This window comes from Girardinichthys multiradiatus, chromosome 11 (assembly GCF_021462225.1).
Source record: "Girardinichthys multiradiatus isolate DD_20200921_A chromosome 11, DD_fGirMul_XY1, whole genome shotgun sequence".
Lineage (NCBI taxonomy): Eukaryota > Metazoa > Chordata > Actinopteri > Cyprinodontiformes > Goodeidae > Girardinichthys > Girardinichthys multiradiatus.
Genome location: NC_061804.1, coordinates 40362301 through 40506479, shown reverse-complemented (window position 1 = coordinate 40506479; position 144179 = coordinate 40362301). Strand labels below are relative to the sequence as shown.

The window sequence follows — 144179 nt, the reverse complement described above, 5'->3', positions numbered from 1 at the left end:
AACTGAGACCTGTGGTTAGTCTTTCTGGATGCTGAGCGAAGCATCACACAGGTGGTCTGCAGATGTTTGTGATGCCTCTTTCATCGATCAAGTTTAAAGGGCTGGCTGGACCACATCACTAAGATGTAATCAGAAATATGCAGAATTAGAAGATGGTGCTCACAACATATGACAATTTGTTATACCCCTCAAACATTAATCACATCTATAATATTATACCTGCCTGCATACATTAGTCATGTTCTGGTGGTGTGTATATACACTGCTGAAAACAAATAAAGGGAACACGTAAACAACACAATATAACTCCAAGTAAATCAAATTTCTGTGAAATCAAACTGTCCACTTAGGAAGCAACACTGATTGACAATCAATTTCTCATGCTGTTGTGCAAATGGATTAGACAACAGGGGGAAATCTTTGGTGATTAGCAAGACACACTCAATAAAGGAGTGGTTCTGCAGGTGGGGACCACAGACCACTTCTCAGTATCTATGCTTTCTGGCTGATGTTTTGGTCACTTTTGAATGTTGGTGGTGCTTTCACACTCGTGGTAGCATGAGACGGACTCTACAACCCACACAAGTGGCTCAGGTAGTGCAGCTCATCCAGGATGAAACATCAATGTGAACTGTGGCAAGAAGGTTTGCTGTGTCTGTCAGCGTAGTGTCCAGAGCCTGGAGGCGCTACCAGGAGACAGGCCAGTACACCAGGAGATGTGGAGGAGGCCGTAGGAGGGCAACAACCCAGCAGCAGGACCGCTACCTCCACCTTTGTGCAAGGAGGAACAGGAGGAGCACTGCCAGAGCCCTGCAAAATGACAAGAATAATGCTTCCACCCCCATGCTTCACAGTGGGTGATGGTGTTTTTGGGATCATACTCATCATTCTTCGTCCTCCAAACACGGCGAGTGGAATTAAGACCAAAAAGTTATATTTTGGTCACATCTGACCACAGTACTTTCTCCCATGACTCCTCTGGATCATCCAAATGGTCATCAGCAAACTTAAGACGGGCCTGTACCTGTGCCAATTTAAGCAGGGGAACTATTGTGCCATACATGACTTTAAACTATGACGTCTTAGTGTATTACCCACAGTAACCTTGGAAACAGTGGTGCCAGCACTCTTCAAATCATTGACCAGCTCCTCCCATGAAGTTCTGGGCAGATTCCTCACCTTTCTTAGGATCATTGATACGCCACAAGGTGAGATCTTGCATGGAGCCCCAGTCCGAGGGAGATTGACAGTCATGTTTAGCTTCTTCCATTTTCTAATAATTGCTCCAACAGTTGATCTTTTTTCTCCAAGCTGCTTGGTAATTGCTCCGTAGCCTTTTCCAGCCTTGTGCAGGTCTACAATTTTGTCTCTGATGTCTTTGGACAGCTCTTTGGTCTTAGCCATTTTAGTAGTTAGAGTCTTATTGATTGTGTGGGGTGGACAGGTGTCTTTATGCAGCTAACAACCTCAAACAGGTGCTTCTAATTTAGAATAATAATTGGAGTGGAGGTGAACTTTTTTGAGGCGGACTAACAGGTCTTTGAGGGCCAGAAGTTTTGCTGATTGGCAGGTGTTCAAATACTTATTTTCCTCTCTCTCTCTCTATATATATATATATATATGTATATATTTATACAATGCTCAAAAAAATAAAGGGAACACTCAAATAACACATCCTAGATCTGAATGAATGAAATATTCTCATTGAATACTTTGATCTGTACAAAGTTGAATGTGCTGACAACAAAATCACACAAAAATTATCAATGGAAATCAAATGTATCAACCAATGGAGGCCTGGATTTGGAGTCACACACAAATTAAAGTGGAAAAACACACTACAGGCTGATCCAACTTTGATGTAATGTCCTTAAAACAAGTCAAAATGAGGCTCAGTATTGTGTGTGACCTCCATGTGCCTGTATGACCTCCCTACATCGCCTGGCATGCTCCTGATGAGACGGCGGATGGTCTCCTGATGGATCTCCTCCCAGACCTGGACTAAAGCATCCCCCAACTCCTGGACAGACTGTGGAGCAACGTGACGTTGGTGGATGGAGCGAGACATGATGTCCCAGATGTGCTCAATCGGATTCAGGACTGGGGAACGGGCGGGTCAGTCCATAGCTTCAATGTCTTCATCTTGCAGGAACTGCTGACACACTCCAGCCACATGAGGTCTAGCATTGTCCTGCATTAGGAGGAACCCAGGGCCAACCGCACCAGCATATGGTCTCACAAGGGGTCTGAGGATCTCATCTCGGTACCTAATGGCAGTCATGCTACCTCTGGCGAGCACACGGAAACAAATGCCGCCCCACACCATTACTGACCCTCTGCCAAACCGGTCATGCTGAAGGATGTTGCAGGCAGCAGATGGCTCTCCACGGTGTCTCCAGACTCTGTCACATCTGTCACATGTGTTCAGTGTGAACCTGCTTTCATCTGTGAAGAGCACAGGGCACCAGTGGTGAATTTGCCAATCCTGTTGTTCTCTGGCAAATGCCAAGCATCCTGCACGGTGTTGGGCTGTGAGCACAACCACCATTTGTGGACGTCGGGCCCTCATACCATCCTCATGGAGTCGGTTTCTAACCGTTTGTGCAGACACATGCACATTTGTGGTCTGCTGGAGGTCATCTTGCAGGGCTCTGGCAGTGCTCCTCCTGTTCCTCCTTGCACAAAGGCGGAGGTAGCGGTCCTGCTGCTGGGTTGTTGCTCCTACGGCCTCCTCCACGTCTCCTGGTGTACTGGCCTGTCTCCTGGTAGCGCCTCCAGGCTCTGGACACTACGCTGACAGACACAGCAAACCTTCTTGCCACAGCTCGCATTGATGTGCCATCCTGGATGAGCTGCACTACCTGAGCCACTTGTGTGGGTTGTAGAGTCCGTCTCATGCTACCACGAGTGTGAAAGCACCACCAACATTCAAAAGTGACCAAAACATCAGCCAGAAAGCATAGATACTGAGAAGTGGTCTGTGGTCCCCACCTGCTGAACCACTCCTTTATTGAGTGTGTCTTGCTAATCACCAAAGATTTCCCCCTGTTGTCTATTCCATTTGCACAACAGCTGTGAAATTGATTGTCAATCAGTGTTGCTTCCTAAGTGGACAGTTTGATTTCACAGAAGTTTGATTTACTTGGAGTTATATTGTGTTGTTTACGTGTTCCCTTTATTTTTTTTCAGCAGTGTATACACACACCACCAGAACATGACTAATGTATGCAGGCAGGTATAATATTATAGATGTGATTAATGTTTGAGGGGTATAACTAATTGTCATATTTTGTGAGCACCATCTTCTAATTCTGCATATTTCTGATTACATCTTAGTGATGTGGTCCAGCCAGCCCTTTAAACTTGATCGATGAAAGAGGCATCACAAACATCTGCAGACCACCTGTGTGATGCTTCGCTCAGCATCCAGAAAGACAAACCACAGGTCTCAGTTGCAGCATCCATCCAAGTCTCTGACCTTGTGAGAGATTTAGCCACACCGCCAGAGACTTTCTGTTCAGAAAGACATCTGCCTTTTTGTTCTGTTGAAGAGGTTTTTCCAGGAACCGGTCACTCAGGTTGATCCTGCTGTCGCCGTTGTAAATATTTGTACATAGTTATTTATTCTCAATCACACTCTCCAGCGATACGGTAGTATTACATAAAATTGTCAATTTATTCAGGTTAACTTTAATATCACCTGTAATGTCAAATCGACTTCCATGAACAAATGACACAATACATTAAAATAATACTAACATAAACTGTTAGAAATCACTTGTGTTTAACGTTCACTGTGATGACTGGCAGCGGGAGCTCAGTGCCGATAGTCCGGTCAGATCTCTACCGGGTCTAGCTCGCCCCACCGCCGGTAGGGCTGGCGAAGCAAGCCGGCAGTTACTACGGTGGGAGCGGGAAACTCCGAACACGTCGGAGCACGTTTGAAATTAAGCGATGTCTTGATAAATCAAGCAGATTTTTCACGTCCACACAGTTATATTCCCGCACTAAAAACATTGTAAAAGTTCATTTGTGTCACAGAAAGTGTAATTTTTCACAGTTTACTCACAGCTTTTGCCACTGTGGTCCGCCATGGCTGCCCCTGTTTGACCAAACCGCTTCGACCCACAATGAATCATGGGAAAAGATGGACCGCAAAGGAAACTCACAACGCATCCTTCAAATCGGGTAAAAGAAGGACACATTTGTCGGCAGCATCTGACAGACCTTCTGCCCGGCGCTGTGACGTAATCGGCCCGCAAGTACGGACTTGGAAGGATCCAGCCCCTGAATTGGGACACACCCTTGGCCTGCACATGGCTCCTCCTCCTTCCTGTTTATTGACCAATAGTAGAGGAGCTGGAGAGAAGAAGGCAGCCCTCCTCATTTGCATAATGAAGCAGAAATGCATACGGTAAAGGAAAAAGAGAGACGAGGAAATGTCAAAAGAACAAATGCATGTGTAAGGAAAAGGAAAAACAAAATATATATATTTCTGCTTTTATTTTTCATTTTGTCAGGATCGGTCCTCCATATTATACTTCCTCCCGTGTTTGTTTTTGTAAATCTTGCTTTAATAAATATTCACCTTTATATGTACTCTATTTGTGTTACTGTGATTGCATCTATATAACTACTAAAATATAACAGAAGAATCTAGCCAATTGGACCCACCAGTTACCTTCTGCTCTGGAATTGGCATCCCCTGCAGTCATTACTGTGTCTGGTGGAGCTGGTGAAGTAGGCTTAGAAGGACCACCATGCTCTTTTGGCAATGATTTTCCACATACTGCCTCAGCCACAACTCCAACCCACAGGCTGTCTCAGTTCCTCCTGCAGCATCCTCGTCCTCTGAGTTGCACCACAGGCATCGCCGTGAACACTATGTCTCCATTCCTCCCCCTGAGGATAAGGTCAACACCTCTACTTCTGCTTGAGTGTCTGAGACCTTATCCAAAGCCTTGCCTCTGAGTGCCAGAGCCCAAGCTGCATTCCCAGGAGAGTGCACCCTCCCGGAAGCGGTACCAGCATCCAAGGCGACAGCTTCATCTTCCTCTTTGTTGTCGGCAGCTTCCTCCTCACCACCTTTGTCCTAATTCGCTGTCAGCCTGGTCGGCACCATCACAAAATGTTCTCTCCGGCATCAGTATAGGCCAAGCAGCATGCTCTTAAGAATCTTCCTGTGCTACCTCCCAAAAAAACATCCGTATCTCTAATCACATTCTCTCCTGCCAGGTTTCTCTGTTTTTTTTTCATATTTATTTTTTTATTTTACTTTTATTTCTCGTTAGGGTGTCTGTAAGCTGGCACTGTTGGGACAAAATAAAACAGATGAGGACAATCTGGAAATGAAACTATGTCATTGTCTTTCTCCGGATATCCAGTCTACATGTATACATCTAAATTTTTTTTTTTTTAACTGTGTCCTGTCTAGCAGAGTAGCGCTCAGAATTCTTGTCTGAGTGCCAAGAAGAAGCCTAACAGATTTACTTTCACAAGTGCAGCACTACTGCTACGCTTTAAAGCTCTGCTTGATATTTATAAAAATAAAACTTTATTAGAAACTGTTTTGGGATTTTTTCAATTGTTATGGAAACAGAGACAGAAATGAAAAGGAAAAAAAAAAGAAGCATGAAAGAGAGTATGGGTGTGCAAAAAGGAAAAGGGGAGAGAAGAAGAATAGAATGGAGGAAAGAAAGATGGATGAAGAGAATACAAGATAACACCCTGCTTGCTTCTACATTTGCAGAAATGTTCATATTACCAGCTTTGTTTACAGAAAAGTGCACAGTACCTATCAATGCAAAATGTATTTAGTGGTAAATGCGGCTCAATATAGAACATTTGTGTATCTGTTAACACCTGCATCTTAACACCTGTGGGTCTGAGTGTGAGTGCACTTGTGTATACAAGGTCTCTCCATAAAAATATGCAATTGTGAGTGTGAGGAGCCACAGACATGCCCCCCTGGACCCGGGACAGGCCGTCTACGCCTGAGTAGATCCAGCCATTGACCCAGAAGACACATTACTCCCAAGCAGAGACTCAACAGGCCCCGCCAAGCCACCACCGGAAGTGAGCCAGCACACACCAAAGCATCCAGCCCCGGATACCGAGAACCACAAGTACACCAGCGTGCAGAGACACCAACCACTGGCAGGTAGTGTAGCGGGGAGGGAATAGGCCGATGGGGGGCCTAAACTGATCCAAGAGAGGGAGCAGGCCAAGACCCAACCTGACACAAAAAACAGGCACACGCGGTCACAATCACACATTCCCACCCTCATGCGTACACATAAAAACACTCACACCCACGCACCCATCGTAAAGACAAACAACATTGGACGTCGTACACTCACTCACACTCCCCATACATACTCTATACTCCCAGGTCCAGGTGCCGATACCCCATAGTGACAACTAGCCACCGGGCCCAGGAGGGCCAAGGGAAAACCCTTGGGGACCAACTCCCCACCCAGACCCTCAAACCCCAATCCCAAGCCCCGACACCCATTCCCCCACCCGAAGGAGCCACCGACCCCCAACAAAAAGTAGCCACCCGGAAGCGGAGCAGCAACGACCAAGAGTGCGGCCCCACTACAGAAAAAAAAGCAGACCAGCCAACTCAGCGCAACCAGAATATGCCACACAAAGGAGGGCACATGCCCAACCACCCTCAAACTCACAGGCCAGAGCCAACAGAGCCCCCAGTCCCCGATGCCTGGCACTGGACCACAGCCACAACCAGGCAAGTGGGACAACAAAACACGTCCCACACCAACACCGAGGCTGCCAACAAGAAACACCCAATCCAAAATTGCTGGCCCACTCAAATGCAAGCTCCGGGCCAGCATAGGCAGATGCACCCCCCATAGACTAATGAACCGAAACCCCCAGGGCAAGCCAGGCAGTCAAGCATGCACCACCCTGCTTACCACTGTGCCCAAGGGAAAGACACCAGCCCAGCAAGCAGAAGGGCGGCACAGAAAGGCCACTGCAGCAAAGAGGGTGCATTCCCCCCAGAGACGCAGAACCACCAACATCCATGCCAGCCAAGCAAAAATGACAGAGCCAAGCCAAGCCGCAGTTCCCCCGGAGCCAACGCCACAGCAACAACATACATCCTTCCATACATCAGTAGGAGCATGGTGAAGACCACCAAGCCCAAGCACACACCACCCACCAGAAAACACTCAGCAGACAAGCAAACCCCACCTCAGTATAAGGCAGAGAAGCCCGATACAACCACTGAGCCCAGCGGCACCCACCCTGCAGCACCCACACACGGAGGCCAGAGTCGCTGGGTGCCAGAGCATGCACTGGCCCAAAACCCTGGTGGCATACTTGCCCGAACCCCAGTCCTCCCGGCCCAGCCAGGACACACCCAAGGGACCCAGAGCCCCCAAGCCCATCCCAGACCTGCCCAGGAGCAGCCCGGCCACCAGGCCAGTAACCTATGTCCACCGACATAGGCTCCCCAAAAGCATTGCATGTGGCCACCAGATGCCGCCCCCAAGAGCTACCAAAGCCTCAACCCAGTTGGGGCCACAGCCCCCGGTGCCAGACTCCCAGCAACCCCAGCCCAGGCACACCCCAAATGCCCCAAACCTAGACCAACTCCGCCCCCCCCTCGTACCAATTCTTGTTTCATCCTCTGAAAGAGGTCCAGTAGTCTGATTATTTTGTTGTATGGTTCAAAATGGTGGCCTGTGTTGCACCCTTGAAAAGAACTAAAAAAAAAAATCACTTAGATTTTTTTGTTTTTGTGCAACTTTATTAAACAAGACCCACAGCTCAAGCGTACAGCGTGTGTAGTTCTCTGCCGCCGTACTACACAATCACGGGTCATGAACCCCTTTTTTTCCCCATCATGCATTGTATCACTCTTAAAAGGTATTATTATGACAGAAATCCATTAAATAACAAAATGAAATAAAAATTAAACAGCATTAGCACCTATTTAACCCTAAACGAAAATAATTGTTTTTAACCAAATATCAACTGAAATAAATGCTTGATCAATAAAATCAACATGCCTATTATTAAACATTGTCTCTTTCCAAACATATTTTCAGGGCTCTGCACCTGTGAAGAATGATGAGTTGGTTCAGTCTCTTCTCTAACACAACTAACTGGATAAACCGTGTTTGGATAAAATTAGCCAGCTCCTGTCTCAACAACATAAACCCAGCATTTGGACTGAAGAAATATTTTTGTGTATGTTCTGTGCTGTTGGATTTCTTTCAATGCAGCTCCACAGTAGAAAAGGGGCTAAAGGATAAGCTAATCTTCCTGTTGTGTTAAAGGGAAATAGATCATCTTGACCTTGTTTTGTCTCTTTTAACATGAAAAAGGTTACATTGAGTACCATTTTGTATCCATCTGTAATAAGTGACATTTCTCTGGGGAAACGGTTTGATGAACGACACGCATCTACAACCAGCAGTGGGAATAAGAGGCAACAAGACACCAGAGACACACGACAGACATGTTGGCAGCAACACTATTCTGAAAAGGTTCACTAACGTAACATTATAGTAAGCTGCTGTAACATTAATGGTGTATTATGAGCTTTAAAAAAAACACAATAAAATTTAAAAAAAATTAAATTTAGTCAAACAATTAGCATAATGGCTGACCTATATTTAGAAGCACTTATTCTATGTTTCTCCAAATTCATTTAACCAAAGAATCAAAAGTATTTGGTCATTAAAGATCCATTTCAAAGAAATAAAAAATAAAAAAATTGCATTGTAGGCTCAGCGCTGGTGGTGTAGGGGTTAAGCATGTGACCATATATATAGAGGCTATGGTCCTCAATGTGGCTGTTCCAGGTTCAAGTCCTGGACCTGGTGACCTTTGCTGAATGTCTGCCCTGCTTTCCTGTCTGCCTACTGTTGAAAAAGGAAAAATAAACACCTCTAGTGCTGAAAAAATATCTTTAAAAAAAAATCACATTGTACAGCTCAGTGTTAATTCTGCCATCAAAGAGGATTTTTTTCTGTTGCTATAAATTGTCTGGATCTCAGGTGGGCAGTTTCAGTCCTATATGCTTTAGAAGTGTCCAGCACACTTGGAACAAATTGTACAATTATGTACTCAACCTGTCATGATGCTTGGACTTGAGTTGTCTTTGAGTACTTATCCTTTGAGTTTAGTTCTGATTCCATAGTTTTTACTTCTATGATTTACTTAGCTGTTTATTAGTCATGTTTACACTTGGCTGTCATCTGTTGATTCAAATTCATATTAATTAAACTCAGTTTACTTTTATAGTGCTCATTCCCAACAAATGTTTCAGTAGACTTTACAAGACAAACAGATGCAGTTTATATACAGACAAGTATAGCCAGTTCAGACAGCTATAGAGCCAATTACATAGATTTCAATCCAATCCTAGTTATTAAACATTGGAGTCAAGTTCAGGGTATTTTGCCAACTAGTATAAAGTTTTCCATCTAGTGAAATCTAGTCAGTTGTATCAGTGACTGATTGCAACAATCCCTGCTCCTGAATAAGCATGTAATGGCGGTGGACAAATGATTGCATCAAGTCGTTAACTTTGCATCAGTCCCTCATACTGTGCATGCATGTGTCAACTGTGGAAAGAAAAACTCACTTTTAACAGAAAAAGCATTTCCAGCAGCACCTGGCTCAGTGTGAGTTGTCATCCAGCAAGACCAACTGGGGGCTTGGAGAAGACAGAACACACACAAAAAACACAGAAACCCTGGTTCAGAAATACTTTATATGTTAAAGACAATGAAAGCAGTCAATAGCAGCAGCAGCTTCTTCGCTGGTTTTATTCAGAATAGAAACACAGCTAAACATATATAAGCTCTTCTTCCCATACTGATGAGCTATACGTTGGATGATGTCAGGCCACTGCATATCAGCTGCTTGCTTGTAACAACTTGTTAAAGAATCCTTAAAAAAATTCTGGATTAAATGGTGCTCCGTATCACCACCAATATTGAATCACATGATCCCTGTCCTAATACATACCTTGTCTGAAATTTCATCCAAATCTGTTTATAACTTTTTAACAGATAGACGGACAGAGAGACAAACCAACGTTGACAAAAACATAACCTCTGTGGCTGCCTAACAAACTTAATCATAAAACAGTCATTGCTGTATGGATCAAAGCATTTACAGCATTTAAGCAAGTGTTCACCCGAAGCTCTGTCTGCACTGATGATGATTCACCTCGCTATGCTGAATGCTTGGACCAGCTCCAACTGACTGTCTGATTAATTCAGCTAATAATAATTTGACACAGATTCTGCATAAAGCAGTGAATTTTCATCTCAAGAATGACTATGGAGAAAAAAAATGTATCAAGATGGTCACAGCAAATGTATTGTACCCAATAAGAGCACACCAAATTGTACACCCTTTATATCAATACATATGCATTATACAAGAGAGGCAGATCAAAAGTGACAAATATTTCATCCACATAAAAACATAAAACAACTTTTTAGACATGCCAACAAATATGGCCAGATAACAGTTAAATGTCATTTCCCATGCTGCCCCAGCTTTTTCCCATTTGTGCATATATTACCGAAGACTACTTCACTGTGCAATTTATTTTTGAATGAGATGTTAGTATTTAATAGAGTGGCTGTGGTACTGCTGATATTCATTCCATAACTTATTGGAAGAAAGACCGACAGTTATTCTGTTCTGTTTTAGAAATGACAAATGTATCTGGACAAATGTATCTGGTCCTCTGGCTCATATTAATTTTTTTAAATACAGACAGAAAAAATACAAATATGAAAGCAAAACAGAATAACCCTAAAACTCCCTGAACCCTTTTTTGACATGCAGTATAGCTATAACTTAGCGAGCAGCTTGTTGTTTTTGACAACTGTCATCACACTAATCAGTTACCTCCCAGTTGTTCCATGTTCTCTGAAGCTGTCAGGTACCTCATGTTGAAATGCTATCCATCTGTTTACCCAGGTTGTGCTTGTTTACTTCTTATTCCAATCATACACCGTACAGATTCCACACAAATCAAGTGCACCTTCAGATGTCGTTTCTCCACGGGGGGCTGAGTGATCGAGGATGAGACGCAGTGCCTCCTCATGAGGGCTCTAAAATTGATGCGCCCTTTTGGCTCCAGTAAGGGTGACCTTAAAAAAATCTGAAACACTCAGCAAGCGGCACAACCACTGTCTCACCGCTGATCAATCTCAGTCCTCCATTCAGCTCTCCTCCACGTTCCTCTGTCTCCAGAGCAGTCAAATACCAAGTGCTCTTGTACTTAAATTTCTATTTTGTGCGGGCAGGTTGGAAGAGCGCTGCATGGCAGTGTAGTCAGATAGTAAATGCCTTGTTGAATATTGAGTATCTCATGCAAAACTACATTATGTCAGATAGTAAGACAGTTTTGATGGAGGAAAATAAAGCTATTAGTGAGGATGTGTGACGGAGCAGATGGTTCCAGAATTTAAATGTGGCGGTGATTAACTGCAATTGACAACCCCAAAGATTTCAGTGAATTGAAACTGCAAGAAAAATACTCTCCTTTAAATCAAAGCAAATTATAAAAACCAAGGGTACCCTAAGGAGGAACTGTGAGTGGCTTTACTCTGCTGGTTATTTGATAATTCCCTGTGTCCCTGGAGATTTCTCATTAGGGCATCGACCTTGGGAAGGTGCACACTGTAGAAATCCTTAGTAAAAGTGTGCAAAATGCCTGCACAATGCCTTCATAGGAACATTCTGATTGTATTGTCTGCCCAGAGCCAACTGGAGCAGAAAAAAGCATAAGTTAAAAAAGCGTGGATGAAAAACTAAATGTGGTAAAGTGCTGCAAGGGCAAGACGTCTTCAATGACCCAGCGAACCCTCTCCCCCCACCCCCACCAGAAACCAGCTTGACCTCCTCATACACACCAGGACTTCAAAATGCCAGGAAACACATACACACTGTGCAGGTGATTACCTTGGCCTGTCTCTCTACCTCCCCCTGACCCTGTCATCTCCCCCTACTCATTACTCCCTCACCACCTATCTGCCACCGCTCTCCAGCCCTCCACCTGTTCTCTCCCCTCTTGTCTCATTCTGTCTTGCTACCTGCAGGTCAGCTCTCTGCTGATGTCAAGGTAGGCAGTGTGGTGAGTAATTCTCCCGGTGATACCGGGCTCCTGACCTTTTGTTGCACCTTAAGGAAAGAGGGATTCATCTCCCTCCTCAACGGCGTCACTCCTCATCAGTTGTGATGGTTCCCAGTGCAATCTCGGGCTCCGGCGTTGCCCTGGATTGCAAGGATGAGAAGCGGGGGTGGGGGTGGTGGTGGAGGGTGCATTCGCTGTCAAGAAGCTGAGTGTCAGGCTTGACCCCCCAAGTGGCCTGCAGGCTGACAGCAGACAGGCCTGCTATTTGTTGGCCGAAACACCTTTGAGGAAGATGTCAGGCAGCATCACAGCGGCACATCACCTGCCCCTGAGGCCTTTCTATGCACTCCACTTTGCTTTTATGAACAACCTCCATTCAAACATCATTTGTCTATGTAGTTGCACAGCAGCCTTTGAACAACTCCCCTATTTGGCACGTGACTGAGAGAAAGCATCGCTTACAACTGCTTTACCTTCTCAAAGATTCAAATCAATTCAGTTTTATTTATATAACACCATTTCCCATGTCATCTTAAGGCACTTTACAAAGTCGATTCACTCGAATCATACAGATTTCAAGTCGGGTACACACGTTCAAGTTAATTCTAACTATCAAATAGTGCAGTCAGATTCAGTTTATTATTCAAATTGGTTAAATGTTTTTCTATCTGAGGAAACCCAGCAGATTGCATCGAGTCAGTGAGTCATCATTCATTCTTCCTGGATGAGCATGTAGAGATAGTGGACAGTTGCTTGCATTGTCTTTGCAGTAATCCCTCATACTGATCATGCATGTAGTGACAGTGGAGAGAAAAAACAGGAAGAAACCTCCAGCAGAGCCAGAACTAGACTCAGAGTGAGCGGCCATCTGCTACGACCAACTGAGTGTTTGAGAGAACAGAGCAGAGACACAGAACGAGAATAGAAGCACTGATCCAGTAGTACTTTCTATATAAAAGAGAAGTGAAACATTAGTTAAAATTGTCCCTAAACGAGCTCTGAACCTAATCATCTGAATCAACGAGCTAACTCTAAACACCTGCAAAAGATTCCTGAGGCCTTTAAAACTCCCAGCCTGGTTCATCACTCAAAACCCCAATCATGGGTAAGACTGCCGACCTGACTACTGTCCAGAAGGCCACTATTGACACCCTCAAGCAAGAGGGTAAGACACAGAAATAAATTTCTGAACGAATAGGCTGTTCCCAGAGTGCTGTATTAAGGCACCTCAGTGGGAAGTCTGTGGGAAGGAAAAAGTGTGGCAGAAAACGCTGCACAACGAGAAGAGGTGACCGGACCCTGAGGAAGATTGTGGAGAAGGGCCGATTCCAGACCTCGGGGGATCTGCGGAAGCAGTGGACTGAGTCTGGAGTAGAAACATCCAGAGCCACCGTGCACAGGCGTGTGCAGGAAATGGGCTACAGGTGCCGCATTCCCCAGGTCAAGCCACTTTTGAACCAGAAACAGCGGCAGAAGCGCCTGACCTGGGCTACAGAGAAGCAGCACTGGACTGTTGTGGTCCAAAGTACTTTTTTCGGATGAAAGCAAATTCTGCATGTCATTCGGAAATCAAGGTGCCAGAGTCTGGAGGAAGACTGGGGAGAAGGAAATGCCAAAATGCCAGAAGTCCAGTGTCAAGTACCCACAGTCAGTGATGGTCTGGGGTGCCATGTCAGCTGCTGGTGTTGGTCCACTGTGTTTTATCAAGGGCAGGGTCAATGCAGCTAGCTATCAGGAGATTTTGGAGCACTTCATGCTTCCATCTGCTGAAAAGCTTTATGGAGATGAAGATTTCATTTTTCAGCACAACCTGGCACCTGCTCACAGTGCCAAAACCACTGGTAAATGGTTTACTGACCATGGTATCACTGTGCTCAATTGGCCTGCCAACTCTCCTGACCTGAACCCCATAGAGAATCTGTGGGATATTGTGAAGAGAACGTTGAGAGACTCAAGACCCAACACTCTGGATGAGCTAAAGGCTGCTATCGAAGCATCCTGGGCCTCCATAAGACCTCAGCAGTGCCACAGGCTGATTGCCTCCATGCCACGCCGCATTGAAGCAGTCATTTCTGCCAAAGGATTCCCGACCAAGTATTGAGTGCATAACTGTACATGATTATTTGAAGGTTGACGTTTTTTGTATTAAAAACACTTTTCTTTTATTGGTCGGATGAAATATGCTAATTTTGTGAGATAGGAATTTTGGGTTTTCATGAGCTGTATGCCAAAATCATCCGTATTAAGACAATAAAAGACCTGAAATATTTCAGTTAGTGTGCAATGAATCTAAAATATATGAATGTTAAATTTTCATCATGACATTATGGAAAATAATGAACTTTATCACAATATGCTAATATTTTGAGAAGGACCTGTATACTGGTTCCCAGTTTAAGTCGATTACACAATGCAAAATGGGGGACTGTTTTTAAATGGTAAATGTCCTGCACTTGTAAAGCGCTTTATCAAGTCCTGAGAACCACAAAGCGCTTTACACTACAATCAATCACTCACCCATTCACACACTGACGGCTGTAGACTACATTGTAGCCAGAGCTACCCTGAGACAGACTGGTAGAGGTGTGGCTGCCATACAGTTGGCACTACCGGGCCATCTAACCTCTGTCGGCAGGCAAGGTGGGGGAAGTGTCTTGCCCAAGAAAACAACAACTGAGACAGACTGAGTTGAGGTTTGAACCAGCAACCCACTGGTGACAGAACAAAGCCCTACCACCATTGCCACCATCACTTAGTTGAGTTTTTGTGGTGCCAGTGCCACCAAAATGGAACTAGCACAGAGTTGGACGCAACACATAGATCTAAAATCATCAGAAAAGCTTGAGTTACTGAATCAACAGATTTAATAAGGTCATTAAAACCCTTAAAGAGCAGTTTCAGTGCTGTGATACTTTTAAAAGCCAGACTGAAGCTTTTCATACAGTTGTCCTGTAAAAAGGTTTGCAGTTGTATAAGGTACGCTCTTTCAATAATCTTGGAAAGAAAAGGCAGCTTGAAAAAAGGTCTGAAGTTCAACAGGACAGAAGAGTCTAAATATTACTTCTTGAAAAGTGGCTGTACCACAGCATGTTTAAAGGCAGCTAAGACACAGCCTGAATTGATAGGAGTATTTGTCAATAACAAAATAAATAAAACAATGTATTGAAAAACTTCCATAAATAAGTGAGCAGGAACAGTGTCTAAAGAAGTGTTTGTGGGCCGCAGATGTTTCACAATATCAATTGAAACTCATAGAGAGGCAGGCTCAAACTGATTAAAATCATCAGGGAACAATGGAGATGTACTTCCCAGACACTCCCCAGCTGAAATAGAGGGATCAGTACCACAAACAGTTTTATTGTCAGTAATCCATCAAATATAGAAAGGTTTGGAAAAAAGTTAGATTTTTCACCCTTTACAGCATTTTAAAATTAATTTAAACAGTCCTTCAAGATTCCTAAGGACACAGGAAGGTAGCCTTTTTTTCCATCATCTCTGAGTTCCTCTGCATTCAAGCCTGAGTCCACAAATGAATTCGTTTAGCCAGAGCTCTGGTGATGGTTTATTTATTTTGTTCTTAAAAGGAGCCACAGTGTCCAAGATTTCAGCACCGATGGGATTAAACAGGTAGACAACTCCTCAGCATTAAAGTTACCAACAGCATTCAAATCAGAAAGCATACTTTCATTAAAGGCGGAGGAAAATGGTAGAACTGTGGAAGAGTTTATTAGAAGGGAAGGGTGTGGTGGAGCACAGGAATTTACATCCAGAGCATGGTCTCATATGGTAAAGAGAACTAGAAAATGGTCAGATATATTATTCTCACATATGTTATTAAGGTGTTCGCAGAGTACATGGGACAGTACGAGATCCACTGTTTATTCTTTATCATGGGCAGGACCAGCCACAGTTGAATGAGGCTAAAGGAGTCGACCAAATACAAATAATCTTGGACCAGGGATTTGCTGTCACAGCATACATGTACAGTATATTAGAATCTTCAAACAATTAAAACATGATCATACAACCCCAAACAAGAAATAAGTACAATCTCTAATAAAATCCTTATGAAACTTAGCTGTACAACGCAGTTCAAAGCTGGAGTAAAGCTCCAGGAAAATCTGCCGACAGCGGAAGCAGGATTCAAATATTGTAGAAAGGCCTCCACCCATGTTAGTCATTCTGAAACAGTTAAATAACAGAATCTAAGAGAAGTAGTTCAGGAAAGGATGTCCAATCACCATTCTGTATCCAGGTTTCAGTAATAAAAAAAAGTCCAATGCACGGGAGGCAGAAAAACCCGTTTATCACAAAGGTCTTATTTGCCAGTGACCTAGATTTGATCAAACTCATACTGGCCTTTGACTACTGTCCTAATATTTATTCTTACTTAGAGACCCATTAATATTTTAAATATTAGTTACAAGGGTGACCTTAACAAAAACAGCGCTAAAAAACACCACTCTTAAAATCTGACAAATTATGAAACATCGGGGATCACCAAAATATAACAAAAAGTCCAATAGCATATTCAACAGTGTAGTCAAATAATTCATCACTCAAAACACTTTCAGGGGAACAGCACTAGGCTGGTTTAAATCTCATTTGACAGTTTCCAGTTTGTTCATATACATTATAAATCATCTTTAAACTCCAGTCTGGTAATAAAGTAAAAAATTTGGTGTTATTTTTGACCAGGAGATGTCATTTAAATCCCATATTAAACAGGTTTCTAGGATTTCCTTCTTTCACCTCCGGAACATTGCCACGCTAAAGAACTAGTCCATGCATTTGTTTCTTCAAGGCTGGACTATTGTAATTCTTTACTATCAGGATGTCCACAGAATGCAGTTAAAAGCCTTCAGCTGATTCAAAATGCTGCAGCAAGAGTTCTGATGAAAATTAAAAAGAGAGATCATATTTCTCCTATTTCAGCTTCCTTTCATTGGGTCCCTTTTAAATCCAGAATAGAATTTAAAATTCTCCTTCTCACACATAAGGCTCTTAATGATTTAGCTCCATCATACATCAGAGATCTGATTTTCCATATGTTCCTAACAGAGCACTTCGTTCTCAGACTGCAGGTTTACTGGTGGTTCCTAGAGTCTCTAGAAGTAGAATGGGAGGCAGATATTTTAATTATCAGGCTCCTCTCCTGTGGAACCAGCTCCCAGTTTTAGTCCGTGAGGCAGACACCCTGTCTACTTTTAAGGCTAGGTTTAAAACTTTCCTTTTTGATAAAGCTTATTGTTAGGACTTGCAATATGGAGGACCCCGGAATGCAGACTAGCAGGCAGCATGACGGTAAGTGAAAAAAGAATTTAATAAACAAAAAACTCCCTCATAGAAAGAGGCAGGAACAAAACAATAAATGAGCGGGCAAGACAGGCATGGCATGATCCAAAAAACAAGACATGAGCATGATAGAGACAACAAGACATGAGCATGATCCAGAAAATGTTTCCGCGCCGAATGACAGAACAACTGTGTATTTATGGGGTGTGATCAGGTGAAACAAGAAGACATATTAACTAGGTGCAGATATGAACCGAATAAAGTTGATTGACAGGACAAAACGTAGCTTGAGCAGAACGGAAATCCAAGGATACAAACTCATAGAAATACAACTAGAAAAACATGAAACTAAAGCATAACCAGGAAAACAATAAACAGAAGAACGATTCAAAACCTCAACTGTGAAACAGACCAACAAAACCCAAAAACACCCACAAATCATAACACTTATAGTTAGAGTGGTTTGGGTTATCCTGAGCTATCTCTGTAGTTATGCTGCTATAGGCATAGGCTGCTGGAGGCCGCTCACACTGAGCCTGGTTCTGCTGGAGGTTTCTTCTGGTTAAAAGGGAGGATTCCTCTCCACTGTCGCTTTATGAATGCCCACTATGAGGGATTGCTGCAAAGTCAATGCAAGCAAAGCCATACTGAACATGTAATGTAATATCATGACCAGTGAGACCCCTTCTTACAAGAAACACAAAGATCTTAGCTGACAGTGTCAGTATAGGCCTGTAATTGTTCAGGTCTGCTGGATCAACCCCTTTAAGTAACGGATGAACAAAGGCAGACTTCCAAATGGCAGGAATGTCATTTGTATCCATTGAATGGTTAAAAAATATAAGTCAGAGGTGACACAATAAAACCAGCTGCCTATTTCAAAAAATATGACTCCAAGATGTTCAGACCAGCATATTGTGTTATGTCTAAACATTTTAGAGCCCAATGTGGGTACCTCTGAGACTAAAACTGAACAGAAGACCGACAGAAGAACTTGAAACATAACAGTGGCCTAGAGAACAAGGGATAGTTGTTATCAGAGATATTAAGAGAATCAAAAAACAATTGGGGAGAACAAGTATTTGATACACTGCTGATTTTACAAGGCAGGTGAAGTTTATTTATACAGCAGATTTCAGTAGCAAACAATTTAAAGTGCTGTACATGAAAAAAAAATGAAAAGAAAGATATATTAGGGAAAGTACATTACAGTGGCATAAAGGTAAGTAAATCATTAACAAACACAAATAATTAAAGAGAATAAAAATGAATAATTAAAATGATAAGATGATAATAAAAAAATTAAAAATTAAAAATTAATGATAAAATGATTGTTAAGAAAATGAAGGGAATGTTGGACTGAAAACTTAACTAAGGTTTTCCCACTTGCAAAGCATGTAGAAGTCTTTAATTTTTGTTGTAGGTACTTTTCAACTGTGAGTGACGGAATTTAAAACAAAATTCAGAAATTCATTTTCTGTGATTAGTAAGTAATTAATTAGCTTTTTTTATTGCATGACATAAGTATTTGATACATCAGAAAAACAAAACTTAATCTGGTACAGAAACCATTGTTTGTAATTCCAGAAATCAGACGTTTCCGGTAGTTCTTGGCGAGGTTTGCACACACTGTAACAGGGATTTTGGACCACTCCTCCATACAGATCCAGATAGAGATCCTTCAGGTTCCAGGGCTGTCGCTGGGCAATACAGACTTTCAGCCCCCTCCAAAGATTTTTGGTTGGGTTCAGGTCTGGAGACTGGCTAGGCCACTCCAAGACCTTGAGATGCTTCTTATGGAGCCACTCCTTAGTTGCCCTGGCTGTGTGCTTCGGGTCATTGTCATGCTGGAAGATCCAGCCATGACCCATCTTCAATGCCCTTACTGAGGGAAGGAGGTTGTTGGCTAAGATCTCCTGATACATGGTCCCATCCATCCTCTCCTCAATATGGTGCAGTCGTCCTGTCCCCTTTGCAAAAAAGCATCCCCAAAGAATGATGTTTTCACCTCCATGCTTCACGGTAGGGATGGTGTTCTTAAGGTTGTACTTATCTTACTTCTTCCTATAAACACGGCGAGTGGAGACCAAAAAGCTCTATTTTTGTCTCATCAGACCACATGACCTTTTCCCATTCCTCCTCTGGATCCTCCAGATGGTCATTGGCAAACTTCAGACGGCCCTGGACATGCGTAGGCTTAAGCAGGGGGGCCTTGCTTCCGCTGCAGGATGTTAATCCATCGCAGCGTAGTGAGTTACTAATGGTCTTCTTTAAGACGGTGGTCCCAGCTCTCTTCAGGTCATTGACTAGGTCCTGCTATGTAGTTCTGGGCTGATCCCTCACCTTCCTCATGATCATTGATGCCCCACGAGGTGAGATCTCATGGAGCCCCAGACTGAGGGAGATTGACCGTCATCCTGAACTTCTTCCATTTTCTTATAATTGCTCCAACAGTTGTTGTCTTCTCACCAAGCTGCTTGGCTGTTTTCCTGTAGCCCATCCCAGCCTTGTGCAGGTCTACTATTTTATCCCTGATGTTCTTCCACAGCTCTCTGGTCTTGGTCATGGTGGAGAGGTTGGAATTTGTTTGATTGAGTGTGTGGACAGGTGTCTTTTATACAGATAACGAGTTCAAACAGGTTCAGTTAATACAGGTAATGAGTGGAGAACAGGAGGGCTTCTTAAAGAAGAATTTACAGGCCAGTGAGAGCCGGTATTCTTACTGGTTGTTAGGTGATCAAATACTTATGTCATGCAATAAAATGCAAATAAATTACTTAAAAATCACGCAATGTGATTTTCTGGATTTTTGCTTTAGATTCCATCACTCACAGTTGAAGAGAACCTATGATAAAAATAGACTTCTACATACTTTGCAAGTGGGAAAACCTGCAAAATCGGCAGTGTATAAAATACTTGTTCTCCCCGCTGTATATGGGGGACTCTGAATCAGTATGTTTTTCATCTAGTGACTTATTTGTTTTCCAAAATTTAAGGGGTGCTTTAAATGTATTAAAGTATCTAAAATAACTTATGCAGCCCTTGTATTCTTTTGGCCAGTGAATTTATTGCAGAGCTCCCTAAAATGTTTCCAGTCTGACCTAGCATCTGGTTTTCTGAAAACTCCGAACACGTCGGAGCACGTTTGAAATTAAGCGATGTCTTGATAAATCAAGCAGATTTTTCACGTCTACACAGTTATATTACCCCACTAAAAACATTGTAAAAGTTCATTTCTGTCACAGAAAGTGTAATTTTTCACAATTTGCTCACAGCTTTTGCCACTGTGGTCCGCCATGGCAGCCCCTGTTTGACCAAACCGCTTGGACCCGCAATGAATCATGGGAAAAGATGGACCGCGAAGGACACACACAACCCATCCTTCAAATCGAAGGATCAGTTGTGACGTAATCGGCCCGCAAGTACGGACTTGGAAGGATCCAGCCCCTGAATTGGGACACACCCTCGGCCTGCACATGGCTCCTCCTCCTTCCTGTTTATTGACCAATAGTAGAGGAGCTGGAGCAAGAAGGCAGCCCTCCTCATTTGCATAATGAAGCAGAAATGCATACGATAAAGGAAAAAGAGAGACGAGGAAATGTAAAAAGAACAAACACATGTGTAACGAAAAGGAAAAACAAAATATATATATTTCTGCTTTTATTTTTAATTTTGTCAGGATCGGTCCTCCATAGTCTGTGTCTATATATCTTTCTTTCTGCAATAGAAAGCATTTTATTTACAGATTTTCCCAATTTAAATGAAGCCTAATGAATCTCTGGTTTCTGAACTGAAACCAGGCTTTATATTCTATCCAATTAAAAAAACAATCGTGTTGACAGTGCCCTTCCCATGCTGCCATGTGATCAAAAAACAATACTATTACTCTGAAATTCACACATTTGGAGATTCACATATATGAATGTCTAAATCAGAAGACGATAACACTGGTGGTATAAAAAAGTGACAATTTTTATCTCCCGGTTTGCTCAGAACGTCTCATTTTCTTCATGCTCCCACAGTGATGGCTCCTTTGTCAGTAATAAGGGCTTTGTAGATATTTGAGCGGCTGGGGGAGATTTAAAAAGAAAAATTCTTATTATTTCATACAATGCAAAGCATGCAGGGACAGAAATGGGTCACAAATGGATTATGTGTTTTGCGTTTGTTTTTGACACAACTGTCATTGCATTTTATATTTAGATCTTCTTTGATGGTATCTGCTCTCTAGTGCTGCTGGGAAACTTTAAAACCTTCAATTAAAACAGTGGATGCACGGAATGAATAAAAAGCACCTATGTTTCCATAAAGAAGGCAAAGTTACAATCTTCTATCATACAGTTTTTTCATATAATGCTTTACAATAGGGCTAAATTGGAAGATTGACATAAAATAATCAGTATTTAGGACTGAAATGGAAAACCTTTGAATACACATATTATGCTACACCATTATCTTCTTCTTCACAATACTCCTCCCACAGAATGAACAAATACGCATCCACAAAATACAGAGCCTTGCTAAAGTATTCATACCCCTTGAACATTTGAATTTAACGGGATTTGATGGACCAACAAAAAGTAATGCATAATTTTAAAATAGAGGGAAAATGGTAAATGAGTTTTAGAATATTTTGCATGCAAAATCTGACATGTGCAGAGAGAACTGGTATCCAGCTCCCTTAAATCAATACTTTTTAGAATTGCAATCATAACTGCAAGTCTTTTGTGTCTCTAACACTTTTGCACATCTAGACACTGAGATTTATAAGCATTATTCTTTTGTAAAAAAATTGTTCAACCTTAATTTTATTGGATGGAGAATGTATGTGAACAACAATTTTCGAGTCTTGCCACAAATTCCCAGTTTAATTAAGGTCTGGACTTTGACTAGACAGTACTAACCCCCACTATATAAGCATTATGTCAAGATCCTAAGGTTACGGTTTTCATGTGTGTTCATGTTTTTTAGCATGTTCCTTATTATGTTCTTCAGGTCTTTCCATATTCTGTTATTTTTGACACTTGGATTTCCTTGTGCTCATTATTCTTAGGTGTATTTTTTTAGTTCATTCATTGTGTTTTCCTTGTGATCCTTTACATTTAGATTGTTTCCTGACATATATCTTTTCCCCAGGGTTTTTTGTTCAGTTACATTAATATTTTTTGTCTTTTCTCCCTTTCACTGCTTTGCTCTTTTTTAGTCTGGTCTTTCTGTCATTTCTCCAACCCTGCCTCAGTATATATACGTAATGGTTCTCTTTGTTCCTCACTGGTTCCTCACTCCCTGTTCCTAATAGAACATGGCAAGCTAAAGGCTATATGATTCAATTTAGTTTTATTTATATAGCACCAATTTACAACACATGTTGTATCAAGACACTTTACCACACAGAAGCACTGATCCAGTAGTACTTTCTATACGAAAGAAAAGTAAAACATTAATGGTTACAACTCCTTTATTGGCTTCATCTAGGAGAGAAAGACAGCTAAGCAGATGAACTCTGAGTCAGTTTTCAAGTTTAGGGTATAAAAGAGAATACATACAGTTAGTCACAGTAAAAGCTCAGCCAGTAGCTACAGGGGTTGGACAATGAAACTGAAACACCTGTCATTTTAGTGTGGGAGGTTTCATGGCTAAATTGGACCAGCCTGGTAGCCAGTCTTCATTGATTGCACATTCCACCAGTAAGAGCAGAGTGTGAAGGTTCAATTAGCAGGGTAAGAGCACAGTTTTGCTCAAAATATTGAAATGCACACAACATTATGGGTGACATACCAGAGTTCAAAAGAGGACAAATTGTTGGTGCACGTCTTGCTGGCGCATCTGTGACCAAGACAGCAAGTCTTTGTGATGTATCAAGAGCCACGGTATCCAGGGTAATGTCAGCATACCACCAAGAAGGACGAACCACATCCAACAGGATTAACTGTGGACGCAAGAGGAAGCTGTCTGAAAGGGATGTTCGGGTGCTAACCCGGATTGTATCCAAAAAACATAAAACTACGGCTGTCCAAATTACGGCAGAATTAAATGTGCACCTCAACTCTCCTGTTTCCACCAGAACTGTCCGTCGGGAGCTCCACAGGGTCAATATACACGGCCGGGCTGCTGTAGCCAAACCTTTGGTCACTCATGCCAATGTCAAACGTCAGTTTCAATGGTGCAAGGAGCACAAATCTTGGGCTGTGAGAGTTACGGTGTGGAGAAGCCCCAAAGAAGCGTACCACCCAGACTGTTGCATGCCCAGAGTGAAGCATGGGGGTGGATCAGTGATGGTTTGGGCTTCCATATCATGGCATTCCCTTGGTCCAATACTTGTGCTAGATGGACGCATCACTGCCAAGGACTACCGAACCATTCTTCAGGACCATGTGCATCCAATGGTTCAAACATTGTATCTTGAAGGCGGTGCCGTGTATCAGGATGACAATGCACCAATACACACAGCAAGACTGGTGAAAGATTGGTTTGATGAACATGAAAGTGAAGTTGAACATCTCCCATGGCCTGCACAGTCACCAGATCTAAATATTATTGAGCCACTTTGGGGTGTTTTGGAGGAGCGAGTCAGGAAATGTTTTCCTCCACCAGTATCACGTAGTGACCTGGCCACTATCCTGCAAGAAGAATGGCTTAAAATCCCTCTGACCACTGTGCAGGACTTGTATATGTCATTCCCAAGACGAATTGACGCTGTATTGGCCGCAAATGGAGGCCCTACAGCATACTAATAAATTATTGTGGTCTAAAACCAGGTGTTTCAGTTTCATTGTCCAACCCCTGTATGTCTAGGAGAAAAACAGGGTTAAACACTGAAAGACAGGGCCAAGTGTATCATCTGTATAAGGTGAGCATTAAGTTGTTGGCAGCAACAGCTCAGCCGATGCCCCCCTCCAGGAAGGTGTGACAGGTAGATACAGAGTCAGGCCAGGTGCTGCTTCTAGGAAGAGAAAAAACAGAGAAAGAACATAAAGTTAAAAGCTGAAATAACAGCAAATAATGCAGTATGAGAATGAAGCAGAGAGAGCAAAAGTGGTCATTATGTCATCCAGCAGTCTAATGTTTCAAACATTTACATTTTAAGGTTAGTGACCTTATCGAAGAAAGCTAGACTTTACCCCTGATGATGTCATACACTCGGTTTCATGTTTTGTGATATTTAGAGATGTTATGGTTTTATCTACTTTTATTTCCCAAATTATTTCTGCATTTATTATTTTAACATCAAACTTTCCCTACTTTCACCCATTGTGTCTCCCACTGGCTAAGTTTTATTTTTAATCAAATACCCACAGATTGTACCCTCCTAAACTCTGATTCATTTCAACCTGTGATCTCACCCACACAAAATACTGTTGACATCAAAAAAGTCTGGGTGTCCCTCAGACTGTTTTCCAACTCAGGGTTCAAGACTTTCTTTAAATGCAACTTCTGGGTTTCACAAAGCATCTGTTTTATTGAGGCTTAGATTCTAGTCTGTGTTTCTATCTGCCTGTTTGATGAAAAGGTGATAGAAAAGAGTGATTACTAAAGAATTTTGTGTTTTTTGTTCTAATCCACTTGCAAACAGAATTTTTGTTTTTTCACATCTGTTTCACTGTTCAGCCTCTTAAACTAGATGAAGAAGTTATTGACTGAGGGAAAAAAGTGTCAAACAAAGCACAGATTCATTTTTTTGTCCTTTAGTAAAATTTTCTTCAGCTCAGAATCGTCTTTGAATTTTGAGGTGATTGTTGTTGAGGTTATTAAATCCTGTGGATGAGGTGTAGGTATTAAAGCACTTTTCACTGAATTCCCAAGGATGATGCAGTCTTTCCTTGCTTTCCTATATTTCTCCATCTGCAAGAATGTTCCAACTTCTTCAAAGTGCCATAAAACTGAAGAGTTGTTTGGATTTTTAGGTTGGTTTTTCAATTGATACCATTACATTTCTCTTAAAATTCTCTAGTAGTGTTTTTACATTTAATAAACTGTTGCTTCATAATGAACACAGTTTTTGAACAATGCCTCTGAAGAAAATATAAGAAATAGACCTCCATATATATGGTGACAATAGGTTCTATTAACTAAACACCTGAATTTATGTCTGTCTGCGGTAAAAATTTAAGCCTTTTTTGGGGAGGCAGGAAAACAAGCTAAATATTTTAAATTTAGTGTTGAACTGTTACCTAATTGCATGTTGGCATTAGGCTTTGTTTACATAAAATTATTAAATTAGAACAAAATAAACACAAAAACTTTGCATGTGCCATACTGCTGAGAAAGAAAACTAAAGAAATAACTTATCCAAGTAAAATTTCTATAACTCTGTAATGGTCACATGCTAATCCCTCTGGGTTGTGTTGTTACATTTCCACACTTTGTTTATTGATGAATCCTGTTGACTACAGCAATAGTACACCAGTAACTGAACACCAGCTTCATGGGTCTTTGGGATCCTCCAGCCAGGACTCATTTTATGGCTCTCACAGACAAACCGTGTAATTAGGCCGACTGTCACCACACCACTGTGAATGAAAGGCCACTCTGTGACACCTGGGTCACACTGGATCAAATGTCACTATAAGGCCAACAGTAAAACCTGATAAGCAAACACCTTCTGCCACGTCAACTCCCACAGTATAACTCTGGTATGTCTGCTGAGCCTCATTATATGTTTTATTACAGTATCTCTCAGTTTAACGTCCTACAGTGACACAACCGATTATGTAAAAAAGGAGTAAACAGCTGTCTTAGAGAAGTGAAGACAAGATCTGGTCGACCTGTCCTCATTGCAGCGTTACTGTAAGGTTGGAGGGTGAATGTGGCCCTGGGGGCGAGAGCTAGTAGTTGGTGAAGGGCTTACAGAGTGACATAAAAGATAGAAATGTCATCTTGCATGGCACCACGTGCCCTGTAGTGAGCCACCACATCGAGGCAATGTCAGTGTAATCTGACTTAGCCCCAAAATGCTTTGGACTGCCTCCCCGCCAATGTCATGACCACACATACATGCAGATCTCTTACACGTGTCAGCTGCTTCCCATGTCAGGTTCCAGCTAACGAGATCTGCAACCTTCCAGATGTGGATGTGCAGCTCCCGCCTTGAGGCTCATGTAGAGCAGCTCACAAAAGTATTTGCATTTCATATAACAACCACACACTTCAAAGAATTTTATCATCCTTTTAAGTAATAGAGCAACACAAAGTAGCACATAACTGTGAGATGGAAGAAAAGGGATACAGAATGTAATTTTTTTTGACGAACAATCGGGAATGCATTTATATTTAGCCACCTTTACGCTAAAATCCGTGATTATAATCCAGTAAAGCCAATTGGCTTCAGAAGCCACGTAATTAATAAAAAAATAAACTCAGAGGTTTGTTAGAGAACATTTGAGAACAAGCTGCAACATGAAGACCAGGTCTGGGAGAAAGTGGTTGAGAGGTTTAAAGCGGAGTTCGGTTCTAAAACAATTTCCCAAGCTTTCAACATCTTACAGAGCTCTATTCAAGCCACCATCTGAAAATTAAAATATAGTACAACTACAAAACCTGCCAAGACATTGGCATCTAGCTAAACTGACAGGCAGGGCAAGGACAGCATTACTCAGAGAAGCAGCCTCGAGGCCCATGATAAGTCTGGAAGAACTGTAGAGATTCAGAGCGCAGGTGGGAGAATCTGTTGACAGACAGCTCCACAAATCGGACCTTTAAAGAACAGTGGCAAGAATAAAGCCACTGTTGAAAGAAAACCATATGAAATCTCATTTGCAGTTAAACACAAGGCAGGGGAATGTAGGGAACACACCAATCATGTGCATGAAGGTGCTTTGACCAAAACAAAATGTTTTGGTCTAATTTGCATGTGTGGTGAAAAACTAACATCGTGCATGACCCTGAACACACCAACACGTTGGTGGCAGATTCATACTGTTGGAATACATTTTTCCAGTAGAAACAAGGAAGTTGATCAGACTTGAAGGAGGGATGGATGTAGCTATATTCAGCGCAACCCAGTTAGAAAACCTGTTAGAGGCTGCAAAAGACTTTAGCCTGCTGCAAAGGTTCACCTTCGAGCAGGACAAAAATCCTAAATATACCTCCAGAGCTACAATGGAATGGTTTAAATTGAAGCATATACATGTGTTAGGATGGCCAGGTAAAGTCTAGACCTAAATCCGATTAAAGTATTTGTGACTTTACAACTAAAAGTCTTGAAAACTTTTGTTCACTGACTGATCTGATACAATCTGACTAAGATTGAGATATTTTACAAAGCAGAATGGACAAATATTTATGTTGTATATGTTGATGTTTAAAGCTGGAAAAGCTAAACCCCAAAAGAGTTTGTGGCTGCAATTGCAACAAAAGGTAGCAATGTTCCTTCCACTTGTAATTTGTGTTGGTCTATCACATAAAATCCCAGTAAATGACATTGCAATTTGTGATTCTAATGTGACAAAATGGAGAAAGTTTTAGGGAGTATGAATTATAGAATTGACTATATATTGTCATTTTCTTACTTATAAACATATAAAGTCATGGAACATGAATCCTCTGACCAGACACATCATGTCTATGTGAAGGAGGAACAGTATCTAGTTATAACTCAGCCTATTGCTCTGGTTGGTCATACTGTACTGACATACTGTAGTGCAATGTTGAGAAAAATACTATACATTTTGTATCACGCCAAAACAAAACATGAAAAATTCATCAGTGTCATTTGTTGAGTTACATTTAAAGCTCTCAAGTGTCAACAAAGCAAAAAATGAAAGTATCTTGTTTTCTCCTGGCATGCTAGCTTTGACTTAACTTTTAAAAGGTCAGTGTCAGTAAACATCACAGAGCCACTGGACGCATCAGAAATAGTTTCTGCTCATAGCTAATGTTGAACAGGGTAGGGTCTATGTTTTGCAGGCAATCTGTTTTGTGTCCTTACTGAAGTCATCAGAACTACAACTCCCAAGGAGAATGGAGATCAGATAAGGATGTCCAGCATCAAGGACAGGGAAGCCATTTAAAAGTGACATTTCAGTCAGCACAGCAGATGCTGCCACTCTCGCTGTCTCCTCTCTCTGCCACATTTTACTCTTTTCTCTGCTTTCTGTCTCCCCCCCCACCACCCCATACATACACACACACACACACACACCTGTCTTTTTCTCCACCACCCACCCCCATCTATGATGTGCTGACGAAGTAGCAGAGTGGAAGTGGTGTAATAAAAGGGAGAGCTAATGAAAGGTTGAGCGAGGTCAACATATCCACATACCTCTGCCAGACAAGAGGACGAGGGGTCGTTTATTCCAAGGGGATGAGCTGTTTCACTTTTTGACTTGAGGGGTGTCAGAAGGTTAAAAGGTCACAGCAGAGGGCACCAGGTTGCAGCCCTGGGCTGAAATTCTGTGCGTCCTGGGGTCAGAGGTCATCACAGGAATGCCTGGTAAACGAGAGGTTGCAAGCTGGGGTCAGAAGTGTGGTCTCCATCTTTTGTTTTTGGATGAACAGGTCGGAATAAAGGGGAATTGCACTCTGTTTTTCTGCAAGCTGGAGGTCAAGCTTTACCTGAGGCAGGAGCAGACTGAAGGTGGAGCTGTGATTTAATATTCTAATTACCCTCAGTGGAAGGTGTTTAAGGGGAATCAATGGATCATAATATATCTAGTCCGTCAACAGAAGAATTAGTGGGTTTAATTAAATTTTTCAGGAGTAAGTGTTGCTGCACTGCAAAAAATTTATGCATGTAATATAAGATCCCATGATAGCCATTTTTACAAGACTAAAAGTGCAGTTTTGCAAAATGCATTAAAAGACTATAAGATATTTAATAATTCAGATAGACATATAAATGATATTTAGCATAACAGATTAAGCGGAGATGGCCTTCAACTATACTAACCTGAAGCTGCACAGAACACCTGATTAATGAATTGAAAACAAAGCTGTTTAATCGGTAGGTGTGACACTGACATCTACAGGAGAGATAGAGAACAACCAGAATGATGTCAGTGTTAAAATGAATGCATCCTGAAAGATTCTCTTCAGATCCTACCACTGGATTTCTGAAGTCACAACTAACTTCATGTTAGACCCTTGGCTTTATAGACACCTCAGCCATTGAGAGTCAGTGGTAGGGTCAAAACCTTATTTAAGGGGGGGGGACTTCAATCAGTGCTTTGAGATGCATAATCTTAGGGATGCATAAAGAAACAAAAAACTATGTTGCAACTAATTGAAGTGTGCTATCTTGAATTAATCTAACAATATTATGTTTGTTATGTTGTCAGGCTACCAGCTTAAGATGAATAATTTCACTTCCTACTTTCTCCCACAATTTACCAACGACAGAAGCTTACATAACAAACATGCTTTAACATTTTAAAAGAGCAAAACTGTATTTTCCTCACAGTTTGTTGAGTGCTAGTTTGAACTTTTTAGTGTCAGCTTTTATGAGTAAAAGCTGTATCAGGTTGGATACTGTGGGTTCTCTTCAGGGTTCAGACTTTGTGTAAACACACATCTCCAAACAGTCCGCAAAGAAGGAGAGGAGTGTTAGAGATATGCCTGTCGAAGCAACATATATTTATTGTATTTAGGCTAAAAATAGGACTTATGGAAGCAGTAAATATTAATCATTAAAATGATTTTAATGTTATTTAAGCTGATTAGTTTGTACATAGATCATTCAATAACTGATAGATTCTAACAAAAAGTCCTACTGAAACATATTGACTAAAGATGTTGCTTCAGTCTGCCGTTGATCTCATTTGTCACGTGTGATGCAGAGAACAGTAAGGCTGACTTATGGGTTCTATTATGGATGAATTTATTAACTTTGTTAAAAATAAGAACTGTCAGAAGGCTTGTGCTTGAAGGGATTTCTGTGTTGCAGCAAGTATTTCAGTTTGTATCCAGCTTGAATTAGTTGAATGATGGCTCTAATGCTAAAGTCAAGCTTGCTAGCAAGTTTAGCTTTATAGGGTGCAAACAATTGTGAATGAATGATGCATCTTTAGAGGGGTTGTCAAGGAAACAGTTTACATGCCACCTTGTTAGAATAGCTTCGTCATGTTTTGTGCCTTAATCACAAACCAATTCCTATGATAAAAACTTTGAATAAATAGTTAGAATTTAAACTAATTTAGCTGAATAGTACATTTTAAATACATATTGGAAGTTTACAGATATATTAAATGTCTTTTAGCCATTAAACATTTTCACCTAATCAATTAAATTCTACCTAAATAAAATGTGTGCCAATCTTGGTTTAATTTGAACAATAGACACAATAGAAGTTTTTCTGTTTATGTTTTGTTTGTTTGGCTTGTTGTCCAAGCATCCGGACACAAAAGTCCTTGTTATTTAGCAGCAGCAGTGGGATATGATCTGATAAAATAACAGGTCCTGCTTGATGTGCTGTGGTGTTACACTGTGAAGCTGATCTTAGGTCAGTTCCTCGGTCTCATGTGGACAAAGAGAAACAACAGAAGCTATTTTTGTCAGCACTCGTTATTAGATAGGAACATTCAGGAACATTCACTAATTAAAGGAAGGCCCCCAAGTGCTGGGATGCATGAACTTGTATTTCTGACTGGTTCCAGTAGAGGGTAGTACACTAATATTCAATGACCGTGTTATTGAACGTTTGTGATTTATAGGGAACATTGTACATTGAGGCCAAATGTAAAACTACTAATGACTGCAGCAATAGATAAAATACGCAGCTTGCTGTGGAGAGTGTACTAGGACTTAGGCTGCTCTCTTATTTCTTCTTCACGATTACCTTTGTGTGAATGCTTGTTGCTTAGCATTCCAGTTCAACCACTTCAGCAGAGGCCAGTCCTTCATGTCCTGGATGAGCTCTTTTTTCATCCTCTAAAGCCAAAGTGAGTGAACATTAAATATTAAATCACATGGGCTATCATACAGAATTCATGAAGAAAAACAGCAAATGAATCATGTCAAAAAGCTTCCGGGGTTGTAACATTTCAAGTTAAAACATTTTATCAGTCTCCATAATTGTGTAAGACTGAATGTGTCTCACTCCCTTGGTACCACTTAGGTGGTCAGTATTTGATTTTGATTATTCTTAAGATCTTACCTTCACAGAGCAGCTTTACAAGCCTGAGGCACATCAGTGTGGAGCTCAAGCCTACTCCACAGGAGCTTTTAAGAGGCATTTACCATATTCTTAAGTTAGAAACCCACTGAGCTCCAAACCATTAAGTTAAAAAACAGTTATCAAAAGACTGAAACTTTAGTCAGCACTGCATACTCTGTAATCTATTCCCTTTTTGCTTTTCTTGCCAAAAACATTAAAACAGAGTGAAAGCTGACACCCACAATCTACAGAGCAAAATCATCTGGCATTCACAAGACAAGAAAGAACACACTACCTCTATTTATTTGACATATAACGAAAAATTCAATGCGTGGGCAAAAGAAGTAGCTCCTGTATTTTTGAAGTAAATAAGTAAGAGCCAATCATTAAAAAGCAGCAGTGATAAGTTTTATCAAATTAGACTTTGTTTAACTGTGAGAAACTGACTAAATAGGTTCCTGTTCCTTTAATAAGCAAATCAAAACTCATGTCCTGTGGTTGTGGAAAGGTCATTGTTCCATTTTAAAATGAAGTAATGACCATGGACACCTCAAATTTGATCTTTCACACACATGTACCTGCTCTTTTACCATGACTTTAGTTTTGATCAGATTTACCTTTTATCCTGCAGATAATATCCCAAAACCTTCAACATCTGAATATGTTTTAGACCTCACTCTATTTTTGGGATGAGACGCTGATTGATTAAATGTCTTTCAATCCATGAAGGAGTGAGCAGCTTCTGCTAGCAATGAGTAGTTTTATCTTCAGCAGTGATTGTTTGCATATTAATGTTCTCTCTGAGATCAAAGACATGCAGTAGGAATAATAACGCATCCCAATTTTATAAGCTGGCCACACATTACCCAGTCCTCTTCTGATTAGTTGAGAGGCCAGGTGATGTCTGCTTCCCCAAACAACCCAACCAGTCAGAACCAGACCTGATGAATCCAGCCCAGTTTGATTGTGCAGTCATTTTTGCTAGCACCATGAACCTTGGAACCATTTTGTGTGGCCACAGTGCAAGAATGGTACAAATTTTCCCCCTCCTACCTAACACAAGCAGTTGATGCCCATGACATTTTAATTTAAGAACAATAAGATTTTTTTTAAATACAACATGCCTGTCACAACACAAAGTATGTGTCTTGAATTTGCCATGTGTTTCCCTTTCATTTTAATGTCATATAAAGGTGCACCACACCTTGCAACTTTATTATAATTTATTTTTAAAAAAGATTTCTGAAATCAAATATCTATGACTCCACAAGAACTGTCATCTTGACTATTTGATCTGCAGGAGAAAAAGTTGACACCACTGCCATAGGGTGATTAACCCTTATAGTCCTTGATCATGTTTAAATATTTTGACTGTGAATTAATTTCTTTTTGGTGAATGTACAAAGCCCTCTCATTGCTTGTTAAAAATATACAATATCTTCCTGATAAGGAGATGTTCATCCTTGAATCTGAGCAGTTTCATTTAAGAAGCTCATATACTCATATGGTTTAACCTAGTCTGTCAAATCTGCTCCAATTATTTGTCTGCATGAAGCAAATAACACAGCGTAGAGTTAAACTACAGGGGTTGGACAATGAAACTGAAACACCTGTCATTTTAGTGTGGGAGGTTTCATGGCTAAATTGGACCAGCCTGGTAGCCAGTCTTCATTGATTGCACATTGCACCAGTAAGAGCAGAGTGTGAAGGTTCAATTAGCAGAGTAAGAGCACAGTTTTGCTCAAAATATTGAAATGCACACAACATTATGGGTGACATACCAGAGTTCAAATTGTTGGTGCACGTCTTGCTGTCTCATCTGTGACCAAGACCGCAAGTCTTTGTGATGTATCAAGAGCCACGGTATCCAGGGTAATGTCAGCATACCACCAAGAAGGACGAACCACATCCAACAGGATTAACTGTGGACGCAAGAGGAAGCTGTCTGAAAGGGATGTTCGGGTGCTAACCCAGATTGTATCCAAAAAACATAAAACCACGGCTGTCCAAATCACGGCAGAATTAAATGTGCACCTAAACTCTCCTGTTTCCACCAGAACTGTCCGTCGGGAGCTCCACAGGGTCAATATACACGGCCGGGCTGCTATAGCCAAACCTTTGGTCCCTCATGCCAATGCCAAACGTCGGTTTCAATGGTGCAAGGAGCGCAAATCTTGGGCTGTGGACAATGTGAAACATGTATTGTTCTCTGATGAGTCCACCTTTACTGTTTTCCCCACATCCGGGAGAGTTACGGTGTGGAGAAGCCCCAAAGAAGCGTACCACCCAGACTGTTGCATGCCCAGAGTAAAGCATGGGGGTGGATCAGTGATGGTTTGGGCTGCCATATCATGGCATTCCCTTGGCCCAATACTTGTGCTAGATGGGCGCGTCACTGCCAAGGACTACCGAACCATTCTTGAGGACCATGTGCATCCAATGGTTAAAACATTGTATCCTGAAGGCGGTGCTGTGTATCAGGATGACAATGCACCAATACACACAGCAAGACTGGTGAAAGATTGGTTTGATGAACATGAAAGTGAAGTTGAACATCTCCCATGGCCTGCACAGTCACCAGATCTAAATATTATTGAGCCACTTTGGGGTGTTTTGGAGGAGCGAGTCAGGAAACGTTTTCCTCCACCAGTATCACGTAGCGACCTGGCCACTATCCTGCAATAAGAATGGCTTAAAATCCCTCTGATCACTGTGCAGGACTTGTATATGTCATTCCCAAGACGAATTGACGCCGGATTGGCTGCAAAAGGAGGCCCTACACCATACTAATAAATTATTGTGGTCTAAAACCAGGTGTTTCAGTTTCATTGTCCAACCCCTGTAGCTGGCTTAAGAACTGTCTGGAGTAATCCAAAATGACTTTGAGGCACATAAATAAAAGCCAAGATGAAACATGGTTGGAAAACACGGTTCTAAAGAAGTGTTGAGCAGCCTTCAGAAAAACAGTTAACAATGAGGCTAGTTACAAAACGAGCTTTAGTTTGTCAGACTGCACTCTGCAGTAACAGGAAAAGGTTTAGGTGGTTTGATGTGTCCATATTCATCCAAATCCAGAGGGATAGGAAAATCAAGGAGAGAGAGAGAGATTAGGACATCAAGTGATGTTCTCATCATTATTAGCGCCTACCAAAAAAGCCTTTTGGGACAGAGGTTTAATGATACAAGCATGTAAGCACCGTCAGTAACCATATTCATTTCTAAATAAAGAAAATAGTGTTATCCTGCATGAGTAGTTGCTAAACTAATCCAATTAAAATTTGGAAGTATTTTTACACAGACTTCACACAGAGGCTTTAAATGAAAGAAAGTAGTGTTTGTATTTGTGAACATCCTGATTGTATCTTTCTCAATACCATACATAACATCTGGTTCTGATTTACAGATTCTTTGAATACTAACTGCAGTACATCCAGCTGCTTAAAGGTTTGAGTTCCTTTTTAGTTTCCTTAACGTAAAAATATTCTCTGTTGCTCATTGTTCCACTCATCTGATAAGACTCAGAAGATTTATTATTTCCAGTGGGAATACGGTTCTAGAATATTCTCATTAAAATCAATTATAACTGCAAGTAGCACAAATATTCTTTACAAAAAAAAAAAATCCTTGTTTTCTATTATCACAGAGACATCCTATGACATAATTCTGTTGCAAAGCTCTGATCACAGCAACATAAAACGTTACCTTTCTATCTCCTAGACACAGGAGAAGCTGCAGATAAATGTAAAGGGGAGAAAGATGGGGGAGGGAACGCTCATGCCTGACTGCAGTAATAAATGTTCCAGCCCTAGTTTCAGAAGGTTGTTCTCTTGATGCACCAACTTAAAAGAATATAATTGACCTCACTGATGTTACTGTTGGGCCCATCCATGGGAGGAACAAAAAAGACTAATCTCCACACAGAAAACAAGGGACTGGCAGAAAACTCAGAATCCCAGAATGCACAGTATAAAGCCATTTTCATACACAACTCCCTAGAAGGAGGAGTCACAGGTGGAATCCCCGTGTCATCATAGAGCAATGAAACACTGCACAGCTCTCTCTCTTTGCCTGCAGCATTAGAAGCATTATTCATAAATTCACATCTTCCAGTTTGGAAATATATATAATGTATCAAAATAGACAAAAAGTTTGTGAAATTGGTTTGTTAATGTTACATGCCCTGCTTTCTGATGTGAACTTTAACCTAATTTATCTGCTTTTGAAGGTCTTCTTAAAATGTCCCTGTAGAACAATCTTGTCAAAACAACTTTTTATTCCTACAGGTGGCAGTCCCAGATCTTCAAAATGTGAGCATATCATGTTTCAAGGCTGTTATGGTGAAGGTTTTAGACAGAATGCAAGACAACACTTGTTAATTTTTCTCATAAATGAGACGATTGAAATGGATATTATGTATTCAGCTAGTTTAAAAATTCTGAAAGTCTGAAATAATTCATATTTAGTCCTTACTTTAAATATTTATTATTGTTGTGTCAATCTATGTTTATGAACTAGCTTTTTACCCAGGAGGTAAAGGAGGCAATGTCCAGTGTGTTATGTTCATCTACTATCATGTAAAGTTGTAAAAGTTTCAAGTTTTCCCTCCACACACCTTGCTTTTGTGATTGGTGTTTTTTTAGTAACTTTTCCCTTAGTATCCACCTAAATTCCTTAAGTGGTCCATAGTAAGGAAGCCTCAGACACCCAAAACCCTGTAGATACCAATACAGAATGTCATTCTCAGAGTGCCTTTGTAGACTGAGAGAGAAAGGTGAGAACAGAGCAGAATACAAGCTGGTTTAGTGAAAGTTATACAGCTCCTGGCTGTCTCGGTAAGTCAGTGTTTTCAGCTCTGTTGTAGCAGTTCTGCTGCTGAAAGCTGGAGAATGAAGTTTGGTTTTGTTTCAACCCTTCATCTCTTCTTCCTTTCTCTTTTTAGGTTAAAGCTAGATATTAGAACTCAAAGTAGACTGCAAAACCCCTTTCTTTAGGCTCCTGAATGACTAACTGACTCCAAATTTAGAGACCATCTTGAGCTCCTTGCAGTTCTTACATTTTAATCAGTTTAAATATTTATTAGAGTTGAATTAATGTTGTAGAACTTTGTTGTTTGTGTGTTTCCTTTGCTTATGTAATCATTAAGGAGAAGATATTGAGGAATAAATTGTGCTGTGTTGCATTGGTAGCGCTACCTTGAACCCAGACAGGAAGTGGACATTGGGATCACCTGTAATAGTTTTTATTTCAGACCTTCTTTAAAGGGATAATTCCGGGGTTTTAAATGAGGTTGTGGTAAAAGGTTACAAGCAATAAAAAGGGTACCTGCGGATCAAACTCTTGTGGAAACTCTTGTGAGGGCGACAAGGAACAAGCATGCAAGCAGGTGGCACTAATAGAAGATATTCTCAGAATTTGGTTATATTTCTGTCCCACTCCCTCATAAACTGAAAGAGATGCATCCTAAAATATGTTGCAATTAACCCACAAGCGAATATGATTTGAATAGTGTTGGCTGTATTCTTTGTTATACTTATGATGAGAGATTGGAACATGTATTTGAGATTCTCTGTGGGTTCTGGAATGGCTGCCAATGTTGACTTTAATCTGAACATTTTATTAATTTTATTTAAACAAAGAACAATATCCTGTTTGAGCTGCTTTGCTCAAAAAACATGAAGAATTTATAATAAATAGGTTCATTCTATGTAGAAAGTATTTAATTCAGAAATGTCTTTTTGTTATATTAATTCCCATAACATTTACTTTCAATATGTAAATTGTTTGATTTATTTCAATAAGACCCTTCATTATTTGCTGTGTTTTGCTTTTATGTGTGTGAGCATGTCTCTGTTGTGTTTTCGTTTGTTTTTAAAACTTTGTGATTATAATTACTTAGATGATAGTTTTTATTATGCCCAGTGTTGTTGTGCATACATGCTCCATTTTTAGTGCTTGTTTCACGCAGGAAGATAACTGCGTTTTGCGTGTCAAACACTACCCAGCCAAACGTGGTAGTGGTTTAAAGGTTCATGAAACAGCATTACCATAAACCGCTATGACGTTTTTAAGATTGGTCTTTTTTCCTGTCTGACTAGCTGTTTGCTTCAGCCTCTGGGACCAATTGATGCCTGTACTTAATCAAACCAAGAGAGTTAACCTGAATTCTAAATTTTCTGTTAAGTTGCTAAACCCATCAAAAACCACAACATCTTTCTGCAGATGTTGGTTGTTATAGAACCTAGTTACGGTTTCTGGCACCAGGTCACAACATCAGCAGGTCAGGCCAGAATCCAGCGTTCTCAAAAACTCCACATCAATAATTCTCTGCCCAGTTACTCTACAATCCTATTGCTTAACTACCATTGATCCACCTTAGGGGGTTACACCTGAACAGTGCATTTACACAAAACCATATCATATTCCTCTAAAGTTGGTTTACACACACACACACACACACACACACACACACACACACACACACACACACACACACACACACACACACACACGCACACACACACACACACACACACAGTATATCTGGCCACCCACTGATAAAATGTACAATATACAAAACAAAAAAGAATGAAATCCAACTAATGTTTCAGTCCACTTCCATCTGGTCTGCCCCAATGAGGTGGATGATTAATGACTAATCACTTCACTTCATGAAGCTTGCATTCAAGATGCTGACGTCAAAGAGAGATAGGTTAGGTCTTCAAAATAAGTGCATTACAAAAACAAACTTCCTGTTAGTCAATGTAAGTGTGTGCTTTACCTTAGTGAGGAAGATATTTACCAGCAGATTTTACAGGGTCTTCTTCCAACACTAAGAAATATAACAATTGAACTATACTGTCCAACAACTAGCAAGTTTTGTGTGTCTGTTGCGTAGCAAGAATGCACATATTTCTAAATAATGAAGAAATAATTTAAGTATAAAACAAAAACTGTCATGTGTTGTAGGTTTAAAGGAGGGTCAAACTACATACAAGAACTAAGCATCAACAGGACATATGGTTTAATGATGGAACAATTAAAAAAGGTACAGAACTTGCATGAGGCGAACAGGACATGGAGTTTGGGCAGAGAAACAGAAGAAACCAGTAATGAGCAATAACAACCAGCGAGCTTCTATACTGAGGGAAGAGTGGAGAATGACATAGGATCCAGTTGAGCTAATTAGGGGAATGTGGAACAGATGTGAGGACAGCAAACAGGAAGACTGGGGGAAGATGAATAATTGATACAAAGAAAGCTGAACTAGACACAAAGGAACTACAAACCAAAAGGAAAAGACTGACAATGACCTAAGATAAATAAATCTGAATGTACAAAGAATAGAACACAAGAAAAAACTCAGACACTCAACAGAAGGAATGTACTGATATGGCAAAAAACTTAATGACAATATTAAAAAACTAAACGCAGCAAGATCATGGTAACATTAATAAAGAACACAGAAATGATCAAAAACACATTTTCATGCATACAAACATAAAAAAACACATTTTAGAGGCCTTGACAATAACCCAAGAGAATTCTTTCCTTAGGAAAGAACATTACATGAAGTTTAAGATCACAGTGATTGTTCAGTCCCAGTCTCAGATTATTATTTTAAACATCTGAGCCACATGGCAAACAAAGACGGCCTGTTGTTTATTGTCCTGTCAGGGGAGCTTTGACTCTGTCTGTGGCCAATGCTGGACAGTGATAGCTCACTGCATCTATTGGATTATAGGAGGGATTTAAAACTAGGATTAGGCCTCTGGATGGGAGACAGCATGGGGGCTGTGTGACTCTTTACATCACAGGGGTGTGTTAGGGTGCATGTGTTTGTGTCTGAGAGTGAGTGTGCTCAGAGACTAGAGCGTAGCTTTAGGTTTTTTGGTTTCATGGTCTCCAGACCTGACTGTCCAACATGAACCTGTTCTGCTTCACGCTGGTAAGGCTAACCTTTTGAATTGTTTTAAGTTTGTTTTTTAGGAGCTTAAAAAGAGCCAGTAAGCTGAGGAATCCAGGGGTGGTGCTGGTGTTGCTGTTGTTGGAAAGATTTCTGCGAAGCATTCTTCTTTTGCTTTGCTTGTATTTGCTGTACACTGTTAGAGATTTGTGAAAATACATTTGATTTCAGTCAATGATACATTAAAAATAGCTTCTTGAATATTCTACAATTGGAGGAAATCATTTTATAGACTTAACATTAAGTAAAGGAAGTCAAACCATGTTTGGTGTCACCATTATTTTGGAATTAATGGACAAATTTCATAGAATAATGATAATGCATTTCTAATTAAGAGAGGTTAATCAACTTTACAAAATGGAAAAATAAAACCTTAGATAGTGTTTTCCTAGCCTGTGCAAGATGTTACACAACTGTTTCCCATTAGTTAAAGATTAGAAATCACAGGAGATGACAGCAATAAACAAAACAGTTTTTATCTTTCTGTTTAAAGTAAGACATTAACAAGTTTCAGAAATATATGGACTAATAAGCAACTTTTAAAAAAGAGCCCTTATTTTGTAATTTACTTGCTGTTTGTGGAATTGAGGAAATGCAGATTCGGAATGTTGGTTGGGCTCAGATCACTTCTTTGGTCGCCTTTAAATACAACAGGTCAGGTTTTAAAGTGAACAGTTTGCTTTTTTGAAGTGAGGGTAAGTCAAACTATTATCAGTAATGGTCCCCTTACCTGTTGTTAAAAGAGTTTATATTGCTGTGGTTTTGAAGTAAATTAAAAACTCACAGTAGTGGAACACTAACAGTTGGTCAGACAAATGTTCTGTTTGAACGAATTAAAACAACTCAAACTCAGTCAGTCAGTCATTTTCTACCTCTTATTCCATAGTGGGTTGCGAGGGGAGCTGGTGCCTATCTCCAGTAGTCTATGAGCGGGGGGCGGGGTCGCCAGTCCATCGCAGTGCAACACACAAACAACCAAACACACACTTATTCACATCTAAGGGCAATTTAGAGAGACCAATTAACCTAACAGTCATGTTTTTGGACTGTGGGAGGAAGCCGGAGTACCCAGTGAGAACCCACACATGCACTCCATGCAGAGTGCATGTGTGGGTTCGGCCGGGAGTCGAACCCAGGACCTTCTTGCTGCAAGGCAACAGTGCTACCAACTACCAACTCAAACTATTACTGGATAATACACATTATTAAGGTTGATGCTGTTTGTCAGTCAAACTCCCATGTTACCAAGCAAAGCTCACTGATTAAGGCTGCCAATTTATTTGCTTTGATTTAAATCAAGTAAAATTTCAACCTTGGTTCAGGCTGACATTTGTGCAAAAGCACCAAAGATAATACGTTCTTTTGCTTTTCTGGGTAACATACCTGATAGGATATTATTGCGGTGGACTTGTGATCAGTTGATTAGGCAGATTATTATGTCAGTAGTACATCTTCAACATAAGACATAAAGCCACAGGTCTGATGATGCAATTGCAAAATCTATGATCACACCAGGATGGCCTGGTACAAAGTACACTTCTAAACCACTATTGCCTAAACAGGCTGCTTGTTGTGGACCAATGGATAGCACAGACATCCAATAACAAAACACCACTCATGTTCAAATCAGGGAGGCTGCAACTCCCAGTCACCCCCTCCAGTGACCCCATCTGTTTTGCTGAGATGGTTATGAGTGTAAAAGCAACAATGATGTCTGCTGCACAGCATTCTGCTGCCCCCTTCACCCATGTCACTGCTAGTGATCCTTCTGCTGCTGACACCTGCAAGTCCATCTTCTCTGGTGTCAGCATAATGAGCATCCAACAGCACACAGACTCGGACTTTTGGGGCACATTAATACACCTGCCTCAGACACATTCTCTACAAACCATTAATCTTTTCAACAACATTGCTCACTGAATCTTTTTACATTTTGTTCAGGAGTATTGAGCTGACTGGCAGCACCATGCTGACAGAAATTACTTTGGAATTTAGTACTCATGTCAATCTACTTTAAACTCCATATGTTTGTCCAGCTGTCCACTAAAAAACTTGTATTTAAGTAGTTTTTCCATTCAGATGATATGGACATAAAATCTGATTGCTTTGTTTCCTTAAGGAGGGATCCTCCGAAAGCATATATGAACCAGTGAACAGCCATACACTCAAGGAATTCTTACCCAAGTCTCAGTGCAGTTCTGGGAGTCTGAGATGCAAAGCTGAGTGGGGCGGCTCTGATCCATCCATCAACTCTGTAAGTTCTTCTCCATTCTGTGTAACTTACACAATAAGCAGACACTGACGTTGAACCTGAACTCTATGGGGTAAGAACGCGAATCGACTAACTCTGTGCTCCACCAACCAGCCTGAGATCACGTGACACCAAGTCGCTGATGTAAATTCATATTCTCATAGAAAATAAATCGTATTCACAAACTGTTATAGCATATTGTATTCATAAAGGATAAACCACAACTGTAAACTTGAACTTTGTGTTTGTAATTTCTTGAAGCTGTAACATTTTATTTTGTATTCTTATAGAGAAAATATACAATACCTCTTTTGGATTTTACTTATGCACAACTATTGACTAATATGCACACATTTCCGTCTTTACATACACATTGTTTTTGACAGTGTTCTTACCCCATAGAACTCTGACTAATTAATCCTGTTTTACATAGCATAGCCCAACATGGCTTATGTATGTAAAAGGAGACTGAGGGGCACAATACAAAAGCCTCCTCTATACACTCAAAGGTCAGATTTTGGAACCTGTGAGAGCAAATTCATTGGAACAAACCTTCTGGAGTGAAATTTGGTGAAACAGTGTGACTGGTTTGAGTAGCCAGTCTGAGTTTCTTTTTTTCTTATGACTTATTTTAAGTCATATTAATGCTTCCCCCCACCCCACCCCCCCCCCCCACCCCCCCACCCCAAGGACAAAAATCACACTAAAACCAGACCAATAGGAGAAAACATAAGGTACTGTTTCTAAGTTTTTTCACTAATTTCTTAATCATGAAATAAACTCTTGCTTAACTACAATTTACAATTTGTTATTTCAGGTCATGTAAGGCAAAGATAACCTTGGAGGATGAAACATTTGGTATGTACAAAATCATATAACCCTGCATTCTAAAAACTACTCTGCTGAAAGTAACTTACTTTGGGTTGTTTTGCTAACTAAGAACTGAGTCAAAAAATCTGAATCTGAATTTCAACTGAGATAAGCTCTGCTCTGTGATTGGTTGACCAAATACTGAAAAGTCAAATTTGTTTTTCAATAATTAAAAGTATCAACTAAGAGCAAACACTATTTTCTGTGTTTTAACCAACCCAAAAGCATGTACTTTAATGAACGTTTTGAAAGATTAAGTAAAAACAGATTAAAGTAAGGGACATGATGCATAAATGAGGATATCTTTTAGATCCTTCAATTTCTGCCAGACCCCAAACTATTACTCAAAGAACCTGCAGCATATTGTTCTCTCTTTTATGTAAAATGTCCTTGGACAAAACATTGGAAATGGCAGCCCAGAACTCCAAGAAAAGTCAAAATCAGTATCACCAAGAAAAGCCAGAATGGAGCATCTGTAAGTTTGTGCTGGATCCAATCTCCAGCACTCAGTGGGCCCAAGGCGGTTAACACCCTGGACAGGTTGTGAGTTAATCCTGCTGCAGAAATAACTATGACTGCACACACTCACTAGGCTAATTATCGGAACATGAATATTTTTAGATGGTGAGTGGAAGAGAGAATACCCTGAGAGCAGAGGTTTTGAACCCAGGACCTTATTGGTGCAAGACAGCACCATGCAAATCTTATTCAATTTTAATTGTAAATTATTTCTGCATTAACATTGATTAGAAAAAAATAAAAACATCAACATCAGTAATAATTTTATTGACAAACAGCTAAATTTGGATCACTTTGCTAAACTACCTGTCTATATTAACTGTTTAATTCACAGCTAGCACTAGCATGCTCTAACTACACAGCTGGTACTAGTCCAATGTTATCCTAAGTAAACAATCTGGTTATCTAGTGTGAACTCAAGTGATTGAAATGAGCCAATGACATTGACTTCATTACACAGCATCACTTTAACATCATATAATTTCTTATTTCATTGAGTGTCAGAGGTTCAATGAAGTCTCATTAGGTTGCTTTGATTGTTTCTTTAATTTGTTATCCCTTGCCTTCAAATGACATGGTCCTTATAGAGTAACTTGATATCCACAATGTTAATCTTAATCATTTTTTCATCTTTCCTGAATAAATGCCAAGATAATGTCCCACTGAGGTTAAGTCTTGGGTATCTGAAACATATGATTTAGACGTACCCAGAGCACTTGTAATAAAGGGTTTTGAGCTTTTCATCTGTTATGCATTACATTTAAAAAGCTAGTTTTATAGATTTGTGTTTTTGGTCTTAATATGAACTACAAGGCATCCTCTGATTTCTGAAGTTTGCAGCGACAGCGGGGTGTTAACAAGACATGTCCAAAAGAAGGAGATAGTCTCAGAAAGAAGAAGGACAGATCTACCAGCTCAGGTAGAACCACTTTACAAATCACACAACAGCACACTCACACTTGTACAGAACAATATTCTGTTAAAAGTAACTTTTATTCAACATTCTTTAAACATTAGTGTCACATTTGGCTTTGGACCAAAAAAATTAATAACATGGCCTATAACATTTGAGCGCTTCCTGGTCATCAATATGACCAAACGGTGATTTCATCGGCTCAAATGATAATTTTGCAAAGCTGTGCAGATGCCAGAGTGTTGTGCAATCCTGGATCCATATGCCATCATGCACGTAGACACCTAGCACACCTGCATGCATGTGCACTTGTTTGATCAAAATGAGACAAATGACTGAGGTCATTAGAGAGTATCAATTATATTTTTATTCTTGGAAAATCAGAATTACGATTTAAATATTTTCATTTACAATGTTAGTTTGGGTTGTATAATGTTTGTTTAATTTACAATACGGAAAAGTGTGGGCTGGGATCTCAGCCAAGATTGAAATGTCAAGATGAAGGTTAGACAGAGGAAAAAGGCACACAGATCCTCATTTATCTTCTTTATATCTGCCCACTGTTCTTTGCGATTACTGGATTTGCCACTGACTATAGGATTTAATTTCAGCAGTTGAGGATGAAGTGTTGCCAATTTGACGTCTCTCATAAATGTTTGACTTTCACATTCAAGAAAAAATCTGAACATCCTCCTGTATGAAAAGAGAAATTGTTTAATACTTTCTTATTACCCCTCAGATCGCTTCCTAAAAGCAGTCTGAGAGGTCATGTCCTGCTCTATCCCTTTTAAAGTCAAATTCTCATTATACTGGTGCCACACTCCATAGCTGGGGATTTTATTTGACAACATTATCGCAGAAAACTAAACAATGTTTGCTAAATTAAAACACACACAGAGATGGCCTGCAGGTTTTCACATCAGCGATATTTTCATAGGTGGGGAAACTGTTGAATTCTTTATATCCTTTATAGCTTTTAAAAGTAAGCTTTATCAAAGTTTAAGTGATTATGTCTAAATAAGAATCAAAACAATCGATCGTGCTGAACAGAACAGTCTCAGCCACCACTGATAATTTGTCAAACATGATGAAAGTGAAACGTATTATCAAAATAAAGTATGTTGGTGGTAATACCTGATAGAGTAGCACCACCTTCTGAGCTGATGTAAGTTGGCTCATCAGCAAGTTCATTGTAGATGAGGATGGAGGGCCAAACAGGTCATATCTCTCCACCGTTTCTCTTCATCCTTTGTTAGGAAACCTTTTTATCCCACTCATTCACCTTATCATTTTGAATTACCCTTTTCCTGTCCCGGTTAACTTCCTTATCCATAATTAGAATTGATTCTACACCATTTGCCATCATGTCATTCTCATTATTTTAAAAACAGTTTTTTTTTAACCCAAACTTCATTACAACTCCTTCTTTACACTCATCTTTATCATCCCTTTGGAAGCCTTATGTCACAATTTCTTTTGATTCCATTTCCTTCTACCTCTTTTTGACTCCTATTTTCATACCTTTCATCCTTCTCATCCATTTTTACATCCACCTTTCATCCAATTTGTCATTCTCGATCCTTTCATAACCCTAACAATCCCATTTATCATTCTCATTCCTTTTAGAACCATTTTCATCCCGCTTGTTATTCTCATTCCTTTCGATTTTGTTATCCATCCCTTTTCATTCAGTTTATTTTGCTCATCCCAGTTTACATCCTTTTTTACCCACTTTGTCATCCTTATCCTGCTTTACAATCACTTCTTATCCCATTCATTACCCTTAAATCTCTTTACAAATAGATTTCATTCACTCATTGTCCTCATCCCTCTTGTCAAACATTTTCATTCCAATCATTGTTTTCATCCTACTTTAAAACCGTTTTCATTTCATCCTCGTAATCCCTCTTTACAATCCCTTTTTCCCATTTATTCACTTCTCCTCACCCTTCAAACACATTAAAACTGGGATAAATTTGGAATGTATGTAATTGACTTGGAATCTGTTTGTATAAATTGATTGAATAAAATTTTTGTAAAGTGCCCAGAAACAACGTGTGTTGTGAACCATATCAATAAATTGAACTGAACTGAATGAAAACTATTTTCATCATTTTCTACTATTTTATGGGAAGTTTTGATTGGTGGATGGATTTTAAACATGTCTAAGCTGAATGAATGTATTTGTTGTTAATGTAGAATGGGGAAAAAGGAACAGACTCTGATGAAACCATCCAAACCACAGGAAAATTAAAAAAGTTACAAAATCTAGTACACGTAAAGAACGGACCTAAGAATGTTAATGACAACAACACAAGCTCAACTAAGAAACACGGTGAGTCACTGTAGAGTTGTCAGCTCAGTTATCTGTATTAAAGTGGTGAATAAAATAACTAGTCTCTGCTCATATTTAGCATGCATGGAGGAAGGGGTGAGACACCACAGCACAGGGCTAACATGCATCAGCCTCTCACGAAGGACAGAGAAGAGCTCCTCTGAAGCTGTTTCACCATCACACCCACATCAACTACAACAGAACACCAGGAATTCCAATGAAGATCCAACAGAAAGAGGGTTCTGGAGCCCAAAGATGGGACATTATAGGTGGAAGCCGTTTGAGTGTCCAGAGGCCTGGCCATTCCAACATACATGCCACCAGGTTCCACATCAACTGTGCACCCATAGTGGCAACAGCTCCTCCCCGCCCTGGAATTCGGACTGGGATCGTTTTGAGAGTCTGATCCAGGAGCTGGACCAGAAACAGTCAGATCTGTCTCTGTCACACATGATCCGTTCCCTCACAGATATGCAGTGCTCAGAAAACACAGTAAGTTATAGATACAACAGTATCTTCTGACCAAAAGTTATTTTCACTTTTACTGTATAGTGTTTAGAATGTTACAGAATATTAGCATTTTTGAATATGAAATCACAGACAACTTTTTCAGTTTCAATTTAAATCAACAGAAAGATGTTATGTGCTTGTTAAAGATATGTAAAAAGCATTTAAAAGAATCCAGCTTGTGTTGCAGCAACATAATTTCACATTGAAAAATTTGGAAAAATTCAACTTTTAATTTGTGCACATTTATTTACTGGGGAAAAATGTCAGAAACAATTGGTTCTACCAGAACCAACTGGTCCCGCTGACTTTAATACAACCCCTCTCTGCCAATGGGAAAACACCTTTTCTTCAACATTTCATTTAGTTGGAGCATGTAGTGTGGGGAATCTTTGACCTTTACAAGATGTACAGTCTCTAGTACCAGGTCCTCTCTTCTCAGCTCAGCCTACAGGTTTTCAATGGATTTAGGTCTATAGACCGAGATGGCCATGGAAGAAGGTAGATTTATTGTTTTATTGTTTTATTGTTAGGGGAATCATTTGGGCTGATTTTGGTAATATGTTTTGAATCATTATTCTGCTGAAAAACCTAATGACAACATGTTTTTGTCACGATGTGGTTTTGGATCGGACCAAAGTGCAAACAAGAGCTCGGCAGGATCATCTTTGTAATTCAAAGATTGATTTACAAGGTCAAAAAACATTGCAAAATCACTGCAGGTTTCCCAAGGAAAGGCGTGGCAAAAAACTCAAAGTATAATCATGGATGAGAACGAGGTGTGACAAACACAAGGAACCAGCACTGGACAAAGACACAAAACCAACTTATATACTGTGAGATAACAAAGGCAGATAATCAACGGAACAGGGAACAGGTGTGACAAGGAGGCAGGGAAGCAGAAGGAACAGGTGAAACAAATACAAAGGCTGAGGATGGGCAAAGTAACTAACAAACAATAAACAGAAACACAGACCAAGCAAACCTATAGACAAACATAAATAATCAAATGGGGAATAAGAAAACTAGAATAATCATGAACTAAAGTAAACAGAGAAACTAGAGGGAACATAGGAACAACAACAACAACCTATGAACAAACAAAGAACCCATAAATAAAACCTGAATACAAAAGTAAAGAAACCTAACCACACTGACTGAATTAACTGGGAAGGAAACAGAAAACAAACTAGTAAACAAGAAGAGTGCAAAGGAACAAATAATAAAACACAATAAAACACAAAGATACTAAAGAGAAATAAAACTAGAGAATCCAGGGAAGACCAAGAACTATAATAATTACAATAATAATAATAATAATAATAATAATAAACCATACAAAGTAATAAGAAAACAACCATAAAAGAACTTGAGTCGTAAACAATAGGAGGCAGAAGAGGGAGAAAAGAAAAACATGATACAAAAACCAAAATAGAAAAATCTAAGCAAAAGGTAAACAAACACAAAGCCACAAACAAAGTCCAGAAATGTCACTCCGTGACAGTTTTCTTGGCAGAAGAAACCGCCTCAGTCACTGGTTAGGTTTTGGATTGTTTAACAAACTCTGCATGTTCATGTTTGACATGGTAGAACAGAAAAGGCTTTTTTAAATATATAGATTGGATCTATGTGTTGCTATAGAAACTTGGTGAGTCCAAGATATCAATCTTTGTAGCAGTTTTCCAACTGTAAGCTTTGAAGATTTTTTGTACATTGAATCCTGGTAACTGTAAATGTTAGCAAGATAAGCAAAGTTACAGATGTTTAAAACTCTGACTGCAGATATAGGCAGGTCATGGTTAGTAAATATTTTCTTGCAGAGTGTTTGCGACTTTTGAAGATCAACTTTAAAGTGAGTTTAAGAGAAATGACACTTTAGTGACACCATGTGTATAGTCCAAGGAAAGAAGACGTAATTTTGAAGATCAGTACAGATGTTCAGGACCCACCAACCCCCACCCCTAAATCCACACACATACACAAACATACACAGCACATAGGTCTCCTATCTGTTGTTGTATGGCTAACAGGGTTTAACCTAATTCTGAAATAAAGTCATAGACATGCTATAAACACTGGCTGTTTATGTCATAGGGTCATACCGAGAGCACAAACATGTCCATCTGTCACCACAATACACATATTTTAATGCCTTTATTACTCAAAACGTAGTTCCTGCTTGGGAGATTTGTTGCCATCAGATAACATCTGGCTCAATATCTCCAGTATCTGTTTGGTTTCACAATCCAAAACTTCCAGATCTGACTTGATATGCAACCAGGAATTCAGCTTCCTGAAAAGTACATCTGGTTGTTTTCAGCAACTGTGATGGCTTCCCTAACTTTAAAACATGCTTTGTTATTTACAAGAAAAGCAGGAGACTGTTGAGCCAAAGCTGCAGGGAAGTGAGATGGAGACCTCATCAGAAAATTACTAAAAGCATATTAACATCTCACAAGAGAAAACCCAGACAGCTCTCACTGTAGGTCATTTTCTACTGCTTATTCCATAGTGGGTCACAGGGGAGCTGGTGCCTATCTCCAGCAGTCTATGGGCAAGAGGCGGGGTACACCCTGGACAGGTCGCCAGTCCATCACAGGGCAACACACAAACAACCACGCACACACTCATTCATACACCTAAGGGCAATTTAGAGTTACCAATTAACCTAACAGGCATGTCTTTGGACTGTGGGAGGAAGCCGGAGTACCCGGTGAGAACCCATGCATGCATGCATGCATGGGGAGAACATGCAAACTCCATGCAGGCTGGGAATCGAAACCAGGACCTTCTTGCTGCAAGGCAACAGTGCTACCAACTGCGCCACCGTGCAGCCCTATATATGAAAACAAAGAAAACTCTTTGAATGAGAAGGTGTGCCCAAACGTTTGGTCTGTACTGTATATATATATATATATATATACACATATATATATATATATATATATATATATATATATATATATATATACACATATATATATATGTGTATATATACACAAATATATATATATATATGTGTGTATATATATATATATATATATATATATATATACAGTACAGACCAAACGTTTGGACACCTTCTCATTCAAAGAGTTTTCTTTATTTTCATGACTATGAATATTGTAGCTTCACACTGAAGGCATCAAAACTATGAATTAACACACGTGGAATTATATACTGAACAAAACAGTGTAAAACAACTGAAAATAAGTCTTATATTCTAGGTTTTTCAAAGTAGCCACCTTTTGCTTTGATTACTGCTCCGCACACTCTTGGTATTCTGTTGATGAGCTTCAAGAGGTAGTCACCTGAACTGGTTTTCACTTCCCAGGTGTGCCCTGTCAGGTTTAATAAGTGGGATTTCAAGCCTTATAAATGGGGTTGGGACCATCAGTTGTGTTGTGCAGGAGGTGGATACAGTACACAGCTGATAGTCCTACTGAATAGACTGTTAGAATTTGTATTATGGCAAAAAAAAGCAGCTAAGTAAAGAAAAATGAGGGGCCATCATTACTTTAAGAAATGAAGGTCAGTCAGCCTGAACAATTTGGAAAACTTTGATAGTGTCCCCAAGTGCAGTCGCAAAACCCATCAAGCACTACAAAGAAACTGGCTCACATGAGGACCGCCCCAGGAAAGGAAGACCAAGAGTTTTCCTTTCATCCGTGTTCATCCGAGTCACCAGCCTCAGAAATCGCAGGTTAACAGCAGCTCAGATTAGAGAACAGGTCAATGCCACACAGAGTTCTAGCAGCAGACACATCTCTAGAACAACTGTTAAGAGGAGACTGTGTGAATCAGACCTTCATGGTAAAACAGCTGCTAGGAAACCACTGCTGAGGACAGGCAACAAGCAGAACAGACTTGTTTGGGCTAAAGAACACAAGAAATGGACATTAGACCAGTGGAAATCTGTGCTTTGGTCTGATGAGTCCAAGTTTGAGATCTTTGGTTCCAACCACCGTGTCTTTGTGCGACGCAGAAGAGGTGAATGGATGGACTCTACATGCCTGGTTTCCACCGTGAAGCATGGAGGAGGAGGTGTGATGGTGTGGGGGTGCTTTGCTGGTGACACTGTTGGGGATTTATTCAAAATTGAAGGCATACTGAACCAGCATGGCTACCACAGCATCTTGCAGCGGCATGCTATTCCATCCGGTTTGCGTTTAGTTGGACCATCATTTATTTTTCAACAGGACAAAGACTCCAAACACACCTCCAGGCTGTGTAAGGGCTATCTGACCAAGAAGGAGAGTGATGGGGTGCTGCGCCAGATGACCTGGCCTCCACAGTCACCGGACCTGAACCCAATCGAGATGGTTTGGGGTGAGCTGGACCGCAGAGTGAAGGCAAAAGGGCCAACAAGTGCTAAGCATCTCTGGGAACTCCTTTAAGACTGTTGGAAAACCATTTCAGGTTACTACCTCTTGAAGCTCATCAACAGAATGACAAGAGTACAAAAGGTGGCTACTTTGAAGAACCTAGAATATAAGACATATTTTCAGTTGTTTCATACTTTTTTGTTCAGTATATAATTCCACGTGTGTTAATTCATAGTTTGATGCCATCAGAGTGAAGCTATAATATGTACTTCAGACATAAAACATACTTCTGTTATAATATAAGCAGTTCAAGTAAATTTTATGTTTAATGTAAACAATATATTTATATAAAGTAAGACAAGGCAAAGGAAATGTGAAGTTTGGTCTTTTATTTGGGTGGTTTTGTTAGAGTTACTGAAGTTTAACTTCATATCAGGCTGATATTGTGTAAATGTTATATTTAAAAATTTTTCCAATGCAATAGCATTTCACAACCTTCATCCCCATGCACAGGTACTCAACTGTGCATGAGGATGCTCAACGTAAGTGACACTTACACTTCATAAATATGTACTTTTAAAAGCATCAACATATGTGGCAGGATAAATAAACACTGTAAATGCATAAAACAAACAACAGCTGTGTAAGCGAGATAATACTACTTGTTGTTTCCAGTAATTTATCCAAATATCATTACCTGAAAGGGAAAAGGCAAAAGAAAAAGAAGTGCCAAATATCATCCCAAGCTAGCCACCATTTGGGGCTTGTACAGAAACAGGAAGCTGGAAGGTGAAAGCTGAGCGCAGGTAGTCAGGGATTACACTCAGAACAAACCTCCTTGGTGTTGACTATTTAAAGCAAGGCATCATTCACAGGATTACATGTACTGCTTGGCAAAGTAGCTGGGTGACTCAGCCAAGAACTCGATGTAAACTGCTACACATAAGAAATGAAACTGCACCTTGGTGTTCTGACTCGCCTGATCTACTTGCTCTGTTCTGATGTTTTTTAGCTCCAGATGCATGTGGTAGGAGAAAGATAGAGACAACAGAGGTTCAGTCAGATACACAACATTGTAGAGCAGATGAGGGGCAAGTGAAAATGTGACTCTGTATTCTTTTAATCTGCAGAACATATATATGGAGAACGACGAAGCAGCAAAGAGGGAGACTGGCCACAGAGGAACATGTACCAAAGGACACAAACAGTCCAGAAGCTCCCTGGAAAGCATTTACAGCCAAAAGAGTGGGCAAAGCTCCTCCAGTAAGCTAATTCATGCGAACGTTTGCTCCTTATAATACACCCTAATAACTAATGCAATCCAAGCTTGCAGACTGTTGTGTTCTGATAATGGCCTGAACCTACATACCACATTTCTAGCCCATCAAAGTATTTTTCCACCACCGGTCCCATTCACCTATCCACACAGATACTCCGTATTTCAACTTGGGTTTCAGTGACACTTGGACATGTGACAATCAAACTCACAACCTTCCAACTGACATCAGGCAACTGCTCCTCCCCATGAACCACAGCCAGTCCTTGCTGACACTTCAAAACTATTATTATCTACAGGGGTTGGACAATGAAACTGAAACCGCCGGTTCATGGCTTAATTGGACCAGCCTGGTAGCCAGTCTTCAATGATTGCACATTGCACCAGTAAGAGCAGAGTGTGAAGGTTCAATTAGCAGGGTAAGAGCACAGTTTTGCTCAAAATATTGAAATGCACACAACATGGGTGACATACCAGAGTTCAAAAGAGGACAAATTGTTGGTGCACGTCTTGCTGGCGCATCTATGACCAAGACAGCAAGTCTTTGTGATGTATCAAGAGCCACGGTATCCAGGGTAATGTCAGCATACCACCAAGAAGGACGAACCACATCCAACAGGATTAACTGTGGACGCAAGAGGAAGCTGTCTGAAAGGGATGTTCGGGTGCTAACCCGGATTGTATCCAAAAAACATAAAACCACGGCTGCCCAAATCACGGCAGAATTAAATGTGCACCTCAACTCTCCTGTTTCCACCAGAACTGTCCGTCGGGAGCTCCACAGGGTCACTATACAGGTCCTTCTCAAAATATTAGCATATTGTGATAAAGTTAATTATTTTCCATAATGTCATGATGAAAATTTAACATTCATATACTTTATATTCATTGCACACTAACTGAAATATTTCAGGTCTTTTATTGTCTTAATACGGATGATTTTGGCATACAGCTCATGAAAACCCAAAATTCCTATCTCACAAAATTAGCATATTTCATCCGACCAATAAAAGAAAAGTGTTTTTAATACAAAAAACGTCAACCTTCAAATAATCATGTACAATTATGCACTCAATACTTGGTCGGGAATCCTTTGCCAGAAATGACTGCTTCAATGCGGCGTGGCATGGAAGCAATCAGCCTGTGGCACTGCGAGGTCTTATGGAGGCCCAGGATGCTTCGATAGCGGCCTTTAGCTCATCCAGAGTGTTGGGTCTTGAGTCTCTCAACGTTCTCTTCACAATATCCCACAGATTCTCTATGGGGTTCAGGTCAGGAGAGTTGGCAGGCCAATTGAGCACAGTGATACCATGGTCAGTAAACCATTTACCAGTGGTTTTGGCACTGTGAGCAGGTGCCAGGTCGTGCTGAAAAATGAAATCTTCATCTCCATAAAGCTTTTCAGCAGATGGAAGCATGAAGTGCTCCAAAATCTCCTGATAGCTAGCTGCATTGACCCTGCCCTTGATAAAACACAGTGGACCAACACCAGCAGCTGACACGGCACCCCAGACCATCACTGACTGTGGGTACTTGACACTGGACTTCTGGCATTTTGGCATTTCCTTCTCCCCAGTCTTCCTCCAGACTCTGGCACCTTGATTTCCGAATGATATGCAGAATTTGCTTTCATCTGAAAAAAGTACTTTGGACCACTGAGCAACAGTCCAGCGCTGCTTCTCTGTAGCCCAGGTCAGGCGCTTCTGCCGCTGTTTCTGGTTCAAAAGTGGCTTGACCTGGGGAATGCGGCACCTGTAGCCTATTTCCTGCACACGCCTGTGCACGGTGGCTCTGGATGTTTCTACTCCAGACTCAGTCCACTGCTTCCGCAGGTCCCCCAAGGTCTGGAATCGGCCCTTCTCCACAATCTTCCTCAGGGTCTGGTCACCTCTTCTCGTTGTGCAGCGTTTTCTGCCACACGTTTTCCTTCCCACAGACTTCCCACTGAGGTGCCTTGATACAGCACTCTGGGAACAGCCTATTCGTTCAGAAATTTCTTTCTGTGTCTTACCCTCTTGCTTGAGGGTGTCAAAAGTGGCCTTCTGGACATCAGTCAGGTCGGCAGTCTTACCCATGATTGGGGTTTTGAGTGATGAACCAGGCTGGGAGTTTTAAAGGCCTCAGGAATCTTTTGCAGGTGTTTAGAGTTAACTCGTTGATTCAGATGATTAGGTTCATAGCTCGTTTAGAGACCCTTTTAATGATATGCTAATTTTGTGAGATAGGAATTTTGGGTTTTCATGAGCTGTATGCCAAAATCATCCGTATTAAGACAATAAAAGACCTGAAATATTTCAGTTAGTGTGCCATGAATCTAAAATATATGAATGTTAAATTTTCATCATTACATTATAGAAAATAATGAACTTTATCACAATATGCTAATATTTTGAGAAGGACCTGTACACGGCCGGGCTGCTATAGCCAAACCTTTGGTCACTCGTGCCAATGCCAAACGTCAGTTTCAATGGTGCAAAAAGCGCAAATCTTGGGCTGTGGACAATGTGAAACATGTATTGTTCTCTGATGAGTCCACCTTTACTGTTTTCCCCACATCCGGGAGAGTTACGGTGTGGAGAAGCCCCAAAGAAGCGTACCACCCAGACTGTTGCATGCCCAGAGTGAAGCATGGGGGTGTATCAGTGATGGTTTGGGCTGCCATATCATGGCATTCCCTTGGTCCAATACTTGTGCTAGATGACTGCCAAGGACTACCAAACCATTCTTGAGGACCATGTGCATCCAATGGTTCAAACATTGTATCCTGAAGGCGGTGCCGTGTATCAGGATGACAATGCACCAATACACACAGCAAGACTGGTGAAAGATTGGTTTGATGAACATGAAAGTGAAGTTGAACATCTCCCATGGCCTGCACAGTCACCAGATCTAAATATTATTGAGCCACTTTGGGGTGTTTTGGGGGAGCGAGTCAGGAAACGTTTTCCTCCACCAGTATCACGTAGTGACCTGGCCACTCTCCTGTATATGTCATTCCCAAGACGAATTGACGCTGTATTGGCCGCAAAAGGAGGCCCTACACCATAATAATAAATTATTGTGATCTAAAACCAGGTGTTTCAGTTTCATTGTCCAACCCCTGTTTATCTCAGACCAGTGCATACGTGTTTTGTTGTAAATATGTAAATACCCACGTCAAAACCAATTCAATAACTTGGCCCTTTTCTTTTGTGTGTTCTGTACTTCAGGTGGAGTCACGAGTGGGTCGAACTGCTCCAGCAACAGAGAAAGCCTGAGGCTGGAGGATGATCTGATGTTCACACGGCAGTTCTGCTGCCGAGCAAGAGTCCATACAGAATTTGTGCCAAGTCTGTACGACACAGAATCGCTCACACTCAAGGTATAAGTCCTGGAAGAAATTGGAAATGCCATCATTAATTCAAAAATGAAATTACAACATTTAAATTTACAGGAAAGCAAAACAGTCAGTAAACGATGGTTAATGTGTGTCTGCTGGTGTTAAAAAGAGAGAACAGTCTTCAAGACCTTTTAAGAAATAAGACCTGAAAGTAACTGTGTATCTCTCCTATCCACTCTTCACAATGGGAAAAACAAGAGAACGTGCCATTAATTTCAGAAAGGTGTTTATTAATCTTTCTAATGTAAGGAATCGCAACAATAAAATATTTACTTGTCCATATCTTCAGTCAGCAGGATTTCAAATATTTAAAATTTTTGTCTTTGGAAAGGAAGGAAAAAATTCCTTGTAAAGAACTGCAGCAGATTATTCAGTGTAAGATTATTTATATAAAAGATGAATTCATTTCAAGACTGTTTACACATTCAGGGGTGTCAACAATTATCAATTAACAATGTATCTTGTTTCACCACCAGAAACACACTGAGTTAATATTTCCATGCTTTCCACAGCAGACTCATCAAATAATTTTTCTTTAGCAGCCACCAGGGCTGCAAAAAGAGAAACTCCAAACATCGAACACCTGTTAAAATTCCAGTTTTTTTAACTTTTTGGACATTATCCTGTACAATTCATTTATTCTGTTAGAAGGAACAGTATCGACAACTCAGTTGCATAAGTGGGCAGCATCAGCATTTATGCAAACTTTTGGAGAATGTCAGCATCCTACATCTTGACTTGGTAATATTTGACCACTCTACCTTGCAGACATTCTGAGCATCTATCAGAGTTTAGGACATCTCTTTTCCATTGCCATGTCCAAGTGATTCTGCAGATTTTCTGGTAAAACGTATTCTAGACTGTGGCTTTGTCATTCCAAATTCATTAGCTTCCTATAATGAAACCATTCTTTTGTTGACTTGGACTTTGGAACTAAATAGATGAAAAAATTAATCCATCCATTTTCACCTTCAGCTTAGCAGACCCCTAAATATTTTGAGGTGAGAACTGACTGATATATTGAACTGTTCATGATTTAATACACATCTATAAAAAACCCTAGTTGAAGAAAGGTTAGTACAGAGCGTGATGCTGCCACCACCATGTTCCAATGAGGGTATGCTGTTCTTTTGTTTTTGTGGCAAATCTACCTTTTGGAATTGTGGCACAAAGGTTCTAGCTTGATTTAATTTGATCAAATATTATAATACACTGTTTCAGAAGAAAAAGTCTTAGATGTTTCCTTTTGAAGAAAAAACACCTTCTTTACTGCCCAATTTCTTGGTCCAGAAATATAGAGAACTATTTCTCAAACTATTGTCCTTACTGTGCTTATTGTATATATCATTGTGAGACTCTCTTACATCTTCAGCCAGCTTCTTTAAGTTATTTTGCTTTTGGACTGCGGCTGATTCACATATTTCACCCCAAAACATGTTAATCAAGACATTAAAGCCTGCTGCAGTATATTGGCTAGACATCCCCATGCTGTTTTTACATACATGTAAATATTTTAACAGATCAATGTGGCACCATCAGGAATCTGAAAGGAATCAGTGGCGATGTCAATTTTATTTATATAGCACTTTGAACAAAAAGTTGCTCCAGTGTTGTCAAATGTTCTGAATTAATCTATAAGAAAGTAGCAAAGCCATGACATCATTATTAGAGCTTCCGTAAATAGCTTACACACAAGGAATGTTCAATTCAATTCAGTTTTATTTATATAGCGCCAATTCACAACACATGTCGTCTCAAGGCACTTTACAAAAGTCAGGTACATACAGTCCAATTAATCCTAACCATTGAACAGTGCAGTCGGAGTTAGCTTTTTATTCAAATTGGATAAAAGATTTTTCTATCTAAGGAAACCCAGCAGATTGCATCCAGTCAAAGATTTGCAGCATTCACTCCTCCTGGATGAGCATGTAGAGACAGTGGACAGTCACTGGCGTTGACTTTGCAGCAATCTCTCATACTGAGCATGCATGTAGCGAAAGTGGAGAGGAAAAACTCCCTTTTAACAGGAAGAAACCTCCAGCAGAACCAGAACCAGGCTCAGTGTGAGTGGCCATTTGCCACGACCGACTGGGGGTTTGAGAGAACAGAGCAGAGACACAAAGAGAACAAAGAAGCACTGATCCAGGAGTCCTTTTTATGGGAAGGAAAAGTAAATGTTAATGGATGTAGCTCCATTAGTCGTTTCATCTAGAAAGAATGAACAGATAAACTCTGAGCCAGTTTTCAAGGTTAGAGTCTGAAAGAGAGCACATAGAGTTTGTTACAGTTAAGCTCAGTCAATTGCCATGTCTAGGAGAGAGAAAGGGTTAAACACTAAAAGACAGGGCTATGTGGATCATCGATTGAGGGTGAGCATTAAGTTGTTGTCAGCAGAAACTCGGACAATTCCCCTCTCCAGAAAGATGTCACAGGTAGACACAGAGTCAGGCTAGGTTTAGCTTCTATGAAGAGAATAGAGAGAACAAAGTTAAAAGCTGAAATAACAGCAAATAATGCAAAATTGGAGAGTAGTGTGAGAATGTAGCGAAGAGGGTGAAAGTGGTTGTTATGTCCTCCAGCAGCCTAAGCCTATAGCAGCATAACTGCACAGATAGTTTCAGTTCAGATTATTTAGTTAAACGGCGCTTATTTACAACAATGTCATCTCAAGGAACCCCACAAAGGGTCCCACTGATGGTCATTGTTATGTTCATCTTTTTAAACTTCTAACTTTGAAGTTGTTTTTTCCCATCTGCCACCAGCCTGGTTAACAAAGCCCGGAAATCACCTTGACATTCTCTCCCCCCCCCCCCCCCCCTTTTTTTTTTTTTGCTGACAGGACACTTGTAACCTGTAACTCTATGCGTTACATTAACGCTCAGCTTGGACTCCTGCTTTACTTGCACTGCCATACTTGCACAATGATCACCTGCACTGTTGTATTGCTCTTGCATCTTATACTGCTCTATATTTACTCTCACTCACTTAAAACTGTGCACATATATTTATATGATATTGTAGATATGTTTATACTGTTTAATTTGTACTGTATTGCACCGACTACGCCAAAACAAATTCCTTGTATGTCCAAAAACGTACTTGGCAATAAAGCTTTTCTGATTCTGATTCTGATTCTGATTCTGATTGAAGAAAAATATAAAGTCTTCAAAATATCTCTGTCATTATTCTGGCATTTAGCGAATATAAAATATTTTGCTAATCCTCAGTCAGACAGTGGAAAAACAGACTGTGTCTTTGTATACAGTGTATATATCTAATTTCAACTGTAACTATGCAGCTAATCTTTAATGTAGGTTAGGGGATTTAATAAAACTTTACAATGTAGCTTTACTGAAACTGAGGTGAACTTGTTTGCAGGTGGGAGATATAATTGATGTCATTGCCAAGCCCCCCATGGGAACATGGACAGGTTTGCTGAATGGCCGAATAGGAAACTTCAAGTTTATTTACGTGGATGTGCTAACACACAGTTCTGGCACAAACCTGGATGAAGTGAAAGAGACATCAGCAGTACAGGAAGTGCTAAAACGCCTCAGTTTAGAGGTGCAGTTCTCACTCTTTTTCCCTTTCTGACTGATTTATGTAGCTCCATCATATTCATTAGAACATTGACTCAGCCTCTAAACAGTGCTTCTTCATCAGGAATATTTCTCATCTCTGCACCTGAACGGTTACCAAACAGTAGATGACTTGATGAAGCTGAGGGAGAGCAACCTGGTGGAGCTGAACGTCACTGATCCAGAACACCGAGAACGTCTGCTCACTGCTGTTCACTCCCAGCAGCAACTGGACTGTAAGTACCAGGGAATATTATTCAGAAATATTTATGAATGCAAACATTCTGAAGCAAGAAACGAAAAAAGGTTTTGGCATTTTAGAAAGGAAATGACGACAAGTAACATTTAAGCTCAAGTAGAGGTGACTAGAAAGATTTCCAAGCCAAAGCTAAAGAGGTTAAAGTTAACAGGATAACCTCAAAGAACATTTCTGAGAATAGAGCAGGACAAATGAAGGCAGAAGCTGCAGGCAGATAGGCTTCTCCAATCACAGGAGACGTAGCACTACGTGATTACTTCTTATCTAAGCACCTCAGTGATTACACACTTCATTCAACCAAACCTGCTTTCTACTTTACAGCTGAAATGTCCAGAGATGTGAAGGGAGATATGAACAGCTGTCCAAGAGACTCGGGCTGCCTCGAGACATCTGACAGCCCAGAAAACTGCACAGAGGACACAGACCCTCATTTCCTCCCTGAATACACTGCAATGTCAGATATATTAGTCTTGTGAAGAGAATCATTTTTGTTTTGCTAATGTTCAAAATGCTTGGGAAACTTGTAGTTTATTTCTTCAGTTGCACATGTTCTGTAAAATGATTTGTTTTTTGAAATAAACATTTGATGAGTACATTTTTTCCTCACTGATACTAATGGAGTTTTGACGAAAATTCAGAAGGAAAGACTCACCTTCACCGGCTGCACCTTCCAATGAAGGTGCAGCCGGTGCTTGTTTCAGATTAAACAAAATTAATACCAGGCAAACATGTGTAAATACAAACAGTACTCTCCTTAAACATAGTAACTGCTTGTGCAGTTGTCTTTGGTGGCCACAACCCCCATCCAGCATTTGCCTTAACTGGCAAAAATGAAAGACCCAGAGGGTTTGGATTTCAGTGAGTGATCCTATAATATGATGTACTTCCAGTTCAATCCAAAAGAAGGAAAACACTAGAAAGGGTACCAAAGGAAAGACATCCATCAAATCCCATAAATAGCAGATTGTGAGGGTACCAAACTTATGCAGAATGCTGCACCTTCAACTAATGATCAAGAAAGTAAAACATAAGTTAAAAATATGTGGAAAAAGCTGACAGCTGTGCCTCAAGCTATGATTGTGGGGGACTCTGCTGTTAAACAGGTGAGAAACGTCTACAGTAAAACCATGAAGGTGCTCTGTTTTCCTGATGATATGGTTCGAGACATGACAGAGAAAACTGTGTGCATCATAGCAGAAAATCCAACAGTTAAGGTAGTCTTGCATACTGAGACAAAAAATATTTTGAAACGCAATTCTGAAATTGTTAAGCAGGACTGAAAATAGTTTGCTCTCTATGGGAAGCAAGTTTGTATTAGCAGCTCATTAACGTCAGTACAAAGAGGAATTGTGTCTTTGACAGCAACAATTTGTAACCAGAAATAAACAACCTAAGGTCGAGATATTGGCCACACTATTTTAAGAAAGAGTTTTTTGACATGCTGCTTCAGAAATATTGCAGATGGTCAATACTTTATTTTTAAACAGGCATTGAAAACCACAGTGATCAAACCTCCTTTAAAGAAACCAAACCTAGATGCAACAATACATAATTACAGAGACATTTGAAATCTTACATTTTAGTCTTTGATAAAACAGCATATGAGCAAATATTCCACTTTATGATAGAAAAACAATCTCTTTATTGCTTTCCATTCAGGTTTTAGACCACCCAACAGACCTCAGACTGCATTAGTAAAAGCTTAGAACAATAGAGATCTGCTGCATTTAACCCCAGTGATTATAACATACTGATTGATAGACTGGAAAAATGGGTGGGATTGTCTGGGACCGTGCTAAACTGGCTCAGATGTTATTTGGTAGACAGGGACTAATATGTGTCATTTAGCAAATATACATATATCTGAACAAAACTCAACTGTGGGATTTTTTAAAAGGTCCATTCTCGGGCCACTTTTATTTAACATCTATTTAATCCAACTAGCTCAGTTTATAAAATACTAAAAATTCCCTTACCGGATGTATGCTGACGACACTTATTTTTATATCTCTGTATTACTGCATGACTACGGCCCCCTTCACGGCATTTTTGATCATCTGACTAGCAAACTCTCTGCCAGATCAATACTGAGTGATGGAAGCATGAGACTGATTAGATTTGGATTTCAAAACTTAAATTACATTGAATTTGGAATAAGATGTTAATTTTTAACATTTGTTTCTTTAATACAATGCTTGAAGGTAATAAATAAGGATCATTTTTTAAGGAAAAGTTTTGGTTATTTTCTGTTTTATTTTCTTTTGATGTTGCGTGAAGCATTTGACTTGCTTTGTGTATAAATAATGCCTTATAAACAAGCTTGCAATGCATTGCCTAAGGTTACTAACTCATGGCAACATTCGTGTTCAGGGTCTTCATGGTTTCATGAAGTTCATGGTTCCATCAATTACAGCAAGTTGTCCAGGTCCTGAAGCATCCCAGATCATACTACAACCATGTTTCACAGTTGGTACAATGTTAATTTTCTCAAATACTTTAGTTTTACACGAAATATAACGTGACAGACACTGTACAAGAAAATTGACAAACTTTGTCTTGTTAGACAGAACCTTTTCCCAAAGGTTTTGAGGATACGGCAGATATTTTTTGGTAAATGTGCAACTGATCTTTGTATGCCCAGTCTCTCTTGTTGAATCATGAACACTGAACTTAACTCAATCGTAGAGGACAGTGGTGCTTCAAGAGTTATTCTGGTTTCTTTTGTGACTTCCTGGATGAGTCATTGATGAACTGTTGGCACAATTGTAGAGGGCCGGCCACTGCTGGAAAGTTTTTATAATGTTCTATGTTTTCGCCATTTGTTAGTAATGGCTTTGTAATCATTTCCAGACTGATAACTATCAGTGACTTGTTGCTCATATGTTCTACAGTTTCTTTGGATCAGGGCATGATGTGTGGCTTTTCGACATCATTTAGCCTACTTCAAATGAAGAAAGATATGTTTCAAAATATCCAAGCTTGTACTTTAGATGTGAATGTCTGTGAATTACGATGTGAGAAGTTGCATGACAAAAAATGTAACTTTTACAACAAAATATTTCCATGTATCAAAAACTCACACAAATGCAAAAACCATTTGAAGATGTGTGTAAAATTTTCACCTGGAGAACATTTTTACACAAACGTAGTTGTTTTTTCTTTAACTTGTTTAAATCTTCAGTGTACACAACCTCTTGAATCTGCCTCTGCATACGCGCATCTCCCACCCTGCTTCTGACTTCTGAAACATTTCTTGCAGTTGTTTATCACAGCTGTTTGGAAAGGCGAGAGCAGAGCGGGGGAGGGAGAGGTGGAAGGAGGGAGAATAATAATTGATCGGTGGGCTGGCAGCGCAATGGAGTCAACCAATCACAATGAGAGGTCCGGTTTTTCCTCTGTTTTTTATCTCTGCAGTTAATTATGGTGCAACAAGCTGGGATACGGTAATTTTATGACATTCTCTAACCTTTGTTTTGACCCTTTGTCTCTTCCTTTTTGACGAGTTAAGTGAGACACGCTACACTATTTATACAAGTATTGTGGCATTGATATAAGATAGTAAAATGCATGATCTGGCTAACACCTATATACACGACCTGCTTTGCTAGACTGTTCGAAATACCGCCACCTGCAATCCAGAAAGCGGAGACAGAATGTTATCCGGTCACCTTGCATGATAAAAAACATTGAGGTGAATTTCGTTTTTTCACATGTGTGCAACCGGCTTCCGTGATTCTGTTTTTTAATTTCTTTATTTTGGCAAAGCCTTGTCTGACAATAAAATGTTACTAAGTACAAGCTAAACAGCTCACGCTGTTTTCAGTAGAGCTTGCATTTAACAGACACCAAGAGAGGACCCAAAGAAAGCAATGCACTCCAATCTTTGCAATATCTGTGGTATGTTTTTGTTTTCCAGAACTTCCACAAAAGACAAGCTGTACAATAATAAGAAGAGAAACTTTATTGAATACTGATTATGTCGGCAGCTATAAGAGTAGCTTTAAATTAGTATCGCTATAAAACCCAACAATACTCTACAAGTACATCCATGAAACAAAAGGCATCATGTGAGACTCACAATAGATAAATGGACTTCACATACACATGTAAAACAATCATGGCATTATAGAAGAGGCAGAATATTGATAACATCCTTGCAAAGCCCCCAAAGCACCTTCAACCATGAAAATGCAGGAAAGTACCATTTTCCCGCTTGCCCCCAGCCCCTGCTAACATAGAGATAACAAATGCAAACTTAAATGTAAATTTAATGTTGCTGAAACCATTTAATCTCCTCTGAGAAGCAAAAACAAAAAATCATTGTGTTAATAACTGATGTAAATATAACAAACTCCAATGTTCAGTTCAGTTTGGATTAAAAAGAAAAATCTAAACTGAAAAACCAAAAAATTTCAATGGTACAGCTTTCTCAGAACAAGTAAAGTCGGGTATATTGTAAGTAATATAAATTTTACTTGTCATATTAAATGGGTGTTTAGGCTACTCTTTTTTTAAAAGAGAGTAAATTTGAAAATGAATTTCAGTTTCATGTCAGGTGTTTTATGTTTTAAAACAACTCATTTGTAAGCGGGTCCTTTAACAAATGATAATTACGTACCAGCCCACTGTTCTTACTTTATGTTGGTACTCTGGTAATTGATGCTCTCATATTTTTTCTCGACAAAAAAAAACAGGGTTTAATGGAAATATGGTATTATGTTAATGGAAGGTGGTTTACAATGAATAAACTGAAAAGTACATTATGTTGCCAAAACAGCTTCGTTATGACATTTAAACTAACCAACTGTCTGTGTTTATGATGGCAGCTACACACTCATGATCCTTGTGCCACTGGCAGGGTACATTCGGGTCTATTCATTCTGAAAGTATATTCAGTGTACAAGCTCCAAGGTATTTACTGTCCCTGTCTGTGTTGTTCAGCAGCTGAGGCCTCCATGAGAATATCTAACAAGACCATTCTCAGGAAACAGAGACAGCTCCTCTGTGCTGCCCAGCCCGTTGTTCAACTCTGAAAGACACAGAAAGACAAAAATGAAATGATGATTCTGAGCTAAACTCACCTAACACTGGAGTCATTCACTTAGCTGAACACCCCCTGGGTTCTAACAACACAAAAAATGTCACTTTAAATTTCACAAACTATATTTTGAATAAGCATGGCGTAAAAATTTGCTTCTTGGCTGGTGTGCATCACTATAATTTTACCTTACAAGAAGTGCTAGCTAGTAAAATATTCTGCTGCTACTTAAAACAAAACAATAACCTCCACGTTAACTACATTAAAACTCAAACAAGAAATCCTGAGCATGGTCAAGCAGTTCTTGGATAAAAATACTCCTAAAATAGTTCAAAGTTTAATGGAAAGAGTCAGAATCAAGACAAACCAAGACGTATAGGCTACTGTAGTGTTGCTGTGATTAATGGTCTCAATGTCATCAATTACAGGCTACGCAGTCTACATTTGTTTAGACATTGTAGTTTTTGCCACCGAAAACCTAGTTGTGTGTTGTTGGTAGGTGCAAAAAATCTCAATTTAGCTAAATATTCAGGTCAGTGTGGACAGGGCCTAAACCCAGAGGAGTTGGTCCTAGAGGCCGAAGCTAATGGCTAATTTAACAGAGGCTAAGACCAACGCAGACATCTACATCTAAAAACGACTCAAAAACGTCATAATGCTTTAGGAAAATGCTGCTTTATGAATCTTTAAATGATTGTCACATTTGGATTTGTGATTATTTACACAAACAGATGGAGGAAGTTACCTTTCTATGTCAAACATGAAATGAGAATAGTGATGTCAAAGTAATATTTCGATATAATCAATACTAAAAACAATTTTTCTCAAAGATACTCATTTGTGTCAATAAGATAACAGTCCTGTGTCTGCAACAGTGAAGTACTAAACAGAAGGTAATGTCTGTTTAAATGTATTATCTACGGAGTACCACTCCTCAGGTGCCGAGGTAAGACCCATTGCTTGGCAGAGTCCGCACAGCCTACTCACCTACTGTGGATACCAATTAAGACAGAAAAATGTGTAGAATCATCTCACCCACGAACTCCCCAAATATAGACAGTTTATAAAATGTCCGACCAGAGAGGACAACATTCTGGATCACTGTTACACCACCATCAGAGACGCTTATCACGCCGTCCCACGTGCTGCACTTGGCCAATCCGACCACATCATGGTCCGCCTGATTCCTGCATACAGGCAGAAACTAAAGCTCTGCAAACCTGTTGTGAGGACGACAAGGAAGTGGAGCAGTGAGGTTGTGGAGAATCTCCAGGAGTGTTTAGGCTGTACAGACTGGGATGTGTTCAGGACTACTACCAACAGTCTGGACGAGTACACAGAGGCTGTGACTTCCTACATCAGCTTCTGTGAGGACAGCTGTGTACCATCATGCACCAGGGTGAGTTACAACAACGACAAACCCTGGTTCACAGCTAAACTCAGAAGGTTAAGACTGGATAAGGAAGAGGCCTTCAGGAGTGGGGACAAAGACATATACAGAGAGGCAAAGTACAAGTTTGGCAAGGCAGTGAAAGAGGCCAAACGACTGTACTCTGAGAAGCTCCAAAACCAGTTCTCAGCCAACGACTCTGCGTCTGTCTGGAAAGGGCTCAAGCAAATCACCAACTACAAGCCGAAAGCCCCCCACTCCATCAACGACCGACGCCTCACCAACGACCTGAACGAGTTCTACTGCCGCTTTGAAAGACAAAGGGACAGTCCTGCAACCATCCCCCACGACACCCCCCAACAGCTGCAGCCACAATCCACCACCCCCACCTCCCCAACCTCAAGAGGGGCCTTGGCACCTCCAACCCCCACCCTGAAGTTCCCCCCCACCAGCCCCCTACCCACGCCGAGGACGGCTCTTTCCATCCAGGAAAGGGACGTCAACAAACTCTTCAGGAGACAGAACCCCCGGAAAGCTGCTGGTCCGGATTCTGTCTCACCAGCCAGCCTGAAGCACTGCGCTGATCAGCTGTCTCCAGTCTTCACAGACGTTTTTAACACCTCACTGGAGACATGTCATGTGCCAGCCTGCTTCAAGTCCTCCACCATCGTCCCTGTTCCCAAGAAGCCAAGGACCACAGGGCTTAATGACTTCAGACCCGTCGCCCTGACCTCTGTGGTGATGAAGTCCTTTGAGCGCCTTGTGCTCTCACACCTAAAAGACATCACCAACCCCCTCCTGGACCCTCTGCAATTTGCCTACAGAACCAACAGGTCTGTAGATGATGCAGTCAACTTAGCCCTTCACTTCATCCTCCGGCACCTGGACTCCACAGGAACCTACGCCAGGATCCTGTTTGTGGATTTCAGCTCTGCCTTCAACACCATCGTTCCAGCTCTGCTCCAGGAGAAGCTTTCCCAGCTGAGTGTGCCCGACTCCACCTGCAGGTGGATCACTGACTTCCTGTCTGACAGGAAGCAGCGCGTGAGGCTGGGGAAGCACGTCTCTGACTCCCTGACCATCAGCACCGGTTCCCCTCAAGGCTGTTTTCTCTCTCCTCTGCTCTTCTCCCTGTACACCAACAGCTGCACCTCCAGTCACCAGTCTGTCAAGCTTCTGAAGTTTGCGGACGACACCACCCTGATCGGACTCATCTCTGATGGTGACAAATCCGCGTACAGATGGGAGGTGGACCATCTGTTGGACTGGTGCAGCCAGAACAACCTTGAGCTCAACGCTCTAAAGACAGTAGAGATGGTTGTGGACTTCAGGCAGAACCCAGCCCCACCTGCCCCCATCACCCTCTGTGACTCCACAATTGACACTGTGGAATCTTTCCGCTTCCTGGGAACCATCATCTCCCAGGATCTCAAGTGGGAGCCAAACATCAGCTCCCTCATCAAGAAAGCCCAGCAGAGGATGTTCTTCCTGCGGCAGCTGAAGAAATTCAACCTGCCAAAGACTATGATGGTGCACTTCTACACAGCCATCATTGAGTCCATCCTCACCTCCTCCATCACCATCTGGCACGCCGCTGCTACAGCCAAGGATAAGGGCAGGCTGCAGCGTGTCATTCGGTCTGCTGAGAAGGTGATTGGCTGCAGTCTACTGTCGCTCCAGGAACTGTACTCCTCCAGGACCCTGAAGCGGGCAGGGAAGATTCTGGCTGATCCCTCCCACCCCGGTCACAGACTCTTTGAGACTCTCCCCTCTGGGAGGAGGCTGCGGTCCATCCGGACCAAAACCTCACGCCACAAGAACAGTTTTTTCCCATCTGCCACCAGCCTGGTTAACAAAGCCCGGAAACCACCCTGACACTCTCCCCCCTGTGCATAAAACAGTGTTTGCATAGACCCTTTAAGATTTTGTTTTTAATTGGACCTGTTTTAAGACAATAGAAATCCACGTTGATCTGTTGGATTAGCCATTAGTTTCTACTTCTGGGAACAGCTAATTTATGTGTAAGCTAAATGAAGACCCCATAAGGATTATCTAGTTCAAGTAAGACATTGACTGCTGAAAACCTTTAAAAAGAACCTCACTTCAAAAATTCTGAACTGTACATTTTTAGCTGCCACCCCTATCAGCAGCCTTGGCAGGCCCCTTATTCCCTACTCAAAGGTTCCCTGCTACTTAGCTCACATATTAAATGGAATCGGTTTGGATGTCCCAACCTGCTTACAACAAAGCCGTGTTACAGTAAACATTACAAAATCACAACACTAAACAGCTTAACTACAAACTTGAAAACACTGACAAGCTAGTGGTTAAATGTTCTTTTTCTTTTTGTGTGTGACTGCAATCTGAGCTGGACCTGAGAAAATGAGCTTCTCCTTCATGATGTTAACGTCTCGACTAGGTCGTCGTACCACAGCACTCAGCATGATCTGCTCTGGGTTATAGTTCTGCATCCCACTTATCCTCCACCTGGTAAAACAAACACATTTAAACCATTGTAAGAAAATGAGGTACTGGATAGAATCAGTGCCCATGTTCTATTTAATTAAGTAATCTTCATTTAAAATTGTTGATACACACTGGTGAAAATCAGCTACAAGAGTACAGTAAGGAGAGGAGAGATCAGCCTTGGAATGGGAGGTATAAAAAGCACGAGGGGGATAAAGAGAGGTGGAAACAAAGGCTGAGGCAGATGCTGCAGTTACCTGATCATATGATAGCTGACAGATGCCAGGGTGCAGCAGAAGAAGGTTGAATGCAGATCAGGCAGAGCACAGGACAAAGAAAGTGTCAGAGGAGAAGAAGACAGGACGACAGTAAGAGGTTGCAGCACAGAGGACAAACGAAGACACCCAGTTGACCAAAAAGTGGGAAGAATTATGAGTTAGAGAGGAAGCTGAAGACAGGACAAGACTTTGCTCTGGTCCAGTGCAACACAGATACAGTGGTGGCCAACAAACAGGACAATACCAGAAACTCTGTTTCTGAAATAAATTCCATAATGTTATTGAGACAATATTTATGTATTCTGACACATATTTCAGCTGGCTGTATCTCATGTTTGAGATGAAGGAGAAGTATAAGGAGTCATTTTGTGAAGTTCAGTGGCAGCACACCTCTGCTGACTAGATATTCGTTCTAAACCAGTCACTCTGCAGAAATGTCAGAGAAGCCTGAAGACTGTAAAACTGCTGTGCTCAGTAAGTTCACTGGATGAAGATGTTGCCCCCACCTTCCAAAACTTCAGCTCTGCAGAAATTATTTTTCTGTATGGCATGGTATCAGTGGCAAAATTAAGACTATTGCGCAGCCAGTGGTGGCTACTTCCCATTGCAGGAGGCTATATCCTGGAAGCAGGTAGATTTTAATGGAGGACCAGTCCTGCAATAATTAAAAACATAGAGAAATAAATAAATGACTCAATAAAATAATAATTTGGCCAAAAAGTAGCTAGACATACATATAAAGTAGAGTGTCATTTAATACAACAGAATAACATAAAGAGATTTATTCAATTCATCAATTACATATAAATATATATTTCTATTTTAAAATTAAACTATTGTAATTTACCTCTTTGCTATTATGCTTTTTTTTTATTTAAAAGACAAATTTTCAATCATACGTTTTTCTCGAATTGTATATTCTTTCGTTAATTTAATAAAAGCAAATATTTTTTGCTGTTTTTGTTTTCCTAGCACTTTTATTTTCTTTCATATTTATTACCATCTATAAATACACTGCATTTAATAGCACTCTAATTGATATGATTAGCTACTTTTCGGCCCAGTAATTATTTTATTGAGTCATTTAATTATTTTGTATGTATTCCTAATTATTGCAGGATTGGTCCTCCATAGTTTTTGTCAGATGAACCATTTATATATTGAACTGGTCATGGATCATTTCCTTGCTGAAAGACCCAATAATGACTCATGTACGGTTTTACTGACGGAGGCCACGAGACTTTTATTTAAAATGTCCTGACTCTGACAAGGTGCCCAGGGATTTTGGAAGTAAAACAGCATCAAAGATCCTCCACTATACCTAACAGTAACTTAAGTAGCATGTGTGATTGAAGAAGCATTGTTCATAAGCCAACTCAGAAAGATCTTCAGAAAACTGTTGATCGAGAGAACTTTGAAAGATTACAAGAAAATCCAGATGCCTGCATATAAAATAAAAAATTTAAGGAAAGAAAGAGTTGACTGAAGACTTTTGCACAGTACATTATGTTTGTGAAAATGAACTTACTTCTGGAAAAAGAAAATCCCCATTACGACAGCAACAGAGACGAGGTCTGAAGAGATCCAGATGAAGTTGTAAGAGCTGTGACTCTGCAGAAGGAAAGAAGAAGAGTAGTTTCTTCCTGTTGCCACTGGATGTCTCTATATGCCATATAAAGCTACTACAATCAGTGAGGAAGGCAAAATAGTTCATGACAGTTTCATCACTTGAGATCGGTTCTTGGCCTCTTTCCCAGGCTCCTGCTGTTCTCATGCTGAAACTAAAGTTCTGCCTCACATTTCTTCTCTTCGCTGGGCCATCGTCAGTCCCTGTCCTCTTCCCCTTGGTCCTCCTGTTTCTCTGTGTGACCCTGTCTGCTAGTTCATCTTAGTGTGTGTGCTATCAGATGGAAGGGTTGTTTACCATGAGCCAGACGGGGTAAGGCACTTTTCGGAGAACTTGAGGGGCATCAGAGGACACGGAAGGCACCCCGCTACACCACAGAATGGAGTAGAGCCAGGGCTCATTCACAGGATAGACAGTCACACTCACATTGTTGGCCAGATATGCCCTGAGGGGGGGAAGCAAAAATACATGTCAGCAGTATAAACGGAAGCCCCCCTACACTTCCTTCTCTGGCCTTTTTACTTGCCTGTGTCCTGTGGTATCACTCTGCATTCAATGGAAAGTTAAAACTATCTTAGTCTGGTGACATTTGTACGCACGGTTTACCTTTAGAAAACTGTTTATGTAACAGATAATTTTAATACAAAAGGTCTAGCCATAAGGACTAGGAGTTATCCTGGCAAACACAAAACCTTTTAGGTCACTTTTCAGTGTCATTTCTTTTTTTTTTTTTTTGTCTTGAGGTGAACATGTCTCCCTTAGTGATGTCATATTGTCTTATTTTACAGCCAGAACACTAAAAACCTTGAAGGCATAAAAAAAAAATCACAATCAGCCTTTCCATTTCTTTCAAAACAAATAAGCTGATATGATCTGTACTTGTACATATGGATGATGACGTAGTGTATGCATCCGCACAGTCTCAAATTGCACCTATGTCTAATGCATTACACAGAAAACAGATAGTTTTCTGAACAAAAAACTCCTTTCAACAACATGCTGAATGGATGTGTGGCTGCTTTATGCAAATGCAGGGAAGAGGATGGATAAAGCACTCTTCTTTTCCCTCGGGATCCTCTTAAGCAGAAAATGTGGGAAGATCTTGTGCAAGTACCAAGTTATACAGGACAAATTTCTCTGCACCAACCAAAAGCACTCTGCATGTTGGAAATACTTTTTGCCGGGAGATTTCGATACACTTAGAAAGTTTAATTCAAGGAGACTTTGAGGGAAAAGGAGTCAACACAGTTAATGCCACCATTTCAAGTGATATACAGGTAGTAAACAGATGTTTATAAGGCAGCGTTATTTGTGTATGCAAATATCAAGATTATCAGATTAAAAAACTGTTCTTTCACAGCAGTTAGTACACTTTATTAGTTCTCTGTCAGTACATGTCATCGAATGGCCACATGTTATTTTAAAATTAAATAGATAGCTGCCCTTGAAAAAAGTGTTCTCCTATATTCTAACCCATAAAGGTTATCTGCAGCAGTGACTCCTTTCTTTCCTTAGTGTCTGAGCCAAGTGAATTAAAGAGTGTTTGTTCTTCTTTACGCTAAAGATAGTTCTTAATGACTTTGGCTATATGTTTGGGTTCACTCACTTAGCATTTTGTAAATTGATAAAAATAATCAATCATCATTTATATTTTTGAAAGCATTATTCGTTTACAGCATTTTTTTCACACCTGCCTAAAATGTCAATACTATATATATACATATATGTATATAAACCAACAGACCACTGCAACAGCCTACACCTATAAAACCAATCAGCTCAATGGGAAAATGAATACCATGAGGAGGTGAAAAACCGTCCAGTCCAGAGACATAACTGATCTGCTCTGTATGATGAAAGTTTTTCATGAGGAAGAATTTAAAACTTTTAAGCCTGTGATTTATTACTGGATATTTTTTTTACTAAAAATAAGCCCTTTTTTATCTTCCTAGGACTGCTTCTGAGCCCTTTATCAGTTGCTAAGCAATAGCTGCTTGCTCTTACTGAATGTCTTTGTAGCTGATCTTTCTGTAGTGGAGGGTCACACTTGTAATTCCCCGGTGCCTTATCTCTTTCACTGACAGCTTTTCATTTGTGGTCTGTAGAAGCCCTCGCACCCTTCCTCTGTCTGTGTCAGGAGCCCATGTCACCTGGAAAAAAGAAGAGGAACATGAGAAGATCCTGACCAAACATTTTAAAAAATGAATGATCTAAGAGTGAAAGTACTACTTGACTATTACTTGAATTACTTCAAACTAGAGATGCACTGATCAGTTTTGTGGCTGATTTTAGATTTTTAAGTTTTGTAAAACTCTGGGCTGCTGCAACCCATTGCATTATCCCATTGCAGTTTCTCTATAAGAACAGTAATTAAACAGTATTCACAATATTGGTAGTTCTATGCCTTGCTGCCAGTAGTGGTCATTATTTAACTGTATCAAGCGCAGAGGCAAAGCCCCACTGTGTCTATGACAGAGTAGTCCTTAAAAAAACATTTACTTTTACTTTAAAGCAAATACTTTTGTCATTGCCACCACCTCATAGCATTTGGGTATGCCTGAGATGTTCACAACTCATTTTTTCCAAGTCAAGTCTCAGGTCTTTTGGCCCAAGTCCATCAAGTCTTAAGTCCCTAATGTCCAAAATGAATCGGATGTCTACCATCTAACCTGCCTAAAACACAAAAAGTGTTGTAGATTACAAATTGAAATCATCAGCCTGATGTAAAGAATTAACATTTAACATATTTATATTAAATTTCACATGTAATAAAACTGTTAAGTGCTCTGAATTACTTTGAAAATTAATACGACCTAACCTTTATTCCACTAGAAATATAAATAGGGAAATGTTAAAAGAGAAGTAGCAGAAATGCATTCGCAAAGGTTATTGTCGAGTTTCTTAACAAGTCAAAAAGCAAATGCATTTATGTTGAACCTAAAGTGACTTTTTAATGACATTAGCTTTACTACAAGAGAATAAGATGTTGTACAATTATGGAACACTAGTCAATACCTTGTCAAAGCTGTGCTCTGTAACGTAAGTACTGTGAGTAACATCACCATGACAACTGGTGATACTATGGTAAATCACAGGGGACAGCAATAAACATTTATTCAAATGATCTATACTTACTGCCTTACTTACACCTCTGATTACATGAAATAAAAATTGTGGTTGTGATTTAAGTCCGAGTTGAGTCTTGGGCCGTTAGAGTCGAAGTTAAGTCAGAAGTCTTTGTTTTTTGCAAAAAAAAAGTCTTGATCACCATCTCTAAGGTGTGGTCCGTTAATTGACGAGAAAATTGTTGATTTCAGATCAACCTGATTATGCTGAAATTTGTCTGATTTTGATTACCAGCTCATTTCTTAGTGCATCTCCACTTTGTTACCTTTTTCTGAGAAATTCCTGCTTTCTGCAGAGTCCACAATGTGTCCATAAACCAGCTGCGGAAGCGCGGGTGATGTGGTGAAGGCTTGCGGATGTTGAGCAGCACAGAGCTGTTGGCCCTGGCTGCCAGACGGAGCATCTCTACCAAGCTGCAAATCGTCAGGTTTCCTATCCTGCTGCGATCCTTCGCACTCAGGGCTTTTACTGTCCAGTAGGGGTCGCTCTATAAGCAGAAGAAAGCAACTGAAAGGCTGAGACTGCCCTGTCACACAAACTCTATTCTTTATTAAACATGCTACTGCTCATTCATGCCTATATTTACGTTACTTCCTTCTAAAAATCTGAATTTTTCACACAGTTAGGGGACAAAATGTTGAATGATGTGAATCAATTTCATGGCTGATGAATTAGAAGCTGTCTGAGCCTGAGTGGAATTCAGTACCTCCAAAAACCAGTGGCCTGCGTTTAAAGAGTGAATCTCTGTCCAGTTAAAGGAGGAGGCTTCTTCATGCTCTCTGGAGGGGAAGACCTTACTGACATCTGTGGTCCGTCTTAAAGTATGGTCCCTTATGAGGAAAGGAACTCCATCCACACTTCAAGAGGCAAATACATAATTGCTTTATCTTCAGCGCATACATCTCATAATATATATAAAGCAGAATTAATTACCGGTATATAACATGATGTATGTTTTTGATAAATTACACTTTTCCTGCATCCCTCCTATAAATCTCTAACTACTATCCCACATGTCAGACAGCATCTATATATGGAAGCTCAGAGCACAGTCCAAGCATTAAAAATGAAAAAGTCATTATTTTGTTATTAGTTACCTGATGGTAACGTCTGCTTCCAGGGAGTTAGCTCCATGCTGCAGGGCTCTGGTAAAGGACATCACAGTGTTTTCAGGGGCCAGCTAGAGCAAAGAGGGCTACAGTCAGTCACTGCGCAGAAAGCACACAGCAGGGGGAAGTTATAGAAATAGAGACCACAATAACATAGAGAACATGCCTTTGTTTATGAACTTATGATATAAATGTGTGTTCTAACATGCAAATGTTTGACCATTACCCAGCTTTACTATTTTGACAAGCTGGAGAATTCAAAAGCTTAGATGCTCTGTACAACACACGGTATCTCTGTGCTGTTTCAGGTCTTTTGTTTTTTTGTTCTGAAAGTAATTGTAGCCAAGAACATTGAAGTGATGTTTGTTTCATGTTTGGTCCACATTATTTTTCATGTTTAGGTGTGAACCGCACTGCTCCGTTTTTACACACCTATACATCATTGCTCAACATTGGGTGTATATGGTGCCTTGACCCAGGAGCTTTTTTTTTTTTGTTTTACGATCACAAACTTTAATGTATTTTTATAGGATTTCCTGTGACAGATCAGCACACATTACATTAGGATAAAAAGAGTAGAAGCTTTACTTATACTGAGTTGAAAGGTATGCATATTTGTTACTAGGTCTGACAGTAATGGAGAGATCTCAAACTCCTTTCCTTGAAGGCTGGTGTTCTGCAAATTTTAGATGTGCCCCTGGTCCTACAAAGCTAAATAAAATGATGGAATTAGTGCCTCAGCATGCAACATCTACAGATTCCTGCTCATGACCCTATTATTTGAATCAGGTCTGGTGAAACAGAGATACATCTAAAAGTTGCAGAACACCAGCCTTAGAGGACTGGAGTTTGAAACTCCTGCCATTGACTGTATCTGACCTAGTCTGATAACCTACATAAAAGGTCACAGGAGAACAAGTGAGTTAATAAATCTGAAAATCTGACCCTTTAATCATGTCAGAAACTGCTGTGGCCTCCCCATGGTACTAAACGTCACCCATTTTTAACAATTATCTGGTGCTGCATCAGCTCACCATAGGAGCTCCGCGTCGACCAATAATGACTGGTGGTGGTTTGAGGACATGACGGTCCATAATGCAGGGGCAGGTGAAGGTAAGAGGCGCAAGACAAAGAGTCAGGAGGACTAGAATGTAGATTGTAAACACCATCACCTGGAAATCTAAGAAAGAAAAAATGTGAAGAGGGATTTAGAAGTCATTTTTATCATCTTTAGCTACTTTTATTTACTTGTTGTTTGTTAGTTTGCTTTTTGAGTATTTATTTCTTGGATGCCCCTGGCTACCTAATTAGGTGATATAAGCTTCTTTAAAATAGAAACAATTAACCAAAAAAGTTAAAACAATTATACAAAACCACATGAAAATCTGTTCAGCAAATGTATAGAGCAGTTAGGTCCAATTTAGTTACAAAGTACAAAATCCAATCTAGCAGAGTAGTATAAAAAACATTCCCAACACACTAAGAAAAATAGAAGGTGAAAACCTTCCCAGTATTCAGTTCATATAAAGGTGAACACTTACTGGATCTCTCTTTGCGAACCACATACCCAGCTACCAACCAGCTCAGAGCTGTGACTGTGACCAGGCCTCCAATGTGCAGGAAAGGTGCAGTGAACTGGTAATAAAGAGGACATTCATAGGGGTGCTTTTAAAAGATGTGAAGTCATTTGATCATTCTCTAAATTCATCTAAAATATGGGGATAACAATATAAATACTTAGAAGATTCAGATAACTTGTGCTGTTTAACAGACATATGAAAAATACATTTTAACATTCAACAGTAAAAAAAAAAAGTTATGTAATTTGAAATGGCCTTTGATGAATGTTCACATTAATGTTCAAGTCAGCAGCTATATGCACATGTTGTTGTGTACTCATTTCTTAGTCAAAATGAATTATTTGGAAATGGAAAATATAAACAGGAAAGGGGAAACAGCAAGCTTTGTTAAAAGCAAGTTATAATAGACAATTAAACTAAAGCTGAGCAGTGTCTAAAGTTCCGATACTAGCGGAAGAGGCTAACATCAACCAATCCTCTAATTGTCAAAAAAGTGTATAAGGATATTTCTTGAACAGTCTAACTGATTATTTAAACGATAAAAATTTTAACTACACAGCACTCCAATCAAAATGTGTGACTATTTTTGCCTTTCAGAAATATTAGTTCTGCACTGTTTGTCCAACACAGTAAGGAACAAAAAGGACTGTTCAGATTTTTGGAAGTGGAGTTCTGTAGAGTAGATGTGAGTAGTGAGCACCCTATATGCAGTAAACCAAGTGTCTATCACAGGTAGATTGTAAGACAGAGTGAGAATTTCTCATACTGGACAAAAGCCGGGAGCTAGTCGGACGGTGGCATTTAATATGCCTTTCTACACAGTTTACTTGCCTGATAAAGAGCCTAGCAGTTGAATTGTCAACTTGGCGGTATGCAGTGGTGCAATACATAAGCCATGATTGGTGTACGCCAGTGTTCCTTTAAGCATCATAAAGCATCTCAGAGGTTTTGAATTGTTATTAGCAGGTTACAAAGCTTGACATTTTTGCATTACACTGCTTCTCAGTCTGTATGTTTTTTCAGCTGAAAAACATCTCTGGCCATTTTGGATAACTACATGTAATACCAGGTAGTCTGGGCTTACCGCAGCAACATTCTCTCTCTCAACTCAGGGCCCAGTTTTGGTAGATTTAAATCTTCTTTTAGTATGAGAGCTTCCCTTTTCCTACAAACACATTTGTAAAATCTCTATCCACTGCAGGTGAGGTAATGACTGATGATGATGGCTGATAGCTGCTTTAAAGAACCTCACCTCAGAAGCCATGCCTTTAACACCTTTTTTAAAGTCTTCTTCTAAAACGACTGTGGAATCAAAATTGCTATAAATGTGAGAATATGATTTACAACAGCTTATACAAACTCAACTTTGATTGTAGGCCCACCTGTAGTGAAACAAGTATGATTTCCCACTCATCTCGCCAAATGTCATTGACAGAGACAAAACCAGACACAGTGGTGAGTAGAGTAGCCAGTACTCCGACCTGTAGAAGTAAGAAACGGTAAACATAAACTGTAGTTCTGAAGTGTAAATTAGGTATATCTGTGGTAACATCTTAAGAGGTCCTCTTATAGCACCTTGTGAACCCAGTAGAGATTGAGCTGTTGACCCAAGGATATATGGAAAAGTGCCAAAATCTAAAAAATAAAGCAACACGCTGTGAGCTGTACTTTCAAATGATCATTGTTCAAGCTATTTAAAGGTTTGGAAAAGACTATTACCAGGAGGAATGTGATATAGCTGAATCCCACTGTGGTAGAAGTGAGAATAGGGATGGTCTCATCCCTCCATTCTCCAGAATAATTATACACCGACCTGTAGTATGATCAAATAAGAGTTGAATTATCTAAAGTGGTGGCATGATGACAAGGTTAAAAATTTGATGCATCAGCATGGCAACAACAACTCCTCTTGTACAATGCTGTTTCAAATATTTCATTATGACACGTCTACCCGTGCTAAAAAGAAAGCAAACCAATTTTTCACTTTACATATTAAAAATAATCTGGAGCTCCACACATAAGCAGTTTAATGGAATGGAAAGGGCATTTAACCATAGTGGCCGAATTGAATGGTTTCCACTGGAAATAAATGGGTTAGTGGATGAGTACTGCTGCTACAAAAGCTAACAGAAAACACAGCTATTACATTTTAGACTCTAAAGTTGTACAGTTTTCACGCTGAATGTTAAGGGTCAAGACAAGGAAGGAAGAACAAGTTTGGCTTATTTGGAGGGACCACTAATCCAAGAGCTTTGCTTTTTGGCTTAGCTCTTCCTTTGTCATGAAAGACAGGAGCAGTAAATACGCATAAGAGGCCACAGTCCATCTATCCATCTCTGACCCCCATCCTATCATTACTCATGAACAAGACACCAAGATACTTAAACTCCTCACTTTGAAGATAAGATTGACCCCCAACCCAGAGGGTTTTTGTGTGAAAGTTCACCTATGGTCTTGAGATTGGGTTCACAACCAAAAGACAAGGTCCTGGATTCAAGTGGCTAAAGGGAACTTTAAGATCGAGTATATGTGGTATTCCTAAGCATGATCAGTATGTCTCCTGGGTGCCTCCCTGGGAGAAACCCTGGAAGTGCCTTAAGAACTCCCAGAAGGAGATGGAGACAAAGGATGTCTACATTTCCCTAGTAATGTTGTTACCCTAGCAACCTGATCTAAGAGAGGTGGATGGATGGATGGATGTCCTGTTTGAATGGATTGCCAGGAGAAAGCAGTCCTCCTCTTTTTTCTCAAAACATGATTTGTAAAGTTCCATCTGAACGGACCTAAGGAATTCTAAAACCAATGTCTTCTGGAAAAATGAGACCAAAGAAGAGATATTTGGTCATGATGTACAGCAACAGGTTTAGAGAAAACTAAAACCTATGCCTGGATACTGTACATACTGTAGAACCTTTAAATTAAGATAAGATACACTTACAATATCATATGTTCTATTTCCCTTTTGTTGTTGGGGATGGGGGGCTTGTGAGCTGTTCAAAACCTCAACTGGAACAAGTCCCTGACTTTTCAGATGTCTAACAAGCATTTGCTAAATAATTAAGTTACATATCAGAGAGAACACTTACCAGTTGAAATCGTTGAAATCATTCTGAGCCACCAACCAGAAATAGGCCCAAAAGAGAAGCAGAAAAAAAGAACTGCTCAAGATGATGAACCATGCACACTCCCACTGTGAAGAAAAACAGTCAGCCTTGTTCAGATTCTGTGTATCAGTAGAAATAAGGTGACTTACAGTCATTGAAGAACAAAATTTGTCATCTGGTTTTGCAGGTTCGGTGTGATTTAGGCCCATTATCTTTAATGTATTTTAGTTTTTTTTAGACCATTAGTGTCAGTTTAGCAAAGGGTTTTATTTTTTGCAACTAATTGTACTGTTTATCCATTTTCTATACCTGTTCTGTTTAGCAGCCCTTATATAGGACCCGAGTACTTAACAGGGCAAACAGGATTTACAGGTGCAGTAGGTAACTTTTGTAAAAATGTAGTTTTTACACATTTGTCAAAACTGTCACTATGTCCTGACAGTAGATTATGAAACAGATAATCTGTACAAAAATTAAGTTCCTCTGGCTTCTTCTTCTAGTGGTCCTACTGCCATTGTCAAAAATACACCGCTCCCGGTCAGAAACCAATCAGAGCCAGGAGGAATGTCTTAGCAGTGTCATTCATGCATCGTGTATGCGCTGCCCATATACCCCTCCTCCACATAGTGCGTATCATCGTTCAAGCTCAAGATTGCCAGTGTTCTGCAGTTGTGCTTATAGCAGAGAAACAACCTAACGTTACAGGAAAACTACCAATTTCTCAAGTGAGTAAGTGACCAAGTTTGTAGTCAAAGTGTGGGCAGGCTTTAGTCAATGTAAAGGATATGGTTGATGTTTCGTCCCTACCAGTAAATGTGCCATAGCTTTTTCTATGCTGTCATCAGGTGTGCTTGTTCAAAGTTTCAGGCTAAGTCCATGGTTTTCTTAGAACACCCTCTTGTAACTGGTGCCAGCAGAAACCCAAGCCGCCAGATAAAAAAAAAAAAAAGACATTTTCATAATGTAAGACTGAAGTGTAAGGTTGGAGGTATAGAGTGTTAAGAAGTCATCAAAAAGGAGGAGTTTGAAATGATTTGCAGGTGCATCATCACTGAGGTAGCGGCGTCCATAATAGACATCGCTAGCTTTTGCAGTCCAGAATTGACCCTGTAAAAGGTATCAAACCAAAGGTATGAAGATGGTAAATAATTTTTAAAACACCCTATATTCTGGAACATTTTCTTTCTTATGGGTTTGAACTTGAGAATTTATTAAGCAGTGTTTAAAAGCAGTATTATGATGTTGTGAAAATTATGATAATTTTTTTTACTTAAACATTTACTAGTATTAGTCTCTGCCCAAACGTGCCTCATTCCTGTCCAGACACTAACCTCTGAACCAAAAAAGAACTGTTGAACTCTACCTGCCCACAGGAATTCAGTGACTTCTTTAACATGGCTGAGGACTGATGAGTAGCTCCAAAGACTGTGTACCACATCCCAATTTTTGGAACTAAGGGGGGATGTTGGGACCCCAGCCATGGGTTACAACAATGATGAACATTGACTCTGAACTGTACACCAAGGCCAGTATGAACTCTTCTGCAACAGTATCAGAAGCACACTAATCTACGCCTAACCCAGACCAGGAAGAAGATGAGTCATAGCTGACTCCCTGTGATGTCACTGTCTGAACAATAATGCTATGGTGCCCTCTACCACAAGGATCACCAGTGAGAGCCGGACAGGGGAGACACAGTGCGTGAATGTCTCCTTGCAGATAAGCAGGCATATCTCTTCAACTTGGATCCACAGAGGTAAGTAATGATCTGCTGTTTGAGTACCCAGCATTCATTCACAAAAAAGGGGTGATTAAGACAAGCCTGTCTTCGTTTCTAAGGCCCAGAAAAGCCACAAGAAAACACAAGCAGCTCTAATTGAAGAGGTTTTCCCCCTGCCTCAAAGAGGACAGTGTAGGAGCCATCAGTTCTGCACACATCCAGGGTGCTGACCCAGGGTATGCACCCATATAGTGGCTACATAGGTGCTATACGGGTCCCGCATAAGTCCCTTGTTCTGCCCACATGAGGCTGGATGACCGGGACAGTTCCACTTCTCAAGTCGTCGCCCACAGGACATCTTTTCCTCAGCACGGTTCACGTAAGAGGTGGTGTTTTGGGCAGTGAAATTAGTTTAAGATTAAATAATCTGAATAATGTTTATTTCATGACCTTTGTTTTTGTTTGTGTTGAGAAACTACTTTAAAAAGTGCAAACAGACTAGCTGCTCAGCTAACGATTTGTTCTGTGTTGTGTTTTAAGGTTAAGACAACTATATTTAAAGAGTGGTTTTTAAAACACAGATCCACCATAATGCTAAGTCAACAAGTTTGTGTTTTAATCCTTTTATTAATGGTATTTTAAAAAGTACATGTTTTAGTTTAAATGATTGGTAACAAGCTATACGTTTCCTTTGTTAGCTCTAAACACTAATGGCTAGCGCTGGTCAAGTCAGGGGTGACACGTGACTCGCCGCCATGTTTTGAGTCCATAGACTTCCTCGTCAGCAGCATGTCTTTCTATAACCCCAGGCAAGATAGACCATAGGGCAGAGGTCCCCAATTAAAATAGCAGGAGGTCCACTCCCTTCCTCATCCAAACACTTTGGGGTCCAAACATTTTTAATCAAGAGATAAAAATATTTTATTTTATCTCTATTTAACATTTAATTAACAAATTTTTTATTTTTTTTACTTCTGATCAATTATTCATATGCCCATTAAATCATATGCAGAACAGAAAAGAGCAATTTAAGTACCAATGTTAAACACACTTTGAATGGTACAGTCGAGCTGGGTCTGTGCAACTTGAAATAATTCTGCTCTCCTTGTTGTGCTTGTGTGTAAGTAATTTGCTTAACCCTTTGCTTAAGTTGTTGTCCTTCTTTTCCATCCTAAAGTGTTTCTGCCACAGCTCCCATGCACTCTTTGATCATTTCCCAGTTAGAGAAAGGCTTTTTGTGTTTTCCCAATATCCACTGTTCTCACAGTGAATGCTCGTATGCTCACTGGTGTGCTGTAAGAGACCGTATGATTCTGTCTATTCATCTTCAAATGTGTGATTTTTATAGTCCACTTTACGTATTTTTAATAAGGCCATCTTCTTTTACTCATCCATCTGTGCACCAAGCCATTGTACTATCAGCAAGCGTGAGCTCCCAAGTAACTTAGCAACTTAGTAACTTAGCTCCCAAGTAACTTAGCAACCCTTCTTCTTTGTTGTTTTCTTGCATACAACAATGCGGTGCCTTACTGTCACCAGCTGGCTTGGAGTGGGGATCAGAATGTCACTAACCTATATAGCTGTCCGATGCGCCTGTTCAAAAGTCAGACGCGGAAGCCGGCAGAAATAAAATGTTTATATCTAAATAGTAAATGAGGAAATGCTTTGTGGTTAGGGTAGCAACAGCCGCCCTTACTGACACAGCTGACTTGCATCACGTGCAGCCTGGGACCAGAGCGCTCCGCAGGGCTATACCATCTTAACACGAGATGCGGCCCAAGGGAAGTTAGACACTGTTGGACAGCATGCAATAAGATATAAATATTTAAAATCTGGTCGGGCCCGGATCCGGACCATGGTCCACTAATTAGTGACCTCTACCATAGGATGATTTGGGTATCAGTTAATGCAAAAAAGGTTTTGTTTTTCACCGATTCAACAAGTGTGCACGTCAGAGAAAGGCTTTACTGTGACATGCCAAAAGCTGGTTTTCATTGGTTTGTCACTTTAGTTAGATGCTATTAGCTGTAAGGCACTGAGCGGTTTCGTCAATTTATGTCAGGCAGCAGTGTACTCTAGATGAGTCACATCGACTGTCTTGACTCTGTGGTAATTTACAGAGGAACTGGATTTTCCTAATGGCAAAAATGAGCTGGGTCACCCTGTTGAAACAAAAGTTGGGCAGTTTTAACTAAATGTTTACAAAAAACTGTAACCCTGTTTTTTGGGTTAAAAAATAAAGTAAAAGGAGTCTAATTTTTCACAGACCGCCATTTTAAACTAAAACTGACCTGTTCACACCCAAAAATAAATAGCAAGATGGTAAAATGATGCTGTTAATGTCAGTGGGTTAGTTTATGACTTTAGTTCACACCAGAGAACCAGTTTATTCACTTAAGATAACAGTAGCCTATTACATGATTAAAAGATCTAAAAATTGCTGAAGTAGAGGGGCATACGCTTTCAGACTCCCTTTACAAGCATTCGTATTCATTGTGAGGACGGCATAAAAGTTTACAGCACTGCGCGGGAAGCTGCCCTCGAGCTGCGGAGGCAGGGATTCGGGGTGGAGGTGTTGGCAGCGGCTAAAAGAAGACATTGCGGAAACCTGGCTCCGGAGGTTTCAAGGATGGCAGCGGGCAGGACAGAACTCCAGCGAGTGTGATTCAGTGGCATCGCAAAGGGCAAAGGAGAAGCTGAAGGAGTTTCAAAGAAGTGGCGATCTGTGTTTTTTCAATAATCATACATCTTTACCGGCGCAATTCACACAAACACTGAGGCACACCAAAGTTCCTCAATCCTATAGACCACCCCTTTTTAGGAGGATAAACTCTAGACCTCCCAACGGGGTTGAGATGGGATGGACAGCTATCCCATGGGGTCGGAGTCACAGGCATTGTTTTATTATTGTTATTGAAGTGACTGTTCTAAGTTCATGTTCTTTGGTGGGGGTTACTGCTAAAATATGCAATGTTCATGAGTCTGTGTGATTTAAATATGTTTCAATTAATGTAAATGGCCTTGGCAACCCAATTAAAAGAAGCGGGTTAATAGCAAACTTAGAAAGGTACAAAGCACAGGTGATTTCCCTTCAAAAAATCCACCTGAAAAAAGAAGAGCATGAAAAATTCCAAAAGCTTGTTTACAGAAATTCTTTCTTCAGCTCTTATAAAACTTAGTAGGAGAGGAGTTATCACCCTGGTATCTAACTCTGTGAATTTTGAGTTGATGGAGGAAGATTGTGATAAAGATGGAAGGTATGTGTATGTTAAAGGAAGGACAGATGATACTATTGTAATCATTAATTAACGTATTTGTGCCACCTGAGGGCGATTGGAAATGTTTCCACTTACTTTTCAAACAAGATTACTACCAAAAGTGAGGGAATCGTGATTGGTGGAGGGGATTGGAACTCAGTTTTAAACCAAGCTAAGGACTCAACTAGTCCAAATTATATATAAATAATAGATCAAAAGATCTCCAAAGGTTTATAAAGGAGGGAGATCTGTTTGATGTCTGGAGAGATCTTCACTCCCTAGAAAGAGACTATACCCACTATTTAGCAGCTCATAAAGTTCAGTCTCAGATTGATTTTTTTCTGATGAACACTATTGACAGGCACAGAGTCTAATCAGCCCGAACGCGATTTGAGCGTCCAACGTCTCAAGTTGGACACTTGTGCACTTTGACGTGAGATGCTCTAGTCAAAAACGCTTTAAAGGCGTGTCTGAGCAAAGTGTGCGTTGCAAGAAGTTACCCATGGTTATTTTCCTTTGTGTACAATGGCAGATGCAATCGAGAGAGTGGCCTAGCTTTATTTGCTGAATAATGACACTGGTTTTAAGTGCTGCGGCTCCGTTCTACTCAGGTGGGGGGTGGCAGGAGCAGCAGCGAGGAGAGATGCTGCTGTTTGGACTAGTGAAGCTCCAGAGTTTGCCTGAAGAAGTTCCAATTTTATGAGGAAGTTTTAATCTCAGCCATAGCAATAATAAGGACACAAAGGAGCAAAACTGCAGACTTTTGACTGCTGTACAGTTAGTTTTAGGTTGGATATTTGTGCTCCCATTTGATCCGAAGACAGTTTCTTTGTTAGATTTATCTTAGTGAAGATAAATGAGATGAACTATTCTTTGTTATGAGCTGTAACTCAAGCCCTCCCGTGGGGCTTGTCTTACATAGACCAGACAGTGATCACATGTGTAGCACACCACTTATACTTGTGTACAGAACTGCCACTTTGGCTGTCTTGTCTTGAGTAAATTTAGGAAATCTCAGTTAAAACCTCACATTGTAAACTTATAAATGGAACTCAAAGAGTTCCTCTTATTTTACTCACAATTAAAACATATTACTGTTTAAATATGTGACTATTAAAATAATGTGAGAGAAGCACAAGCTCAGAACCCTGATGAAAGGGAGGCTGGGTGTCCTAATACAGGGAGCTGTCAGACACCACTGTGCTGCAGTGGAAGGAGACACTGTTTCACTGTTTGAATGCAGAACACTGCCACAAGTTTGACTACAATGAGGAAGACAACATGGCGCTTTGAAAATAACACAGATTGCAGTGAGGCAGCTGTATGATTGGATGCTTTTTCTCTTCTTGGTTTACACATAAACACTTCCCAGCTTAGAAACTGAGTAAATGGGCTGATTTATGGCAGAACCGCTGGACCTTTGTGATAAAGGAGACATGCAACAGCAGGAGCTGTGGCAGCGCAGCGGGTTAATAAACACAGCTGGATGTCTGGCACCTGTTTAAAACATTTCAATGCTGCACTAAATGTACAGCAACCTTTATAAAGAACATACTTCAATAGTTCAGTAGCAGTTACTAGGGCCTTCTTTGGAAGCCTTTGGAGAATTTTCCACACAGAAAGAATGAGATGAGCATCTAAAGGGTTTGTTTCAGACTTTTGAAATAATATTGAAAAGTTCTCTAAATCCAAATGTTTAAAGCTGAGCGATGGGATTGTGACAAGAGACGTAAAGTAAAAAAGAATAATTTGGTATAGTGGCCCTTGACCGTTTTTACTAAGTACCTTTGGCTTGTTCCCCTTCAGCCCTATTCTGGAACAACCAAAGGTGATTCAAGATATAAACAAATGGCATCTACAAGTAGTGAAGGATAATCCCTAAAAATGGTGAATTATTAACTATAACAATTAAAAAGCTACTTAATTGTATTAGGTATTAAAAATCCGTCTCATTGAAAACATTTGTTTTCATGTCAGTACCAAAGGTCTACTTCAAATCTGCTTACGGCTAAGTTAAGAAATTGGGACTGAATGATCAGGGTATCATAAACTGAGAAAAGACTTACGTTTATTTTAGCTCATTGTACCATCATGATGAAGGTTTCTGGTTTCTCGGATTTTGCCAACATTCTTTAAAAATAAAGACACATGGATTTAAAGTGGTATTTTAGGTCATAATTACCTGGATCACTTTTATTATATTATTGAACTTTTATTGTATTTGTCTTTTTGGAGACCGAAAAAATGGAAGTCCAGAAAAGGACGTCTTTTACTTTGTCTCTGAGGTGACGGATTTTTACCCTCAACATTTTTACAAAAGTTACTTCAGTGGACATCATCACAAAGATGCCTGTTCTGTGTCATGGATAAGAATCAGATGTTGTTATACCCATTTTATGAATCATTAGATGTCTTCATGCAGATGTCTTTTTTTTTTTTACGCTGCAATTAAGACATCTTTTTGTCTCTCACTTTGCAGCCAAATTGAGAAGTCCATAAACTGCTTGATGTAGACAACTTTTTAACAATGTGCATGGTGCAGCAAGCTTTGGCCTTTCTCGTTTTAGACATCATTGCATGCATGAATGCAGATATCTTATTGTGAAAAGGTTAACTTTTGGCTTTTAACCAAAATTGGACATCATTGGGTGTCTTAATGTAGACATCTTCTCTTGCTGTGAATGAGATGGCTTTTTGCAAAGCAAATGTTCTTCACACAGTATAAAAATTATAAGGAAGCCATCTGTTGAAACACTTTGTTACTAGCTACCTTTAAATGTTTTTTAAATGTTTTAATTGTTTTAGTAATTGTTTTGCAAGAGATTGTTGCATTTATTTCACATATAAACTTATCCCTCTTCCCCTAAAAAGGAAATTATAATCTTCAGGTATAGACACATATTTCTTAGCATCATAACCATTTTATGTTATCAATACAAAATGAGGACATAGTCCAGTATTATTCTCCTACCTTCGAACTCTCGTCTTGAGAACGCTGGTAACGTTTCCAGCGGCAACCATAGATCCCAGTGATGAACGACAAAAAGACCTGCTTCTCGTAGACCTGTAAGGGTTGGTGTTTCACCATGCTCCTTCAGCCTCAACGCACCTCCAGTCTGTTAACATCCCACACAGGACTGGGAACCCTGAAGAAAGCAAGAAGGTGTTACAGAAGCCTTCAAAAACAGCCTAGTGCTTGAACACCTAATTACACTTTCCTCTACATGCTGTGTCTTGTCATGTTGCTGAGATGTATACACTTTTTATAACCCAGCAAAACAAATATGTTGCCAGCCTTCAGCCTTGTTTGGTGTGACAACACTTGTAAGAGCAAATCAACATACTATTTACTGCTGACTCTTGTCTAGGACAGACATAATGATATGGTTTCTGTTTAACCATCAATGGGTCAGTCTTAGGCAATCTAAAGACTTCTGAAAAAACATAGAAACCAGTCGGTTGGTAGTCAGAAGGAGAAAGCATCCTGCTCTGTAACTGGCTACAAGACGGTTGCTCAAAAAACCCATTTCTTTTACTGGTCTCTGAAAAAATATTCTACATGAAAAATTATCCATTTATGTTGGGGTCATCCTTTTTGGTGGGCAGTTCAACATGCGCAGCTCAACAGACGTCGCAGCTCTGATGTCACCCGGGATTATAAAACCCGCAGAAAATAAACTTTCGTGTCCATTTCAAGCGAGTCTAATGGGACAAAGCAACAGAGGCGCATTTCTGGAGAGACAAAAGCTTGTAGGCGAACTTTTGCTCCACAAGGCCATTCTCGGAAGAGCTTGAAAGCTGGAGATCAGAAGATTCATAAACCGATTGAAGACCATGGCGACACCCGGCGCAGGTGAAAAACCCGCAGGTTTTATTTCCAAGAAGATGAGTTTCCTCCTTGTTGATTCAGTCGACTAAACGGTTCTTCATATTTTCCTATCTTGGGCAGATGTGAAGTTTACCGTTTTTGAGTTGATCACGGACGCATGATCCCCACCACTCGTTTTCTTCAGACCTGACCCATCCTCAACTGGTGGAAAGAAGAAATCAACATCTAAGTAATTTCTTTCTTTTTATATTAAATCGGATATGTGCATTTAGAGGTCTGGGCAGGATGAAGCATTGTCAAGGTGATTTAGACTCACCAGTAGTCAATCCAAGGTATCAACTTGTTGCACACAATACTGATTAAAGAGTTTTATGCTAAGCTGCGTTTGATTTGCTGTACAAGGTGCGTGTTCATGTTTTTGTCCAGCTGATAAAGTTTTCCACTGAGTTCCTACCTCAGAGTTTTATGACTCTTTGTTCGAGATTTTGGGCAATCAGCTGATAGTGGCTGTTTTAACAGCTCGCCGCTATTAGGAAGGCTACTCTTTCCAACTTTACCCAAATTGCACATTTTGTCGTAAAACTGCTAGTTTGATCGTCATAGACACTCAATGCACATACATTTTCTTTTATTATTATTGTTGTTGTTGTTAGGTAGTCATTTTTTATTCCCTTTGTGTAGAACGGTGCTTGTTAGTTAGGTGAAGGTTTTTGGACCAGAATAATGGTATATCAGAATTATTTGGCTTCAATAAATCTTCATATATATAATTAAGAGAAGCGTTTGTATTTATTTCGTGCAAGAGTGATTTATCTGTCAAATAAAGGTCAAAGTTCCCCCACCTTCGGTGAAGCAGTTGAATAAACAGTGACATTATGAATTATTAATGGTAAATAACTAAATGTAATTATTAAGAGCTTTGAGCCCATAATCACAACACCAGAGGACAACTCTGATTTCTATTTGTAAGTAATGATTTTTGGTTAAGAAATTATTTTCCTGAATTATGATTTTTAATTATAATTTTTGATAAATATTAATTAATCAATAATCATAATCCTTACATTTATAAATCCATCAATAATCTTAGTGATTGTCAGCAATATAGCTTTTTCTGATTGTCAAGTTGTGAATTAGTTTTCAAGAGAAAGGCTGCAGTATATAATACAACCAAGCTGAAAGCTGAATGTAGTCCATGTTGCTCACATTATATCAAAGAGTAAGGGATCAGTCTTTGATGCTTGCTTGGTTTGGTGATAAAAGCCCCCCAGGACTTCTCTGCTCATAAAATTGCATAATATGCTTGAAAGGAAAAGGGGCTTTCAGGTTCAATTGAAATGTTTGCATGTCATTTTGTCATCTTCATTCTTTAAACCAATTTATGAATTCCAGACAGATGAATCAATTCAATGTAGCTTTTGCCAATCAAGACAGAGGTCCAATTTGTGTTGATCATTTAGAATCTCATTTGATCCTAATTCCGATCAAATCAATCCGATTCAGTCATACAGTATGATTCATTTCCACTAAAATATATTCAGTTTTAGTCTATTATTTTATGTTAATTGGTAAACCATTATCTATCCAAGGAAGACAAACCAATTGCGTTTAGTTGTTGACCTTGTAACAATCTCTGAACCTGAGGAAATAATCGAAATGTATCTTATAGTCTGATGAATTTTTCAATCACCACTATTAAGCTAAAATGATGTGGCAACCAATTGGTAACATTCAGATATTGATAACACCAAGGTACTTATGGGTACTTCTGAGTACACATTCCAGTGTTCCAATCACTTTGATGGTTGCAGGTGTGTAAAGTTTGGTGTAGAGAAACTTGACTGGCCTGCAGAGTCCAGACCTCAACCTTTCTTCTTCTTTCTACACCTTTGGGATGAATTATGGCTGAAGCTGCAATTCTGGTTTTCTCAACTAACTATGAACACACACCTAAACTTTGTAGAAGATGTTTATAGACTAGCTAAGGTCGCTATTGCTGGCAACGATGGGTCCATTAACAAACTGGACCTTATAAAGATCAGGATGTCATCAAAGTTCCTGTACATGTAAAAGTAGACAGACAAATACATTTGGCAATATAATGCAAACTTTTTATTCATGTGGACCAAAAGTGTCAGGTTGAAAGTACTCGAGGGTCACAAAAATCTGAATTCTTTTTGATTAAACATGCAAAAGTTATTTAATTGTGATTTTTTTGTTTGATCTACAATAAACTAAACATCTAACAATGTAGTCTGAATTTTGAAGAAATGGGATCTCTAAATCATATCGATCAAAGAATTAAAAAGGGTTTTGCTGAAATGCCTTATTAAAAGAAATGCTTATAGTTTTCTAAATTCTTTTGGTTTGATTGTTTTCTACTTTTGTCCAGATAAAAAAATCTTGTGGGTGAGCAAAAAGAACTAGATATGGTCACTCTTTCTTTAAAATAGTAAAAAACGTGGTTAATAAAAGATACTTTGTGTGGCACCTAAAATTTTCCATTGGGCGTGGTGCGTGGCCTAGCGGTAGAACATGCAACCTGAATACGGAGACTTCAGTCCTCGACACAGCTGTCCCGGTGACCTGTGCTGCATGTCTTCCCCCTCTCTCCACTCCATTTTATGTCTGCTTGCTTTCAGAAAATAACAAAAAATAATAAAGACCACTAGTGCTGCAAAAAAACAAAAGAAATTCCCTTCCAAGAACATTTTAATTTTGTGGTCAAAATGTTGCCCTAAAAATGTAAGAAGTGTCTGTATAAACCACCTTTGCTGGCATGCCGAATTTGTATCATTCTTGATCTGTGGTCGGGGGCTGCACAAAATCATTTCTAGGGCCGCAAATGGCCCCCGGGCCACACTTTGGACACCCCTGGTCTAGGAGAAAGACAGTGTTAAATACAGAAAGACAGGTATCATGATATATATTAAACACGCCTATTCCTGATGATGCCATCTGCAATAAAGAGGAGACCATTTTCAGTTTTCTTCAGCTGAGTTAGAAGGAGGAAGTTTTTCATGTAGGAAATTAATCTAATGTCTAATCTCATCCGAAATCTACATTTTCCCTTATCTATATTGTTGAAACGATGCTGGAACAAATAGCAATGTCCTTCACAGATAAGGGTCGGTTTCCTGGTCAACCGGCTTTAGAAAACAAACTGCTTCTTTGTCCTTATCTCTTAACAGAACAAACTACAACATGGCAGAGGGTCAACCTAAATTTGCTTCTGACTGACTGACTGCTTCACTTCTGCTTCTGTATGATATGAAATGAAATTAAAAAGGAAAATCACATTCAGAGGAGAGAAAAAAATGAAGACCAAATACAGAGTGGCCTCTGTAAAAAGGAACAACGCTTTAAATAGTAACATGGCTGATGACAACAACGCTGCATCCTGTAATGTTGGAATGTGTAGGCTATAAGCCTATACAGGAAAATACGGAACCGAAAACTGGATCAGACTGAACACCTGTTTACACAACTAGGTGTGGATTAAATGGATTGATCTTTTTATGATCCGAACAACCCAAAGATTTCACAATATAGGCAGGGTTCTTGACAGCGCATTTCAACGTGGCAGGCCACTACACTGAAAATTGTCACCGCTATGCATGTCAGGTTTAGGGGTATCCAATACAGAGAAACTTCATCCAACAAGATGACAAGGAAAATGTGAACGTCTGACACTTGCAATGGAATACTCAACGATTTGTGCATTCCAAACATGCCTTTGCATTCTTAATATTGCGCTCACTGATATTGCAATGAGGATATATTTGTAATTAATCGCCCAGCCTTACTTTAAATCACATGTGCAGCATGTCATAAAGGCATAAGGGTGCTTTACTAAGTACAAACAATAGTTTGCATATTTAGCCAATGGGGGTTGACAAAGTTAAGGCACAACTCTATACTAAGGTTAAAAAAGACATGGTTTTAAAACCACTAAAATGTTCCTGTGTTTTGGAATAAAATGGCAAAAAAGATACTGTGGTGATCTGAGGCTTCTCCTGTTGTTTGAATCATAGTGTAGAAGCACAAAGCACCTCTCCCACTAGTTGCACAACACTGCTGGTTACCTGGCTGCAATAAAGCCATTACACTTCTCTCTTGCATACAAAAAAAAAATAGACTTTTGCCAATACTTCTGGTTGCAAAAACCACAACTAGTCATGACAGGGTCTTACTTGGAAAATAAAGAAGCGCCACCTATCACTCTTCAGGCTGTTTCAAATTTAAAACAGCAAGTATGTATTGTTGCAGTGTGGCTACCTGAGCAGATAGTAATTGACCAACCAGTGCAACAGAAGTATAATAAGCCAATGTCAGTACGTGGTGCTATTCTTTGAAAGGAAGGACAAAAAAGCACAATATTCTTTGCAAACAGTTGTTGAAAATTACAACCACATTTAGCAGGTGTTCTATATTTTTGTCTAGTCTCTATGTAAAAGGCATTTTACTAAATAACTCTTATAGATTACATTATTTATATATACATTATTTAGACTTTAGAATACTTTATTGTCCCCAAGGGGCAATTTATTTATAACAGTCTACAAGTCACCACACACACACACACACACACACACACACACACAAGAAAAAAGGTCATTAAAACAACATTACATGATAATATCAGAATAATATCAAATCAGAACTCCAAGCAGCACAACTATCAGAAATGATTTAAAAACCTAACAGCCAAGGGAATAAGAGACCTCAGTTATCGGTTAGATCTTGCCTTATGGGTGTATGTAAACCTCCTTGTTGATGGTAGGAGCCTGAACTCCCGAGTATGCAAAGATTACCGCGGATCATTGAGAACTGATGTTGAACTAGCCCATGGCCTACCTCCTTGTTCTGCAAAGGGCTAACAATTACATAGTCATCTGCAAATGTAATGATGAACGGTGTCTCTATTTGGCTCTGGCACTCATCAGTGTAGAGCATGAATAGCAAGGGTGATAACACACAACCCTGAGGTTCAGCTGTGTTATTACCTCGTGTTCTCTGAGGCCCCTCGACAGAAAATCCACCAGCCAACAGATGGTGCCAATGTCAAATACCTGAAAGATCAGCCAGTAAACCTGGCCAAGATGTGGGGCTGCATGCAGTTAAAGGCTGAAGAAAAGTCAATAAAACATAGACTTCCATATGTTTTCATGCCCTCTAAATGCCCAACAACTTAATTCAATGGTGTAGCAGTAGCATCATGGTATAATAATGGTATAATAACAAAATCATTCCATATTGCAGGAACTTTTTTTAGCATCAGTTCTGAAAGACAGATGTAAAATGGCCACACACGAAGGGGGCACAATGTTTAAGTAAGCGGCCACTAACATAATCTGAGCCATGGTTTTTCCTAGTATTTGTCTGTTCCACCAAACATCCACCAAACTTCTAGATCTTCAATACAGATCTTACTACCTTGTGAAGCAGTCCTGTATTCTAACAAGTCTTTTGTAAAGACACCAGAATCAAATCTGACATAAAATTGGTTTAGCTCTTCAGCAAGAGCAAGGTCAGGCTTATTGCAGTAAGACAGTCCTAATTGCTTATCCTGTATACCAATCATAGATTTAATTCTCCTCCAGGCCTTGCGAGCATTACCGCTCTTAAGTTCCTCCTGAACTTTATCTCTGTATTTAATCTTGGCCATCTTTATTTTCCTTATTAGTAACTTTTGAGCATTCTTATATAGATTCATATCCCACTGTTTAAAAGCCAACTTTTTCTCATTTAGGCAATTTTCAACGATTTACTGACCTGGAACTTGTTATTAGGGTATAATAGAAGCACTTATATAACAGAGCACTTCGTTCTCAAACTGCAGGTTTACTGGTGGTTCCTAGAGATGATACGCATGGCCCGGTCTTTCAGTGTTTAACCCTTTCTCTCTCCTAGACATGGCGATTGACTGAGCTTTTACTGTGACTAATTATATGTGCTCTCTTTCAGACTCTAACCTTGAAAACTGGCTCAGAGTTGATCTGTTCTTTCTTTCTAGATGAAACGACTAAAGGAGCTACATCCATTAACATTTACTTTTCCTTCCCATAAAAAGGACTCCTGGATCTTTGTTCTCTTTGTGTCTCTGCTCGGTTCTCTCAAACCCCCAGTTGGTCGTGGCAGATGGCCACTCACACTGAGCCTGGTTCTACTGGAGGTTTCTTCCTGTTAAAAGGGAGTTTTTCCTCTCCACTGTCGCTACATGCATGCTCAGTATGAGGGATTGCTGCAAAGTCAACACCAGTGACTGTCCACTGTCTCTACATGCTCATCCAGGAGGAGTGAATGCTGCAAGTCACTGACTGGATGCAATCTGCTGGGTTTCCTTAGACAGAAAAACTTTTTATCCAATTTGAATAAATAACTAACATAACTGCACTGTTCAATGGTTAGGATTAATTGGAATGTATGTACCTGACTTTGTGAAGTGCCTTGAGACGGCATGTGTTGTGAATTGGCGCTAATAAACTGAATTGAATTAATGTAATAATTTTTTGGGGGATGGTGCTATTTTCACACAAAGCAATATAACTAGACATATTTAAAATCAGTTCATCCAGATCCTTACAAGAGTCTTTTAATACCTCCCAGTTTGTGCTGTAAAAACAGCCATTAAGATCTTTGATGGCTTTGTCTGACCATACTGCAACCTTTTTATGACCAATCTTTCCTCACTTAAGAACCAACTAATAGACCGGGGCAAAGAGAACACATCTGTGGTCCGAGGAGCCCAATGGCTCCAACACATAAGATTTAAAAGCTTCTTTAATGGTGCCATAACATTTATCCAATACCCTATTATGCCTTGTTGGACATTTAACATACTGGAAAATTTGAGGCAAAGGCTTCTTGAGGCAACAATTGAAATTTCCCATTAAAAAAAAGAGAGATACTTTGCAGATTATGAAAATTATCTGCAATAGTAGATGTAGCATTTACCATGTTTGCCTTCAGATGAATATACACCACAGTTATAAATATCTGGGGGATTTCTCTTGGGAGAGAAAAAGGGCGAAGAGAAACACAAACAAGTTCAACATCAGGAGAGCAGAAGGACTTCCTTATCCTGACATTAATGAGGTACCGCGAATTAACATACAGGCCCACGCCCCCTCAATGTAATTTGCCGGTAAGCTGTCCATCACGATCAAGGCGCACTGGTTGGCCAAATCCATCAAGCTCATAGTCCTGACTGATTTTTAGCTGTCATCCAAGTTTCTATAAGGGCAATCACACACATTTTTTAATTCTGATGAAAACTTTAATCACACTTCGACGCAGTTCATCTGTTTATCCCTGCAATACTCAATATATTATTTTGCACACTATAAGAATTATTGTGTTTTAAATAAAAGAATCAAACAAAGATGAAATCACAAGAGCCTTTTTCCAACCAGAATAGCCTATTGTTTTCCTGTTTTTAGAGAGCCCCAAATATTGAAAACTCACAACTTGACTTGATTAATGCTTGAGCATTTCTCATTTTATTAAAAATCAACATAGGCTGCATCTTTACAACCTTTGTTCAGAGAATAGCATAGCCAGAAACAATCAAAGGTCATATATTTTGATATTAGTTACCGTATTTAAGCAGGATCATCTTATATAATATTGTTTAAAGCCAGGTCTGTGCTAGAGTTTCTACAGAGGATCAGGTCTGTACCAGGTTCTAAAAAGATTTAAATGCAAGTTCATGTAAAACCACACACCAGTTTCCATTATGCTATTAAATATTAAGCCAACATGAAGCCAAAGGGGAAGAGTTTGTAAAAAAAAAAAAAAAACTAAGAATGGGGATCCTAAATATGCATAAAAATGAGAAAGCCCATAATTTATTTGATTTGAATTAAGTTTCAACATGGGTTCAAAGTGATGCTGTAGAATAGCACCCATCTTTTTCTTCAGCTTTCTAGTAAACACCTAAAGATGTTGTGAAAACAGACAGACATTTGAAGCTGTTCATAATTTCACCCACTCTAAAGAAAGCACTATGCCTGGATGTTTTCTTTAGAACAAACGTTTGTGTCTTGCGACCCTACTCCTTAGCCTTGACATGTGGAGAAAACAGGAGGTTTTGTGTGAGGTGCAAAAAAAGCAATCCTATTGTTGCTGTTGGCTGCTTGGTAGCCCCCAAGACAAGGTTCTGCTTTGACTGTTTGATCATTTTGGAGAAATGTCCAGTTTTAATGTCATTCTTTCCAATTTTGTGATGGCTGTCTTATTTGTAACATGGTACAGGGAATAATGTTTTGCAACATTTTGTACTTTTTTAATTTACCTTTTTAAAATGACATTGTTCTGATTGTTCCTCTGCAAACTGTGGTCTTACCTAAAGAATGCAAATTTGGTGAAGTCAGAAGGATCCAACTAGAATATCTGGATGTTATTTCAGATTCATGGGATTCAATAGAATTAACAGCCAGGGTGAAGTTAAGAACAGGAAATCAATCAGAAGCTGCCCTATTAGTATTAGCTTTTTCAGTTGGATTCCACAGGATAAACGTCACAATCTAAAAATCTAAGTTTAGACCTAAATTCATTTTAGAATCGGTGGCAAGACTTTAAATTGCTGCTCACAGATGTTCTCCATCCATTCTGACTGAGTTGAAGCCATTTTGCAGAAAGAGATGGCCAAACATCTCAGTCTCTAAATGTGCAGGAAGAGACCTACCTCAAAGAGCAATAAGTTGCCCTGGATTTTATTTAGGGGTATCATGGTAAAGGGCAATAAATGCAAATGCATACCACAGTTTTCTGACCTTTATTTGCAAAAACTTTGAAAACCATGTAGCCTTTACTTTCTTGTTTACAATTAAGCACTATCTTGTCTTGGTACATCGCATACAATTCCCATAAAATACACTGAAATTCAATTGTGTTTATTTGCAAAAGGTTCAAGGGGCATGAAATCTTTAACAGGACAATTTCATTGCCACTTTTATGGCTTTGGTCAAAATTCCTTTTTATAAAAACAGGATTTTTTTTTTGCTCATTTTCAAACTCATTATCAGGGCAATACAAATGGAACAGAGTTTTAGCTGTGATCCAGTTAAAAACAATACAATAATCCTTAATCTTAGCCAGTTATCTTCCACAGAGCCTTCATCATGTCAGTCCATTATCATCTCAGTCACTGTTCTCTATTTCCACACTTTCACATATGCATGCATCGATAATATCTTCAATCTCCTTCTAAACTTGGCAAAAAGTGCTTTTCATTAGTGGGAACACTCACTTTCCACACAGGAAACACTTGGAGGGTTCAAGCAGGAAACAAAGGCAATGAGATTACCAGCTGCTAAGCTAATCAGATGCTCACAGGACATGAGACAACTTCTCCAAGTTAAGGTGAGATGTTCCCTGCAATGCACCCTGCCAGCTTCAAGGGACTGAGGCAAAGATTTCAGTGATGCTGCCATACATTGTTAAAGTCAAAGGTATTTGTGTGTGTGTGGGGGGGGGGGGAAATCCCATCAGTCACATTGACTGATGGGATTTGGCATCAGTTATGCATTTAGTACTGAACATTTTAAATATAAACCTAATTTTTATTGAATATCTATTTTCAGATATTTAGACTTACATGGCCTTACATTTATATTTCTTTTCTTTAAATCACTTTTTATGACAGTAATATACTTTTATCTTCTTGGTTGGTGTATCTATTCATGTATTTACCTTCATGTTTACGTTTCATATAATTTCGTATTTTATTTCATTTATCTGTTCTTAAATCAGTTTAGCTTTTAATATTTACTCAGTTTAACTTGTCATCCATTTCTCAATTTGGAAAGATAGTGTCCCTTTGCTCGCACGTTCAATTATTTTATTAAATTTTTCGCATTCGTTGTTCGTTTATTAATGTGCAGCACAAATGGCTTTCTATATTATTTGCAACGTTTGATTAAAATTATAAGTGATTATTTATCAATCAACAATAATTGCAATTTCTCTAAAAACTGTCAGAAAATCTTTCATTTTCCACAGAACTAGGCTGTATATTAAGTCATGTTTTGACAATGGAATTTAATCTATCTACAGAAACTAAGTTTATTTCAGCAGGACTCAGGGACGAGGCCATATCAGTCAACATAAACTCACAATGATCCCTCTGCGGGCCAAGAGACAGATTATATGAAGATAATCCAATAAAGTGCGCACAAACACTCACCTTGGCTTCTCTGCAGGCTTATTTTTTTACCTTCTCAAGGCGGAACAATTAGAAACTCGTTGCTTATTTCCATGGATGTCGCAAAATAACAGCTTCAGAAAGGAAGATACTTGCCGTGAGCAATTCTCCTGCAAACTAGCGGCCCACATCAGCAAACAGAACACACGGACTGTCCAGAACCTGTTGCAGCGCTTCGCTTCATGGAAGAGTCACCGGAGTGGTTCTCCTACCTGAGCGTGCATGGCCGAGCTGCAGTTGGTAATTCATGTGACACGGTGTGGGTGGAGTTAAGAAAAGCTCACAGGCTCAGCACAGACTCATGGCTCACCACTCAGGGCGGCATGGCCTTTGACAAAACATGAGTATTGACAGGAAAAAAAAGGGGGAAAGCAGTTGCAATTGACCACCTAATAGGAAGTAGAAATGCATACAAACATGAAGCTGTACCTCTATTCACCCAAAACTAATGCTGAAATCTGTTTGTCTGGACAATTAATTCTCTAGATCTCTCTATCTACAGTCATGTAGAAAAGTAGAATCCCAATAAACACTCTGTTATTTATTATAAAATGTTTGGATGGCAATGTTATGTAAAAAAAAAGAAACCCAATTAATCACAGGTAAATACCACAAACATGCCTTTGTTTACTCATCAACAGAAATATGTTACCCCTTTTAGCTGAAACGAATACAGTCAGAAACTTTGTGAATCTTCCTCTGCCATCGGTCTGAGGAAGGCTTGGCCCACTCTTCACTTTCAGCTGATGGATGTTCAGTGAGGAGTTTTCAGCATGTTCAGCCTGTCCTAAGTCATCCTGCAGCACATCAGTAAGGTCAGGATCTGAATTTTATGTTTTCAGTTTGTCTGTCTGTGTTTGTAATAGCAATTTTATGGAAAAGTTACAGACAAATTCTCATGATTTTTTTTTTTTTTTTACCAGTGTCTCTTAGCCCAAGGAAGAATTCATAACATTTTGGTGGTAATCCAGATCACAGTCCAGATCCAGTATTTTTTTTCTTTGACGTCTGTGACTCTATGTTGAGTGGCAGAGGTATGCAGTCTCTGACTTTCTGGTAACTGGTATGTTTTGAGTCATTATCATGTTGCTTTGTCCAGTTCTGCTTGATTTTTTTCAGATGTTCTCTGATTTTCCTCAATCACCCTCTACCACCCAGTGGCATTAACCCCCATCATTATGAAGTGCTTCTAGTGCTTCATACCTGTCACCTGCACTTGACCCCCACCAGTTTGCCTACAGAGCCAACTGGTCTACAGAGGATGCCATCGCCACTGCACACCATACTGACACATGTGGAACAGTGAGGGAGCTACGCGAGGCTGCTCTACTTGGACTTCAGCTCGGCTTTCGGTACCATCATCCCGAGCAGATTGGTGAGCAAGCTCGCGGACATGTGTCTCCACCACAACATCTGCTGTTGTATTATGGACTTTCTGACAGACCGCTCCTAGAGGGTGAGAGTAAGATCCCACCTGTCCTCAGCACTGAGCAACGGCTCTCCACAGGGCTCTGTGCTAAGCCCCCTATTCTTCACCCTCTATATCCACGACTTTATCCCCACTTACCCGAACAACACCATCATAATTCTTTACTGATGATACCACAGTGGTGGGGCTCATTTCCAGAGGAGATAAGACTGCTAATAGAATAGAGGTGGATCGATTGTCTGTTTCGTGCACCACCAACAACCTTATCTTGAACACCTCCAAGTGAAAGGAACTGAATGTCGTCTTTAAGAGGTGTAAACCGGACATTCAGCCCATCACCATAAACAAGGACAGTGTGCAGATGATGCCAGACGTCAGGTTCCTGGGCACTTACATTAGTGAAGAACTGACCTGGACTGCAAACTCCACCTAAATCCTAAAGAAGGCACAGCAGAGAGTCTATTTCCTGAGGATTCTCAGAAAAAACAACCTGAAAACTGAGCTCTTAATGTCCTTCTGCCGCTGCTCAGTGGAGTTGGTGTTGAGCCACAGCATTTAGCTGTGGTTCCACAGCTGCACTGCGGCAGAGAGGAAGCAGCTCCAGAGAGTCATAAACACTGCTTCCAGAGAGCCCACAGCATCATCAGGGACCCCTCACACCCTGGTCACCACCTCTTTGAACTCTTACTTTTAGGAAAGGCGTTTCAGGGCAAACCCAAAAGCTGTTGTTGCACTGAATGCCGCAAATTCATCCAAAACCTAAAGAATTTTCATTTTCATATCAATACAAACAGTGTAATGTTCTAACATCTTGAACATTACTTTCCGGTTGTTTCTTTATTATTTGCTTCTATCTATATTATGTATGTGTATACATGTATATGTATATGTATGCATATATGTGTGTACAACTATATAATACTTGTTTAAACTGCACCTGTTTTTCTGTTGCACTGTCTTTGAGAGCTACTATTTTTAAAATTGTGTTGTGCTTTTTTTTTTTTTTGTACAATGACAACAAAGGGATTCTGATCCTGATATACAGTAGAATTTATGATGGATTCTATGATGGTAAACTGGTCAGGTCCTGCTGCAGCAAGGTGTCCCCAAACCAGTACACTTCCACCTGGTTGATGCTACACAATTGGTACAAGTTACTTTTCCTGGAATGCTATATTTTGTCAGACATGTCCTTGTTCTGCTGTCCAAATAGTTCTATTTGACGCTCATCTGCCCATGAAGTACTGGTGTTTGCCTACATTCTCTCTGGCAAACTTTAGTCTGGCCTTCATTGCTTTCTGAGAGAGGAAATGGTTCCTCCTTCCACACCTCTCTTTTTGATTGTACAGCCATGCACTTTTAAACTGGTATCAAGAGCCTGCTGTAGGGCCCATCATGCAGACAATTTTTCATACAGGGAAAAAGCTGCTATGAAATTCTTTTGAGACCTCTTTAAATCCCTTACCAGACTCATAGGCTACTACAGTCATCTTTCTGCAGGCCTCAGACAGCTCTTTGGATCTCACCATGGTGATCACTTTGACTTCAACCATCAGGAGCATCAAACTAAATGTCAGAGGTTTAAATAATGCAAACCTCCTTCAGATCGCTGAGTAATGATGTTCTCATAATGTGCACCTGAGGTGATATTCTTGTGTGGGCATGCTATTTTATTCCTTAACAAAAATTGCATTTCTTATAATTTTATCTTACAGAAACATTTAACAGGTACTTTCTTCAGCTTTTATTGTTTATTTATATTACTTGAATTTCTCTGTTGCATTCTAAAAAGCTTTTGTCCCTTGCTCAGTGGGCTTTACTGGGCAGTGTGTGTTTAGTTGGATGACGGAGGTGCTCATGGATCATCGTTCTGTCAGGTAAATGCAAGCACAACAAACCTGAGCAGCAGCTATGGTACAAGCATCATCTCACACTGAAAACTGTAGAAAAGTACAACCTTTTATTTCAATAAAATGTTTTCATTGGGGAAAAATCCCACATCAAGAAATTGCTTTTTTGAACTAAACAGTGGTGACACAATAAAATTTTAAATTAGCAGTATTTTTGGTTGGTACCATGATATTTACGGTTCAGTAGAGTATCTAGAAACTTCAAAATAGTAATCAATAACATCATGTATCATCATATATCATGACAGTGACCTGTTTCTATGAGCCATTGCATACTATTATGGACTAAGACCTGTGGTTATCTTAGGACATATCTGTGGTTTGTACATTTAAATATTTGCAAGTCCTTTTTGAAACTTTGTCTACCAATTTACAACAATCTTACAGTCACGTTTCTGATTTAACATTGCTGACAGTATAGTAGACTGTGATCTATAAGAATGAAGTAAAACCTTATATATGTTAAGTCAACAGGATATTGGGTATCCACTTTCCTCTTTCTGCTTCTGTACTGTTAAGAAGAAATCCATCTCAGTGTAATACGGTAGAGTGTAGGCAAAGAGGTGGAGCAGATGAGTAACATCCTGTAAGCTATCTATTTCCGGCATAGCAGTTGCAGATTAAGTGTTGGCTTGGGATAATTACAGCAGATCACTTTAATCCCAAACCAATTTGCAGTGGCAGGAAAGAGTCTTCAACTAGGAGTTTTCCAGCAGGTAACAAAGGAGATTCTAATGTTGTAGCTTTAACATATAATAAAAGTGACAACACTGCAGCTACACAACATGATTAGGGCTACTTCATGCTGTACAGCACAGATTCTAAAAATAGATCGACATTCTCTTTTCTTAGATAGGTATCTGTTGTCCTCTAGTGGCCGTTCAAAGTATATACATCTGGAACCATCAACGCTTTGAAGACTTCCTACCATCAGAGAGGGATGCTTGGACAACCCTGAAACAGATAGAAATAACAGGTCAAAAGAGAATATTATCAGACCCCTCTAACATGGACTGTATATTATTAATAGTCATCACTTTACTCTAGGGTAATCCTATCATTAATTATGAAAATAGTTGATTTGTATCTGTAACCCGCATAATAAACAATCTTACAGTCCTCTTTGACAATAATACATATACACTGCTCAAAAAAAATAAAGGGAACACTCAAATAACACATCCTAGATCTGAATGAATTAAATATTATAATTGAATACTTTGTTCTGTACAAAGTTGAATGTGCTGACAACAAAATCACACAAAAATCATCAATGGAAATCAAATTTATTAACCAACAGAGGCCTGGATTTGGAGTCACACACAAAATTAAAGTGGAACAACACACTAGAGGCTGATCCAACTTTGATGTAATGTCCTTAAAACAAGTCAAAATGAGGCTCAGTATTGTGTGTGACCTCCATGTGTCTGTATGACCTCCCTACAATGCCTGGACATGCTCCTGATGAGATGGTGGATGGTCTCCTGAGGGATCTCCTCCCAGACCTGGACTAAAGCATCCCCCAACTCCTGGACAGTCTGTGGTGCAACGTGACGTTGGTGGATGGAGTGAGACATGATGTTCCAGATGTGCTCAATCGGATTCAGGTCCGGGGAACGGGCGGGTCAGTCCATAGCTTCAATGTCTTCATCTTGCAGGAACTGCTGACACACTCCAGCCACATGAGGTCTAGCATTGTCCTGCATTAGGAGGAACCCAGGGCCAACCGCACCAGCATATGGTCTCACAAGGGGTCTGAGGATCTAATCACTGTACCTAATGGCAGTGTCTCCAGACTCTGTCACGTCTGTCACATGTGCTCAGTATGAACCTGCTTTCATCTGTGAAGAACTCAGGGCGCCAGTGGTGAATTTACCAATCCTGGTGTTCTCTGGCAAATGCCAAGCGTCCTGCACAACCTCCATTTGTGGATGTCGGGCCCTCATACCATCCTCATAGAGTCGGTTTCTAACCGTTTGTGCAGACACATGCACATTTGTGGTCTGCTGGAGGTCATTTTGCAGGGCTCTGGCAGTGCTCCTCCTGTTCCTCCTTGCACAAAGGTGGAGGTAGTGGTCCTGCTGCTGGGTTGTTGCTCCTACGGCCTCCTCCACATTGCCTGGTTTACTGGTCTGTTTCCTGGTAGCGCCTCCAGGCTCTGGACACTACGCTGACAGACACAGCAAACCTTCTTGCCACAGCTCGCATTGATGTGCCATCATGGATGAGCTGCACTACCTGAGCCACTTGTGTGGGTTGTAGAGTCTGTCTCATGCTACCACGAGTGTGAAAGGACCACCAACATTCAAAAGTGACCAAAACATCAGCCAGAAAGCATAGGTACTGAGAAGTGGTCTGTGGTCCCCACCTGCAGAACCACTCCTTTATTGAGTGTCTTGCTAATCACCAAAGATTTCCCCCTGTTGTCTATTCCATTTGAACAACAACATGTGAAATGTATTATCAATCAGTGTTGCTTCCTAAGTGGACAGTTTGATTTCACAGAAGTTTGATTTACTTGGAGTTATATTGTGTTATTTAAGTGTTCCTTTTATTTTTCTGAGCAGTGTAGATATATTGAGGAAAGTTTTAAAAAGTCTCAACAGTGTCAGCGGTCCGTATATGAAAAGGTAAACTGTTCCAAAGGTTTGGGGCAGAAACTTTAAAGGCTTGATCACCTATTTTATTTTGGATCAAGGATTGTAGATGTTAAGGAGATCACAGACGGGGCCATTCTGTCAATATCTGTGGCTGTAGATGACCAATATGCAGACAAGAGCTGGGCAGCAGCATGTTTAAAGAAGGCTTCGTCTTTAATTAAAGTTTGCTCAAAGTTTTACATTAATAGCTTCAGACCTACATAGGCTTTTCTTTATGAAGAAACATAGCACCAAATGAACTTGGAACAGGATACTGAAACTGGGTAGAACGGAAGGAACCAGCGAGGAACAATGAAAACCAGAGAGCTTGGAAACTGAGGGAAATGGAGTATGGACCAATGAGACAGGGAGGCTGGTAATCAGAGGAGACATGAATCAGGTGTGGACCAGGCTGCAGGGAACTGAGGGAATATGAATGGTTGCTATGGTGACTGGAAGGCAAAAGGGACACATGAGAAACTAGATTAGGAAATAACCAAAGGAAAAACTGGATCAAAAGATAAACTATACTAACTCACAAAGAGGAGCAGGGAGGCAGAGGAACAGGAGAACTGACTACAAAACTAAACTATAGGAAAGGGACTAAATAACAAACCCGGGGAAACAGATCTATGCAAAACTATAGGCAAAGATAAATAACCAAATGAAGCATAAGAATCTGGAATAACCATCAACTAAAGTAAACTGAGAAACTGGAGGAAACAGAAGAAACACCTGACTAATAAAAAGTAAACAAACACTAAACTACCTGAGAGGGAAGCAGAGAAAGTGAAGACTAGAATAAATACAAACCAAAACGTAAACAATAACTGAAAGCTAACCTATCAGAAGGAACTGGAAACAATAGTGACAAACACAAGGAACTAAACTAGGAAAGAACTACAAATATAAAAGGGAAACGAAAACTGAGTGAATGACAACTGAAGGGGAACTAATGACAAGAGGATGAATAAGGAAAACAAAACTATCAGGAAAGAGAAGGAATAAACAAACATGACTAATAACCCCAAAGAAATAGAAACATCTAGCTGAAACGTAAACAAACACAAAAACACAACAAAGTCCAAAATGGCAGATCCTGACACATATCTTATAAAAGCAAACAATACAATCTTAAAATCAATCCTAAAGCAAACAGAATCCAGTGGAGAGAAGCCAGACCAAGCTATATATAGCTTACCTCAGGGTAAACAGGTAAACATAACCGCATAATTTTCTAATACTATCGAATTCAAAAAATAACAATTATTATTATTTATTATTATTATAGTATAATTTTATTGTAATAACTGAAGCCCATCTGAGCTAGTCCCTAGTGATAAAAAAGTGAAAGGCTGCAGATTTGATCAAACTGTCGAATCAGAAGCTAACTTCAGCATCGTCCTTTTCCTCTTAAACAGATAAAAACTGACGTGAGGGCAGTCTGAGACTTTAGAAGAAGGAGGGATATTTAACTGGAGTTCCTCTGTGCTACAAGACCAACTCTACCATTATAAGTTGAACAGGTGATGAACTCTTAAAGAATGTCAAGAAAAAGCACATAGACCAGCTGTGTGGTTCTAATTCTCCCTCTGGTGAAAAACACGTTCAAGCGCGTTTTTGCGCACGTGAATGTGGAACTTTGTGGAATATTTGACTTTATTGTGACGCGACTGAGAACCTCACGTAACAGGTAGGTTTCCAGTTTGGTCATAGCTCCGTCTGAGCAGGCAGAAGCAGTCAAGCCTTTGGAGAATTCAGACAAGATTAGATTTACTCTGCAGCTTCTGTCAAGATTGAGACAAAGTAAGTAATGTCACATCTACACTGGTGTCGGATTACAATACATCTATTGAACAGAATGTGTGCAGAAAAAGCTGGAATAGTTGGATAAGAAAACAGAAAAGAAATGAAATGGAAAAAAGTCAAATCAGTAAAAACAGAAAAACAATAATATATTTTCTCGCTCTAGCTAAGGTCTTATAAATGCAACAAGTTTCAGTTTTATTTCAAAGAGTAGTTTTAGGCTCCTCCTATAAACATTAAAACTAACTAGAAAATTTCGGAAGAAATTTAGACGGGGCCTGCCTCTTGGTGCGTGCTTCTCGGACCGGAGCTTGCTATTTTTTTTTATTGTCTATGCTATTATCAGCTTAAAATATTACTAGTGACTCTGTAAGACTGAGGCTTTTATTTTGAAATTTTCAGTAAGCCTTATTTTAAAAGGCCAACACTGGGTGAGCTCCAACATTAGTGTGAAGCCCAGTTCTGAAATGATCTATTGTTCAAAATGCAAAGGCTTTTATTTTGTAGAGCATGTTTTGTCTTATTTTGAAAGTCCAGCATGGTTGTACTTTCAGGTCTGGGTTAGTTCCATTAGTTAAATAGAACCCGCTTGCTAATTAAAAATAATTTTCTATGCTCTTGTCAGCTCACAAAATCCATAGTAACTCTGAAAGACTGAGGCTTTTATTTTGAAATTTTCAGTAAGCCTTATTTTAAATGGCCAACATAGTCCCATTTCCAACACTGGGTGAGATCCAACATTAGTTTGAAGCCCAGTCCAGAAATTATCTATTGTTTAAATTGCCAAGACTTTTATTTTGTAGAGCATGTTTTGTCTTATTTTGAAAGTCCAGCATGGTTGTGCCTTCAGGTCTGGGTTAGTTCCATTAGTTATATACAACCTGCTTGCTATTCTAAAATTATTATGTATGCCGTAATCAGCTGAAAAAAATCACTAATAATTATGAAAGATTGAGGATTTTATTTTGAAAGTTTCAGAAGGCATTATTTCAAATGTCCACCATAGTCCTATTTCCAACACTGGGTGAGCTCCAACATTAGTGTGGAGCCCAGTGCTGCAATCATCTATTGTTTAAAATGTAAAGGCTTTTATTTTGTAGAGCATGTTTTGTCTTATTTTGAAAGTCCAGTATAGTTGTCCTTTCAGGTCTGGGTTACTTCCACAAGTTAAATAGAACCCGCTTGCTATTTAAAAATCATTTTCTATGCTCACAAAATCCATAGTAACTATGGAAGGTGTGGGCTTTTATTTTGGAAGTTTCAGTAAGCCTGTTTCAAAGGACCAGCATAGTCCCATTCCCATCACTGGGGGAGCTCCAACAGTAGTGTGAAGCCCACTCCTGCAATCATCTATTGTTTAAAGGCTTTTCTTTTGTAGATCATGTTTTGTCTTATTTTGAAAATCAAGCATGGTTGTCCTTTCAGGTCTGGGTTATTTCTATTAGTTATATAGAACCTGCTTGCTATTCTAAAACCATTGTGTATGTTATTATAAGCTTTAAATAATCATGAATAAGCATGGAGGGTTGATGAAAGAAATTGCCCTTTAGGGTTAATCACTGTTGTCTGGGTGTTGGAACAGCAGTATATGCTGTTTAAGTTCCCCACAGAACATGGCCGCCATGTAGTTGCCTCCTATGAAGATGGTCAAAGGGTTAGGGGTCGGGTCAGGTTTAAGCCATAGAAATGAATGAATATCAATGAAAGTCAATGCAAAGTCCTCAGAAAGATAGTAATCTATGCATGTGTGTGTTGGTGTGTGTGAGTGTGTGTGGGTGTGTGTGTGTGTGGGTGGGTCTATGTATGTGTGTGTGGGTGTGTGTGTGTGTGTGTGTGTGTGGGTGGGTCTATGTATGTGTGTGTGTGTGTGTGTGTGTGTGGGTGTGTGTGTGTGGGTGGGTCTATGTATGTGTGTGTGTGTGTGTGTGTGTGTGTGTGTGGGTGTGGGTGTGTGTGTGTGTGTGTGGGTGGGTCTATGTATGTGTGTGTGGGTGTGTGTGTGTGTGTGTGTGTGTGGGTGGGTCTATGTATGTGTGTGTGTGTGTGTGTGTGTGTGGGTGTGTGTGTGTGGGTGGGTCTATGTATGTGTGTGTGTGTGTGTGTGTGTGTGTGTGTGGGTGTGGGTGTGTGTGTGTGTGGGTGTGTGTCCCAGTGTGAGACACAGAGCAGCAGAAAGAAAGACAGAATCACATCCAGACATATACCGTAGGAGATACACAGAGCTATAAATAGAACAGTGAGGAATGAATCAGCCAATCAGCAAAGAGCGTCAGTGTAACTTGACACCTGCTGTTTCTCACTCACGCAGCACCTCACTCTGTGTCTCCCCTGGCCTGGCTTTATAACATGGAGGCGCATGCTCCCGAACGACTGGCCATAACTCGGAAACCGTAGGGGCGATCGATGTCATTCTTGGACCGTTTTTATCAGAACGGACAGGGGAACGATAATATTCATCCTTTATTTTTGAAAATATAATAATAAAGACATAACACTGGGTGAAAAGAGAGGGAAAATGGAGAAAAGGGCAAAAATTCCTGAACATGCTCCTGAACAAAGTCTAATATCTCGGAAACCCAACATGGTATTTAAAATGTTTTTAAACTGTGGGCAACAGCTATCCCTCGTCCCCAATCATGGAGATTTTCATAGCTCTACATCATTCACAGTATAAAATAGGATGATGGAAAGAAATGCTGTCACTCATGGATTACAGGTCAAACTCTCATTGAAAATACATGGGAGGCCTACAGAATTCCTGTGAGTCTTGGCGATCGAGGGGGTTTTGACAGAAACCTATGAGACCTAGAACAATTTTGAAATTATTGTATGAAAGCAGAGGCCCGGCCCTACAATCTGACCAAAAATAGTGGCTGTAGAGCGAAATTTGTGGCCGTGAGGGCCAGTTGAAACTTATTTTTCCTGGAAAAATCCCCTCTTTCTACACTCTAGTAACTGCCATCTCCACTGTTAAGAGTGTGATTTTCTCGCAAACTTTGTGTCGCTTGCAGTCTAATTTTAGCGAAACCGTGGCAGTTATCAACAAACCGTTTTCACTTCTGAAAAGCCGGCGGATTTTTCTATAAACTGAAAGTCAAACTGTGTTTCTAATTGAAAGTATGGCGATACAGTAGAGCCTCAAAAACAGTGAATTTTGAGGATTCCTTCGCCCCTGACTCCATTCATTCCTATGGGGATTTTGGTGGGGTGGTTTTTCGTAAATTACGTCGCCATGGTAACTCGAAACGCGAATAAAAGTAATAGCACACCTCACGGGACCGAGCTGGACGTTTTGATGTATATGTTGTGGGGGTGCGCACTGCGGTTCGGGCCGCATTAAAGTGGATAGGTTTTGACCAGGTGAATAGTGCCTGCCATGCATTGCACAGGAGATGCACTGCTCTCCTATGCAATGCTATGGCAGGCCCCAATAAAACAAGATATTTATGGTGAAAATGAGTGAATCAAATGAGTTTATGAGTTTGGTATGTTGTGTTTAAGGTTAATATAAGTTTTTTGGTTTTAAAGAAAAAGTTTCATATGTGGCTAAATTTAAACTAAATGCTAATAACTTTTTTACATTGATGTTAACAAGATAAATCAACAATATCTCCAGTTGCACAGTTGGTTTGTTTTTTCATTGACTCCTGTATAAACCCAATCTAACCTACTGAAAATAAAAGCTTGTATCATTTTCTGTCTTCTTTTGACATGAATCTCTTAAATCTGGCAATGTTTTTGACATGGCAGTAGGCTGATTTGGAAATAGACTTTATGAAATAAGAATAAAATTTAGGTCCGATTCTACACCAGTGTTTCTGGCATGGTGTGTTCAGCATCCATTGGCTGAGTCCTCTAACTGCATTTTTACCACCAAAACTGACTTCCTCTCTTCCGCTTTTTGTTCTTCTTCTTTTTTCCTTTTCACTACTGAGCTAAAAACAAATTCAGGTACAAATATTCACTGATATTGTTAACATACCAACTCTGTGACTGTAAGGGACTGTAGTCATGTGGCAAAAAATATATAAAGTTATTGGTAATTAGTACTGGTATAGTAAGAGATGTAATATGCTGATCACCTGAGCTAGGGGGGATCATATAAATATTAGGATATATAATATTAGGTAGCCCAAAAAGGAGGAGATGTATTTATTTCCAAATAAAACTGAGTGTGAACACTTGGTTAAACATTTTCTAGGTGCGTTACAAGAAGTAGAGGCTATCTGTGAAAGAAAGAAGTAAAACATCTAAGTTTATATTATCTCTTTTCATGCAATTCAAATTTGAAAGAATGATTCCTTTTCTCCTTAGAGTTCATGTTTATGTAAAAAAAAAAAAGTCATATGTGCAGGCAGGCTGGGTTTATCTACAAGTTTTCAGACCAGTTTTTGTTTTATAGTTTCTCTGTGAAACAAACTTGTGAGCTATTATAAAGTATAGAAACATACTGTGTGTGTCAGTTAATCACTGACCTCCTTTCCATGTCTTCCTTTCAGTTTACAGTCATGCTGAGAAGAAACACTCGACTACAATTATTAGGGTACTACAACTCAGAGGGAAATCCCACCATCTCCTACAAAGAGACTCTTTATAAGTATGCTGAACTAGCAATATGTCCACCTTTATGCATGTTTAAACACGGTCTTTTGTATCTTCAATGTAACTAATTTCACTTTTTTATTTGACTTATTCAGAGTTTTCAGCAAGCGAAGGAATCAAAGATGTGTCACCTTAGACACATACTCGAAGGCAGACGCCATCCCTTACACAGAGACGGACTTGAAGATGGACACAGACACCATCCCTTACATAGAGACGGATTTGAAGATGGACACAGACACCATCCCTTACATAGAGACGGACTTGAAGATGGACACAGACACCATCCCTTACATAGAGATGGACTTGAAGATGGACACAGACACCATCCCTTACACAGACTTGTACACAGACACGATCCCATACGCAGACTCATACATGAACACTAAAACAGACACAGAGATGACAGCAGAAGAAGAATTCCACTTTGAAAACAGAAGGACCACCAGAAGTAGACAATACCGCAAAAACCTCTGCAAGAACAACTTTGGCTGGTTCTATGTGACATGCCTCCTGTTTTTTGGTAACTCTCATTCCACAAACATTTGGAGATTTAGAGATTCTGTGTTTTGAATTAAATGTCATCAACCTGATCATCTTCTTCTATGTTTCTGCCCTTTGATCAGTTCTGGCAATCCCGATCTATGCGCCGAACTTTAACATTTCTAGCTCCAAACCTGCAGAATCTCCAGCTTCCTCCTTTGCAGTAGATCTGGTATGTTTTCTATATTACATCTTACCAATTGCACAGTGGAGCAGTTGGTAGCACTGTTGCCTTGCAGCAAGAAGGTCCTGGGTTTGATTCCCGGCCGGGGGTCTTTCTGGATGGAGTTTGCATGTTCTCCCTGTGCATGTGTGGGTTCTCACCGGGTACTCTGGCTTCCTCCCACAGTCCAAAGACATGCCTGTTAGGTTAATGGGTCACTCTAAATTGCCCTTAGGTGTATGAATGAGTGTGTGCATGGTTGTTTGTGTGTTGTCCTGTGATGGACTGGTGACCTGTCCAGGGTGTACGCTGCCTCTTGCCCATAAACTGCTGGAGATAGGCACCAGCTCCCTGTGACAGACTATGGAATAAGTGGTAGAAAATGTCTGACTGACTGATTCTTATTGTAAAAACAAAAGTCAAACCAGCTTTCTACATGGAATCTGATCTCACTCTCATCTCATTTTCAGGCCTTCAACAGATACTGTGAAGAGAAGAAACTGTATCCAGCAGAGCTGATGGAGGCGCTGATAGGCTCAATCACAACAGTTAACGACTCTCTCCCAGGCAAAGTTTGCGTTGGCATCACATGGCAGGACATTACATTGAGTAAGATTCACCACTAAGCACAATAAAATAAAGCAAATTAAGATAAAACAATAAATATAGCACTGCATAATCAATGTATCCCTTCTACAGAAAGCTATTATGTTAATGTTTTTTTTTTGTTGAATCCCACAGAAAGATTAAAAAGGAATCTTCAGCCTTGTGAAGCTGGAGGACAACAGTAACTGGGGGTCATCAGTGGCGCACATGTGTGCACAGCTTCAGGGTGTCTGGGAAGATGGGGTACGTTTAGGCTGGTAGGTATGGAGGTAAGGATATGTACATGTGTTTGAATAAAACAGAAAACATTTAAACTTGTCATTTGAAATATGTAGTTTAGAAAATACCAGCAGAGTCATTTGATGTTGTTCAGTATATCTGGGCACCAGGGGGTGGATCCCATCAGCTTCTAGAAAGTGGGTGGGTCACCTTCAGAGAGAGTGTTGCAGGCTGGAAGGTGAGTATGGTGCAAAGGTTCAGAGCGAAGCTTCTCTCTACCAGGGTTTAGGAACAGGAGCACTTAAAGGGTAAGCTGCTTCCACACATTCGCTTTAAATAAGAACACTACAAAATTCTTATTATCTATTTCAATATCACTTTATACCCTTAAACACAAACAAATATTTATTTTATAACATGGTGGAGAGATCAGATGAGCAGAATTATCCTAATAATTAATTTTAAGTAATTTTAAGAATAAAAACAAATGGTCTAAATTTCACTAATTTACACGTCTTTTAGCTGTTAAACGCACATAACTACTCCAAAGAGAGTCATTTAATCTACTCAAATAAAGCATGCTGTAAAATCTTACAGCAGTTATATTGATTCAAATCTAACAGTTTGGTTTATCAGTGGAAATCAGTCTTTGAACTACTGCCATAGTTTCATAGGCTCTTCATCCTCCTGTCTGTTTTATGTGCAGGGTGCCCATGTTCTCAAGGTGACTGCATGGGTTTTCACCAGGTGCTCTGGTTTCCCCCCTCAAAAACAAATAGAAAATATTTCATGCTTCCAGTGCATAAACGATTTTTGTTACTGATGTTTCAAATGCGAACAAATAGCAGATATTAAATTTGTGTTTAGGAAAAGCTATTTTCTTAAAAGAGAGGTTCACGTGGCGCTGCTAAATTACAGTATCTCACAAAGTGAGTACACCCCTCACACTTTTGTAAATATATGATTATATGTCAGTGAATCCTCGTGGTTTTAATTGACGTCGTTCTTTAGAGACACATAGAGCAGTCATGGAGGATGTTTTGTTCTGTTTTGTCTGAGACGTTCTGATTTTCTTATGTTCTGAGTTCAAACTAAACTTTTATCAGTTAATGCAGACATGAAGGGTTTTCATATAGAAATCAGAGGATTTTCCTGTAATAAAAGTTGATTCAATAATTATAATAATCCTAAATCAAAGCCTCTGTCAACTATTACTCACAATCATAGTTATGTTGGCTCGGCTCAGCTAGAGTGCAAGCAACAATTACAGAAGGAGAAGGTGAGTATTAGTTGGAGGTAAGGTTATGTTGAATGTGGGACTTTATGACAGGGTGAAGAAACCGCTTACTGTTTGGTGATGAAGATGGAGGTCCAGGGAGGGTGAGTAACTCTCCGAGTCTGAGATTGGCTGCTTGGTTGTGTTTGAGAGGTTTTGCGATAGTAGAGAATCCTTCTTCTGAGTAAGGCTGATGGAAGAGCCACAGCAGACTGAGGGAGGACAAGCAGGAGAGTGATGGATTACCAAGCTGCAGCTAAATGAAGATCCAGGAGGGCGGAGGAGCAGCGAGGAGACTAGGAGCAGTGGCCTAAGGAGGAAATTCTGAGACTTTGGAACACCATCCACCGGAAGCAAGGAGACAAAGGTATGATCAGTGATCGAAATACGTCATGAAGAAGTCAGCAAGACCTGGCCTGATTACTGCGCTTTGTAAGCAAACAATCTGGCGTCTCTCTTAGGGTTCCCTGCTCCTCTTAAGCACTTCCTGATTAGCTCAACAAGCTGCAGGTGTGGAGCCTACCAGTCGCACCCTGCTGAGGACGTGGGAGAGGACAGACGAGGCACACAGGAAGTGGACAGAAGACAATTTGGGTTTGGAGTGCAGGTAGAATGTCTTCTCTCACAGTTTCGTGTACAACACCTTTACATTGTCATTAACTTTGTGTTTCCTCTTCGTTCTTCTTCCCCACAGAATGCCTGGCTTGCACCTCCACCCCCCAGCCGGTCGAGGCAGATGGCTGCCTATCATGAGCCTGGTTCTGCTGGAGGTTTTTTGTCTTCTTGTTAAAAGGGAGTTTTTTTCCTCTCCACCGTCGCCTAGTGCTTGCTCATGATGGGGGATTGTATCAAAGAATTGATGCAATCAGCTGGTTTCTTTAGATAAATAAACTGAATTGACTTGAACTGTGTCTTCTGGGTCTTTGTTGTGCATAATGTAAAAAATTATAACACACACAGTAATAATCCACAGTTATATTCATTCAACCTCCCGCTGAGGTGACATCCTGAGTTCGTGTTGCCATGGAATCATTTTCAAAATGGTTTGCAATGAAGAAAAACACTTCAGATACCTACCCTAAATTACATCTAACCTATTTAGGACACGTTTTGTGTATAAATTTACATTTAACAAGTTATGAAAAAAGGTTGTGATATTTACATCACGTCTGTGGTGACATTACATGACTTACATGACATGACTTCAGCTCAGTGTCTGTAAATTATTCAGTTTCATAACTTTGCAAAATCAATCTGATGTATGAATATGTTCTGTGTATGGCTGAGTTATCAACCAAACAATACCTGATAAATACAATTGAAATAAAACCAAAGAAGCAAAATCAAAACAACACAAATTCTTATCCACACACATTGGATTAAAGAAATAATAATGATCCTCAAAACAACCACTATTATTTCCAATCAGATACATTAATAAAATATCAAAATTACGAGGGATTTACAAGGTTCTCATATTCGTGGTCTGTCGACTTAGCCAGAATGAGAAAGCCACCAGAGAAGGGAGTGCCTTACTTCAGGGTCCAGATCTTGCATTCAGGATGAAAGGTGTGGCTTTTACAACTGGGACAGGTATTGAATAACCCAATTGCCTAAATGTCTGGATCATAACAGAACTGTAGCTAAGATGACAAGAAATGCAAAATAGTTTGCTGGGTTTAGATAAGAATCTCTCCATGAGAACAGTAAGGGCCTAATCTTCAAAAGGTTTGTGTGTACAAAAACACGTGCAAACTGGTCTGTGTGCACAAGGCTGATCTACAAACCAGGTGCAACGTGAATTGCATGTGTAAGATCTGCAAAATAGTTCCCAAAATGTTGTAGTTGTTTCATTTTCAAGTTTTAAAATGTTTTTACTGTTGTTTTTTTTTTTAGCATTTTCAGATACTTTAATTATTTGTATTATTATTATTACCTCCAAATCCATGGCTTCAAACCTCATCTTTCTTTTGTGGCCACTCTGCTCTCCAACACTCTCCATGGTAACAGGTCTGTCTGCACCACTTTGCACCTTTTATCCCCTGTGCATGCATTCTCTGTAGATCACTCAGAACACAACCACTTATTGCACGTGTAATGTTTTTTTGCACAGTCTTTGAAGATCAGGTCCTAAGTTACACAGAACGTTGTATAAACTTTACACAAAATAGAAGAAATGTACCATTTTACAAAGAGAGAAATGAACAAGCCAAACTTGGAGATTGACTCGACAGATGGGTGTTGGTCGACCAATTAGACATAAAGATGGGGGCATCTCATGAGGGCTGACTGAATTAAATGTAATTAAATTTAATTTATTTGGCAATTACATAAAAGCGCAAGATTAGCTTTACAACAATAGTCAGATTTCATCGAGGACAAAAAAGCAAAAAGCTTATTTTCTTTGTGGTTCTCCATGTACCAGCCAAGGGTTGGACATAATCCCATTTATCTTTAAAGATGTTTCCTTCAGACGTCATAGAGTGCCTAAGCGTCTGTTACGACCTGTCTAGGGGTGGCCAGATCACAAAATGAAGGTAATTAATCTTTGTTAGACCTCAATATGCCACAGGTAAAAGTTGAACAGTTTAGACTGATTTATTTAAAATGTGTTATTTTCTTCAAGGTTTTACATATAGAGAAGGAGCTGGGTTTACCTTACCTTACTTCATACCAAAACAACAAACAAAAGGAAACTATGCAAAATATTAACCAAACAGAACTAGTTAACATGAAGATAAAAATTTAGTTAACATAAATAAACACAATAACTTACCTTCCAAGCTAAAGTACACAAGGGAAGACAGGGACCAAACAAAAATAGCAGCTCACCCCTACACATCGATACAACAGAGACTCCAAGTGTTCACACGGGTGCACTGGTACAGGGATAAAGGTGTAGCTAGTTGGGATGAGCAGAGGATGAACAATGGACAGTCTGCAGCACTTTTTTATGCATCATCCTCATTCGGTTAACTAATCCGCATTCATCAATGTTCTGGATCCACCAATCATGGATAGACACCTGCAGACTGAAATTTGCCTTAAAAGAAACAAAAAACAGCACCTCCTGACCCCAGTCATAACACACTTTCCCAATAATTAAACATTAAAAAAAGAGCCTTCAGAGAGGGAGACATGGAATTATTGAGGAGTATACAGAGGCGACTTTAATCAAGATAAGAAAGAGACAGCAAGGAGGTGTACAAGAACAAGCTGGAGAGCAGCTCCAGCAAAACAATATCAGAGAGGTCAGGGATGAAGAAGATCACAGGATTTAAGCAGAAAGAAGATCAGACCGATGGATGTCTGGACAGAGCCAATGAACTGAACACATTCTTCAATAGGTTCAGTACAGAAACAATCCCAGCATCCTCCTCTCCTGCCCACAGCCAAACAGACATCCCACCCTCCTTTTACCCAAAGCTTTTCTGTCACACCTCAAATGTTTTATCTTCCACCTCAGCCATGGACCCTTATGCCTCTACATGTTTGCCTTCAACCAAATCAGAAGATGCTGATTCTCCCTTTGCCTCCCCCTTCCACCTGTGTGTCTCAGGAAGTCAGGTGAAAAGACAACTGGACAGACTGAACCAGAGTAAGGCTGCAGGTCCAGATAATGTCAACCCCACAGTCTTGAAGACCTGTGCAGAGCAGCTCTGACCTTCTGTCTTGTTCCGGTACCAAAGAAAACTAACCCATCAGTCCTCAATGACTATAGACCTGTTTCCCTGACTTCATGAAGGTCCTATAGAGATATTTTAGAGTTCAAGAGACACAGAAATAGAGCAAGGGTGTGAAACTGCAGCTGGCTGTGTGGAGATGTTGGCCATCCATTTTTACTGATGACCTCAGTGATAACTGGGTGTATAATGTTGAAGCTCATAACACCTGTCTGATAAAAGAATAATGCCTACCTTTTGGACCATTCTGCATGGTCCACTGATCGAAACCCTATTAAAAACATTTAGAAATAAATGGGTGGGGGGGGGGGAGTTGGTAGCACTGTTGCCTTGCAGCAAGAAGGTCCTGGGTTCAATTCCCGGCCGGGGGGTCTTTCTGCATGCGTGGGTTCTCACCGGGTACTCCGGCTTCCTCCCACAGTCCAAAGACATGCCTGTTAGGTTAATGGGTCACTCTAAATTGCCCTTAGGTGTATGAATGAATGAGTGTGTGCATGGTTGTTTGTGTGTTGCGCTGCGATGGACTGGCGACTTGTCCAGGGTGTACCCTGCCTCTTGCCCATAGACAGCTGGAGATAGGCACCAGCTCCCCCGCGACCCACTATGGAATAAGCGGTAGAAAATGACTGACTGACTGGGTGGGTGGGTAAGTGTATAAAAACAGACATAAGTTCTAAATGCTCTTTGTAAAGCCGTCTTCACCACATGGAAGAACCTTCTCACCACCCAACTAGAAATACTTGCATTAAGCATGTTACTCTGGTGAGTCAACTTAATGAGCATTTTTTGGGAGACTCTTGTTTTGGTTATTTTTGACAAATGGTGTTTAACTGAATGCCAATTCCTTATTCTTCAAAATGTTGGTCTTTAGATTTGAATAAGGGGTTATACACAACAGATACACTTCTAAAAATTTCTAATAGGGCTTAAATGTTGTGATAAAAAGTATCTTTTTGCTTTTTTTCTTTTGACACCTGATGTGCACTTTTCCAACGAAAAGTCTTTTGTTTCTTAATTCATAACATTAAAGGAGCTGTACAAGAATTTCTTCATAAATCTCATCCAACATTTTATTGTTCTTATATACAAATATTCCCAACCAAGGGCTCGATTTGATCCAGTCAGTATAACTACCCTAATAAAACAACATCATTCCAATTTTCAATTATATCCTGCATGAATAACTTGTTGATTATCTTTTATTTTCATTTGCCAGCAAAATAGCATCATCACCTGTTAATGTAACCCCCCTCCTCCTCCCAGAACTTGGTACCACCAAACCCACTTTCTCCACCAAGCATTCAGTGTTTGCTATACGTTTGATTCAGTCGCCGGTAAGAGTGGTTGTACTCTCAAAAAAGCGGTCAGACAACGATTTTTCACTATTGGTTGACAACACCCTGTAAAAAGAGCAAAAATCAAAATGAAGTAAATAAATATATTGTTAGGTTAGTTTTCTCTCGCACACACCTGTACACGCAAACACACTGAATAGTGGTGTATGTGGACTAGCTCCTGAATACAGTGGTACCCAGGTGCTTTGTTAGACCTGTCACCTGGACCTCTGGGGCTGAAGGTCTAGATGTTTTCAGAACAGCCCGGAATCTCAAAATGACAGATTTCACATTTTATTTAAAAACAATCAGATTTGTTTCTATTGTGTTCCAGATAATCACTGCCCTCTCTGCACCATGCACACAGGCTCAGTGGACTGGCAATTTATCCTTTCTGGATGTTGTGACTATGAATCTGAATATATTATTTAATATTAATATTAATATTTTATCAAATAATATTTCGGTCTGTTAAGGGTTGTCCTGTGAATACCAGCCCAGTAAGGCGATGGTATTAGAACAAAATAGAAAGGTGTGAGACGAGCTCTGACATTATTGAACAGCATAAACTCTGCACATATATGGAATGAATTCACACAATTTCTTAAAATACAAGAATTTATTAACAAAAATAAGTCAACTCAAAGTCAAACATATTTCAATCAACAAACTCTTTACTATGATAAAACAATCCAACTAAACTACCAAGCAGAATTAAAGAATAACGAAGACTAATAGGCTATGTACAATATAAACAAGTTGATCAAAGATGGTTGAAAATCATGACCAAAACAGTGATGCAACATTACCATGCAATGTTATTTATGTTTGAGAACCAAGGATTATCTTGAAGAATCTGGAAATGAAGTGAAGTGAAGTTAGTTTTGGAACCAATTTAGGCAACAATCAGTACACCTTTAGACAACCCTTCACAATGCAAGATCAGATAAAATATTGTTTTATTAAAATATAATCTGCTGAATAAAACCAACCTTCTGGATGACCATTTCTCAACGGTGTCTAATTAGCTGCTTTTGTTTATTACAAACCGGATTCCAAAAAAGTTGGGACACTAAACAAATTGTGAATAAAAACTGAATGCAACGACGTGGAGGTGCCAACATCTAATATGTAATAATATTCAGAACAGAACACAGATCACAGATCAAAAGTTTAAACTGAGAGAATGTATCATTTTAAGGGAAAAATATGTTGTTTCAAAATTACATGGCATCAACAAATCCCCAAAAAGTTGGGACAAGTAGCAATAAGTGGCTGGAAAAAGGAAAGTGAGCATATAACGAACAGCTGGAAGACCAATGAACACTAATTAGGTCAATTGACAACATGATTGGGTATAAAAAGAGCTTCTCAGAGTGTCAGTGTCTCTCTGAATCCAAAATGGTAAGAGGATCACCAATTCCACCATTGTTGCGCAGAAAGATTGTGCAGCAATACCAGAATGGTGTTACCCAGCGTAAAATAGCAAAGACTTTCAAGTTATCATCATCAACCATGCATAACATCATCAAAAGATTCAGAGAATCTGGAACAATCGCTGTGCGTAAGGGTCAAGGCCGTAAAACTCTACTGGATGCTCGTGATCTCCGGGCCCTTAAATGTCACTGCACCTCAAACAGGAATGCTTCCAGAAAGCATTGTCAGTGAACACAATCCACCGTCCCATCCGCCATTGCCAGCTGAAACTCTACAGTGCAAAGAGGAAGCCATTTCTAAGCAAGCTCCACAAGCTCAGACGTTTGCACTGGGACAGGGGTCTTTCAAAATGGTGTGTGGCAAAATGGAAGACTGTTCTGTGGTCAGATGAGTCACAATTTGAAGTTCTTTATGGAACACTGGAACGCCATGTCATCCAGACCAGAGATGATAAGGATAACCCAAGTTGTTATCAATGCTCCGTTCAGAAACCTGCATCACTGATGGTATGGGGTTGCATGAGTGCTTGTGGCATGGGCAGCTTGCGTGTCTGGAAAGGCACCATTAATGCAGAGAACTATGTTCAGGTTCTAGAACATATGCTCCCATCTAGACGTCGTCTCTTTCAGGGAAGACCCTGCATTTTCAACAAGATAATGCCAGACCACATTCTGCAGCAATCACAACATCATGGCTACGTAGGAGAAGGATCTGGGTACTGAAATGGCCAACCTGCAGTCCAGATCTTTCACCTAAAGAGAACATTTGGTGCATCATAAAGAGGAAGGTGCGACAAAGAAGGCCCAAGACAATTGAACAGTTGGAGGCCTGTATTAGACATGAATGGGAGAGCATTCCTATTTCTAAACTTGAGAAACTGGTCTCCTCTGTCCCCAGACATCTGTTGAGTGTTGTAAGAAGGGGGGATGCCACACCGTGGTTAAAATGGCCTTGTCCCAACTTTTTTGGGATGTGTTGATGCCATGTAATTTTGAAACATATTTTTCCCTTAAAATGATACATTCTCTCAGTTTAAACTTTTGATCTGTGATTTGTGTTCCATTCTGAATAAAATATTAGATGTTGGCACCTCCACTTCGTTGTGTTCAGTTTTTATTCACAATTCGTTTAGTGTCCCAACTTTTTTGGAATCTGGTTTGTAAAATAATATTTCAAGAAATATTAGGGAAATGGTAAAATATTTAAGGGAATATTTTGGGAAAGAATAAAATCTTTCTGGAGAAATGGGGCTTAATGGTGTTTACTTAGTTATTAAATCTAGTAAAATAATGTTTAGGGACACATTATTTACTGGATTGAAAACTAAGAACCTTTCTGGGTAAACATTCTTTAGCAGGCAAGCATGTGTTCTTAGCTGTTAGCAGTTAAGCTAACAAAAGAAGCTCATAGCTTAGCACCAGAATCAAACACACACCTTTAAAAATACCATCAATAAAAGGGTTAAAATACAAAGCGTTATGATCTGTTATGATCCGTTACGATCAATCTTTTGTGTTTAAAATCACCCTTTAAATAAAGTTTGTCTTAACTTTAAAAACACACAAACACATAACACAAACTGAGCACGTGCTGAGCAGATAGTCTGCTAGCACCAAGATAGCTGAGTTCAACACAAACAAAACCAAACTTCATAAAATGAAAATGTTCAGATCATAAATCTTTCTCTATTACTCTGCCCAAACCCTAACCTGTATGAACCATGCTGAGGAGTTGTTCGACGAAGTTTGACGAAACATCCACTTTGAACAAAAGTTAGCTTCAGCTAACCTCCAAGCTGTTGGGGCAGCGGCTTGCTGTCGGGCCGACCAAGCTGCACGTTACCACGGTGATGAGGTCACTGTTGTCCTCTTTTCAGAGTGGGAAAACTGCTCCACTCGGCTTCGTAGAGACCGCGTCTCTACTGGGGACTTCTCTGGAACACAGTTTGCTTCTGCAGGCCTCAAAGAGAAAGTACAGCAATGGTTATACCTTAATTTCCCCTTTTTATGAATTAATACACCGGGTACACAAACAGTAATTCATCCATACTTAAGTCAGTGCATATGATTGATGATCGTATGACACCCTTGGATCCAGTTTGAAGAGTTTATGTCTGTTTGCCAGCAAAGAGACATTAGCGCGCAATCTCCCCGGCCAGCCTCGCACGGAGTCCGGGTGGAAGAGAAAGGACCATTGGAAAGGGGGTGCTTTTATACAGCCAGTGGCATCATGGGAAGTCCGCTGCTTGCACGGGAACTGAGAGAAGGTGACTAATTACACTAAACAAGACTGGCTGCTGAGGGAGACAAACAAACACGAGGGAAGAAACTTAAGAAACAATACAAAATGACAAAACCCAAGGAACACAAATCAAAAGAGAACAAAACATAAAAACACAACTCCAAAATGGCAGAGCATGACACTTCATGCTTCACCTCAACTACTAACAAAAAATTAAAACCAAGTCAAATTATTGTGAAGCTTTTTTGTTTGATTCACAATAATTTACATTCAATGAAAACCCAGCCAAGGTTGAGAGCTACTACAACATGTCTTGTGTTACTTTAACTTTAAGTGACTTATAAACTGGGCCGCTGTCTGATGAAAATTAAACAGTTTATTGCCTGGGCTAAAGACCCCAATGGTTCAGACCCTTAAAATGCCCCTGGTGGTGCCTCTACTATAAAATACAACTAATTCATTCTAGACCCCTGAAACACCACAATGCAGCTTTCATGAATATGAAGGTGCTCTAAAAATGTAAAATATTTGCTTCTGTGTTAGAAAAAAGATGAAATAAAAGTAAGCCTTTTATTAATTGCTGAACTGATGTGGAACTGAAAAACTGCAGAGTAAATACAAAGAAAACAGAAATGTTAAGTAAATTACAGTAAAAGCATTAGAATGAACACAAAACTAGCCTGATTCCTTTAAAAAAAGTAAATGATTCAATAAATAAATAACTAGGCAGAGCTTAACCCCCCAATGCTAGACCCAAAGTTATGTCCTTGTTCCCAACCAACAATATATATTATTGATGTGACTAGTCAAGCAATTTGACAAGATGATTTATGTTAAACATCTAAATATTAAATTCCCTCAAATATGATACATTGCCTTATCATTTATTTCCAAGGTGATATTGTTCTGGGTTTCTGTGTTAAAATCTCACTCAACATCTAACACTACAGGAACGGACAACAAATAGCCTGCGCCTTTCATTAGTGTCCACTAGATGTCAGTTTAATCAGATGCGTTTCATTATGGTTTAGCTTGATCAAAATGCTTCATCATAAAAAGATTTAATTAAATAAATTCTGTCTAAGTATTTGACAAATGTTAATTAACAGTTTAGACAAATTTAAAATGAAATCACTATTTCTACTGCGGGACATAGACTGGTTTCATTGTCTGCTCAGGAAAATTAACACATGGCCGATCTTATAAATCTCCAATCCAATCCTAAATACAACTGAGGCACTTTCTAAATTATTTTTTTAACAATTTGGTTAATAATTTATAAAAAAAATACTGGATCTATGCTATTTGGGCCATAAGTCGGGTAGTTTCAGCCAGCTATGGTTCAAAAGTCAAGACCCGGTTTGATGCATGGAGAGGAGAAGAAGCCTTATGATTCTTCTAAGACCACCAGCATGAAATACACAACAATCTGATCAGACTTCACTGAACCTCTCCCACAGGATCAAATATGGTAAAATGATGCTGTATAAACATTTTAATGTCAGTGGGTCAGTTTATGACAGATCACACTAGAGAACAGGTTTGTTCACTTAAAATAGTGTGAGCATATTACCTGCTCAGTAGTAAGAGCATGCTGCTGCTAGCTATGCTCAACTTTCACATTTTGACCAAAACATCGGTCATAAAGTCAATATAGACAGGTTACGTTTTATACAGTGATATATGTTAAGTATATGTTATCCACATTCAATTGTTTGATCATTTTAACACAAATCTTCTGTAATAATCCAGGTTAAGGATTATCCATCCCCCTTAAACATTTGTTACTTTTATAAATGTTAAAACCTACCCGATGCTGGACCCAACCCAGGCCCGGGTTAGTCCACGATCGACTCCAAAAACAAATTGGTTGTTTTTAATCCAGCAGGTTTTGTTGTGTAAAATTAGGTACGAGTAGGAACTGGTTAAAGAAAGGACAGGGCTCCCCTGGTTCTCTTGTTTTGGACCAGGGGCTTTTATGCAAAGGCTACACTGTTTCAAAGGATGGTTTTCTGAGCAAAAACATACCACAGCTGGAGCTGGTGAAAAACATTTTGATATTTACCCTTTCCTTTGTGCTGAGGTGGTGGTCGAGTATAAATACACCCCAAGGAACCTTTGTCAGACAAGGTAGCTCCCAATGTGGAGATATATTATGTGTGTGCAATATTATTATTATGTTCATAACCAGTGTGGGAAATAAAATGTATAACCTGTGTTAGTGGCCTGCAGAATTGTTATTGCACAAACTTGGCCTTGAGTGTGATGAAGCAGAAAAATAGTGAAGAACTGTAGGGGTGGGAGAAGGATGTGAAAGGATTAACGGGCCAAGTACTCCCTTCTTATATCAGTAGAAGCTGGGAGACAGGAACATGTCCTAATATGGTAGGCAGGAAAAGTTTGTACGTGACTATATGTGAGAAAAAACTGTAAACAGGGCGCTGCCCATTTTCATGTGTGTTTTAATAAAAGCAATGTGCCCAGTGAGAAGCTCTGAAGTCGTCTCGGTGTGTGTCCTGATCACATGAGAGCTTCCCTGGTCCAGGTACTTTTGAATTCAATACAACGGTGTCTAAGTGTGTTATTTCAATGGGTGTGAATTCTTTCAGCTTACGGTGAATAAACGAACTCGCCGAAGACCTCTCGGAGGGGGTGCTTCAACAATTGGTGACACCAACGTGATTCACGGCTGAATCAGGGAATTCGGACAAAGAGAGAGTGTGACAGACGAACCTCCTGACATCCAGGGGCACCCACATAAAAAAAAAGGTATTGTGCAGAGCCTATTGTATTAAATTCTGCCGATTGAATTTATGCATAGGCCAAATTATCTCTAGGATGTCAGTGGTTCTGAATGTTATTACTCTGCAAAACTTTAAAAGAGTGTGCATTAAGTGAACGCGTTTAAATGGAGTCAGACATGAAAAACTGAAAGAAGGCCAAAGGTTAAAGTCCTTTAATAAGGTTAAAGTCCTTTAATAAGGTTAAAAGTCCTTATATTGCATTTTGTTTTTTAAAAGAAAGGAGACTTAGAGGCTCCTCCAGAAATCTTACAAAGGGTTAGAGTCCCATCTCGTGGTCACACAGAGGAATTACACAAGTGACTGGCAGTGCAGTCGAATTTAAATCTTTGAACACACATTCTGACTTAAAAATGCAGTTGGATTTTTAATTATTTGAGCGAAAATGAAATGCATTTATTGAATATAGGGTGAAGTGGCTTGTAGTGGATTGTTTTTGCATATTTGTGCATATTTCCTGTGTGCGAGTGTCTGTCACTGACTGTTGTGTTGAATTGAGGAAGAACGAGCTGGAATGTGTGTGTGCGCCTGAACGAGATGATCATTTGGGTTAAAATAACTGTCGAGTCCTAGGGATAAGTGTCTGTGTGGCGGATCATAGAATAAATGTGAATATTAAGTGTTTTTGCTGATATTAAACGGTAGTGACTGTGGGAAAACGCTGACTGCGTATATGTGTGTGTGTGTGGGTACAGCCTGCGGAAAGCAGCTTTACCATTGCGGATGAATAAATGCACTGTGTTGTTAACAAAGACAATACAGTGATAAGCGGATTTTGTGCGCATATTGTGAAGAGTTCATTGAACATTTATTTCACAGGATTTTAAACAACATGGAAGGGACCGAGCAAAAGCTCTGATTTAAAAGGAGATGTGAAGTTTGTGGAAAATTATGTGAAGGGGGCCGAAGAAATATGTAAACGATGGCAAAACAAAATAAAAATACGGATTTGAAAAACTTTTAAAACTTTTGAGAGTAATTGGTTTTGTTAAACACATTTTCCTTGGCAAAACAAACCTTTACTGGACAAATTGGGATATTTTTGAAGGTAAGAAAGATTCTGATTGGACAGTGGTACCACACAAAAATTAAACTAATCTCATGTTTCCTAAAAGACTGCATAGAAAAGGCCTTCAGAACTGTGGAGTTATTTTCCACCACAGTACCAAGTTTTTTTAAGCATGCTTTTTCTTTATTTTAAAACAGATCTGGTTTTTGTTTTGTTTTTGGCTTTTTAGTATAATGTTTGTCTGAAGCTTATTATGAACTGGGTTAGGAGCAAATATGATCTGAGGTAAATTAGGAGCTGTGAACTAGTGATTTTAAATCTGATTATTGTCCAAGCAGAAATAATACACTAACAGGTCTGGGAATATTTAGCCAATCCTCTCTTCAATCTGCAGAAAGTTAACATCATTGTTCATTTTAGGAAAAGAAAATAAATAAAGGCTCTCTAAATACTAAAGAGGATGGTCGGCTCAAACTCCAGTCTCCTTGTTTGATTTCTTAGGGTTTAAAGATTAAAAGAATTACTAGGAATACAAAGGTACTCAAGGTAATTTCAGATTACTAAATCATAAAATATTGGAACATTTGTCAGCATTTGGATTATTAAAGATGGGTTATAGTAATAATTTTCTCCCCAACTCTCAAAATTTAAATAGCCAAATTAAGGAAAATTATGTGTGTCTTCCTTTTAAAACATTATGTGGAAAAAAGTCCAGTTTGGAGTCAAGCTTATTATTTTAATTTCTGATTAAGTCAAACACTGCAGTTTTTGTTTTGTTTGGGTATACCTTAAAAACGTCAACGCCGGCTTAAAATACTTCTTTACATTTAACCTGAGCAGAGAAATTCTTGAATGCAGCTGCGATCAAAATTGAGCAAAACAAAAAGAGAATTATAACAATAACTCTCAGGGTTGTAGTTATTATTATTACAGAGTTATAGTACAAAGAATTGGCAAAAGGTTTCAGCATCAGTGAATTTGGATTCATTTAAGAGAAAACTGTTGCTGTGCTTCTAAATACTTTGAGATCTCTTTGGACTATGTGCACTCATTTTTAAAAAGGATCCTGAAGATTGTCATAACAACATTGATCAATTATAGCATTAAAAGATATGGCTGAGAAAACATATTCTGAAAAGAGATTGTTAAAAATTTCTTTGAATTCTTGAAGCTTCAAATTTGGCCATTTGTCTGTCTTTGATGTTTTATCTTTGTTTTGTTGGACTGAATGTTTGTTTATATGTTGCATGAAACAATAATCCATGTTTAGAATAATGTTTCTAAATCCTAGATTGATTAAACTTTGAGTTTTCAGGAGAGTTAAGAAGCAGCTTGTTTCTGAGGTAGGTGCATGTTAACAGTTTTGCAGTTTAAGGTTCATTAAGATGGGTTGGAATGTAGAAACTGTGGTCCGGCCCATAGGCTGTCCATCATAGGTTAGTTCTGCCTGACTCCGCCCACCTACCAGGTTGGTTCACACCTTTGCTGTCATGGTAACGCTCAGCACCTCCCTTCCTGAGTTTTAACATTGTTTAAGAGACAATAGAATCAAAATGCTTGTAGTGATTGTTGCCTTGAAAACATGTTTTTTGTATAATAATTAAGGATGTAGCATGACTTTTAGATTTATGTGTTTTACTATTAAAAGGTTAATGAAATAGTTTAAACTGGTTTGAAGAATTAGTTTTGCATACAGAATCATTGGTGATTTATTAGATTGAAAGTTTTCCCTGGTGCCATTAAGCTAACTGACAGTTCCAGACATGCCAATACTTTTCTGAGTGCTAATACTTATTTGAGTGTGAAAACTTGTTTGGGTGCGAAAACGTTTGAAAGTGTGAATACTTTTGTAAGGTGTAAAAACTCTTTAGGGTGCTAATTGTTATACTACCAACAACACCATGATAAAATGCAAAAGATTCATTTTACAGGGAAATAATTCCATATTTGGCTCAGTTTGTGTGCATTCTTGATTTTTCCTCTTTGAGAGAAGTTAGTTTTCAGCTCTGTGAGGTGACCTTGACAAAGAGATGCAGCTGCCTGAGAACAGAGATAACACTTCTGCACGAAAGGCAGAAGCCTGTCTCTGCTGAGAGATGGGGATTGTAACTCTACCCTGCATGTGTCAAACTCAAGGTCCGCGGGCCAAAAGTGGACCCCAGAAGTTTAGTGATTCTCTAGAAGTAGAGCCTTTTAATATGGTGATTGTGTGCTTGAATGTTATTTTGTCAATCAATATGCAGTTTTGTCTGCATTCTGCCACAATCTGCCTTTTGAAAATGTTTTAAATCTTGCTCTTTATGTATAAAAAAAAAGAAATATTGGCTAAAGTCTGCAAACACAAAATGAACCTGGATAGAAGCTCTAACTAAGTTTATTTAATCTGAGATCCTCTCCAAATGCAACAGTATATGTTAATCTACATGAGATACTAACAACTTCACCTACTGGTATAATATAAAGATCTGATTGAATATGTGAAACAAACAATGATGTAAGTTTTTCAACAGGTGATGCTCATCCAGGAGGGAGACAGTGTTCCTAGGAAATGCAGCTCATTCATTAACAATCAATTTTTCTTCTATAGGTGGAAGTTTTGCTGACTAATCATAGGCTGGATCTATGAAACATTATGAGCACAGACCAAATGACCATGGTTCTGACTGACTTATGAACCTCACTGACCTGACAATGATAACATGACACCCAACAGATAACACCTTTAAGATGGACCCACTAAGACCACCTTATTGATTCTTGGTGAATAAAAAAAAAGAATTGAAGCGTTCAAAACAGACCTTGTGGAAACAAAACGGGTTATGAGGAAACGATGTACATTTTAAGTATAATAGAAGTCAAATTATGTTCAAATTTATGTAAATAAAATGACTGACAGAGAAATAAGTAAGTAGTGTGTGAATGTGTGTGAATGGGAATAACTGATTTCATTGTAATGCATCTTTGAGGGACCTTAAAAGCGCTAAGAAAGGTCTGATGTTCTGATGATCTTTGCCAAATTTATATCTTAATAAGGTTTCCAGAATCTTTTTCGAAAAATCATATAAAGATGGCAAAGGTTCTACCTGTATTGAAAATACTGATAACCATAAGAAAGTTCATAGATCCGTCTTCAATTTTTCATAATTCTTTTACAAACAGGTTATTTAAACTTTCATGTGGCCAAATGTCTGTGTTTGACTTTCTGTTTTTGTGAAATAAATGTCTTTCATGTTATGTAAAAATTAGAGTCCTCAACATTACCATAATAATATTAGGTCAGTTCTCTATGGTAAAACAAAAAGATTTTAACAGATGTTTAGACTTTTTCCAGTCAGGTTCAAAATGATCGAATTGAACTCAAACTTAACACAAGATGAAATGAACCTTAACAGAATTACTGGACTGGACTGAAATAGAGAAAACTTGAGTTAAACGAAACAAACTTTAGTTACTTGAACTAAATACAAAGCTGACTGAAACTGTATGTTGTATCTATAAAACTGGGTAAGATAAACTAAGATTATAAGATATAATATGCCCTTCATTTTTTGTGTTCATCAGTGAGTGAGTTTTTATTTTTTATTTTTAATAAGAACTAAACCAAGCATTATTTATAATAATAGCAACTACCAAAAATATTGATCTCATTTTTAAATGTAATAAGGACAGCAGCTACAGTGACACATGGGGAAGACCCATGTGTCAAGGGGGGAATATGTCACATCTGGTAAAGCATTAATCCTACACTATAAATGTTTCTGACTATGCAAAGAATTTTTGCAGATCATGCATAATTTGTTGCAAACACGGGGGAAGAAATATTGCCTAGTGGTAATAGATTAACCTAGTTACACATTTCTTCCCCACATATGGTCTCCCACAGATTATAAGGTCAGATAATGGAAACTCATTTTATAAATAAACTAATAGAACTAAGTTCTAGAGCACTAGGGTTTCAGTTAAAGATTAAGGAAAACAATAGCTCAGGAGGCAGAGAAAAAGAAAAGAGGAGAAAGAGCAGCTACAGAATCAGCTCCTTAAATTGCAGCTGCAAGAGGCCAAAGAGAAAATTAAATAACAGACAAATGATATAACTGAAAATGTAATGTTAGCTGCAGCTCAACCTGTTCCTCCAGCAGCACACGCCCCTGTGTCTATGACTGATCAGTGGCAAGGAGGGGGTACTCCCTCTTGCACCCTATATATTTTAATAATTACAGGTGCAGTGGCCCCGGTCGTGGAGGCAGATGGCATGTTGGTGGTCGGCTGGTCTGGTGTATGGTCTGGAGCACCCAGAGGAAGGGGTGGAGCCAGGAGGGCACTGGGAGATGTGTGTTACAACTGTGCATCGTGGGCAAAGCAGACCCCATGTTGCCTGCAAAGGTGGGAGAGAACTGTCTGAATTTTTAGTGGACACTGGAGCTACTTATTCCACCATAACACAGCAACCTCCTAAACCACTGCTTTGCCCATACTGACACCCCTGAGGAGGACCAAGGCAGCGTGGGCAAAGCAGACCCCATGTTGCCTGCAAAGGTGGGAGAGAACTGTCTGAATTTTTAGTGGACACTGGAGCTACTTATTCCACCATAACACAGCAACCTCCTAAACCACTGCTCTCTACCAAGACTGTTTCTGTGATGGGCTTCTCAGGGGCTGCACAAATTCTTCTTGTTCAGATTGGGACTCAGAGAGTAACTCACCCTTTTGTGTGTTCACCCAGCACACCTGTAAATTTGCTGGGCAGAGACTTATTAGTGAAGCTGGGAGCATCAGTGCTGTGTGGTACTGATGGGTTAACGGTAACTTTTCCAGATGGTTCCTCTTTGGCATGTGGACAAATGCTTCAGCATGGACAATATTTTCTACAGCCAGTTGCAGAGGCATATGCTGACATATACTGGACACTGTTGACCGAACCTCCAAGCAGCATCTTCTCGGTGTGTCAGCTGTGGAAACCCTGGATTCAAAGTCTCTTCCCCTACACCTCTCCGCCTGACCCGCCCCATGTCACTCTGTTCTACGACCGTTGTCACACTGAATGGTACCAGATTTGTTTAATGAAACAGTAGAAGGTAAGACATGGTTTATTTCATCCAAAAATATTTATGTGGCTCCTGAGGGTGTGGCTGCAGCAGTTGATTTAACACCTGACCAAGCAGAGTGGTATTTAATGTCAGATGAAGCTGTTCCTCATGATTCTCTTTCTTTGCATCCTGAGCATCAAGCTAAGGAATTGAGAGGAGTGGTAAAGCACTCTCTGGCAGCTGGGGACTGGCAGGACACCTCAGTCACCAACTTAATTTTGGTTACAGAGTTCTTAAAACAGGTTCCAGAGAAACCAACCGAGGGACCTCAGCCAACCACGCCCGAAGCTGAGTGGATCCTTCTGAAAGACATCAAACGGAAGTGGTCAGAGCCCAGGTGGACGGGTCCATTCCAGGTCACAGAGAGAACCTCACATGCAGTGAGGGTCAAGGGCAAAGGAGACACGTGGTATCTTTGGAGCCAATGTGCAGTGGCAGAGGCACCACAGAGATCGCTGCCAGAGGTCCAGCAGAACCTGAGGGACAACACCAGCACACCAGAAGATCTTTCTCACCCAATTCAAGGGGCAGAATAATCCCTTAGGGTGAGAATGCGTTCATTTACACCTAAAGGTTAGTCTACACCTTAGGTGCACCGTCAGATCAGTGGTCCCACCAATAGGGGCAGAATAATCCCCTGGTGAGACCACTTAGCTCCAGGTCAGTCTACACCTGTGAGTGAAGACCAGGACGTCACACAGAAGAGGCGGATGTGACTGAGGTTTCCTCTCTTTCACTGGTGGTCGTAGCTGCTCTCCCACCGAGAACTGAACTGAACATTCTGAACTTTAAAAAAATAATAATAATAATAAAAAGGTCTTTTGTGTTTCACCATATTGTTAATCCTCATCTTCCTTTGCAGGTACCTTCGAAACGAATGGGAAGTGAAAATCTAGGACCCAGGCCCCTTAAGGGTTGGGTCATGGTAGGTATAGGTGTTTTAGCATTCTTCATTGTTACATTGATTTTCAGATTGTTCTGTGAACTGCCTTTCCAAGCATGCTCCAGTCATCATCTGATTCCAGGTACAATCCAGAGACAATCATGTTCAGGTAAAAAAGATGTTTGATTTAACTAGCCAATAAACAAAGAGATAACAACTTTATGGCTAATGTATGTCGACATATTTTATATATATATATATATATGTATATATACATATATATATATATATACATATATATATATACATATATATATATATATGTATATATATATGTGTATATATACATATATATATATATACATATATATAAACAACAACTTTAAATTTTAAGATAGATGGGAATTATAAAATATTTGATCCCCTCTGGCTGTTCTTAGATAATTATATAATAATGCAGTGTTTTTGGTGTATTAGTATCTACTTGCTTTGATCTCTTAAAATATCCAGAAGCATGCCTTAAAAATAATGTGTTTTTCCATCTCCATTCTTGCCTTTTCTAGACCAGACCCCTTTACTGCAGGATCAACCTGAGTGTCCCAGTCCTGAAACGTTTCTTCAACCAGGAGGACACCAGGCCTGATTTTCGGCTGAGCAGGGAGTCTCTGGCAGTGCAGCTTAATCTTTTGCACCAGGATAGGCAACATGTTTGGGTGCTACTATTGAGACCTTGGTTTTTCTTTTCTTCGTGGCAAGTGGCACATCCTACAGAGTGGTCTGCAGAGTGTTTGGGATGCCTCACTCTACTGTCCAAAAAGTGTTTTCTGAAATGTAAAAGTGTTTTCTGAAATGTAAAAGTGTTTTCTGAAATGTACATTTGTTTTCTGAAATGTAAATTTGTTTTCTGAAATGTAAATGTGTTTTCTGAAATGTAAGTGTTTTCTGAAATGTAAAAGTGTTTTCTGAAATGTAAAAGTGTTTTCTGAAATGTGCATTTGTTTTCTGAAATGTAAATTTGTTTTCTGAAATGTAAATTTGTTTTCTGAAATGTAAATTTGTTTTCTGAAATGTAAAAGTGTTTTCTCAAATGTAAAAGTGTTTTCTGAAATGTAAATTTGTTTTCTGAAATGTAAATTTGTTTTCTGAAATGTAAAACTGTTTTCTCAAATGTAATAGTGTTTTCTGAAATGTAAATTTGTTTTCTGAAATGTAAATTTGTTTTCTGAAATGTAAAAGTGTTTTCTCAAATGTAAAAGTGTTTTCTGAAATGTAAATTTGTTTTCTGAAATGTAAGTGTTTTCTGAAATGTAAAAGTGTTTTCTGAAATGTGCATTTGTTTTCTGAAATGTAAATTTGTTTTCTGAAATGTAAATTTGTTTTCTGAAATGTAAATTTGTTTTCTGAAATGTAAAAGTGTTTTCTCAAATGTAAAACTGTTTTCTGAAATGTAAATTTGTTTTCTGAAATGTAAATTTGTTTTCTGAAATGTAAATTTTTTTTCTGAAATGTAAAAGTGTTTTCTGAAATGTAAAAGTGTTTTCTCAAATGTAAATTTGTTTTCTGAAATGTAAAAGTGTTTTCTCAAATGTAAAAGTGTTTTCTGAAATGTAAATTTGTTTTCTGAAATGTAAATTTGTTTTCTGAAATGTAAATTTGTTTTCTGAAATGTAAAAGTGTTTTCTGAAATGTAAAAGTGTTTTCTGAAATGTAAATTTGTTTTCTGAAATGTAAAAGTGTTTTCTGAAATGTAAATTTGTTTTCTGAAATGTAAATTTGTTTTCTGAAATGTAAATTTGTTTTCTGAAATGTAAATTTGTTTTCTGAAATGTAAATTTGTTTTCTGAAATGTAAATTTGTTTTCTGAAATGTAAAAGAGTTTTCTCAAATGTAAAAGTGTTTTCTGAAATGTAAATTTGTTTTCTGAAATGTAAGTGTTTTCTGAAATGTAAAAGTGTTTTCTGAAATGTAAAAGTGTTTTCTGAAATGTGCATTTGTTTTCTGAAATGTAAATTTGTTTTCTGAAATGTAAATTTGTTTTCTGAAATGTAAATTTGTTTTCTGAAATGTAAATTTGTTTTCTCAAATGTAATAGTGTTTTCTGAAATGTAAATTTGTTTTCTGAAATGTAAATTTGTTTTCTGAAATGTAAAAGTGTTTTCTCAAATGTAAGTGTTTTCTGAAATGTAAATTTGTTTTCTGAAATGTAAGTGTTTTCTGAAATGTAAAAGTGTTTTCTGAAATGTAAAAGTGTTTTCTGAAATGTGCATTTGTTTTCTGAAATGTAAATTTGTTTTCTGAAATGTAAATTTGTTTTCTGAAATGTAAAAGTGTTTTCTCAAATGTAAAAGTGTTTTCTGAAATGTAAATTTGTTTTCTGAAATGTAAATTTGTTTTCTGAAATGTAAAAGTGTTTTCTCAAATGTAAAACTGTTTTCTGAAATGTAAATTTGTTTTCTGAAATGTAAATTTGTTTTCTGAAATGTAAATTTTTTTTCTGAAATGTAAAAGTGTTTTCTCAAATGTAAAAGTGTTTTCTGAAATGTAAATTTGTTTTCTGAAATGTAAAAGTGTTTTCTCAAATGTAAAAGTGTTTTCTGAAATGTAAATTTGTTTTCTGAAATGTAAATTTGTTTTCTGAAATGTAAATTTGTTTTGGTACTTGTAAAAGTATTCATTTTTAAGAAATCATTAAATGCATGTGAATGTTCTCAAATTTTGTTTATATATATTGTTTATATATATATATATATATATTTGTTTCTTTGTCATAGAACCCACCGCTGATGACCTTGATGATTTCATCTTGACACAATCAGATTATGGTAAGTAAATGTTAAATGCCATAAAATATATATATATATATATATATATATATATATATATATATATATATATATAAATATATATATATTATAGTTAACCCTTGACAATGTTTCAATTTATAGATTTGATGAGAGAGGTAAACCCGAATGATCAAGTTGGAGGGTTCAGCGGCTGGAATCGACAGTCAACATTAAGAAGGCGAATTATCTCCAAACAAGAAAAAACCGCAACAACTGAACTTTCTTTTAACACAGAAATTAAAACTGATTCTTTGAATACCCCCCCCCCCCCCCCCCCCCCCCGTCAATTATCATCATTTCCCCTGAAGACACACCGGATAAGTTACCAGCACCACCAGAAAGTAAGTAAGTCCTAAGAACTATCTATTTTTTCTTTGAGAGTGAATGTATTTTAAACTTCAGATAAAAAACTGTTTACAGATTCGACTGAGAGCTCTGTGGAAGACATAGTTGTCGAGCAGGAGCAAGGTAAGGAAATAAAAATTAAATAAAAACAATATATATATATATATATATATATATAAATATATATATATATATATATGTATTTTAAGCATAGTTCAATAAAATGTCATATAAACCTGTTTACAGATACATCCAAAGATGCCACATTGAATCCGCCCACCAGAAGGTCGCTTTTCAAAGATCAAGACAGCTTTCAGCAGAGAGGCACCGTTTCAGTTCAACAAGAAGTGAAATCTGGAGGTTTTACCGCAAAGAATCGGAGTAAGATAAAAAAAAAAAAAAACTTGTGTATTTTAAAAACTATTTTTCGTTTTATTTATGAACGCTGTGCTGCGCAGCGTAAGATAACTTTTATTGTCTTCTGTTTTTACAGAATATTTAACCCCGGCCAAAAGACAGCGACTCTCTGCGCTACAAAGCAGAGCTACGCTAGTGAGTGGATTAATGAACGGTACGTTTTAATTCATACATACATACTGAATTAATTTGAATTCCTTTATTTTTTTTCCAGCTTTAATGTGATTATTTCAATATATGTATATATATATATTTATTATCTATTTATTTATTTTTTGTTCATTCTCCTTACAGAGGTAACGTTGATGGTAGGACAGATTGGTCACAGAAACGGACAGCGCAGGAAGACAGTCTCTACAGCCTCACGGAATCTTTGTAATAAGGCCTCATCGTTAACGCTTCTGGCAGCATGTCAGATTCTGTTAAAGAAGCATTTTGGTGACATCAAGCTGATTTTAAACTGAACTGATCACTGTGTTTTTTTTTTTTTTTCTGTAGGTTAGTTTTATTTTTATTTTGTTTCTTATGTTCATAGAAATGGATAACCGAATCAGACTTGCCCTGGATGAAATAAGAAATTTAGTTAATGAACTTAACGAAATTCCCGTTAATGCAGAAGTAAATAGCGCACCGTCTCCACACAGCATTGAGCAAAATTATCAGAATCCTTCTACGTCACACGCTGCAGATCGGCACGGGGGTCATTTCAATACGGACGTAGCAGTTAGTTCTGATCAAATAATCAGACTTGCCCTGGATGAAATAAGAAATTTAGTTAATGAACTTAACGAAATCCCCGTTAATGCAGAAGTAGCAGATAACATCGTTTTAAATGCATCTCCTGCTAACAGTGAAAATGTAATAAATGAACATCAGCACGGTGACGTTTTAAACGTAATCAATCAGGCTCTTTCCGATTAAAATAGTGCACCGTCTCCACACAGCATTGAGCAAAATTATCCACCTGACACTCATCAGAATCCTTCTACGTCACACGCCGCAGATCAGCACGGGGGTCATTTCAATACGGACGTAGCAGTTAGTTCTGATCAAATAGGACGAAACCCTCCAGCCGTGGTTGAACGTGAACATTTTAATAACCATGAAATAAGGAGACCTTTTACCATACCGCCGCCCTGTCCAAGTAACGTTCCAGATTTAGCAGCATTCTATACAGACATCATGCGTATTATAATTGAATTAGCCCACGCTGCGAGATCGTTAACCAGACGTAACGACGTTGTGCAGCTGGAATTAGTGGGTGAAAATCTCAATCGTCACATCACATTTACTGTTACAGATGATGGAAATATGATCCTGCCTGCTTTCGAAAACTTCCTCGACGATTTAGTACAATCGAATGCAAATATACCTGTAGATAATAACATGGAATTTGTTCTTCAGGTTGTTAATGACCCAGCAGGAGGTTCTAAGCGTAAAGCTGCAGGAACGTTAGACTGTGAACTGTTTAATAAGAAAATGCGTCATTTGTATATTATAAACAATACCGGTAATCAGTTATGTTTTGCAATCAGCCTCGCACACGTCTCTGATCCTGAGCTCACGGATCACCGTGCTGTAGAACTGGGGAGGAGATGGCAGCATCAGGCAGGCCTCGACGAGCAAACAGCAGTTACTTTTAGTGATATTGGTAAATTTGAAACCATTCTGAAGAGAAAAATTGTAGTGTTTCACAGAACCACGGGCTCTACTGCTCTGTGTAAATTTGAGACCAGTTTCCCTGATCGTTCAAACCCTCTGTTTTTGCTGTTATTTCAAGGTCATTACTATGGGATAAAAAATCTCAAAGGTTTTATGGGGTGCAGATATATTTGTAATTACTGTTACGCCAGCTATCAGAATGCAAATACACACCATTGTGAAGGTTATTGTCCAGTGTGTCGAACATATAAATGTATGCAAGAGATTAGCAATCCTGTAAGCTGTGCAGGCTGTCAAAGAATCTGTCGTAATTCCTCATGTTTCAGCAGACACAGGGAACCGCGCATCAGAAATAGTGCTGAAAGGCCTATGAGTGACTGTGAGTTGGTAAAACTGTGTAAAGTATGCAAACGGATATACGTTATTCCAATCAGTAAACCGAATAAACCACACGTGTGTAATGTAAAATGCAGTATTTGCGGTGAAAATGTACCCCCCAGCCTAGACATTACATGCGATGATCATAAGTGTTACATTCTGCCTTGCAGTGCAATTAATCAGCTTGATGATAAACTGATTTTTTATGATTTCGAATGCCTCGTCAATGAGAGCGGCGTGCATACCCCCTTTCTGGTCTGTGCTAAAACGTTGAAAGGTGATGAATGGTACGCTTATGGACTGAATTGCACCCAAAAATTTCTCCTGCATTTCAGGAGGCCAATGTACAAAGGTTACACCTTAATAGCGCACAATGCGCGGGGGTACGATGGTTACCTGATTCTCACAGCAATGCTGCAGTTAGGGATTAAACCTCATATCGTCATGGTAGGGAGTAAACTTCTCTGTTTAACCGACCCTGATTACAGGTTAAAATACATTGATAGCCTGTCCTTCATGTGCATGAAGCTTAGTGCCATGCCGAAAGCGTTAGGCTTTACCGATCAAAGCAAGGGTTTTTTTCCCCACCTATTTTCCTCTGAACAACATCTCCAGTATGTGGGGGCTTTTCCTCCTCCGTCCTGCTACGCTGTAGAACGCATGAGTCTTCAAGAACAACAGGTGTTTAGCAGCTGGTACAGAGAAGCGAGCAAAGAGGTCTTTGACTTTAAGAAAGAAGCTATTCGTTATTGTAAAAATGACGTTGAAATTCTTTTTCAAGGATGCTTAAAATTCAGAGACGAGTTCTTTAAGGAGACAAGTGTGGATCCGTTTAAAAGTATCACAATAGCATCAGCCTGCATGAAGGTTTTTGTAACCAATTTCCTTCCTCCTCAAACCTTAGCCATTCCATCACCTCTGGACTACAGACGTAGCAGTAAAACGTTCTCCAGCGCGTCCATTCAATGGCTCGGCTGGATTGCAGACAGCAGAGCCATATTTATCGAGCATGCAGTAAATAGGGGTGAAAAGAAAATCGGGCCATATTCAGTGGATGGGTATGCAGAGATTAACGGTGTCAAAGTTACGTTTGAATTTTACGGCTGTTTTTTCCACGGCTGTAAAAAGTGTTACATGCCTCATGACAAGTGTCCGTTGAGAGGGGTCGCATTTGAACAGTTTTACGCAGCCACTGTTGAGAGAAGCAAGGTGTTACAAACTGTGTACGGCCTTCGTCTCGAAGTCATATGGGAGCATGAGTGGATTGAAATGAAAAAATCAGACCCAGGGGTGATCAGCTTTCTTGAGAAAGTTAATGCACCCGAACCGCTATCCTCCCGGGATGCTCTGTATGGTGGACGCACCTGTCCTATGAAGTTGAGGTACACAGCGGAACCGGATGAAACTGTACACTATGTGGATTACACATCTCTGTACCCTTATGTAAACGCCAACTGCGTTTTTCCCCTCGGACACCCCACCATCATTTACAAAGATTTTGATGACCCCAGCAGCTACTTCGGTATAATCAAAGCTGTGGTCTACCCACCACGTAACCTGTTGTTCCCTGTTTTACCTTACAGAACATCCCAAGGTAAACTTGTGTTCACTCTCTGCCGCACATGCGCTGAATTAAATTACCAGTCAGGTCCCTGCACGCATAATGATCAAGAAAGAGCTTTGACGGGAGTTTGGACGAGTGTAGAACTCTGTAAAGCGTTGGAGTGTAGTTATCGTCTTGCTAAAATCACAGAGGTGTGGCATTTTGAAAAGAGAAGTGATACAATCTTTAAAGGTTACATTCATTGCTTTTTAAAGGGTAAGCAGGAGGCTTCAGGCTATCCGTCTGAAGCAGTGGATCAGGAGAGTAAGTCAAAGTATATAAGCGACTACAAACTGCATCAGGGCATCCAATTAGACCCTGAGAAAATCGAGATGAATCCTGCCAAAAGGCAGGTTGCAAAATTGTGTTTAAACAGTTTTTGGGGGAAATTTGCGCAAAGAAGTGATCTGTCTCAGACCACAGTCATCACTAACCCGGAAGACTTTTTCAGCTTCATGTTCTCGAGTAAATACAGGGTTAACTATTTTCATTTTTTCAACCCTGAAATGTGTGTAGTGCAGTGGAATTTCAATAAACATGTCATATATCCACCAAGTAAGACAAATAATGTGTTTATAGCAGCATTCACCACCGCTTATGCACGTTTAAAACTTCTCAGCAGCATGGAGAAGTTACAGGACAGATTGATTTATATTGACACGGACAGTTTGATTTATGTGACAAAAAGTGGTGAAACTCCTCTGGAATTGGGGAATTATCTGGGTGATCTTACTGACGAGTTAGATGGTGACAGCATTTCGGAGTTTGCATCGACAGGACCCAAGAGTTATGCATACCAAACTAAAAACCGTAAAAAAGTAGTGATACGTGCTAAAGGCATCACTCAGACGCATGAATGCAGCGAGAGGGTCAATTTTGACAGCATCAAAGGGCTGGTCGAGGGCTACTTACAGGGGTCAAGTGAGGGTGTCATTGAAATTCCTCAGCACACGATCAGGAGGGATAAAAAGAGATTCCGTTTGACAAACGCGACATTTCTTAAAAAGTTTTGACTGGTGTATGATAAGAGACGTCTTTTTTCTGACGGGACAACTCTGCCTTTCGGTTATTAGAGTTGAAGAAGCAATAAAATAAAAAGTCACATGGATTTACAGGAGATTGATTTTGATCCTAGATTTAGAGCACCTTTCTCATGTATGATAGTTGGACCCAGCGGCTGCGGGAAAACTTTCTTTGTAAAAAGTATTTTACAAAACTGTAATCATGTCATGGATATTGTTCCAGAAAATATTGTATGGATTTACACATCTTTTCAACCCATGTATGCTGAATTGCAGAAGATGAATACAAATATTACCTTTGTGGAAGGATTGCCTCATTCTTTTGAAGATGAAAACCTGTTTCCTCCTGATCAGAATCATCTGATTATTCTAGACGATGTTATTGCTCAAGCCTCAGATGATGAAAACGTGATGAAGGTCTTTACCCAGTTTCGTCACCATCGTAATATGAGTGTTATGATATTGACTCAGAATGTTTTTCATCAGGGAAAGTTCAGTCGCACTATTAGTTTGAACTGTAATTATATGGTGTTGTTTAAGAACCCGAGAGATAAGCTGCAGCTGAATATACTGGCCCGCCAAACGTTTCCATCTCAAAAGGGTCTCTTCTTGGAGAGTTTTGAAGACGCAACGAGAGAAGCTCATGGATATTTAATCATCGATTTTACGCCTACCTGCCCAGAACATTTCAGACTGAGAACGGGGATACTTCCTCAGCAGTGGCCTGCTGTGTACGTACCCAGAACAAAGTAAGTCATCATGTCAGCGCGTATAAAAAGGAATTTACCATTATTCAGAGCTTTGTACCAGGCCTGTCCACAGAAACGTAAAGATATTCTCGCACACTGCTCTCCCGACTTTATTCAGGCTCTGTGTGATATTGCACTGAATATCCTAAAAGGTAACATTAAACTATCACCCTCTCAACACCAACAATTGAAGAAACAAAGAAATATCATCAGATTGTTGGGTGATAAAAGAACCGGGATAAAAACTAAACAGTTGGCTCTCAAAAAGCAACGAGGTGGTTTTATTCTCCCCATCTTAACGGCTCTTGCACCCTTGATCGGTGATCTAGTGGGTGGAATCATCAGGAGATAATGTCTCTCAGAACATCGCAGAAGATGTTTCTCATTTCACCTCATCAATTCAAGCGTCTGACCCAGTCAGACACGTCCATCAGACAGACGGCGGAGGAGAATTTGGATGCTGAAATGAGAGCGATATTAAACGAGCCGGGTTTGACTTCTTATGAAAAAATCAAGAGATACGATGCTCTTCTCCAGAGGTATCTGACTTTACTTAAGCAAGGTGTCAAAGAAGAAAAACAGCGAGTCAGTTTAACGCTGCAGCGTGACACAGAGGTTCCTGAACATGAGCGGTCCCAAGAAAAACAAGGCCCAGGGCAGGACGAGGCCCCTAAGGATCAGGTTCTTACGGAAGTACTGAAAAGCCTTCCTAAACACAACTGTAAAAATGCCGAGTACATTTTGAAGAAATTATCCGAAAGAAGTGAGAGTTGGACTTTGCGAGGTGAATTTGTATTTAACGGGAATGTTATAAAAGGGTCCCACATGATTGATTTGTTGAAAAATCTCATGCTTCCGTTTAAAAAATCTGGAGCATCACAAACCCGAGGATGGTCTGATTTTCTACACACCTTGTCAGAGGTAAACATCCCTATATCTTCAGTCATTAACCCTTATGCTCGTGAAGAATATAGACGTTTCAAAACAGAGGGTACATCGATTGAAAATGGGGGTACACCCCCCAGCGTTAAGCAGAGAAGAAAAAGAAGAAGAAGGCAGATAACTCATTCTCCCTACTGGTCGAGATCTGAGCTGGAAGATCCAAAAAATGCTGATGGGAGATCAAAAAGGTCTCTTCGTAAGACGACACTACCACCCCGATGGATTACATTTTCACCATAAACCGTTATAAGAAAAATGAAACATGTAGTCTATTTCTTTTATTCAATAAAATATTTATTGATTATATTTTTCAAGTCTAACTTCGTTCTCTACTTCACACACTAACATATGATATCATTACACAAATATTAAATCATAAGAAGAAAAAAAAAAAAAAACAATGAAAAAAAAAAATAAGACATTTTAAATTCCATAACAATCCAGAAACATCTCCAAAGAGCATGTTCCGTGAGTATAAAATGTACATCTTTGATTAACGACCCATTTCTGATATTTTTTCACAAAGTTAGATACCATTAAATCATTCTTAATCACATCTCCGGTGTATTTAGACAACACTTGCTGCATTGATAATCCGCACGCTCTATGACATAGATAAAAAATGCAATGGTGACCGCACACAGTGGACAGAGTGTTTTGAAGCTGATTATTATGATACAATATTTTTGAGGATCTGTCTTCTAAAAATGTTACGATGCTTGACGGGTAGAACTCGAAATCCGGAGAGAATCCATAAGAGTCAAAAAAGCTGGATTGACCATTCTCATCCAATGTCAGAGCTAGCCAGTGTTCCCCCGGCATGTGTGAAGGATGTGTATTCACAATAAAGTAGCCCGGCCCTGGGAATTTGTCAGCTAGCAGCGGCAGCTGGTCGCACGGCCACACACCGCAAAACAAATCTCCCAGCAGATGACGCATCAGGCTCTCAATTTCATGATTATTCATGCCTGATTAGATTAATAATAATCCACCAGCACACGCCTCTTTGAATCAATCTCTAAAATAGAATCATAACAAGCGTAGATGATCAGCGTGGTGGTATGAGGCAACGGGTTTCTGAAGCGCATTTCCAATCTTAAATTCCCACTGGAAACTGGAGATAGAGCATCTGTGTCCTCGCCCGGGTTAAGATTAAATGTGAATAGAGAGTATCCTTGATTAAATTCCTGACGTGGAAGATCTTTTAGATGTCGTCCTGTAGCTGTAAACAAGTTGTAATACTCTCTCACTGAATGACCTTGGTTAAAATTGGGCTGGAAGGCTTTAGCAGGAATTTGTCTGCCATCCTTACACAAAGCAAAATATTCCATATCAAAATGATTAAAGTCAAACGGATTGAGATTGCGTGTTCCTGTAAAAGCGTCATGATCCAGTAACGCAATCACCACATACTTGGGAAAGACGCCTAAGAAAAGATTCTCTTGGTTGCATACCCTTGAATTTTCAGGGATGGAATATGTTTTTACATTCACACGTGAAAGTGGATACAGAGCATTTGCCTTCATTAAAGCTGAAGCGTGCCCCAGTCGTACAGCTGGAGAGACGGTAACTTTTTTGATAAAAAGAGATGCTCCTAATATCCTGAGTTTGTAAGTGGAGTCTCTTGCGGCCATGAGACAAAAGGCATCGTTGGCTCTTGTAAGTTTAATTTTAAGGTCAACAGAGTTTAAAAGAAGTCTTGCAGAAAAATATGTCTGCATGCATGGGGCCTAGGAGATGTACCTCCCTGGAATTTGCCGTAAAGCCTGCTCTGCTGTTAAGACCTTGGTTAGGGCCGTTAGTTGTAACAATAGAGTTCAGAGCACCTGCAGTCTCTTTATAAAAAAGACCAGAGCTAAACTGGGTTTTTAAAGAATCCTCAGAAAAGTTTAACAATGTCTCAATCATGGCTCTGTATGGATGTGTAGCGCTGGATTGTGAAATCATTCGATCTCCGAGAGTGACGTCACACTGACTGAAGATGGTGTTTAACGGGTAGTTGATGAGCCCTACAGGTGCATCATCTGGCAGGTTTGTTCCATTCTCGTTAGTAATTTTCACTCTGAGATGCAACAGCGTATCGTTGAGATCCAGATACTTTTCTCCGTCTCCCGGAATGAAAAACTC

General features: G+C 39.6%; 3 protein-coding genes across 8 annotated transcripts; 2 read left to right on the top strand and 1 right to left on the bottom strand.

Annotated features, from left to right (window-relative positions):
- The first annotated feature begins 39330 nt into the window (after window positions 1-39330).
- samsn1b (SAM domain, SH3 domain and nuclear localisation signals 1b) lies at window positions 39331-60285 on the top strand. The gene is made up of 12 exons (XM_047379858.1): window positions 39331-39462; window positions 41600-41734; window positions 42422-42465; window positions 42549-42589; window positions 43954-44039; window positions 46233-46368; window positions 46448-46860; window positions 52331-52463; window positions 55686-55837; window positions 59234-59419; window positions 59519-59669; window positions 60014-60285. The coding sequence occupies exons 1-12, from the start codon at window positions 39439-39441 to the stop codon at window positions 60166-60168; spliced, it is 1656 nt and encodes a 551-aa protein (XP_047235814.1). The 5' UTR covers window positions 39331-39438; the 3' UTR covers window positions 60169-60285.
- Window positions 60286-63630: 3345 nt separating this feature from the next.
- gdpd5a (glycerophosphodiester phosphodiesterase domain containing 5a) lies at window positions 63631-98681 on the bottom strand. Of its 3 annotated transcripts, none has more exons than XM_047378242.1 (17): window positions 98406-98681; window positions 87359-87533; window positions 79393-79496; window positions 78026-78119; window positions 77882-77941; window positions 77689-77787; window positions 76268-76361; window positions 75761-75906; window positions 74715-74797; window positions 74324-74474; window positions 73883-74104; window positions 72496-72641; window positions 70789-70936; window positions 70393-70475; window positions 68844-68858; window positions 68495-68607; window positions 63631-64721 (listed from the first exon to the last, which is right to left on the bottom strand). In XM_047378242.1, exons 2-17 carry the CDS (start codon window positions 87473-87475, stop codon window positions 64630-64632), a joined length of 1767 nt encoding a protein of 588 aa, XP_047234198.1. In that variant the 5' UTR covers window positions 87476-87533; window positions 98406-98681; the 3' UTR covers window positions 63631-64629. The 3 variants fall into 3 exon arrangements, with proteins under 3 accessions (XP_047234198.1, XP_047234199.1, XP_047234200.1); XM_047378243.1 differs by having other exon boundaries at window positions 98520-98678; XM_047378244.1 differs by lacking the exon at window positions 68844-68858 and having other exon boundaries at window positions 98406-98680.
- A 7045-nt stretch (window positions 98682-105726) lies between these two features.
- On the top strand, window positions 105727-114522 carry LOC124875971. 4 transcript variants are annotated; one of them, XM_047378422.1, is made up of 9 exons: window positions 105727-105927; window positions 110707-110804; window positions 110905-110995; window positions 111038-111332; window positions 111436-111524; window positions 111986-112124; window positions 112257-113983; window positions 114078-114223; window positions 114311-114522. In XM_047378422.1, the coding sequence occupies exons 2-7, from the start codon at window positions 110716-110718 to the stop codon at window positions 112304-112306; spliced, it is 753 nt and encodes a 250-aa protein (XP_047234378.1). In that variant the 5' UTR covers window positions 105727-105927; window positions 110707-110715; the 3' UTR covers window positions 112307-113983; window positions 114078-114223; window positions 114311-114522. The 4 variants fall into 4 exon arrangements, with proteins under 4 accessions (XP_047234378.1, XP_047234376.1, XP_047234377.1 ...); XM_047378420.1 differs by lacking the exon at window positions 105727-105927 and adding an exon at window positions 106050-106207; XM_047378421.1 differs by lacking the exon at window positions 105727-105927 and adding an exon at window positions 106050-106207 and having other exon boundaries at window positions 110905-111009; window positions 111052-111332.
- Window positions 114523-144179: the final 29657 nt, after the last annotated feature.

Excerpts from the sequence above, each read along its gene's own strand:
- samsn1b (XM_047379858.1), top strand. The coding sequence starts at position 39,439 with ATGAACCTGTTCTGCTTCACGCTG. Across the intron at positions 39,463-41,599 it reads ACCTGTTCTGCTTCACGCTG|GAGGGATCCTCCGAAAGCAT; the intron begins GTAAGGCTAACC and ends TGTTTCCTTAAG. Across the intron at positions 52,464-55,685 it reads GAGTGGGCAAAGCTCCTCCA|GTGGAGTCACGAGTGGGTCG; the intron begins GTAAGCTAATTC and ends TCTGTACTTCAG.
- gdpd5a (XM_047378242.1), bottom strand. The coding sequence starts at position 87,475 with ATGGTGAAACACCAACCCTTACAGGTCTACGAGAAGCAGGTCTTTTTG. Across the intron at positions 76,362-77,688 it reads TCATACTTGTTTCACTACAG|TTCACTGCACCTTTCCTGCA; the intron begins GTGGGCCTACAA and ends CTTTATTACCAG. Across the intron at positions 74,105-74,323 it reads CAGGCCACTGGTTTTTGGAG|AGCGACCCCTACTGGACAGT; the intron begins GTACTGAATTCC and ends TTCTGCTTATAG.
- LOC124875971 (XM_047378422.1), top strand. The coding sequence starts at position 110,716 with ATGCTGAGAAGAAACACTCGACTACAATTATTAGGGTACTACAACTCA. Across the intron at positions 110,805-110,904 it reads TACAAAGAGACTCTTTATAA|AGTTTTCAGCAAGCGAAGGA; the intron begins GTATGCTGAACT and ends TGACTTATTCAG. Across the intron at positions 111,333-111,435 it reads GACATGCCTCCTGTTTTTTG|TTCTGGCAATCCCGATCTAT; the intron begins GTAACTCTCATT and ends CCCTTTGATCAG.